General features: G+C 34.9%; 16 protein-coding genes, 4 long non-coding RNA genes and 1 pseudogene across 37 annotated transcripts; 11 read left to right on the top strand and 10 right to left on the bottom strand.

Moving 5' to 3' along the window:
* The first annotated feature begins 1,581 nt into the window (after positions 1-1,581).
* LOC117921047 (two-component response regulator-like APRR7) lies at positions 1,582-3,518 on the top strand. Of its 3 annotated transcripts, none has more exons than XM_034838805.1 (4): positions 1,582-2,147; positions 2,501-2,662; positions 2,782-2,923; positions 3,274-3,518. In XM_034838805.1, the coding sequence occupies exons 1-4, from the start codon at positions 1,898-1,900 to the stop codon at positions 3,311-3,313; spliced, it is 594 nt and encodes a 197-aa protein (XP_034694696.1). In that variant the 5' UTR covers positions 1,582-1,897; the 3' UTR covers positions 3,314-3,518. The 3 variants fall into 3 exon arrangements, with proteins under 3 accessions (XP_034694696.1, XP_034694697.1, XP_034694695.1); XM_034838806.1 differs by having other exon boundaries at positions 1,586-2,147; positions 2,603-2,662; positions 2,782-2,918; XM_034838804.1 differs by having other exon boundaries at positions 1,588-2,147; positions 2,782-2,918.
* Positions 3,519-4,379: 861 nt separating this feature from the next.
* Positions 4,380-5,097, top strand: LOC117921281. The gene is made up of 2 exons (XR_004652313.1): positions 4,380-4,828; positions 4,921-5,097. It is a non-coding gene; the product is annotated as an uncharacterized LOC117921281 (long non-coding RNA).
* Positions 5,098-15,515: 10,418 nt separating this feature from the next.
* Positions 15,516-18,321, top strand: LOC117919649 (glutathione S-transferase L3-like). Its single transcript, XM_034836857.1, has 10 exons — positions 15,516-15,620; positions 15,704-15,778; positions 16,097-16,157; positions 16,297-16,383; positions 16,578-16,676; positions 16,769-16,871; positions 16,960-17,036; positions 17,142-17,249; positions 17,900-17,980; positions 18,097-18,321. Exons 1-10 carry the CDS (start codon positions 15,610-15,612, stop codon positions 18,103-18,105), a joined length of 711 nt encoding a protein of 236 aa, XP_034692748.1. The 5' UTR covers positions 15,516-15,609; the 3' UTR covers positions 18,106-18,321.
* A 2,097-nt stretch (positions 18,322-20,418) lies between these two features.
* Positions 20,419-25,054, top strand: LOC117919614. The gene is made up of 3 exons (XR_004652107.1): positions 20,419-20,451; positions 24,316-24,385; positions 24,836-25,054. It is a non-coding gene; the product is annotated as an uncharacterized LOC117919614 (long non-coding RNA).
* A 24-nt stretch (positions 25,055-25,078) lies between these two features.
* LOC117919613 lies at positions 25,079-30,562 on the top strand. Its single transcript, XR_004652106.1, has 4 exons — positions 25,079-25,389; positions 25,480-25,711; positions 25,787-25,900; positions 30,478-30,562. It is a non-coding gene; the product is annotated as an uncharacterized LOC117919613 (long non-coding RNA).
* On the bottom strand, positions 26,051-36,143 carry LOC117919612. 4 transcript variants are annotated; one of them, XR_004652104.1, is made up of 3 exons: positions 35,991-36,143; positions 26,521-31,708; positions 26,051-26,349 (listed from the first exon to the last, which is right to left on the bottom strand). It is a non-coding gene; the product is annotated as an uncharacterized LOC117919612 (long non-coding RNA). The 4 variants fall into 4 exon arrangements; XR_004652103.1 differs by lacking the exon at positions 26,051-26,349 and having other exon boundaries at positions 26,374-26,639; positions 26,739-31,708; XR_004652102.1 differs by lacking the exon at positions 26,051-26,349 and having other exon boundaries at positions 27,381-27,680; positions 30,213-31,708.
* An 11,668-nt stretch (positions 36,144-47,811) lies between these two features.
* On the top strand, positions 47,812-53,958 carry LOC117920282 (WRKY transcription factor 44). Of its 2 annotated transcripts, none has more exons than XM_034837715.1 (7): positions 47,812-48,056; positions 48,321-48,388; positions 50,468-50,942; positions 51,023-51,154; positions 51,396-52,135; positions 52,422-52,580; positions 53,458-53,958. In XM_034837715.1, the coding sequence occupies exons 3-7, from the start codon at positions 50,724-50,726 to the stop codon at positions 53,642-53,644; spliced, it is 1,437 nt and encodes a 478-aa protein (XP_034693606.1). In that variant the 5' UTR covers positions 47,812-48,056; positions 48,321-48,388; positions 50,468-50,723; the 3' UTR covers positions 53,645-53,958. The 2 variants fall into 2 exon arrangements, with proteins under 2 accessions (XP_034693606.1, XP_034693607.1); XM_034837716.1 differs by lacking the exon at positions 47,812-48,056 and adding an exon at positions 48,107-48,214.
* A 5,226-nt stretch (positions 53,959-59,184) lies between these two features.
* Positions 59,185-63,070, top strand: LOC117920403 (probable serine/threonine-protein kinase PBL7). The gene is made up of 5 exons (XM_034837901.1): positions 59,185-59,388; positions 60,616-60,806; positions 61,073-61,262; positions 61,355-61,746; positions 62,400-63,070. Exons 1-5 carry the CDS (start codon positions 59,295-59,297, stop codon positions 62,721-62,723), a joined length of 1,191 nt encoding a protein of 396 aa, XP_034693792.1. The 5' UTR covers positions 59,185-59,294; the 3' UTR covers positions 62,724-63,070.
* A 735-nt stretch (positions 63,071-63,805) lies between these two features.
* Positions 63,806-76,534, bottom strand: LOC117920402 (TBC1 domain family member 8B). 4 transcript variants are annotated; one of them, XM_034837897.1, is made up of 18 exons: positions 76,404-76,534; positions 75,758-75,827; positions 74,779-75,330; positions 74,506-74,688; positions 74,268-74,381; positions 71,812-71,870; positions 71,655-71,721; positions 71,433-71,484; positions 71,234-71,326; positions 71,009-71,092; positions 70,486-70,895; positions 69,218-69,279; positions 68,643-68,712; positions 68,019-68,099; positions 67,801-67,902; positions 66,036-66,160; positions 64,544-64,643; positions 63,806-64,197 (listed from the first exon to the last, which is right to left on the bottom strand). In XM_034837897.1, the coding sequence occupies exons 1-18, from the start codon at positions 76,448-76,450 to the stop codon at positions 64,096-64,098; spliced, it is 2,373 nt and encodes a 790-aa protein (XP_034693788.1). In that variant the 5' UTR covers positions 76,451-76,534; the 3' UTR covers positions 63,806-64,095. The 4 variants fall into 4 exon arrangements, with proteins under 4 accessions (XP_034693788.1, XP_034693791.1, XP_034693787.1 ...); XM_034837900.1 differs by lacking the exon at positions 76,404-76,534 and adding an exon at positions 76,026-76,370 and having other exon boundaries at positions 63,806-64,207; XM_034837896.1 differs by lacking the exon at positions 76,404-76,534 and adding an exon at positions 76,026-76,370.
* Positions 76,535-77,102: 568 nt separating this feature from the next.
* On the bottom strand, positions 77,103-80,155 carry LOC117920404 (annotated as a pseudogene).
* Positions 80,156-80,383: 228 nt separating this feature from the next.
* On the bottom strand, positions 80,384-88,536 carry LOC117919553 (thylakoid membrane protein TERC, chloroplastic). Of its 3 annotated transcripts, none has more exons than XM_034836712.1 (14): positions 88,341-88,536; positions 88,174-88,257; positions 87,570-87,709; positions 87,401-87,477; positions 85,026-85,113; positions 84,782-84,862; positions 84,607-84,663; positions 84,300-84,381; positions 82,697-82,746; positions 82,461-82,517; positions 82,274-82,352; positions 81,956-82,014; positions 80,751-80,808; positions 80,384-80,646 (listed from the first exon to the last, which is right to left on the bottom strand). In XM_034836712.1, the coding sequence occupies exons 1-14, from the start codon at positions 88,504-88,506 to the stop codon at positions 80,555-80,557; spliced, it is 1,170 nt and encodes a 389-aa protein (XP_034692603.1). In that variant the 5' UTR covers positions 88,507-88,536; the 3' UTR covers positions 80,384-80,554. The 3 variants fall into 3 exon arrangements, with proteins under 3 accessions (XP_034692603.1, XP_034692604.1, XP_034692605.1); XM_034836713.1 differs by having other exon boundaries at positions 87,570-87,706; XM_034836714.1 differs by having other exon boundaries at positions 87,570-87,637.
* A 3,295-nt stretch (positions 88,537-91,831) lies between these two features.
* On the bottom strand, positions 91,832-92,935 carry LOC117920642 (pentatricopeptide repeat-containing protein At5g66500, mitochondrial). The gene has a single exon (XM_034838242.1). The coding sequence runs from the start codon at positions 92,933-92,935 to the stop codon at positions 91,832-91,834; it is 1,104 nt and encodes a 367-aa protein (XP_034694133.1).
* A 21-nt stretch (positions 92,936-92,956) lies between these two features.
* Positions 92,957-98,274, top strand: LOC117921306. 4 transcript variants are annotated; one of them, XR_004652315.1, is made up of 8 exons: positions 92,957-93,334; positions 93,562-94,037; positions 95,981-96,061; positions 96,241-96,369; positions 96,509-96,572; positions 96,676-96,737; positions 96,849-96,976; positions 98,016-98,274. XR_004652315.1 is itself a non-coding variant. In XM_034839166.1 (7 exons), exons 1-6 carry the CDS (start codon positions 92,972-92,974, stop codon positions 96,712-96,714), a joined length of 1,149 nt encoding a protein of 382 aa, XP_034695057.1. In that variant the 5' UTR covers positions 92,957-92,971; the 3' UTR covers positions 96,715-96,737; positions 96,849-98,274. The 4 variants fall into 4 exon arrangements, 3 of the variants coding, with proteins under 3 accessions (XP_034695057.1, XP_034695055.1, XP_034695056.1); XM_034839166.1 differs by having other exon boundaries at positions 96,679-96,737; positions 96,849-98,274; XM_034839164.1 differs by having other exon boundaries at positions 96,849-98,274.
* Positions 98,275-100,008: 1,734 nt separating this feature from the next.
* Positions 100,009-103,398, bottom strand: LOC117921305 (probable protein phosphatase 2C 38). The gene is made up of 4 exons (XM_034839163.1): positions 102,491-103,398; positions 101,620-101,987; positions 101,108-101,344; positions 100,009-100,723 (listed from the first exon to the last, which is right to left on the bottom strand). The coding sequence occupies exons 1-4, from the start codon at positions 102,813-102,815 to the stop codon at positions 100,490-100,492; spliced, it is 1,164 nt and encodes a 387-aa protein (XP_034695054.1). The 5' UTR covers positions 102,816-103,398; the 3' UTR covers positions 100,009-100,489.
* A 2,092-nt stretch (positions 103,399-105,490) lies between these two features.
* On the bottom strand, positions 105,491-107,370 carry LOC117919921. Of its 2 annotated transcripts, XM_034837227.1 has the most exons (5): positions 107,008-107,370; positions 106,775-106,872; positions 106,560-106,680; positions 106,088-106,437; positions 105,491-105,944 (listed from the first exon to the last, which is right to left on the bottom strand). In XM_034837227.1, exons 2-5 carry the CDS (start codon positions 106,807-106,809, stop codon positions 105,707-105,709), a joined length of 744 nt encoding a protein of 247 aa, XP_034693118.1. In that variant the 5' UTR covers positions 106,810-106,872; positions 107,008-107,370; the 3' UTR covers positions 105,491-105,706. The 2 variants fall into 2 exon arrangements, with proteins under 2 accessions (XP_034693118.1, XP_034693117.1); XM_034837226.1 differs by having other exon boundaries at positions 106,775-107,370.
* A 2,753-nt stretch (positions 107,371-110,123) lies between these two features.
* On the bottom strand, positions 110,124-111,708 carry LOC117920846 (E3 ubiquitin-protein ligase SGR9, amyloplastic). Its single transcript, XM_034838506.1, has one exon. The coding sequence runs from the start codon at positions 111,480-111,482 to the stop codon at positions 110,625-110,627; it is 858 nt and encodes a 285-aa protein (XP_034694397.1). The 5' UTR covers positions 111,483-111,708; the 3' UTR covers positions 110,124-110,624.
* A 102-nt stretch (positions 111,709-111,810) lies between these two features.
* LOC117920845 (pentatricopeptide repeat-containing protein At2g37310) lies at positions 111,811-115,627 on the bottom strand. The gene is made up of 2 exons (XM_034838505.1): positions 112,936-115,627; positions 111,811-112,248 (listed from the first exon to the last, which is right to left on the bottom strand). The coding sequence occupies exon 1, from the start codon at positions 115,612-115,614 to the stop codon at positions 113,611-113,613; it is 2,004 nt and encodes a 667-aa protein (XP_034694396.1). The 5' UTR covers positions 115,615-115,627; the 3' UTR covers positions 111,811-112,248; positions 112,936-113,610.
* A 432-nt stretch (positions 115,628-116,059) lies between these two features.
* LOC117920847 (dirigent protein 17-like) lies at positions 116,060-117,757 on the top strand. 2 transcript variants are annotated; one of them, XM_034838508.1, is made up of 2 exons: positions 116,060-116,140; positions 116,906-117,757. In XM_034838508.1, the coding sequence occupies exons 1-2, from the start codon at positions 116,131-116,133 to the stop codon at positions 117,472-117,474; spliced, it is 579 nt and encodes a 192-aa protein (XP_034694399.1). In that variant the 5' UTR covers positions 116,060-116,130; the 3' UTR covers positions 117,475-117,757. The 2 variants fall into 2 exon arrangements, with proteins under 2 accessions (XP_034694399.1, XP_034694398.1); XM_034838507.1 differs by having other exon boundaries at positions 116,061-116,140; positions 116,900-117,757.
* Positions 117,758-118,757: 1,000 nt separating this feature from the next.
* LOC117919576 lies at positions 118,758-122,071 on the top strand. Of its 2 annotated transcripts, none has more exons than XM_034836759.1 (2): positions 118,758-119,029; positions 119,607-122,071. In XM_034836759.1, the coding sequence occupies exon 2, from the start codon at positions 119,631-119,633 to the stop codon at positions 121,704-121,706; it is 2,076 nt and encodes a 691-aa protein (XP_034692650.1). In that variant the 5' UTR covers positions 118,758-119,029; positions 119,607-119,630; the 3' UTR covers positions 121,707-122,071. The 2 variants fall into 2 exon arrangements, with proteins under 2 accessions (XP_034692650.1, XP_034692651.1); XM_034836760.1 differs by having other exon boundaries at positions 118,759-119,029; positions 119,638-122,071.
* A 1,136-nt stretch (positions 122,072-123,207) lies between these two features.
* Positions 123,208-125,317, top strand: LOC117921033 (pentatricopeptide repeat-containing protein At2g37320). The gene has a single exon (XM_034838787.1). The coding sequence runs from the start codon at positions 123,370-123,372 to the stop codon at positions 124,900-124,902; it is 1,533 nt and encodes a 510-aa protein (XP_034694678.1). The 5' UTR covers positions 123,208-123,369; the 3' UTR covers positions 124,903-125,317.
* A 615-nt stretch (positions 125,318-125,932) lies between these two features.
* LOC117920640 lies at positions 125,933-136,573 on the bottom strand. The gene is made up of 7 exons (XM_034838241.1): positions 136,117-136,573; positions 131,057-131,323; positions 129,514-129,649; positions 129,004-129,088; positions 128,872-128,919; positions 126,472-126,572; positions 125,933-126,383 (listed from the first exon to the last, which is right to left on the bottom strand). The coding sequence occupies exons 1-7, from the start codon at positions 136,571-136,573 to the stop codon at positions 126,251-126,253; spliced, it is 1,227 nt and encodes a 408-aa protein (XP_034694132.1). The 3' UTR covers positions 125,933-126,250.
* Between the last annotated feature and the right edge of the window lie 2,914 nt (positions 136,574-139,487).

Raw genomic sequence — 139,487 nt, 5'->3', positions numbered from 1 at the left:
TATCTTTTAAAAAAAGTGACCTACCATCATCTCATATTATTTTTTCAACACACCATCATCCCATATTATTTAAAAACATTCTATTTTCTATTATTAAAAAACAGAAAATAGAAAATGATTTTTAGTGGTCAAAGTATTTATTTATTTTGTTTTGAAGAACATAAAATTATTTTTGAACTCAAACTATAAATTTATAAAGTTTTTTCCTATATTGTTCAAGGTACTGCTTGAAAGAAGAGATACACATATTATCATAGATTTCAATTGAGTAAGATTCCCCCCTTTCCAATCACATCATGGCTGATATGATGTTTTTTATTTTTTACTTTGAATCATACAACAAAAATGTGGTCATTAGCCACTGGCATAATTCAAATTCTCCTGGCCACAATCCTTGGTCTCAAATAAGCTATAATCATTCATATCTTCAACATATGAAAAGGGCATCAAAATTATCAATTATATATCATTGTTGTCCTTTTGAAAACATAGATCCTAACCTTTTCTTGATCATTATTTTTAAGAATTTTTTTTACCAAAATTCAGAAAATTAGTGTTAGATTGACAAGATGATCTCACTTTTACTTAGCATGCAATGCAATGAATTAAGAAAGATAATTTTACTTATAATTAGAGGTGATAAAATTTGACGTAATTCATAAACCTAACTCAAACTCAACTTGCTTTTTATGGATTTGGGTTGAACTTAATTGTGTTTAAGTCAAATTCATGTTAATGCACATAATTTATTTAATAAATAGTTCATATTTAAGTCAAACCATGTGCTCAAATTTGATCCAAAATAATCTATTTAATAATTATATCATGTTAAACAATTTAATGACCCATTTAGCTTAGGTTTGACTCATCTAAAAATGAATATTTCTCTTAATTTTAAAAAGCTTGAAATATTTTAAAATAATATTATTTTAGATTTGTTAAAGATTAGGGGGCAAATGGGCTAACATTCAATTTACCTCATTTCAAGTTCAAATAAACCTTTTTAACATAATTACCAAATAGGGTGATTAAGTTATAAATACATTAAATTAACAACACACTAACTCATATATAATCTTACTCAACTTGATAATGAAATAGATTATGCATATTGTGTTGCGTTACATATTTAATAATAAAGTTTTGTTCATATTTAAAATTTGTTTGATAATAATTTTAAAAGTGTTTCTAATTTTTCTAACATTTAAAAATAACTCTTTTAATAAAAAATTTCTAATTATTAGAAAGATTAAAAATATTTTTGAAAATTACTGTCAAATAGACTTTTATATTTTAACATGGTCATTAATCATGTTGTATATGGGATAACTCACTTGGTTTAATTAATACTTGATGTTATGACACAAAATGAACATGACATACGAAGAAGAATTATCACCTCTATTTACATATGAAAGCTTACATCTAAAATGGGAAAAACAACTATCACTCAATTAAAAACAGCTGTTTTAATTTCGTTTGTCTTTTTAAGTAAAAACTTTTCTTCAAATATTTTGTCCGGACTCTTAACTCAATAAGCCAAAAGCATTAACTTAATTTTATCCGGAATCTGAACTACTAAGTCTACTCTTGAGTCTGAGCTTATCTGGTGAACTCACACCTTGAGCTACTGTCTATCTCAAACATTAATCACTATCCATATGCACACACCCACAGTATCTTTCTCCAAGATCGAACATTCCCTCCTCAACAACAAAATTCTCAAAAATTTTAAATTTGATCTTTTGAAAACATCCTTATCCTCTAAGTTTAGTTTCCGTAGTAGTAAGTTATTGTCTTGATGGAAGAAGGGTTGTGCTGTGATGTTGTTGCAGGGTAAAGATAAAGAGTGAGTTGTAAGGGGAAAGGTTTGGTGTGATTTAACGGGACTGTTAACATGAACGCTGATGGAAAGATAGGGTTACCTTATCTGGGTCAGTGCGGGGAAGATGGGAAGGATATTAAAGCTAGGGATGGAGATGAGGTTCCCTCTGCAGGCGCCGAAGGTGACGATGTTAGTGATGATGAAGAGTCCATGGATTGTTACGAGGCGTTGGTCCTCATGAAATCTCGTGTTCTGCTAGTGGAAAATGATGATTCTACGCGCTATGTAATCGGTGCTTTGCTTCGCAACTGTGGCTATCAAGGTTAGTCATCATCTCTCATCTCCCTCTCTCTACTTCTACTTCTATCCTTCTCAACAAATATGGCCTACATGGGTGTAGCTAGTTTCACTATCTTTCACAAGTATTTTCGAAAACAATTTTAAAAATCAGTTTTGCGCGATAAAAGTTTAATCCTTCTTCATATTTATGTCATTATTTCTTTAAAACAATTATAAAAAAATAATTAAATAACATTATCCAAAAATACCATATTTCTATTTTTAAAAACAAAAACAAAAAACAAAAAATGGCTTTCAAAAATAATTACCAAATATGGTCTTAATTTCTTGGGTTATGCTTGTGCTGTCTCCAACGTTCAATTTGGTGCTTTACAGTTACAGAAGCATCGAATGGATTGCAAGCATGGAGGATATTAAAAGATACAAGCAATCATATTGATCTTGTATTAACTGAGGTGAATTTACCTCGTCTATCAGGTATTGCACTGCTATGCAAGATTATGAACCACAAAACCCGCAAAAATATTCCAGTAATTAGTGAGTATATCTTGTGCTCCTTCTTCCATCGATCCTTCTGACTTGATGCCACGTTGTGTGGGATATTTTTGAGCAACTGGTATTTAAATTTGATGAGATGAGATTTGGGTTGCATGCAGTGATGTCTACACATGACTCCGGCGCCTTGGTGCTCAATTGTTTGTCGAAGGGTGCAACCGACTTCCTAGTGAAGCCCATAAGAAAGAATGAGCTCAAATTCCTTTGGCAACACATTTGGAGGAGGCGCCAAAATAATGTAATGTAATTTAAGACTTCCTTTCACCATATTTTTAGAAAACATTTTCAGCATAAAAATTATTTTTGAATACAAATAAAATGATAAATAAAATTTAGAAAACATTTTTAAAAAATCCAAAAAATCATTTATAATGTTTTGAAGAAAAACTTAATAGATAATTCTCTTAAAAATATTTTTACAAAAAATACTTTTATTAAAGTATAACCCGCTTTTACTTTTTCCTTTTTTTACTTTGAAACTTAATTTACTCTTATAAGACTATGCATGCTTCATTATTGACCTTTAATTGAGTAGTAAATTTTTCCCCTTTTTGGGTCCTCATTTATCTTTAATTTGCCCTCTTTTTGGTCAGAGATTTCCTTGCGGAAGTAAAGGAGATACGCAGGATTTAAAGCCAAAGAGTGATGGGGATTCCAATTTTCAACCGCAACAACAGTGAAACGATAAGTAGCATGATTATGTATTTTTTTTTAATGGCCAAGCAGATCAATGTGTCTAGAAAAAGGTGCAATTTATGTATTTCTTTTCAATGTGTCTAAAAAAAAAACTTGTTTTTTTAAATGTGAATGGAGTTGAATGTTCGTAATTTTATTTTTTTTATGGTTTCAGTGTTGTTATTTTATTTTATTTTTTTGAATGAAAAATTTATAAAATTATGGAATGATTTTATGGAGAAATAGATCAATTTTAAGGTGAAAATAGTGGTTATATGTGAAAGAATTTTTATATTAATTTCTATTATATCCAAATAAAGTGATTTTATGTTGTTGATTTTGTTTTTGAGTAATAAGTCATTAGAAAATTTTATATTTAAATTTTCTTGACAAAAAAGAAAAAGAATAAAATCCTAACATTGATTTTTTATTTTTTATTTTTTATCACAACTTTTCTATTTTACAGTGAATTGACTCTCATCCAGGTTACACAATAGTAATTAGTAAAGTACTTTAAATTTATTTTTAACAAAAGTTATCCAGAATTTTTAAATTTTATTTTATATGAAAATTTTGGTTTAAGCATCTTACAGATAAAAAATTAAATAATAAAAAAAACACACACACACACCTTCATTTATTCAAAATTATAAATGTCCCCTCAATTTAATATTTTTGTTTGAGCATTTTATTTTTTTGAAAAATAGAAAAATGTTTTGAGTGTGATATGGGGATAAGGAAATTGATGAAAGGTGTTATATCATTTTTAAAAAAATTTAAATTATTTTTCTACGTGTGTGACGTTTTATTTATTTTTTTAATTAAATAATTTAAAATATAGTTCTTTTATAATGAATCTAAAGGGGGGGTAATAAAAAATTCTAGTAGTTTCTTTAAATAAAGAAGTTACCAACATTCAAGTTACAAGGATCCTCAAGAAAGAAGTTGTCAGTATTAAAGACACTAATTCAAGTTACAAAGATCTTTCGTAAATATTTATTTATGTTATAATTATAAACACTATATTAGATTTTTTTCCTTCTCAATTTTTTAAATTAGATAATGATTAATTCTAAACTAGTTGTTTTTCAAATATTTGTGAAGGCCTTTGCTCTACTCCCGACTCAAAGTCAGGAAGCGGTAAAAAAATCTTACATCTTAACTTTTACTCTCATAAAATCACGGTGATATTTTAAAAATCAAGTGCAAATAAAACATCTAAGAGGAAAAGAATCCTGTTATTCATAAACCACAGCCCTAAGCATAAGGTAACCAAAATTAATGTAAGTATTCAAGCATTCAAAATTCTTATTCTTAATGATTAAAAATTGATTTTTTTGTAACAACTTCTGAAGTTCATTATCAAATTAATAGGATGAATGATGAGGTGAATTTTAGACTCTTACAATAGGATGAATTCTTATTCAAAATTATGAAACTTATGTCTCCTCCATCAGAACTGTTGCTTTAAGGGTAAGTGCCTCTCAGCTTAGTGCCTGTTATGTATTGATTTCTTGTTTCTGTTATTGGCTAGAGTAAATTATCGTAGTAGTCGCTTCTTGTAGGTGTGCATGGCTGTGATATTTGGTGTTGGTGTGGGGTTTAAAGATGGAGTTGGCAAGGCATCGGAGGTTTTTTGCTGGGTATGAAGGAACATGGCTCTATATGGCATAATTGTAAAAATTACCCATGTGTGGATTGGATATCTGTGGTTGTTGTATGAACTTTTATGATCTTCCTTTGAAATCTTGTTAGGTTTGCATGTCATACCTTCCTCTCACTGTTATTTATAAAGACCATTTTCCATAATGAGAAAGAAGGGTATATAAGAAGTTCTTTTGAAGCAAGAATCTCAATGCAAGTGATGGTTAATTACAAACCTTTGTGAGGGTGTAAACTTTCACTTAGTACACATCTGTTGAGATATTAGGAATGCTTTCCTTATATTATTATTTCCTTATATCATTTAGTGTTGAGATATTAGGAATGTTTAGATATTAGGAAAGTGGAGATATTATGAATATTGAGATATTAGGAATATTGAGATACTAGGAATATTAAGATATTAGGAATATTGAGATATTAGGAAAGTTGAGATATTAGGATATTAGTTGTTATTTCCTTATATCATTCTTTCCTTGTATCATTCTTTCCCATTCTTAGAATGATGATTACCCTCTATATATACTCTGTACATGAACGAATGAAAGAATGAATGAAAAAACTACAATTTATCAATTTGAAGATGGTATCAGAGCCATGGAACTGAAATCCTGGATATTTTGTCGCTATGGTGGTCCGACAGCGATCAACCATCCTAAGACAAGCCCTAATATTGATAAGTCAACCTTCAAATGCACTCACTGCAATAAGACTGATCCCACCAGTCTGGATATCCCACAATTTCAAAGCAACGACTCTTGGTATGACTAGGAAAACAATAAGGAACCGAGGGTTTGAACCATGGACCTTTAGATCATGTTTAGGCTATCAACACTTTGGTATTACTTATAATAATCGTGATCAACGGAAGAAGGATTCCAAGAAAACCTCGACTGCAATTGTTGCCGAAATAAAAACAGAGGCTAATGTTGCTGAGAAAGCCTCTGCATTGGTAGCCGCTACTGATCATGGTGGTAAGTTTTTAAATACTTTTACACCTGTTATTAATAGTACATGGATAATTGATTCTGGTGCTACAGATCATATGACTTTTGATTCTAGACAGGTTTCACCCCTTAGACCTTCCTCACAAAAAATTGTTTCCACAGCCAATGGTAACACAACCCCAGTTATTGGGGAAGGATCCTTAACTCTTACTGATACTTTGAATTTGGATTCTGTTTTAGTTGTTCCATCTTTAGATTACAATCTTTTGTCAGTTTCTCAAATCACTACAGCCTTATCTTGTATTGTCATTTTTTGGCCTGAATTTTGTGTGATTAAGGACATCCAAACAAGACAGACGATTGGTTGTGGTATTAAACGGGGAAAACTCTATTACTTGGACTTGCAGTCAAAGGATTCAAATAAGTTGCAACAAACCTTGATGGCAGATGGATCTGAGGGGGAGAAGAAAAAGTCTGAAATTTGGTTGTGGCATCGACGTCTGGGACATGCTTCCTTTGGTTATTTAAAAAAATTGTTTCCTAGTTTGTTTGCAAAGAGTGATATTTCTGGTTTCCGTTGTGATATTTGTGAATTGGCTAAAAGTCATCGTGCTTCGTTTCCGTTAATTTTGAATAAAAGTCCGTTTCCTTTTATGGTTATACATTCTGATGTTTGGGGCCCATCCAAAGTCCCAACTTTGAGTGGCTCACGTTGGTTTGTTACTTTTATTGATGATTGTACCAGAATGACATGGTTATGCTTGATGAAGACCAAAGATGAAGTGAACTTGTTGTTTCAAAAATTTCATAAAATGATTGAAACTCAATACAATGCAAAGGTTCGGGTTTTGCGTAGTGATAATGGTGGAGAATATCAAAGTTCTGATCTTCAAAAGTATTTGGAAGGACATGGCATCATTCATCAAACTACTTGTTCCAATACACCCCAGCAAAATGGAGTCGCTGAACGAAAAAATCGACACTTGTTAGAGGTTGTTCGTGCTTCCTTGATAGCAGCAAAAACACCAATATCTTATTGGGGAGAAGCAATCACATCTGCCGCATACTTGATCAATCAGGTACCTTCTAGCTCAATTAACTTTCAAACACCTCTCCAAGCTCTTACTAATGCCGTTGTTGCCCCAACCGTCCCAAATCTACCTCCTCGTGTTTTTGGTTGCGTAGCATTTGTGCATCTACACAAGCACCAACGCACCAAGTTAACTTCCCATGCATTGCAATGTGTGTTTGTTGGATATGCATTGCACAAAAAGGGATATCGATGTTACCATCCTCCAACTCGACAAATGTATATTACAATGGATGTGGTGTTTCATGAAGATTCAATGTATTTTTCATCTGAGTCTGAACTTCAGGGGGAGTACCATAAGGAAATTCAGACTCTCGATTATGATTATCATATTTCTGAGGAAGATGAATCTGGACAATCTGAACTAGTGAACCAGGAAGTGGGTGAGTTGGATATGAGTGGTCAACAATTTGGATCCGAAGATGTCTTCATTGAAATACCAAACCAATCGTCGTCTGTTGAGGGTGTTCTTAATTTGGAGTCTGATCCATTCATGAAACGGTTACCACATCGTCATAATAGAGGTATTCCTAAACCCACATATGAACCTGAATTGTCTACTAAAGTCAATATCCCATGAGCAACTATGTGTCTACCCATCGTTTGTATGAATCAAATAAGTCATTTGTAAATCAATTATCTACTGTAGCTATTCCTAACAGTGTGCAGGAAGCCTTAGCTGATCCAAGGTGGAAAGCAGCCATGAATGAAGAGATGAAATCATTGCAGAAGAATGAAACATGGGAACTCGTAGAATGTCCACCAGGAAAGAAGCCAGTTGGGTGTCGTTGGATCTATACTGTGAAGTACAAGGCAGATGGTAGTATTGAACGATTTAAAGCAAGACTGGTAGCAAAAGGGTACACTCAAACTTATGGAATTGACTACACAGAGACATTTGCACCTGTAGCTAAGATCAACACAATTCGAGTATTACTGTCTTTAGCTGCAAACCTAGATTGGCCATTACAACAATTTGATGTGAAAAATGCCTTTTTGCATGGCGAGTTATCTGAAGAAGTATATATGGATCTTCCACCAGGATGCATGGTGTCAGAAAAGCAATGTCAGAAGGTGTGCAGATTGAAGAAGTCATTGTATGGGTTGAAGCAATCCTCGAGAGCATGGTTTGGAAGGTTCACAAAGTCAATGAGAGCTTTTGGCTATCGTCAAAGTAATTCAGATCACACTTTGTTCCTAAAAAGCAACATGGTAAGATTACGGCACTCATCGTATATGTGGATGACATGGTAGTTACAGGAAATGATCCTGAAGAAAGAAAAGCTCTACAAAATTATCTATCTAGAGAATTCGAAATGAAAGATCTAGGTCCTCTGAAATACTTTCTTGGGATTGAAGTTTCTCGATCAAGTGAAGGAATTTTTCTGTCTCAAAGAAAGTATGCCTTAGATCTTTTACAGGAGACTGGAATGTCGGGATGTCAACCTATTAATACACCAATAGAAGAAGGTCTGAAATTGTGTGTTGAGCCTAATCAAGTATCAACCGATAAGGGAAGATACCAAAGACTTGTGGGGAGATTAATGTACTTAGCTCATACAAGACCAGATCTTGCTTATGCATTGAGTGTAGTGAGTCAATACATGCATAATCCTGGAGAACAACATATGAATGCAGTCATGCGTATTTTGAGGTATTTGAAGAATGCTCCTGGGAAGGGAATTTTATTCGCAAAAAAATGTTGATCATCAGAGTATAGAAGTATATACTGATGCTGATTGGGCTGGTGCAGTAGATGATAGGCGATCTACATCTGGTTACTTTACCTTTGTAGGTGGTAATCTTGTGACATGGAAAAGTAAGAAACAGAATGTCGTCGCTCGTTCAAGTGCAGAAGCGGAATTTAGAGGTATGGCTCTTGGACTTTGTGAGGCATTATGGCTAAGACTCCTCTTACAAGATTTAGGTTACCTATCTAGGCAACCAATCCGATTGTTTTGTGACAATAAAGCCGCATGTGATATTGCTCATAATCCAGTACAACATGATCGTACAAAGCATGTCGAGGTGGATAGATTCTTCATTAAGGAAAAGTTGGATGATAAGATTGTGGAATTGCCTAAGATTCGATCAGAAGATCAATTGGCCGATATCCTTACCAAAGCTGTCTCAAGTCAAGTGTTCTCAAAATTTTTAGACAAGTTGGGCATGTGTGACATCTATGCACCAACTTGAGGGGGAGTGTTGAGATATTAGGAATGCTTTCCTTATATCATTATTTCCTTATATCATTTAGTGTTGAGATATTAGGAATGTTTAGATATTAGGAAAGTGGAGATATTATGAATATTGAGATATTAGGAATATTGAGATACTAGGAATATTAAGATATTAGGAATATTGAGATATTAGGAAAGTTGAGATATTAGGATATTAGTTGTTATTTCCTTATATCATTCTTTCCTTGTATCATTCTTTCCCATTCTTAGAATGATGATTACCCTCTATATATACTCTGTACATGAACGAATGAAAGAATGAATGAAAAAACTACAATTTATCAATTTGAAGAACATCGTCATTCAGTCTTACTACTACTTCTGCGCATGAACCTCAAGTAATTGAAAATCAGAAGATGATAATGTTGCTAGTCACCATAGAAGAAAGAAAGAAAGAAAGAAATAATGACACTAGAGAAAGTTTTATTTATTTATTTCTGATTTTGCTATATTCTTGCACTGTTGGAATGTCACGGTATTAAGTTATTAACTATCCTATTGCAAATGAAACATAAATGCATCCCATAGAATGCATATATTTAAAGAAGCTGCAAGCATGTTATAGGATTTTACATAAATTAATCTTACAAATTCCATTATTTTAGAATTATAAAAATCATATTCATGCTTATTTAAAATAAAGAGAAATATAAAATTATTTTAAAATAAAAGAAAATTTGTGAAAGTACTTATCTAAAGAGAAATGTAGTAAGTTTATGAAAATCATATTCATACTTTTTTAAAATAAAGAGAAATAGAAAATTATTTTAAAATCAAAGAAAATTGGTGAAAGTGCTTATCTGAAAAGAAAGGTAGCAAGTTTATTTGAAATCGGGATTTTTGGTGATCTAAAACCCTAATGAAGAATGAAAGTTGAGGACTTAAAATTATTTGAAAACTGGAGTGAAATTAAAACTATTTGAAAGAAAATTAGAGTTTTGAAATTTATTTGAAAATTGAAATATTGAAAATTAAATTTAAAATTTGGAATTTTGAAGAATTATTTGAAAATGAAAGTTTTGAAAATTAAATCTTGGAGAATTATTTGAGAATGAGATTTCTTAAAAATTAAATTTGAAAATTAGAATTTTGAAAAATTATTTAAAAATTGAAGTATTGAAAATTGGAATTTTGAAGAATTGTTTGAGAATTGAATTTCTTAAAAAAAAAAATAATTTTGAAAATTAAATTCGAGAATTGGAGTTTTGAAAATTCTTTGAAAATTGAAGTTGTGAAAATTTATTTTAAAAATTGGAGTTTTGAAAATTAAATTTGAGAATTGGAGTTTTGAAAATTAAATTTGAAAGAAATTAGAGTTTTGAGAATTATTTGAAATTTTGAGTTTTGAAAATTAAGTTTTAACACCAAAAAAATAAATAAATAAATGAACAAAGAGGATGACACGTGACATTTAGGTTATTGCACTAGAGAGTGACCATGCATAGCCATGTACTCGTGTGCTCCTATCAAGCCTCATTTTCTATCTCAAAAGAAAGCCCTTTAGTCAACAGTCAAGCCCATGTAAAACAAAAGCCCAAATGAATATAAACTAATCAAACCTAAACTCAATAAATAAAACTTAAAGCCCACATGAACAAATTTAGGCCCAAAAATAATCACAACTCAATGCCTTGAGAGCCCACCAATAAAACCCAATTGTCACGGACTTAGTTGTTTTCTAAGCTTGTGCGGCACTTAGATAAGTCAAGACATTTGATCTTGTTAAGTCAGTCTTACTCCCAACACTTAGCCTGTTAGGCTAAGATGCTCACGACTCAAAAGTTTAAGAAGGCATAGTAGGCAATTCTTAAGGAATGGAAGCTTTATTACTCAAGGAAGCCTTTACAAGTGTTTTAGGAACTCACTTGCTTGGTACCTTGGCCAAATGAGACCCTCACCTAATTATAGGCACCAATGGAACTCTCTAGAACCTTGGAGGGTCCCTTACAATTCGAGAATATTCTATAACATCCTACACTATTCTATGTACAAACCTATGGACAAGAATATACAAGAGACCTCTGGAATTCTCTAGAAAGCTTTGGACTCCTCTCATACCTTCCACCATAGTGTAGAGTTGTGTGGACTTTTCTAAGCATCTCTAGAACCTTCCACACTCTTCCCACTAATGGCTAAGTGTGGGAGTCTCCATAAGCTTCATGTGCTCTATATAAACCCATGGGGAGGCTCATTTGAAACATCCCATGACACAATGCTCAAAATATCAACTGTGAAGATCAAATGACAGTTTTACCTCACTTTTAAAACCGAAGATCAATGGATGTCAAGCTGATGGAGAGGGACAATGGTTGCACGTTGATGATGGCAGTGAGGGAATGGAGAAGTGGGATGGGAATAGCAATTTGTGAGTTGCGGCATGGGCGAGCAACGAAGACATGGGTATGGTGGAAGGGGTAGCAACATGTGCTAGATGTGAGAGGTGGGCACGTAGGAAGAAAATGGAGATTAAAGAAAGGGAAGGAAAGAGAGGGACGAATGGGAGAGAGGAAAGGAAACGAAAGCAGAGGGATGACAAACAATGCCACGAACCAATTGATATCAGAAAGGAAGGAGGAGCCAGAGAAGCAGCTGCTTTTGGTGCGACAGCAGCCACCGGAGCAGGGGCAACAACATGCGGATGAAACCACATTGACGTCAGTGCTCTTGTTTTCTCTTCTTGATCCTCTTCTTTTTTTCTCTCTAGAAATCTTGCTCTCCAACCTTTTTTTTTTTTCCTTTTATCTGGTCTCTCCCCTACTGAAAAACCTTCCCCTTCCAAATTGAAAATCCCTATCCCTTAGAATAACTAATTATTTATGATTAAGCTATCTATACATATTTAATTTATATTTATTAAGTATAGGCTACCTTGTATGTAGAGCCCAAGTCACATGTATCTTACATGATGGGCCTAAGATACATGTGGCCCAAGAGCCCAATGGGTATGGTCCTTGAGGCATAGAGGAAATTAATAAAAGGGGAAATGAAATTGATTTTTAGTGTCTTTCTAAGTTTTCTTTTCTGAAAATACAAAATGTTCCTGCCTCCCAAGAAAACAGAAAGGTGGTTTTCCTCCTCTATTGCCTTAGAAGAACCATACTTCTTCAAGACCGACAATGGATTTAGGTTTGTCTACATTCTCTAATCTAATCAACATATTTTCTTTATATGATTTAACATGAGATTTCTGGTTTTGGGTTGACAATGAAGTTTACAACAACTTCCTCTGTTTTTTTATCCAGATATCACCCCCACCCCTGCTCTCTTTCTCTCCCCCAGCTTTTCTACTCCAATCTGCCTCTCTGTCCATCCTATGCTTAGCTCACTATGCCAGCCATCATCCTCTATTCAGAGACGTCCCTCTCTCAGCCACCCTTCAGGTGAAATTCCATGTGTATGAACTTATTTATTTATTTATTTCACTTCATGGTTCTATTGCTGTTAATTGGATTTCTTTCTGAAATTTTGGCTGGGTTATATGAAAGAGGTTTGAAGCAGTAAACCTATTATAAACAGCTATTTGCTGCTGATGAAGATGAGACAGACCTATCCAACAGCTTTGTAGTGAAGACATGCCAGAAATTCATTCCTGTGACTGGTAACTACCTTGTCTTTCTATGCATATAGACATATGTATATACATATATGGATGTCACAGGAGGTTGTCAATAGTTTTTTTTTTTGTAATATTTTTGAACTAGTCAAGTTTTTCCAACCTGAGATGGAAATTTTAGTAGTTTGACTTAATGTGGTTCCATAATCATTAAACTTGTTTTACACATAGTCAAAATCAGAAAAATTGCACTCTGAAACCTAAAGACTTATGTCTTGAATGTGATGGCATTGGTCACCTCTGTTTTCTCCAGTATAAATTTGTGGTTGTATGGTTCGAAGCTGGCATGTCCTGTGCTGCCATATAGATAAGAATCCTTATCAATGGGAGTTTTCCAAATTGGTTTCAGATTTCTGCTTGTTAGTCATTACACATTTGCTTTAATTATTGGTGTATTGTTGTTGACAACATTTTCTTTCCTCCTATAGGAAAATATATTCCAACTTTCCATTCTTGATGCCTGAATATTCTTGCCTCTAGTGCAATGCTTCAAGTTCCTACTGTTACTCCCTTTGGTGTCCCGGCTTATTGTTGGACAAAGAATGTTACCAATCACCATCAAGATCTATAATGAAGAGAGCAGTTCAATGAAGAAATAATAGGATGATGATAATAATTGTCAAGTGTGTTAAAAATTTGAGAATCTAGTACTTTGAATCTTTCTGTGAAATGAGCTATAAGTTGGGGTGGGCTAAGCTTGGGCTCAAGTCTAGCCAGAAGCAGGGGCCAGTGACTCAAGCTCAGCACAGTCCAATCTAAGGTACTCTCAGCTTGAGCGAGCCCTTTTGTGAAATTAACCTTAGATTAGGTTCAAACTGGCCTGATATTTGACCTTCTCTTACAATTGTTAGAACTCAACACATAGTCCTTTTTTCTGATCCAACTCCAGGTTGAGTATAGGCCAGCCCAAGCTCAGTCCTTGTTAGATGGGCTCTAGAAAATAGGATTTGAGACGAAATACAAAGAAATGAAAGGGGATCAAGTGTATTTGTACTGACTCTGCGATTAACATTGTCCATTTCCATCCAGTAATTACTCTGGAGTCTGGACACAACTTGGCTCAGGTATGCATAAGAAAGGTAGTTTGTGATAAGGATTTGTGGAGTCAGATTGTATGTATCAAATCATTCCTCTCACAGATTTTCCTACACTTTCGTTTTCTTAATATTGCTTTCTATAAACTTGATAGCTAACATTCAATCTTTGAAGTAGAATGTATGACAACAGTGATGAGAACTGTGCAAGAAAGCCTCCTAGGCTTTTGAGGAACTGTTTTTTCTCTTCTTCTTTTTCCTTCTTTTTCAAATCTGAAGAAATATTTTATTTGCTAAAAATGATTATGTTTATGGTCCAAGATTTGTTTGTTCTTAATGTTACAGCTAATTATGATGGCAATCTATTCGTAACAAGTCAAGATGGTGTCTGGAAAGTAAGTCATTGATGGGATTGTGTTGACTTATCAACATCTTACTCTACGCCCTATAAAATGGGTTAGAACAGGAAATCGGACTATCAAGTCTTGGTGCTGGGGTACTGTTGAGTCTAATGAAGAAATCTGACCAGCCAAAGGAGCTGGGACAGTAGACTGATTTCTTTTAAAATTTACAATTGCTCTTTGTCTGTTCCAGTCCAATTTACAATCAGCCACCAACTGTGAAACTGATATTTATCTGGCTTTGATGGTAATAATAGATTTGATACTAATTTTGTGTGGCTTGGAATAGACTATTTGTGAAATAATATTCTATTTTTCCTCTCAACATTCTCATTTATTTTGTTCTTATTTCCTTTTCTATTTCTTTTATTTTACAAGTATTTTTAAATTTTCACATTAAAAAAAAAAGGTAAATCTATAAAATTGAAAATGAAATAAGGAATAAAATCATATAAAATAAATTATGTGATACGAAATATTGATGTAAATAAAATATTATCTTATATGTATTTATAATCAAACATATTTTAAAATATTATCTCATATCTATATTTATAATAAAATATATCTTTAAAAAACACTATATAAATATTCTATGTATTATTATTACAAATGAATATATTTTTATATTAGAATAATTTCATGGACTATCATTATAATTTAAAATTTTCATTTCTAAAAATAGTTTTTATTTTTCTTAATCAAATGCTTCTTCTTTTTTAAGTAAAAAAAGAATAAAAATATTTTTAGAAAATAAAATTTAAAAATAAGAATTATTTTTAGAAAAACTAAAAATGTTTTAAAAAAAAAAAGATAAAAATAAAAATAGAAAAATAGAAAAAATTTTCTAAACTCATATAATTTTTTGAACTAATTTTATCAAACATAGAATTAATTCTCTACATTTTTTTATTTATTATTATTCCTTTTTCCTAGCGAAGCTAAAAACATTGAAAAAAAATAAAAAAGAGTGATTTTCGCTGTAATATCAAGAATAGAGGTCTAGATCCTTCGCAAGAACCAGGAGAGGAATTCGCAAGACCGGGTTATTCCAAAAATCGCAAAAAGTAATTAAATCCAACGGCTGAGAGAAGAGCCCAGGATTTCATCTTGTGATCGCCCTCACACTGTATCTCTCCTCCGCCGCGCGCTGACTTCCGCATAGCGTCATTGCTCACGATCGCGTGGGATCAATTTCTCCTATAAAACCACTCAGAACTGCGATCTCTCAGGCACCCTAAGCTTCTCGCCCTCCCAGACAGCAGACATGGCCACTACGTAAGATTTTGGAAATTTTCTCCATAAATTTGCATTGTATTTCTTTCAATTAATGAGGTTTTGTTTTGTTTTGAATTTCCTAGATGTGTGGAAGAGCTTCTGCCTCCGGTGTTGGATTCTACTTCTGATCAACCTCCTCTCTTTGATGGCACCACAAGGTTCTTTCATTTTCACTCTGTTTTTTTTTTTTCCGATCATTTGCTGATCCCCTGTTTGGTTGGTAATAAGCTCAAGTCCTGTAAAAGGAAAGAACATAAAGAAAATTCTGTTGTTTCAATGGTTGGGAAGCAGAATGATCGGCTCAATTAGCCGATGTGATACTGTTTGACTGGGTTAACTAAATTTTCTTTTCGGGGCCTTTGGATTTCATTTACTGAGTTTTCTTGGCAACCAAACGGCGGGCGGCGGGCGATTGGTTTTTTTTTTAAATTTGGATTTCTCTTCGGGTTTTATAAAAATGGATTTGTTTCTTGAAGGTTGTATATTTCATATTCTTGCCCCTTCGCCCAGCGAGTGTGGATAACCAGGAATTATAAGGTTGGTTGGTTCTCTTGATTCCCTTGAAAACTCTGCTTCTGCTGTTCTTAAGTTGTGTAATGCAAGCTTTTATGGTTTGGTATTAGATTTCAAACTTCGCGCTTTGATCTTCGGTTGTCTTTAAATCTTTTGATTTCAGGGTTTACAAGAACAGATTAAATTGGTTCCTCTTAACCTTCAAAACAGGCCTGCATGGTATAAGGAAAAAGTCTACCCTGAAAATAAGGTAATATTCTTTGAAAACGATATGCTTTTATTCATTTATTTATTAGGAGACCTATTGAGATGTCTGGTTTTCTAAAATTTTGTGCTTATGGAAAACACATTAGTTGATCATTTACAGTTGATCACACATGCTTTTACATCAATTCAACAAATTATATCCTCTATTTCATCAACTAAGAAGTCGTCCTTTTATAGGTGCCTGCACTGGAACACAATAACAAAGTCATTGGAGAGAGTCTTGATTTGATTAAATATGTTGATAGCAACTTTGGAGGGCCTTCACTTTGCCCTGATGTAAGATTTGTAAAATTCGTTTGTGCCCTTGATGGGCTGCCCCTCTCTGTCTCCGCCTCTCTAACAAAAGTGATGATGTGAAAACATTTTAGGGTCCTGGCAAGCGAGAGTTTGCTGAGGAGTTGATCTCCTACACTGATACATTCAACAGAATTTTATATACTTCATTGAAAGGAGACCCAACAAAAGAAGTCGGTGAGTTGTTTACCTTGATACTTGTGGAATTTTTATTATTACACAGTATCTATGCAGGAGATTGATGGAAGCTAGTTATCTGTAACAGGTGCTCCTTTTGATCATCTAGAAACTGCCCTTCATAAATTTGATGATGGGCCTTTCTTCCTTGGCCAATTCAGTTTGGTAGGTATACTTTTCGTTCATGTTAATGCTGCATTGCATGCCTTTTGTTGATTTTGGGTTAAGTGCTTTCTCATCTAGCTTTCACAAGTAAAATTATGTTTTCAGGTGGACATAGCCTACATTCCATTTGTTGAAAGATTCCAAATCTTCTTATCCGAAGTGTGGAAGTATGACATCACAGCTGGCAGGCCTAAACTAGCAGCATGGATTGAGGTACTTTCAAAAATCATACAATGTTAATAGAAAGATTGATGAAATGTAGTTAGCAGTGACTTTTGTCCATAATGAAGCAGATGCCCTCCTTGTCCATTGATAAACTGTAGAAGTTGCACAAACCTAGGCACAGGCATGCTAGTAGTTCAGAAGTGTGCCTTGGGCTTACAGGTTATTGCTGCTTACCTCCTGAAAGGGTTTTTACTCTTACTCATACTATTTAAGCCTCAGAGTGGATTGTGACACGATGGTCATTGTTGGAAGTGAGTTATATAAATAGGTTAATCTGAGTTTAGAGTGCTGGCTTTGTTGTCTATAGTAAGGGTTTTGGTGGAGAGAGTATTATCAGAATTTAATTGAATCTGAGCATAGTGCAGCATTTCTTGGGGCACTTCTACTGATGATCCTCCCAGAAATTTTTGGCTACACTTAGAGTCTGTTTGGTAGTACTTTTAGGCAATATTTTTAACATAAAAAAACTTTTGATGAAAAATCGGGCATTTGGCAAAATTTTGAATGTACTTCTAAAAAGTTTGAAAATTACTTCTTTTAGTTTTGAGTAAGTGTTGTACAAAGGAGTGTGTGGTGTTATTGTAATGGTCCCTCTTGGTTCTTCGACGATCATCTTGGTCATTCATGTCCTTTTGCAGGAGTTGAACAAGATTGGTGCTTATAAGCAAACAAAATGTGATCCCAAAGAACTCGTTGAAGCTTACAAGAAGCGTTTCCTGGTAATACTTCTATGGCAATCTAGTTTAATGTTCTATGTGTGCTTTTTTCAATTTTCTCTGTGCTTGCAGACTATATATAAATTGCTGACCTCTTGAACGTATTTGCCGCTTTGCAGACCCAGTAATGATCATCTTCCAGTAACAAACAGATCAATTGCCAGCACTGGTTTTCTACTATCTACAGAATAACGGGGCTTGGTTCCCTTTCCCTTTGGAATGTCTCTTAGCCTATTGTACTGTTTTACGTGCCTATATGGTAGAGCTAGAGTTACCATGTAATAGAGCCATTTGGCAGCCATACCTGGCTACATTCATAAATAAAATTGAAGTCTTTTGCAACAGCTGCTTTCATGGGGGCCTCATTTGGAATAATAACAACTCATTTTTCTTCAACCATTCCATGTATGTGCATTTTTTATTGTAAACATTGAGGTGAAGGAAAAATAATAAATGATTAAATTAATTAAATAAGATCATTTTGGAACAAAAACTGCTCCAATGTATGTGCAGTTTTGTTTCGCATCAAGCGAATCAATGCTCGTAAGTTCTGAGTTCTGACCCATTCATTATTACTAAATTGTACCATGCATGGTGCACCCAATCAAACTATATGGGAAACTTATGTTTTGATGGGGTCATTTGGAAAATATTTGATTTTCGGAACACAACTTTATAAAATATGATAACCAGATTTTAATATGGAAAGTAATATTACTTTCATGCACTCTAAGCTGGCTCCATTTTTTGTGCCAAGGTTACCCTCCGACGGCAATGGCTTTTGGCTTAGGTTTTTCGACGCCGAAGGGGGCTTCCTTTTCGGCTTTTTTCTTCATGCTAGAGTGAGGAGTGAGGAAGACGAAAGTGTCCTTGTCATCATTGTTGCTCCGGTGGAGGAAGTCGCAAAACTTCCACCGTTTTGATGATCTCGTGGAGTTGCTTGTCCTGCACCTTCTCGGTGGAGACTCTGTCGCCTTGGGTTTCCACACGTAGTATGTCCCGGTAGCACTCCCTCAAGCTCGTTGACCTCTGATGACGAGCATGAAGTCGTTCCTCTCTCCTCTATCAAAAGCATATTTTTCAATTGAAATTCTATTTCATATTTGAGAAAAATCTGAAGGTGTGAAGGTCATTGCCGCCACCACCACTGTAACCTATTTTTTTTATCTGTAATGGAGACCCGGAGGGCAATACAGCTTCGTGCTCGTCATGGGAGGCCGACGAGCTCGAGGGAGTGTTGTCAGGGACGTACTGCGTGTGGAAACCCAAGGCAGCAGAGTCTCCATCAGGAAGGTGCAGGAAAAGCAACTCCACAGGATCATCGAAATGGTGGAAGTTCCGCGACTTCCTCCACCAGAGCAACAGTGACGACAAGGACACTTTCGTCTTCCTCACTCCTCACTCCAACATGGAGAAAAAAGCCAAAAAGGAAGCCCCCTTGGGCACCAGAAAACCTAAGCCAAAAATCATTGCCGCCAAAGTCATTGCCGTCAGAAGGTAATCTTGACACAAAAAATGGAGCCAACTCAGAGTACATGAAAACAATATTACTTTCCATATTAAAATCTGGTTATCATATTTTATAAAATTGGGTTCTGAAAATCATATATTTTCCAAATGGCTCATCAAAACACAAATTTCCCAAATTAAATCTTATATGTTGGGGTTGACTTGCTTTTTCTCCATTTTTTTTTCTCTATTTTTGTTTATTAAGGAAACAGGGTTATCCTTAAAATTAACTTTCATAAAAAACAAGAAACAACTGTGTACCTTTTATTGATAATGAGATTCTTAACACATATTTTTATCCTACCCTTGGAAAAAAAAAATTGAGAGAAGTGGCTGGGCTGGGCCTCAGATCAAACAGGCCAAACATCACAGTCGAACGACACGTGAGTCCAAATCAATTAATTCATGGAAGGAAACTTAAAATAAGGAGCCAAACAAGAACGTTGGAGGAGAAAAAGGAAAAGAGAAGAACAGTTGCACAGTTGCAGGAATCAAGCGACAAGTAACAACCACCAAAACCCAGACCATCCGAGGATGCCGGACAAGACTTTGAACCTCCTCAACAATTCCCAACTCTTCAGGTACACGGTACACCCACCATTTTCTTCTTCTGTGACTGTGCCCACGTGTTCTTGCCCCCCTTGTTTCTCTCCTTCGGTTTGTTCCATCATAGCTTCACTATCTTTCTAGGTTTTCAATCTGTTCGTGCTCTGCTCACTTGGATTCTCTTGAACATAATGTCTCTTTTCTCCCCATTTTATTTTGTTTCGGATTTGGTGGGGTCTGGGCTGGTATTCGAATGAGTGGGTTACTGAGAAATATTTGAGACATTTGAGTTTTGGTATGAAGTTTCGTATTGGGATATTAGAATGTGGAAACTGAGCGATATGGCGGTGGACTTGCTGGTTTTTGTAAAGTATGTTGTTGTCTCTATTGAATAGGCGGTCGTTGGAGGTTGATTCCAGGTAATGATGGAGTTTTTGGTTTCTTTTTGAATGTTTTATAGGTTGTATAATGTTACCCGCTCTTCATTTTGGGCTACCTACCCACATTTAACCCCAATAAAAATATGACATGTGTAAAGTGCATATCATTAAAAAATTTATAAAAACTTATCAAACCGATAAAGATGACTTGTTAGTGAAAAATAATCACATGCATTTCATATATATCTAAATATTACAACTTTTTTATAATTTATTATTAAATATCAAATATAATTTGTTATTTAATGCATTACCTAACTCTATCTAAAAAAAGAAAATCTTACCTACTACTTTTATACTTTCATTATTCATATATATATAAAAAAAAAATAGTAATATAATATGAAAATTACATAATTTCAACTACCAAATTACAAAATATGTAAGATGTATTTTGATGAATCAAATTTCAAGATCAAGTTTAAAACTTTTTTTAGAGAGAAAATTTAAAATTTGTATTATATGAAGAAGATGAAGGATTTCAAGTGATTACAAGTGTCAAAGGTAATATTTGATATTTTTTTTATCTAAATATAATTGTTGTAGGAAGAAATGTGATGTTAAATAACGATTTTAGAATTTTTTATGAGTTTATTATAAAATTTTGTTCTCAAATTGTTATTAATATTTTTATATAATTTTTTTTTTTTGTTCATAGATTAAATTTGAAAATGGAGTTTTATATGTCTTGAAGGATGTCAAGTGATTACAAGTGTTAAAAGGTAACATTTGATTTTTTTTTTCCATTTACATATAACTATTGTAGGTAGAAATGTCATGTTAAATGACATTTAAATATGTGATGATTTATAATATCTAGATTTTTTAATTTTTTTTTTCTGAGTTATTTTTAATCAAATTGAGAGCATTTAGTAATTTGTTATGAAATTGTCATCAATATTTTGTAAAAGATGGTACGAACTTTGTAAGAGAGGATACGAACTTTCTAAGAATGGGTACAAACTTTCTAAGAGAGGGTACGAACTTTCTAAGAGATGGTATGAACTTTCTAAGAGAGAGTACGAACTTTTTAAGAGATTGTACGAACTTTCTAAGAGTGTGTGCGAACTTTCTAAGAGAGGGTGCGAACTTTTTAAGAGATGATACGAACTTTCTAAAAATGTGTACGAACTTTCTAAGAATATGTACGAACTTTCTAAAAAAGTGTACGAACTTTCTAAGAGATGGTACGAACTTTTTAAGAGATGGTACGAACTTTCTAAGAGAGGGTACGAACTTTCTAAGAATGGATACGAACTTTCTAAGACAGGGTACGAACTTTCTAAGAGTGAATACGAACTTTCTAAGAGAATGTATGAACTTTCTAAGAGAGAGTACGAACTTTCTAACAGAAGGTACGAACTTTCTAAGAGAGGGAACGAACTTTCTAAGAGAGGATACGAACTTTCTAAGAGAGGGTACAAACTTTCTAAGAATGGGTACAAACTTTTTAAGAGAGGATACGAACTTTCTAAGAGAGAGTACGAACTTTCTAAGAGATGGTACGAACTTTCTAAGAGTGGGCGTGAGTTTTCTAAGAGAGGGTACGAACTTTCTAAGAGATTATACGAACTTTCTAAGAGAACTTTCTAAGAGTGGGTGTGAACTTTCTAAGAGAGAGTGCGAACTTTCTAAGAAATGGTACGAACTTTCTAAGAGTGGGTACGAACTTTCTAAGAGAGGGTACGAACTTTCTAAGAGAGGGTACGAACTTTCTAAGAGAGGGTACGAACTTTCTAAGACATGGTACAAACTTTCTAAGAGATGGTACGAACTTTCTAAGAGTGTGTACGAACTTTCTAAGAGTGTGTACGAACTTTCTAAGAGTGTGTACGAACTTTCTAAGAGTGTGTACGAACTTTCTAAGATATGGTACAAATTTTCTAAGACATGGTACGAACTTTCTAAAACATGGTACGAACTTTCTAAGACATGGTACAAACTTTCTAAGAGATGGTACGAACTTTCTAAGAGTGAGTGCGAACTTTTTAAGATAGAGTGCGAACTTTCTAAAAGAATGTGCGAACTTTCTAAGAGATGGTACGAACTTTCTAAAAGTGGGTACGAACTTTCTAAGAGATGGTACGAACTTTCTAAGAATGAGTACGAACTTTCTAAGAGAGGGTACGAAGTTTTTAAGAGTGGGTACGAACTTTCTAAGAGAGGGTACGAACTTTCTAAGAGATGGTACGAACTTTGTAAGAGATGGTACAAACTTTGTCAAAGAGAACACGAACTTTGTAAGAGAGGGTATGATCTTTCTAAGAGAGGGTACGGACTTTCTAAGAGATGGTACGGACTTTCTAAGAGAGAGTACAAACTTTGTGAGAGAGGATACGAACTTTGTGAGAGATAGTACGAACTTTGTGAGAGGGGGTACAAACTTCCATAATTTCTTTAAAAGTAATTTTTTTAATTTCTTTTAAGAGTAATTTCCATCATTTCTAAGCTTAATTAGTATCAATAAATAATATTATTGTATTTCCATATGGAAAAAAAATTTGAAAAGTTTGAAAATTTGTAAAATTTTCGAGGGTAAAGAGAATGTGACGAAAGGTGCTAAGAATGTGAGGATTCCTCGCATTCTTTGTACAATTCCTCACATTATTCGTACCTTCTACAATTACTTAGTGTTTTAATTTTTTAATTTTCTTAAAAGTAATATTCATCATTTCTAAGCTTGATTAATATCAACAAACAATATTATTTATATTTTTAAGTGGAAAAAAAATCGAAAATTTGTTAAATTTTAGGGTACGGAGAATGTGAGGTAAGGTACGAAGAATGTGAGGATTTCTCATAATCTTCATACCTTTTCTCACATTTTTCATATCCTCTCTAATTTTTTAGTGTTTTAATTTTTTAATTTTTTAGGATAATTTACATTATTTCCAATTTAAAATTTTTTTAATGCTTAATTTTTTTTTAACAATTCTATCAATAATAACTCAAAATAATATTATTAAACTATGTTATTGTTATTTCAAGTTAAAAAGTAAATCTAAAATTTTAAAAATATAAATAATTTAGGGTACGAAAAATATGAGAACAGTATAAAAAATGTGATAAATACATGTTTGGTACTTTTATCACATTTTTCATATTGATTTTTAGTTTTAAAATTTTTGAAATTACAAATTTATTTTCGAAAATACTATCATTAATAACTTAAAAGAGTATTAGTAATTTATTTTATTGTAATTTAACTTTAAAAACCTTAAATTCAAAAAATGTAAAATTTGGAGAGTACGAAAAAAAAATTAGGACGATCTAATTACCTAAACTTTACATATGATTACCAAAATGTTGAATTTTTATTAAAATACTCATTTCATATTAAAATATTATCATATTCATTTTATGTTGAATTTAAATGTTTAATAATTTGTTAAAAATAAAATAATATAATTATGATATATGATGATTTTTTTTGTTAATAAATATGTTTTCAAATTTTATATCATTTTATTTTTTATTTTTTTCTAATTCTATTTTTATCTAATATTTATTTTATTTAAACCCAAAATTGTTGAGAATGGAGGAAGAAAGAATTTCCCTTAACTGGGTGAAATTTTTATTTCAAATTTAAAATGGATGTCCAAGATTATAATCTTGGCCATCCAATGGCTTGAAAAGCTTTTTGGGTAGGTACCGAAGAGGTACCCTAGAATTTTCCATGTTTTATATTAGTATCTATCTATCATATCTCTCTTGTCTGTCATTGTCATCAAGAGTCTGGAGATACGGAAGATAGATTGGACTTGTTTTCTCGGATATATAGAAATGAGATATTTGTCTGTTTGAATTTGAGAATCTTGAGAATCTACACGTTGATGTTGACAGAGACGCCTATGGATTTGCATTGAGACCTCAACACCTTCAAAGATATAGAGAGTGCTGTGAAATATACAAGGTACTTAATGGCTAGGTTTATTATTTATTTATTTATTTATCATGACTCGTGGAGGGATGTGTCAGGCATGCATTTATAAAATTAGAAAATAATTTGTTGCTAATACTTTTCTGGTTGTAGGGAAAAGATGACACATTGTGTATACAACTTTTAGGCATTTTATTATATTAGGAACCTAGGAAAACAAGGAACCACTAAATGGGTTGGAATATGTTCTTTGGCTTAGTTGAGTTGAGTTGCTCATATTTGAGGGACCAAGATGAAATATTCAAAGTTATCTTTCTTTTTCATCCCCCACCCTTACTTTTCTCAGCAAATAACCTAAAGATGAATCATCAGATGACCAACATTGTTACGCATTAATATTTGATATTTGATTTGATGAAGCCATGTTTCTAGCATTAAATAGCAAGGACCATTTTCTAGTCAGCTCTGTGTCAATGTATTCAGGAGGAGGAAGAGGAGAGAGGACACATAAATGGAAGCAATTCCTTGAACAGCAAAAGGAGTCTTCTCTAGTTTGTGCTTTTGTGGAGGAATATAACAACACTTTGCTTACTGAAATTACACGGGAGGAAGCAGAGTCTGTTCCAGGGAGGGGTGGGGAAGGGAATGTGTCAAGTAGCAAGAAGTCTGTTTCTGATGGTTCAACAGAAAGTGACCAACAAAAGGAGGTGTTGGTGGCAAAAGAAACAAAAGCTGATAAGGTCCGAAAATGGGCCCGGATTCGATTGTCCCTTAGTGCCATCGAGAGTACAATGAGTTTACGCATTAAGGAGAGAAAGAATATGAAAGATGAGCAGATAGGTCGAAATCATCCTCCATCCATAGAAGAGGACTTTGAGGAAGTGCTCTCTTTTAATTTGATATCAGATGACAGTGGGAATGAATCCTTGGAAGCAAGTGCTACTGCTAATGGGATCTCACCAGAACCTTTCTTTCCTTGGAAAGAAGAACTAGTGTGCCTTGTTCGTGGGGGACTGCCAAAGGCTCTCAGGGGAGAGGTGCAGTTGATACTATTGAATTGGTTGGTTTTCGTGTTCTCATGTTAGAGAGAAATTATTATGTATGTTACTATTATATTGACATTACAGGTATGGCAAGCATTTGTTGGTGCAAGAAAACGCCAGATGGAGAGATATTACTAGAATTTGATAGCTTCAGAAACTAATGCTGGTGAGGGCAAGGATTATGGTAGCTCTTTATCAGTCAGTGGCAGTAAGCAGCCCAACGCAGATCATGCCATACCTGAGAAATGGAGAAGGCGGATTGAGAAGGTCATTAGATGCATGGGCCTTGGACTTTATCGTTCAATCTTTTTGATTCGTAGGTGCTACTACTTGTACCTTGTATTGCACTCTAGGAATCTCCCTAGCCTAACTTCTCGTGTTCTCTATTCAGGATTTGCCTCGAACATTCCCAGGCCATCCTGCTCTAGACGAGGTTGGTAGAGATTCCTTAAGCCGTTTGCTTTTAGCGTATGCTCAACATAACCCCTCTGTTGGGTATTGTCAGGTAACTAGAGTTCCAAGAGTTTCTATCCTTTGTTCTCTTAGTTTAATCACTATTGATATTTAGGCTATTGAAATCATGTTGAAAAAAATGGTTAGTTGTCTTATTCTAGTAGAAAGTGCTTTAACTTTGTGGAACTGTTGATGCCTAATTATTTTGCTTCATACTTGGTTTCCATGTTGGTACCACACCTTCTTTTGCTACTTGTGCTACTTGATACAAGGGTACAATATTTTTCTAACTTTGTACATTATTATATTCTTATATGTAAAGATCAAAAGGGAAAGGCTTTCTGCTTTGGAGTTTTCACCTTGCCTTGTAGGTGGTAAAATGACTTGCATTATTCTTTTGCCTTGAACAACTGGTTTTCCTAAAAGTTTAAGTTGTTGGTATTATAATCTCGAACACCATCTGTCATCTATGGCCCCATAGCTGCATGTGAAGACACAGGCCTGTTGGCAAACAAATCTCTTTAAGCTTTGCACATGGGCTCAATAAATTGGGGAAATAAACATGTGGTGAATTTTGAACTCATGATCTCTCACTATTTGATAATGACATGACTTTTATTTTAAGAGTTATGTTTATAAAGGTGATGGCACATACAATGTGTGTGGATTTACCTTTAAAAGTAGGGGCAGTTGTAGCATTTCAAAAGAATCCATCGTGCTCCTGCTTGCATTGTTGTGAACATCTTCCACACAAATTTTGCGACCATCATCTCCCTGGTCTGACATCAAACCTGAAAATCAAAACAAACAGTTAGTTCTATCCAAATTTTCAACAATGATATGTAATCCAGAGTATTGTATCTGAAGAAAAGATGAAACAACCAACTCACTTTTTCTTGTTTTTTATCCCAGGAGGAAGCTGTCCCCATATACATAAATCCTCCCCTACCTTACACCCCCATTTATCTTTTGTCCAAGTCTCTAAACACTTGACAAGCAAGCTTATCTTTTGTTCAATAGCAACAAAACAGCTGTTTTGATAGCTGAATACAAAAAAAATATCGAAGTCTGTTCCACTGGGAAAACATTGGGGGCATATGTGATACATATATATTGATTATATAGACATACATATTGGAGCTACCAAAAATTAAACCACCAGGAGAATGGTCTATCTCAAAACCTGAGGGTGCACAAATTCACCTCACCCTAAAATAAGGACCATGAAAAAAAATGACCTCCAAACTTGCAGGTTGACCATTGACCTGACCGACGGACCTGCGCCTAAAAAGATGAGCACAACTACTCTTGTCCCCATATTCCCAAAAGTCAACAAAGCATGTGGCAGCTTGCAGAAAAGCCAACCCCTTCACAAGAATACCAGCACCTATACAGAAAAATGCCTGTAAAAAGAAATCACAGGCAACAAAGAGAAAGAGAGTCCTCCCCCTTTGAAAAAACCCACTCTGTATCCAGAAAATAAGGAATAAGAAATTTTCAGTTATCCATGAAGATTTTTGAGCATCTTCACATATGTATACTATCTGTTCTGTTCTGTTGCATCATATTGTATGTCCTTGCCAATGTAAGAAACAGCAAGTTGTGTTACACAGTATGTACCAAATATAAGATTTAATGAAAATAATACTTGCCAGCCAATATGATAAGAGAAAATTTAAACAGTATCTATGATAAGAGAAAATTTCATGAAGATAGATTGAAGAATCTTGATCACTAGCTGATCTGGAAGGCGAGATTTTGGGCTTTTGAATATCCGTAGGAAGGTCACCTCCAAACTAGTTCAAGGGGACAACTGTATTTGTTCAGAGTATCTGTTTGAAACAGAAATGAAAACTTTGTAAGAGCTCAAAATGTATAAACATGCAAGGATTCAAAATGTAAACAAAGCATGCATTTCCAATGGGTGGGTTAATAGGCTAGCATGGAAGCATGCTCAAATGCACCAAAATCTGGGACTGTTGAGTTTAAGCCATTAGGTGCCAATTCTCCTACTGACCAAGGGTAACCCATTCGAAAAACATGGACCAAAAGCTGGGACTACTGACTTCAAGCCATTAGGTTCCAATTCTCCTACTTACTAGGGGTAACCCATTCGAAAAACAAAGGGAAAACTCTCTCTTACAAACATGCACACATTCTAAGAACCAGCTAAAAGAATAAATGAATATATTTGAAAAAACATGGCTTACTTTAGACAATCTAACTCTCCCCAATATTTTACAAATTTATCAGTATAGGATGAAATGATACGCTGCATGAGAAGGGTGTCTTTTGCATTTGCATGTGAACCTTTCTAGTGGTTAAAACATTTTGTCTTCTAAAGCTGCTGCTCAACAAGATTCTTATCTGAAAGTGACACATCTTTTCAAGCCATTGTCAAGTTCTATTGTTCATGCATTTTCAGAGTTCGGCAGACCTCCTACCACCAATAGTTTGAGGAATCAACATATGTTCAAATGGAACCTTGCTTCCACACACAAATGGGTTTCCTTATCAAAGACATTGAGTAACTATATATTCCATGGATAGCTAATATTAAATAACTCATCTCTCTGTTATTACAGCATTAGAACTACATAAGAATAGTCACGGAGCTCCCTCAAGGCTACTTGTTATTACTCAAAAGTTACTTAAGAACTTTACTTCTCCATCACAACTAGATCTTGCAATCCCAACGTACATATGTAGTTTGGTTATTTTTTATAATCCATTACTTTTTAGTCCCTTTCCCTATCAATTTATTCTGATAGTTCCACTAATAGTACATTTCTTAGCAGACCTTTTGATCTCAATAAACAGTGTAAGATGACCCAATTGATTGGACAACTGCACTACTAAAGTTATATTTTTTTACCAACATGCCAGGATTCCTCACTTTAATGGTCTAGTGACCAGAATATAGTAAGACGGTGGGAGATAGGCTAGTTGCAAAGATCTGATGTCCCTACATGAAACCATACTTACCAACCATAGAACCTGTAATCAAATTAAAATTTTCACCATATAATGATGATCACTCTGGAAGAAGATAATAAACCTACTAATATTAAAAACACGCTTTCAATAATATCTGCACATCTCAATTGTCAGTATTGTTTGCCCTAAAAATTTAACTATCAGTATATTTTTCTAGATCCTATTATGATGGTACATAAGTTCATTCTTGTAAAAATACATGACTTCATTCTTAAACAACAATAATAGTCTAGTTATGGTACAACAGACTATTATTATGGGTTCAATTAACTACTAATCCGTTTTGTTTGACCACTTATCCATCAAGTTCAATGCCTAAAAGAATAAGAAAAAGAAAGAAACATCATTTCCAGCCAACAGCTTTGCTTCTACATGGTAGGTCTCCAACTCTCTGGTGCACTTAGTCAACTAGGTCCCATGTTCTATTGGTCATTGTTATACCCAATTTCACAAGTAACAGCTTCTGGCCAACAGGAGGCACAAAGAAAAGTTGCTAATTCAGGAAAACTAGTCAGATCATTTTTAACTTAGTGGTTTGCTGAAACCTTGTTGCAGTTTTAGCCATCATACTAACCTAAGGTTCCATCTCCTATGTTAAGAAAAGTACTAAAGGAGTCAAGATGGACAACTTATTATATCATGCATGATATTAAGAAGTATGAGGAGGTTCGGGTGGCTGAGAAATCCAAGTAGCCTGCTATGAAATGGGATTTCCCATTTCATAGCAGGATGGAAGCACCAGGTCTGAAAAATAATTACAGAAAACCCTAGGACCAAATATAAGGATGAAAATTCAAGGAAAAACCTAGACAAGCAAACTATGGATAAGAACAGACCTATGATACATCACATACTAGCTTGATTAGGCTATGACAACATCAAGCTTTTTTTTTTATTTTTTTATGATAAGCTATGACAACATCAAGCTTGATTACTTCTAGCAGTGTTTTTCATTACACCAAAAAAACATATGCTAGCTCTCAACTTGTCATCTTGTTGATGTGTCTTTCAATATGCCATATGGGCTCACCAGTAGGTTCTAGAATGAGTACTTTTTAGGTTTCTAATTTCATACTAATCAATATGACAAGCAGAATGTAAAAGAAAACTAAATTCTGCTAGCATAAAGATACACTTGGACAGAACTAAGAGAAGATAAGTGAAACAGAATTTTTTTATTCAATAATTTACCAACACCTAGCATTAGTGAAAGAACAACTTAGCAATGTTATTTCCTACAAATGAGTTATCTAGCTAGACATGATGGAATGCCTATACTTTTTGCAAAATCATAGGCATCTCCCACATGCCTCTTGGATAACTTATATGAGGGATGCAACATTTTTCTAAACAACTAAGCTAGTTACCATATTTTTGAAGCATCATACATCTCTCCTTTCTCTCTTAATGAAATTTGACCAAAGCTGCTTCTCTCTATGAGATCTATTTTGTTTCAATTGCTTCCATTCCTTCTCACTAGCATCAACACTTCCATTTTTCCCAGCTATCACATTATCACCTCCTATGTTTATCCCCATAGCCTTCAACATTGTACTGCTCCTGTTCAGGCCATTGCCTTCATTTTTACTATTTGACATGCTTCCAACCCATTACTTCCTGTGTTGCCTTCAGCAGGCAAGCCCAGACCATTGGAAGAGCCACATTTTGGAGCAGCTGCTGTCATTTTCTTCAATCACAACTCCTCATGGCTTAGTGGCAACCGGTGTTTTATGTTTTAGACGGGTTATTGTTGATGGTTAAGAGGCCGAATATGGAGATCCAAGCACATCCCTCTCATTCAGCCAGAATGAGTTTTGACTGCCATCTCATTAGCCTCTTATCTAATCCAACAAACTGTGGTAACATAAAAGATCAACTTTCATAGGTCAGAAAGCAGGGCATGGATGTGAACATTTGACCACTGATGTTAATGCCACTTCTTTTTCTTCTTCCTTTTCCCCTTCATTTTTTCATGGTGTCGGGGAGGTCACCATTAGCACAGAAAAGAAGATCATAGGAAATAATAGACAGGAAAACAGCAGCCAACATTAGCACCTATAACAAGATACTGTCCAAAAATTAAAACAGAGGAAAAGTAAAAAGCTTAAGCCCTTGCTAATCAAACCATTAGAGAACTATGAATATTTTTTTTTTTCAGTTGCAGAGCCCAGATCAAAACTACTGGTTCCCCCATATGAGCACTGATCGGGAGATTTGGCACTTGAATGAGATTGAAAATTACATGTCAATTCCTTTTTACTTTGAGCTATTATCACTTGGAGAACCGCCTTCTATGTTCCTGCAATGGGACTTATTAGCATTTGAGGCTACACTGTAACTGAATAGCAGCGAACAACATATGGAAGAATCTGTTCAAGATTCCATCATAAACAGCAAAAATATTTTCTGGATCCTAAGCTTCCTCATACCTTGAGAAGGCTGAAAGGCCCAACAGTCACAAGAGATTGCCGTCATCCTGAACTGTGTTTGTTGTGTGTTCAACTTCTGTAATCCTCTTGAACGTAAGATCAAGCAATGGTGGTTCTTTTGCATCATTAACAGTTTCATTATTGATTTCTGATATCTTTAAGGGTCCATTTGGATCTTCAACTCTCTGCTGTCTGTAAAAGCCAAGTGATCTTGGGGATTACATGTATCTGATCAGCAGTTTTCTCCAAATTTCTGGATGAGCTATCACCCTGTCAATTATTCCTTGCCTCACTAGATTTATTAGAGTCAACGTCAGAAAAAATACTTTGATTTGTACCCACAAGAGCAGTTGGAACCTTAACTGGATGCTCAAGTTGTAAATCCAAATGTCTAGATATGCCTATCTTCGAGTCTTTGCCCATTGAAACATTGCCTGAGAAAAGACGAAATAAAACATGTTTCAACAGGAAAAACAAAATAAAAATAAAAATAAATGAAATAAAATGATATACAAAGACATTACACACAGCTGAAAATTTAACATGCATGCCTAAGAGATTTCCAGGTATATCACAACTGCAAATTAAGAATGCAAATAGAACATGTTATAGCTGCCATCTCGCCAGTCTAATCTAATATGGCTGGGTGGTGCATTGATTAGAGCCTTAAATTGTGGCACATATGGTAATGAATTATGCAAATGTAAAGGCTCAATTCACCCAACCCAACTTGAATTGTTGCTAAGATCCTACCCATGGATCTAACATATATCTTAAGTTAAATCTCAGGTCTAAAGGATGAAAATGATGCAAGTTGAAGAAGTTATTTACAGTCATGGTAGAGAAAAGACTAGATATGCTTAGAGCGAGCTCCAAGAGTGTGAAACACAAGAAAACTTTTGACAAATGAAAATGGAGTAATTCATAGCATGAGAGATGAGAAATGAAAGTTATGGAAAGAGTTGGAAAGCAAACAAACACAAGAAAGAAGATTAACAAATATGCTTAAAGTTCAAACATTCTAATTAGAAATCAAAATTTGGCAATAACATATACTATGAATTTGAGATAAAATTTGGAGTACTTCCCAAGGTCATTTTTGGGCATGCTATATATCGTTTCAAAGCTCGAAAAGTCAAAAATCCTATACTTCAAACAGTGTCAAATCAAAGTTGAAACGAGGAAGATATGGGTGATTGAAGAGAACTAGGCAAAGAGAAACCAAAGAAATATCAGTTTCGCTCGCATGTTCATGTGAATTTTCGCATGAACGTGTGAACTAGAATGGAAAGCTCACTTTTGTAGCAGCTTAAAAACCTATTGGAATCACTTTCATATGAACATGCGAATTTTCGCATGAACATGCGGAATACACCAGAGAGCATGCTGAGAGAGCAATGGGAATAAATTTTGCATGACCATGCAAAATGGAGTATCCTTGTGCAAAATTAATAACTTTTCACTAAAGGCTCTCATGATTCAAATTTTACAATTTTGATTGAGAGCCCTTGATTTGGAAAGAAGATTTTACATGTTCTCTAAGATCTTGCCATGTGTCAACTTAGCTTTTGACCTATAAACAGGGCATTAGATTTCCTTTTTAGGAGTTCTTGGATATTCTTGGAGGTAGAAGACGATATTGAAAATTCTTAGTTTATTTTCTTTATTTTATTACTTTAATAAATTGTTTCTAATTTCTTTTATTAAATAATGATTCTTTATTCTTCTTTTATGGATTGTGTGAATGAAATCAACACCATGAGAGGTTTAAAAAGCTATCTTGGGGTATGAAACATGAAAACTTAGAGTTAGAGCCAAGGGAAAATAATGGGTAAAATCAAACTAAAAATAAAATGAATGAAAGGTTGAGGCATAATAAATAAAATAGAGATATCCTCTAATGTTAGTTTGAATTAAAAGATGGTACAATAGCCCATTCCTTGATACTAGGAATTCTTGGTAATTCATGATCCTTAATTATTTGAGGTTTTGTTATTGTTATATATCCTAAAACAAATCTACATAAAGTGGTAGAGGCCTAAATCCTAGACCTAAACCCAATTTTCATATCCATTCATCTATTTGGTATTTCAATAATAGAATAAAATATTAAAAGTTAGAATATGGATGCAATCTTGAGTTATGGAACTCAGGTTGATCTCATTTGACCCCACATTCTGAGAACCCTAATACTAACTAAAATTGATACCCTTGTTTTGTTTGAGGCCTTATACCCAAAGTTGGATTGTGGAACCTCCAATCTTAAATCATTTGAATTAGAAGTCAATAATTCTTTTGCAATTTACTTAGGTTTATTTTAGTAAATTCAATTTTACGCATTCTCAATTCAAGAAATTGGGTGAAAAACAAATATTTAGACCTAGTTTGACAACTTCCATTAGGTTAGTCCTTGAGGACGATACCCACACCTCTTTAAAAGTCGCCAAAGCATACAAAGAAGAGAAAAAACGACTTAGAGCCTCGTCACTACACCACCTATCCTCCCAAAATCTCACTCTTCTTCCATCCCCTACCAAAAATACAAAATTGTTTTTCATAAAAGGTCATTCCTTTCTAATTTCCTTCCAAAGCCCCCATACCATACCCCTCCCTTACTTCTCGGGTACACCAACCCCCCTTCTTCTACCCCATACTTCCTACTAATAACTTGATTCTAAAGGGTCCCACTTTATTCCACAAAGCATCAGCTCCATTTACCCAAGAAAGCTCTATTGAGTTTAGAGAGGCATCTAACACCTAAGCCACCATTTTTTTTATCCAAACAAACAATCGACCACTTCACAAGATGGGGCTTCTTCTCCAATTTCCACCCCACCCCAAAGATTTTTTAATATCCTCCATGGTGGTAGCCCATTAGTTGCTACAGTAACTACCTAGACCAAAACAAAATGTTAGGATTAACAAATAAGACAAAAGAGAAAGAAGCAACATGCCTTTTAATGCATCCAATACACAAACGTGGGGCTTCATATATGGACAGATATTTTAAATAATATTTTCATGAATCTATAAAAATAGTAAAGCACAATTACCATTGAAACATAAATATTATTATAATAAAATAGCATAATCAATTCTTGAAACCCATTTTTCCGACTACCTAGACATGGGATTAAGTCCATTCAACTTATCTGAAACCATTATCATTTGAAAAACTAATGTTAGTAGGGTACCACACAAAGGGGGTGAATTGTTGTATTTAAAAAGATTACAATATGTGCTTTGAATATTATAACTAAATTTTAACCTATGAGATATTAAAAAATCAAACAAATATGCAATGTGGAAAACCCCCACACTAAATGTGGAGATATAAAATTACAAGGTCTAAGATCTCAAATCTAAATTCACCGTATGAGATCAAGTTATACAGAATTACCTAGTTGTTTCATCTTACAAACTTACTCTCCAAAACCTATAACTTGATCTACGTCCGTGATGCAACAATCTCCAATTACTTCAATAAATACTTCTCAGTCTTGTTGAAAGGATGCAGGTCTTTAAACAACCCAAGATTCAATACTTTAAATCATTCTTGAGAGATTCAGAATGTAGGACAAGTTATGTTAAGTCTTTCTCAATGTGTTCTCTAAAAAAACACATTTGGGTAGGGTATATATAAGAAAAAAAAAATAGTGGAATTTGAATCAATTTAGGAGTTATATTTTACTTAAAACAATTTAGAAATTTAAGAGTTTTACAAGAATTTGGAAAGATTTCATGTTTTAAATTAAAAAATAAAAAATTGAATAATCTTAAATCCCCAATTTAAAATTTCTTTCCAAATCATTTTTATTATTTGAAAAGATTTTTCTTTTTAAATTTTCAATTTAAAATTCTTTTCCAAATTAAAATTCTTAATTTAAAATTTATTTCTAAATTATTTTGATTATTCATAAAGATTTTTCTTTTTAAATTCTCAATTCCAAGTTAATTAAGACTTTTAACTATCCTATCTAATAAAAAAAAACCAACTTGTCTTTACTCAATGTTTTTTTAGACTTACTAGAGTAAGTCACTAACTAAAAAATTAAATTTGAATAAAATTTTCAAGGCACAGTGTAGACTCATTGTCCTATTTTTGGGTTTCCTCCTGACCTAAACTAAACCGCTGTCTCCAATAGGCGCAGTCTTTGTACTGGTTGCACATGCTCGAGAATGGATAATATATTATTCTATCATTTTGCTTCAGCACCCATTTTTTAATATTAAAGTTCTAGATTTGGCTAGATTAGCTTTTCAAAAAACTTATTAACAGACCAGCATTATGCAATGTAGAACATGGGCTACCTTATAGTCTTCTAATTTTTCCTGAAACCTGATCGGTGACTACAATCAGACAACAGTGTCATTCTCCACATTTGTTCAACTGTCCATCCTTCTTCAACAAATCAACAAGGTCCTCCATCATCTCCCTTTCTTACGGATTTTGCTTCCAAGATTACAAAAATGATCATATTTGCCGACATCAAAGAATCAACTTTGAGTACAACCCTAATTTTGCGAAAACTAGATGCAATCTACCTATCTCAGACCTGATCAATAATTTTAAAAAAAAAAATGTGGAATCTAGGAAATCTGCCCTACTTATAACCTGCAATTGGAATGAGAGCAGAGCCATAACTGGAAATTCAAGATTCTATCTTCTTCCTCAACAGAACCATGGTTTCAACATCTTAGTTCAAACTTACTAACCTGAGTACCGCATCCGCATCTCACTGTAAGACCTCCGATGATAAGAAAAAGAGGTACGCACTGGAACCATGGAGTTTCTCGTGGCGCTTGGGGCATCCAGATCAGAGATTGTGCCGTCCTCTGGTTGATGAGGAGAAGGCAACATGCCGTTACGATTTGGGGGATTTCTGAAAGGAAAAATAGGCGGTAGATTCAAAATTAATTCTACAAAAACAACCATAATAAATCTCAAATCAACAATCTCAATAAAATCTAAATTAGCCGTTGTTTGATTAAATTTAATAATTAGGTAATAATTTAAGTTAGATTTAGTTAAGTTATTCTTCAATTATTAACTTAAATTTAAATTTTAATAAAGTAATATTCTAAATTAAATTTAGTTAAGTAATTCTTAAGTTGTTGATTTCAAATTTATTATTTAAGTATTAAGATGGTTTGATAAAATTAACTTAAATTTTTTTAAACTATTAAATTGACATTATTATTATTATTAATTTTAATTCATATTTATTTTTAATAATCTTAAATAATAACTTTATTTATTAAATAATCATATTAAAAGTATTTAGATATATAAAAAACTATAAAATATTTATTATGAAAAATAATTCTTAAACGTTAAATCATAAATACAAAAGAAACTCCCATTGAATATGAATAAATATAATTAAAAATAATTGAGATCTAAAATAAATTAATTATTTTAATTTACTATTTTAAATTATTTGTATATTTAGTTTATTTAATAATTTCAATTAAATTATTATAAAATACCCACTAAATAATCTTTGTCTTACTTTAAATAAAATATATGTATTTTTTCATAAGTCAAATAATTATTCCCTAAAATGATAATTTTACTTGATACTATTAAATTGTTGTAAAATAAAAGAATAAGGAGAAGAAAAAACGAGATAATAAACAAAAATATTTAAAGAAAAGTGTAATAGAATGTAGGAAGATAACAGAATTAATTTTCCTTAGAAGTGTCTTTCTTTTACAGAGAGTTACAAAGAGATATACATCAATATAGATGATCATTCACAAATTCTTATAATTCAATAAATTCTCATATTTTATAACACTTCTCCTTGCATGATCGTAAGAATATGTCTCATTAAAACCTTATTAGAAAAAACCTTAATGAAAGATAAAAAAATATAATATTCTTTTGGATTACTACAGTTGTCTCGTTAAAAACCTTGTTAGTAAAACCTAATGGGACAAAACCTGAACGAAGGAAAAAAAAAAAGAGTGTAGCGTAGTGATATTCTTATCAATTAGCTTCCCTCATGTTGACATGATTATATTTTCTCTAGTAGCATAACATAGAGATCTTTAAGAGTCAGTGTATTCCAATGATCTTCTTGAGTATTGCAATTGATAATGTCTTTGTAAATAGATCTACTAAATTGTCACTTGAACTTACTCATCGAATAGTAATTTCATCACTCTTCTGGAGTTTATGAAAGTAAAAAACTTCGGTGATGTATGTTTGATTATATCACCTTTAATGTATCATTCGTTAATTTGTGCAATGCATGCAACATTATTTACTTGGTAGCATTACCTCTAATGGGGGGTAGTCCACATGTTTCCATTATTCGGTTTATTAATCTCCATGATATTATCATACCACCATAGATAAATACATACTTCATTTGAGATGAGCTTTGTGGGGGTTTAAAAGATAGTCAATATCTACATATTCAAATAATTAAGATTCTAATCCTTTTGAATAACATAGACTCATGCTATCGTAGTACATGATTGACTTTATTCCAATGTCTCTTAGTTGGTGTTAAACTATATCTCACAAGTAAGTTAACAATTAATGCAATATTTAGTCGTGTGTAACTTGCAATATACATCAATGCACCAATAACACTGTAATATAGTACTTCTGGACCGAGTAGTTCTTCATCATATTCTTTAAGACGGAATGAATCATTTTTCACTTCAAGTGAACGAACTATCATCGAATAACTTAATGGATGTAATTTACCAATATGAAAGTGCTTCCAAACTTTTTTTGTATATGTTGACTAATAAACTAGTATTTCATTTGAAAAATGCTTGATCTGTAGGTTGAGGCAAAAATTTTGTTTTTTAGGATCTTTCATTTCATATTTACTTTTCAAATAGTCAATTTTTCTTGTAAGCTCTTCAAGAGTTCCAACAAAATTCAATGTTTCACATATACTATAATAATTACAAATATTCAACATAATGAATATGCATAAACAAATAAGGTAATACATACATGCTTCCCATTTCAAATATTCATTGAAGTGATTGTACCACATGCCTTTGGATTGCTTAACCGATACAATAATCTTTGTAACTTGATTAAGTATATGCTACAATGTTTTGAATTAGTTGATTTAGACATTTGAAATTCTTTAGGGATTTTCATATATATGTCACTATCTAAATATCCATGTAAATATGCAATAACAACATCCATAAGACGTAAATCCAATCTTTCTAAGAAACAAATTAGATATCTAAATATGGTTGTGTCCATCATAAGATAATATGTTTCCTCGTAGTCAATATTAGGCCTCTATGAGAAACCTTGATCTATGAGTCACGTTTTATATCTCGTGATTTCATTTTTTTCGTTACACTTTCTTGTAAAATACTCATTTATATTCAACATGTTTAATAACTTCATGCGTCTAGACTACTGGTCCAAATACTTCTCATTTTTCTAATGAGTCTAATTTTGTCGGGATACATTTTTTTCATTTTGGTCAATTTTTTCTATGTTGACATTCATCCATAGTTTCTATTTTGGCATCCTTATCATTTCTTATGATGTCAAAAGCCACTTGGAAAGAAAATATATTGTCAATGATGAGAGTATTTCAATCCCATTTTTTTCCATATATAAGTAGATAATTGAGATCTCATCAATATTAGGTACTTATACCTTTTCAAGAACTAATTGTAAAATATATGTCTCTCATATGGCTACTTGTTTAAATTATGCCTCTTTAGGAGTTGCTTGAGACTGATCGGTCATTTTAATAACCCATTGTATATGCAACTTCTTCAAGAGTGCCACCTATCATATATCATTCCTTGTGTTTTCCTCTTATAAGGAATGTGTTTGCCTCTTCAGGGTCTACCATGCTTCAAGCGTGCCTTAAACTCATTATTCAATTGTCATTCAAAGATATCAACTCATTATTTAATTGTCTTCATGGATATCAACTTATTATTTAATTGTTCTTCAAGGACATCAACACTTTATTTAATTGTCTTTCATGGATATCAACTTTTTATTTAATTATCCTTTATGGATATCAACTTATTATTTAATTGTCTTTCAAGAACATCAACTCATTATTTAATCGTCCTTCAAGGACATCAACGCATTATTTAATTGTCCTTTAGGGACATCAATTTGTACTGGAATATTTTAAATCAGTGAAAATGATTTTATCACTTTTTTTTTGCATCAATGAAAGCATTTGGTAATCGATTTGCAAGTTTTTGCAAATAAATAATCTGTTGAACTTCTGATTCACATTTATTAGTACAAGGATCAAGATATATAAGTCAAAGTCAATACATTCAAAATATTTTCATACTGTTCTTCTGGAACTGACTTTTCTCCACCTAATAGCGGAAAAATTATCTCATTAAAATGATAATTTGCACAACATGTCATCCTATCTTTCAAGTGTATAAGTAGACTAGTCATTAGATAAAAAAACTTATGGTTTTTATAATGTACGTTCATACGACTTTATAATAAATTAATGTATCATTGTTTATCCCCGGGGACCAAGTTGGTCTTACAAGATTCTTATGGATCTAGTATAATATAAAATGTCATTCGCATAAAATTAAATACTACTAGTGACATAGTATAAGCTCTTATGGAGCCTTTAATCAGGTTTTTATCACCTGATATAATATTAACATTGTTTGTCATCAATGTTGTGCAATTAATGAGACAAAAGTTTCATCAAAATAACGAATCATAAAACATGTCATAAAGACATTGCCTTTATAGAGTTTAAGAAATATTATCATAAAGAAATAGTTAAAATCAATGAAAAAAATCTAATCATTGATAATGACTTACCTTAATAAGTTGTTTAAAAGCAATGGAAGCATATAACACAACAAAACAAATATGAAAATGATAATTTAAAGTTATATATTTCTTAAATATCTCACACATTTGATTTTATAAGTATGAAGCAGTTTATACATAAAATAACTAAAAAGTATTTCAATAATCAAACTAATTGTAGTGATAGATCAATAATTTTATTCAAAATATTATTATGATCTAAATCAATGTGCAAAAATTAATTCATAAATCAAAGTTTCAAGATAACATATTATGATTTAAAGCACTTTGTTGTCTCAAAACTTTAATTGAAACACTACCAATTTATCTAAATATATATGTAAAGATATAACATAATATATTGAGAACAATAGTTGAACTTATTATAATTTCAAAATTATTTTTGGATAATGAAATTATTGCATTAATGAAAATACCATATATGACAACATGCAATAATATATATTATTTTATATAACTCAAATTTTTTAATCATAAAAACATGTTTTAAAGAAAATTGACATGTAAAATCAATTTATTAATCATATGACCAAGTCATATAGTTCATATGTATCAAAAATATAAATAAAAAAATTAAAAAAAATTCAACACATAATTTCATTATTAAATTCTCGATAAGTAAACCCAAATAAAAGATATTATCCAAAATTTTCAAGATATAAGTACATATGCTATTCAAAAATCTCAACTTTCTATATGAAACAATCATATTTTATATAAAATATTGAAAAATCTAACTATTATATCAAAGTATTATTGTGTATCAACTAGAATAAAAAAAATATATATAAAATATCACCTTTAACACAAGAATATTAAATATAAATATAATAATTTCATGTATCCCAAAAATTCCACATCTATATGTAAATATTTCTATTAATAACGGTATAACTTCTAATAACAAGAATTCATTAAAAAAAAATGTCATGCACTTACCTATTTGTATAACTTGATATACAAAATATTAATCTTTTGATAATATATAAATATTATATATATGTTTATTATCATAACTTTAGGTTATAATATATTTTACTATAATTTTGGGTTATATGAATTTCATAAAGTTGTACAAAATTAATTTTGTTTTCTATAGCTTCTAGCTAAAAAAAGAGTATATATTAATAACTTTGGTTTAACATTTGATTAGCACAAAGAATATTAATTTTCTCATTTTCATAACTTCGAGTTATGGATAATAATATTTATATAACTTATGGTTATATTCATATAGCTTCAGATTATACGAGTTTTAATAATTATTAATTTATTAACTTTTTTTTTCAAAGCTTTAGGCTATGAATTATTTTTTTATGTAAATTTGTGCATACCTTCATGTTATGGACTATTCATTATGTAGATTTGTGTATAGTTTCAAGTTATGAACTATTCATTTTATAACTTTTGATTATATAATATTATTTTGTATAACTTTCAGTTATACTATATAATTAAAAACAAATAATTATGAGTTATATACATAACTTCTGACTATATATCTATAATTTTAAATTTGTACATAACTTTAGGTATGAACTATTCATTATATAGTTTTTGGTCTTATAATACTATTTTATGTAACTTTAAGATGTAATATAATTAAAAAGTAATTAGGGATCTTATGCATAACTTTCGACTATGTATTTGTAATTTTATAATTTACCCCATAACATCTGGTTATGAAGATTGTACGTATTTTTCATTACTTTTGGTTCTGAAATTTTTTTCTATATAACTTCTAGTTATGAAATAATAAAAATATGCAATTGTATGAAATATGATTCACATAACTTCTGACTATGAAATAAAGTAAATAAAAATTATAATAATACAATGTATACTATTCATATTTAATCGAAGAGAATAAGGCTACATACTTATAAGAAATTTTGTAAATGAATCTTCTATTTTCTTTTGTACCTTAGAGTTTTTTTTTTTCTTACCTTGAGTATTATTCTTTTTTTCTATATACTCATAGTGTTGTGTTAATAATGTGTTATAAAATAAAATAATAATGAGAAGAAAAGACGGAGAAAATAAATAAAAATATTTTTTTAAAAAAAGTAGGATAAAATGTAGGAGGATAACGAAATGAATTTTCATATCTCCCGGGAGTTACAAAGAGATATACATCAATATGAATGATCATCTACAAATTTCAATAAATTTTTATATTTTATAATATAAATAAAATTATCAAAAAACTAATTTTAAATTAATAAAAATATATTACAAATAAATATATCATAAAGTTTTATTATCTAATATAAGATACAAATCATTGTGGAAAAATTCTTTAGGATTCTCGAGTAATAAATAAAATATCTTTTAATATTCTACTTAATAATGATTTTATATTTTATATTATATAAATTCTATCACTTTTTTATATTTTTTTTAATAAAATTGAATAAAAATTTTGATGTTTTGACATCAACAATAAACTAAAAAAATTTAAAATTTTTCACATCATTAATAAAGAATGTTAGTTAAAAATATAAATTTCGAAAAAGAGTTGTTTGTTTATGAAAAAAAAAAAGCTTAAATCAAGTCTTACGATTAAAAAGGAAAATTAAAAAAGGAAATCGAATTTTATAATTAAGTATCCATGATTATACTTAATTATCTAATTTATGAAAAAATAGATGTATTTTAAAATATTTTTAAATATATGAAAGATAAAATTGATTTATAAAATTTAAGGGTCTTTTCATCATCCACTTTTTCCTATAAAAAAAATACGTAAATGTATATATAATTAAAAATGCTTAGAAAGAAAAAAAATTAAAAAAAATATTTAAAATTTTGATTATATCATATTTAATTTTATTATATAAAATGTGAAAAGATAATAAAAAATAATTAAATTATGATCCGAGATTGCAAATTTACAATAACGTGGCGTTCGGTTATGGGTATCGTTTTAATATTATTATTATTATTATTTATCCCTCGGCGGACTTTTCAAGTCCAATAAATTTTAGGCTTTCAGGAGGGGAGGGGGGGGGGGGGGCGGCGCGGGTTTGACCCATCATCGTAGGGAAGAGTGCAGAAGCTACGTATTCGCCGTCGTGTCGTGTAATATAGAGGCCGACGCCAGTGGAGTACGTGTACAGCCATCCTATGGCATTAAACGCCTTTGACCAACAAACTCACCGGAAACCAATGCTCCGACTGCCACGAGAAGCAGGGTGGAGCTCTGGATTGAGCTCAACCATCTTAATAATGAAATAATAAGAATAGATCAAATCCATATTTTTTAAGCTCAAGCATTTTTGTAATAATAATTAATGAAATCGATATTATTAAATATTTTCAAATTTAAAACTGAAATATTTAAAAATAAATAAAATTTGAATTAAAACATTTTCTTGAAATAAAATTATAAAAATTCATTATTTTTCTAATAAAATTAAATAAAAATTATTTTTTAAATAAAATCAAATTTAACCTTTTCTTTTTTAATAAAATTACACTCAATAATCTCTTTTAATTAAAACAAGAAAAATCATTTAAAAAATAAATTTGAACTTTAATAAAAAAAATCATTTTTTTAAATGAATCGAAACTTTGTAAATAAATATATTGAAGTCAATAATTTTAAATAGTTAATATTTAAAAAATAATTAAATATTTTTATTTGATCAATTTAATAAATCAAATTAGTGTAGGCTTGTTCCGGGTATCTTCTCAATAAATAACTTAATCCCAATAATGTAAACTCAATTTTCATCATTAGACTTTAAATGAATCAATCACTTATCTTTTATTTTTTTATTTCATTTTCTCTTTACAGATAAACAACGATTCTAACTTTTTTTTTTTCAATCAATTTATTTACGATAAAAACAAATCTCGTTCATCTTCAAATAAACATGAAAAATATGGATTTATAATTACAAATAAAAAATATTTTTAAAACATATTTAAAAAAAGTAAATGATAAGTTAAAAGCATTCTAAATTTTCAAACAATTTTTTATTTTATAAAATATTATATAATAATTTTTCAAAACATATTACCAAAATAAGGTCATTCGTTCAAACTGTGGGGTTTTGATTTTAAACATCAACTTTTATATGTTTCAACTACTTTTAAGCTTCAATTGTCCGTCATGATCCCTCCTCGGTCAAGACGAGCTCGAGCCATTGTCACCGTTTCATCTAACCACGTACACGCCGAATGCATGCCATCCGACGGCTCCTTTTTCCTTTTTCCATTTTGTTTTTCCTTAAGATTGCAGGTAGCCACAATAATGCGTTGCAGACCCACTACCGTCGTCCCTTCCAACTTTATTAAACCATACGTTCCGGCTCTGATCACGACTGATCAATTTTGACAAACATAAGATTCGTAAGAATGATATGATGACGGCTGTTCTTTTCTCAGTAAATCATACTCGCTTTGACAATTGAAGAGGAGGCAAACAAAAGATCATCATGATACATATCTTAGTCATGCCCTGCTTTGTGATCATCACAAATTCCATGGCATTCAAAAAGGAATGTCAGGGCCTGTTTGGATATTTTGTTGAAATTATCTCATTGCATACATCCTTAAAATTCACACGGAAGAGACCTTTGGTCTAATTCTGCGACTCATCACTTGATAACAAATAATTAAAGAAATGTAATGAAAGTAATCATTATTGATTTCTGAATGCCTGCAGTATCTACTTCGCCACCTTTCCTGGTGCCAATATCTGTACTCCTATATTATGTTTCCTGTTGGACTCTTATTAATTTATCTTTTCTAGAGAAGAGTAAGATACGTTTGAGGGTCCAAAGCACAAGGGCGACACGCTACGTTTCATAAAATATTTGTTCAGAACCAGTTGATTGCAGTCTAAGAGTTTTAATATAAAAATAATTAGTCAAAATTGATGAAATACTTTTCATATTTGTGAATTTATCTTTTCTTATATCTTTGTTTAAAAATTAATTTTTTTTACATAAATACCCTTAATTATTTCAAGTATTTATAATATATTTTAAAATAAAATATAATTTTAAAAAAATGACATTTTTACCAAGAGATAAAAAAAATAAAGGGTTAGATTCCAAAATTGAATTTTTAATGACTCTTTTAATAATAATAATAATAATATTTTTTTTTATTATGAAAAGTTAATTAAAATTTAAATATTTTTAACTTATTTAATTTTTATATAAAGGAGATAACTAAGTGAAGTGAATTCAAAAAAATGAATTTTAAAGAACCAAGTATTAAATAAGAAAGTTATGAATGAATTTTTAAAGAAAAGTTTTCTTGCTACTATTGTAAATAATATAAAAATTCATTTTTCACTTATTTTATTTTAATTTTTTACTAGAAAACCTTGAAATTACTTTGAAAAAATATTTTAATTTAAATAATCTTTCAAGTTTTATTCTTATCATTTTTCTAAGGATATCTGGTAGGTAGGAAGGAAAAAGAATTTAATATTTTTTTTTCTTGGAATGGAGAGTTAAGAAAATCTTATTGATTATAACTTTCTTCGTAGCCACGAGAAAAGTATTAATAATAATAATAAAAAAAAAAAACTTGAATGGTATGCGGCCTCTATCACCCTGAAAGGATGATCTTATAATTTTTTATATGTGAAGATACTATCAAAGAGAAAAAAAAAATAGCTCGAATGGTACTTGTCTATATCTAAAATAAATAGAAAAATAAAAAAACAAAAGATTCCGAATGGCTACAGTGTATTGCATGGCCACCACAAAAGAGAAGTCAATGATCTCAAGCATTATCCTTGAAGAAAAGGATGCGATCATAATCCACTAAAAGAAAGGCCTAAAAAAAATTATAATGATTTAATATATATGGCCAAACAAAACCTTATAATAATAATAATATCCGTTACATTAAAATATCATATATTATTTCATTTCCCTAAAAAAATATATAAATTTATTTTTATTTTTTATTATCATCTTCAAACAATATCTTATTTATTTTTTTAAATTTTAATATAAAAAATAAAAAAAAATGTTTAAGAAAAACATTCAAAAAATAATTTTTAAAATATTTTTATTAAAAATGTGTTTATATGGTGAAGATAAGTTTATATTATATAGTCTCATAAATTTTTTCTTTTATTCTGGAATGTATAATTATTTAAATTGTAATTCAATCGTTTATGTCAAAAAAAAAAGAAAGAACAAAATCAGAGTAGGAGTGAATGGGCACGTGCGATGGAGAGGGGCAACTACCAGTCTACCAGTCACAGACGTGGAGAAAGAATGTCAGTTCGGGGGCTGGGGAGGTGGCACCCCCCCCACGTGTCCATATCTGCCCAACTAACTTTCCCAAAGTCCCACCCTCAACTAATCCGATCGCTTCGCCTCTTATCTTCCCACCTTTAATTCATTCTTTATTATTATAATCATATTCATTTATTGCGCCTCTAGCATGCTGACAAGTGACAACTGAATATCAAATGTCTAGCTCTTGGGCAATGCTTTGAATGTGGGTGTGGCTTGACCGGGGCGATGCATGCAGATACACGCCCATGGTCCATGGATACGCAGTCATGATAGCCGACAACATCTTATCATCTATGGAGATTGGAGGCTTTTGAAATCACCTTCACTTCCCTTTTACCCTGACATTTCGCTTCAAAGTCAATATCTGAGATCATTGCCTTCCATTTCAATTTAAACACTGGCGCTATTCTTCATTATACACATTACAAATGGTAGGACCATGCCCATATATATGTATTGATTTGGACCTTTGCGCAAAGCCCGTAGCTTCATAGATTAAGGCAAACAATGGTTGAAATAATGAGAAGAATTTCCAACACAAGAGCTCATATTTTTGAAATGTGGCTTGTAAGTATCGTCCAAAACAAATCGTTAATCACATCTCGATTCACCTCCTATCCTCGTTTGACCGTAGTTTTTAATCACGTTCTAAAATATATGCTGAAGGGGGTAGCTTGAGAAAAATTCAAGCCTCGTGATTTCAACTACAGACGAGCTTCTATGTATATTTTTATATGTAAAGACTATGTAGCGTTACATTCTTTACTTTTTATTTTTTGGAATCTATGAAAAGTTAAAATAATATGCTATGGTTGGGGCCAGTTAAAAGGAATGTAATAAATATATTTAAATGTAATTAAAATCACATTAATTTTGTATCAATCAAGCCATAAATGCGTAACAAATCGTTTGGCTGTTTGGCTAGCGAGAAAATTGACGCTTTCGAAAACACCACCTTTGACGCAAGGGTTGTTACCATCGTCTTTAATGTTTCAAACCTAACAAGGCCTCCGGAGAGATCTAGGCTTCGTGGCATGACTCTTTTGCCCCTCTAACTTCTTGCTCCCGTCATTTTGTCAGGGGTAAAACAGTCCCTTCTCCCCCCTGACCGATGGGTCGCATATCACAGCATCGGGGGGCCTCACCCATTGGTTGCGCGTTAATATTGCTTCAACCAATGACATACCACCACATGGTGCATGACAGTCTGCTGTCACTAACAGTGGCAGACTGCCCAATAGCGCCTCGGGTGCCCTCCACTCGCTCTCTTCAGTTTTTTAAAAGATTTAATCACCCCAAAGAAAAATGGGAAAAAAGAAAAAAAGAAAAGAAAGGAGAAGAGCGAGATATCAGATAGTCAAAGAGAAGCAGAGACAGTTAGTTGGCCGTACAGTTGGGGGAAGGGGGGATTAGCTCCCTTCAGAGTCCAAACAACCAACCACTCTCCTCCAGAAACCCTCATTACTAAATCCAAAACCCGAAAACCGATTCATAATAACAAAAATTATTCAAAGCCACCCGTTCTCTTTTTCAGCATTGCACCAAATTATCCTCCTTTTTCTTGTTTTTCTTCTGCACAGCTTTTCAAAGTGCAAACTGCCTCTCATTTTGTGTTGCAGAACCTTCCTCTCTCTCTCTCTCTCTCTCTCTCTCTCTCTCTTTCCCTCTCTAGAAACCCGGAAGGTAATTTTCAAAGCCTCAGAAACTTAGGTCTTAGTAAAACTAGTTGAAAACTCTTTTTCTCTATCTGGGTTGTGCTTATCTTCAAAAATCACAAGCTTTATGCATTTCTTGCAATAATCATGTCGTGTGTGGTGTACCTTGGTTTTCAACTGGTTAAGGTTTCTCTGTTTCTGGGGTCCAGTCCCTTGTGTCATTTTCCTTCTGTTTTTTAATATTAAAATTTATATTTATTTTTCTTATTAAAGTTTTGGTTCTGTAATGCAGGTAGAGCTGAATGGTAGAATGAGATTTCAGTCAAGCTAAACAGTTTCTTTGGTTGTTTGCTAAGTCTGGTGAGTTTCTATTTCGTTGTCTTCCTTTGATTTTAATTTTTGTACATGAATGTTGTTTTTTACTCTATATATGATTTTTGTGTTTGTGATTTATGATTATGTGGTTTTTAGGGTTTGCAATTTTTTTCCTAGCCTTTTCCCTTTTCAGGGTTTGATACTCTTGCATGCGGTATAGTCCTCTGATGTTGCTTTTTTGCATCCTTAAAAAATCGAGCAATATTTTAACCAAAGAAGAGGTTGATGGATGGGGTTCTGAAACCGGATACTGAAGGCTGTATTTTTTTAAAAATTTGATGAGGTTCACTGTCAAGATGTTATGGGTGAAGAATATTGAGAGCAATTGAAAGGAAGGATGGTGCTTTGCAAGAATTGAATTGCATGTGAACATGTGGTTGCAATGTGAAGTTAGTTTGATCCATAGCAGGAAGCAGAGAAACTCGGCTCTGCTCATTGTGCCTGTTGGGTGTGCAATAAAGATGGGTAGCAATTAATTTGAACTTAACACTGCTTGAAGGATTCTTTCAAAGATTGAGAGCGTGGGATGATGGGATTTCTGACAGATTTTTCTTGGGTATTAAACCTCAATGAAAGGTTGAGGGACTAGAACAAGTTAGAAAGGAATCAGAGATTCAAAAGGGGACTCAGAGGCTCTGGCTATGCTTAATCCATCCATCTATTTTCTGCCTTTTCTTTTCCCCTTTTTTCTGAGCGTGGCATGGATTTTGCTAGTTTCTTAACAAGATGTTTTGTAACTGTTGGTTTGTTTCATGGCATGCAACCTGGTTCGTGATAAAACAGGAGTAGACTAGATTCAAATTTTGTGTCTTTAACTTGTTGTTCAACTTTTAGGAATAGGTATATAGGAAAGTAGATCCAGGAAACAGTTCCAGAGTTTTGCCGCTTACTTTGTGTTGAAGGATGAAAAGGATAGATAGTTTTCCAAATTGTAGGAAAACCACTCCCTTTATTTCAGGATGAGCTCGCTTGCTGGATTGTTTTCTTTTTTTCTTACAGTTGTTCAGCCTGTACTAATCTGGTTAGAAAAAAAAAAAAATCTTTTAAGGAAAAAGAACTGAAATGATAAACCAAAGAAGCAAAAGAGTATATATGTTAAAGATTAACCACAATCTAGAAGGTTCACAATCCATCCAATAGAAAGGATGATGATACTGCTTTCTAAACGTTGTAAAATTGAGATGATTATTTTGTTGACTCCTTTTATATTGTCTTAAATACAGAAGGCTATATTTAGCCATTTAGCGCATGAAACCAGCATTCCAAGGTGTAGATCAATCTTTGCAGTCTAGGTGACCAAGAAAAAGCAATCTGGAAGTCATATTTTTCAAATAGAAGATTCAGACAATGCAACTATAATGTTCATAAGACTATATTTGCATTTAATTCCATTTAAAAATTGTATATGTTCCCTTTTCAAGTACCTTTTTTTTTTGTTTGATGGTTTCTGAAGTTGGATATCTTTTAGTTCTGTGATCTTCTTATTATTGACTCCAGAATTGGGACTCATCCATCCTATACTGCAATTATGATAAGAACTTTCTCCTGAGGCTAGCTGAAGGGTGAAAATTTTGGATTTTTCCCATTACTTTTATCACCGGTTTTCCATTTTTCATCTTATAACCATGTTTAGTTCGTTCATGACTGGAAATATGATATGAACTTTCTTCTGAGGCAAGTTATGATATGATATTTTCCATTTTCTATTCTTATAACTTTGTGTAGTTCAAACCTGTGAAGGGTGGTTACCTTGTGATATAAGAACATTGGAGAGGTTGGTACAAGTATGAACTGTGAACATTACTAATTGATATTTGCACTGCTCAAAAAGATAAAATATATGGTTTAGTACTGTAACAGGTTCTATCAGCATGGGTTTGTGTATGATATGTTGGAATAATTAGCTTGTATTAGGAGATACTGATAAGTATCAAGTATAAAATTTGATTTACTTGCCTATAATTATATGCTGCTCCTAGCCAAGATTTTGTTTTAAATATGGTATGCACCTTTTGCTCTTATTCCATTTTGTGCGTCTTCTCTTCTAACACCAGTGTGATGCAGGCTTGTAGAAGTTGATTGCAAGTTTTGAGTAGCTGGAGCCAATGTTAGCAACTGTCACATCCCCAAGCCTCCATTGATTGTCATTCTGTATCAAGCTTTCCCCTGCAGCAACTTTGTAACCTTGTATCTGCTATCCAGAAACGGGAGTCCTAAGCAGTCTGGTTATAAGATGACTGAAGTTTCAAGTTCGTGCATTTTTTTCAGTGGCACATGTTGTTTTAACAAAATTTAGCAGCACTCTATTAATCAATTGAAAATGGAGATTAAAGAGTCTGAGAGGATAGTTGTAGCTAAACCAGTTGCTTCAAGGCCTACCTGTTCCAGTTTTAGGTCTTTCTCTGAGCTCCTTGCAGGTGCCATCAATGCGTCGCCCCCAACCCCATGTCCTGAAACTTCTTTTGCTGCCATTAGACCAAAGACAGTGAGGTTCAAACCCGTGGCAAACCGTGCTCCAATTGGGGTGGTTTCTTCCCAGGTACATCTTAATTCATGGACATATCTTTTATTTTCAAGGAGAGCTTGTCTCTGATCTTTCTGGTGTCCCAACAATTTCAGGCTCAAGTATCTGGAACAGAAGTTTGTAATTCGTCTGATAAGGTTTTAAAATCAGACAGCAAACCCACTGTGGTATACAAGCCCTTGGCAAAGCTTGTATCAAAGACAACTGTTTCTCTGCTAGCAAATCTGGTCAGTATCTATATTTCCTGGCTTTTAGGGTGTAGTATGCACTGTCAATGGATGGTTTCTGTGACTTTATCTAATTTTGTCTGATTTGTCATTTCATCATCCTGTGATCCTATGCAAAACGTGTATGGAAGACTCAAATTTGCATCTGCAAAAACTATCCATGTGCTCAATTGTGAATAATAATAATAATATGTACTCTGCTTAAGATATTAAGATGAGAATCATTTTTCTGTTTGTTCAGGGGAACTCCAATATGAGCCACCAGCAAACACTAGCACAGGTGGAGGCCCGTGTTCAACCTCCAAACCAAGATAGACAACATTCCAGACCTCACCTTAGCTCAAATCTACATCAGACTTTTCCATCTCAAGAAGAAACAGATAGAACAAGCGAGCCCTCTAAGACAGCATCACAGAATCTGGAAGAAGATCAGAAACCTTTGCTTCCCTCAAGCAATGGGGACCGACCTTCCTATGATGGATATAATTGGAGAAAATATGGCCAAAAGCAAGTCAAAGGAAGTGAGTATCCCAGAAGCTACTACAAGTGCACATTCCCAAGTTGTCCTGTGAAGAAGAAGGTAGAAAGATCATTGGATGGGCAGATAGCAGAAATTGTCTACAAAGGTGAGCACAATCATTCAAAACCTCAACCTCCTAAACGCAATTCATCAGGGACACTGGGGCAGGGATTTGTATCTGCTGATGGAACTGGTCAAGATACCAACAACCCAGCATGGGGTACCCACCTGAATGAGAGGAATGAAGGTTCTGAAGGTAGAATTGAGAATCAGAATGAAGTTGGATTATCCACCCATTCAACATATCCAGGCAAAGCTCCACTAAATTATGATTCTGGTACAACTGGAGCATTAAAGGCAGGTGGTGGTACTCCAGATAATTCTTGTGGTCTTAGTGGAGATTGTGAGGAAGGAAGCAAGGGATTGGAGCCAGAGGAAGATGAACCCAGGAGTAAGAGAAGGTACCAAACAAGTGAATTTCAGTACCTTCAAATTCATAGGACTTATTCTAAAAATTAGCACACTTTTGTGTTGCTGTACCTGATGAACTCTTCCAAAGGATTATCTCGATTAGATGCTGTAATTAGTTATGTTTTCTTTTTCCTTTTTATTTTTATCATTTTATATTTGAATGTCATTAAGCTTTTGTGGTGATGCAATCCTTTTATTTTACCACAATGCAGTGCAATTGTTATGAATTTCCCCTATATTCAGATAATTAGTTTTTGTTATTGTTGCTTTCTTCAGGAAAAGTGAGAATCAATCCAGTGAAACAGTCATTGTAGGGGAAGGTGCACAAGAACCACGTATTGTTGTGCAAAATTCTACAGATTCTGAGATCCTGGGTGATGGCTTTCGCTGGAGAAAATATGGGCAGAAGGTTGTGAAGGGAAATTCATATCCCAGGTTGGTGCAAACTTTTTTAAGGTGTTAGACTGAATACTGACAAATCTAATATACTCTTCTTTTTGTCCAAATTCAAAAGTTGAATGGCCTCTCTTAAGATCCTCCTAGGTAAAAGTATTTTTACTCTGAAAATTCTTGGAATATTGCAATTCAAGTACATAGATCAAGACCTGGTGCATGTTGTACTAAAAAAGTTTGTGGAAGAATGCAATTACATGGTTGTTGCTATGACCGATCATTTTTCCATTGAAAATTCCAAGGTTTTCTTGCAACTAATTTCTGCCTATCAAAAATATGAAAAGAAAAAAAAAATCCTATTTTAAAACACGGAAGTTTCTAAAAGCCGCACTCACCTGAACTCAGGGATTCTGAAATAATAGTGACCTCCCTCAAGGTTATTGACCAGCAAACGCTGGCCTTCTTTCCTCAGACTTCTCGTGGAAATAAGTGGAAGCAGTTGACTACTTTTCCACTTATAAGCACATAATCTTTTGCCTAGGTGCAATGTAGTCACTAAAATGTTTTAGTTCCTGAAAGTCAATCATACTTCAAAAACCTTTGGGAATGTTTCTATAATGTTTTATACTATTATTAGATGATAGTGTTACTTCTACTAATATTATAATACTTAGTACTGTTGCTATTATTATTATTATTGTTGTTGTTGTTGTTGTACCCCACCCCATTGGATTCCTTGTTTATATTTATACAAGTTCTATTTCTAAAGATTATGGTGGAATGCAGCCAAAAGTGATGGTTTTAGGGGGCTATTCTTATCATTATTGTATTAATGTTCTTATTATGGGCACCAGAACATGTTTAGATTTCTTTTCCAGAGGCTAGTATAAAGAATTGTGTGGTTTAAATGGTCTTGCAGAAGTTACTATAGATGCACTAGTCTCAAGTGCAATGTGCGCAAGCATGTGGAAAGAGCATCAGAGGACCCAGGGTCATTTATCACAACATACGAGGGAAAACATAACCATGATATGCCAACCAGGAATACAAATGCAGCAACCTCTGAACCAGATATGCAGGCCCATACGAATAAAGAGAAACCATGAACGATAGTGCTGTGGAAATCGATTATCTAACGAAGTATAGTTAAAAAAAAGTCCAGTTGGAACAGAAATCAAACAACCAGAGCTATTCTGACACTGGCCATGACTATTCCACTTTAACATCCTATCTTTTTCCCTGGGAATTTCATATGTGAAGCCTTCTTGATGAAGATAATTTTGTGTGGAATATAATAAGAATTTTCAGATAGGTGGGAGTTATCATCTGTTTTAGCTTTTTCTCCAATTGCTGCTTGCTCTTTAGCTATGAGTACACTTTTATCTTTTCAATTGTTTTCTACTTGATAGAATTAGTAGAATTGCCTTGGATCCTTTAGTTACTGTCGGGTCTCATTTGGACCAACAACAATCGTCCAGCCTGTGATACACTCCACCTGCCAAAGTGCCATCTCAGAGACATCATATGAAACTCCGAAAGGGATCAAGGGCTTCATCTGTTTTTGCCTGATAGCCCCATGATTTGCTGCATTGTCATGCACATTTATATGATTTAAAATCATGTTTTGTCTTCAAAACCAGCTTCATTTTCTTGATTTTCATTTAGCTCCCAAAAAGCTATCCAAACAATAACTGGATATGGTAAACAGATAGCTCTCTCTTGACCTTCTTACGCAAACAAGTAACCAGGCAATTTGAAGATGAAGGCACATGCCTGTGTGCATGTGCAGCTCTTACAAACAAGTAGGCAACTGCAACAAACGGAACATGGTTCCAGATGAAGTCTTTGGAGTGAACACTGCAGGCAAGGGAAGCTCTAAAGAAGCCATAATTTGGAGACAATCTGCCTGGTGTAACAACCTGGCACCAAGGGGTGATTTCACGCTCGCATAGCTCCATCCAGCATTAACAAAATCTTAAAGATTGGCATTCTACTTTCAAGGACAAGCTACATATTTAACTTTTGATCATCACAAGAAGGGGACTATGGAGTATGGAAGCAAAGGAAGTAGCCTCACAGGTGGGGTTTGGAGTAGGTACACTAGTTTTGGACTTGTTCATCCCCATGATACCTCCCTAAAATGGGGGATTGCCTGGGGAAAAGCCAACTTTCTCTCCACTGCAATTGTTGAAAGAATATCTCCAATCACCTACCCACTTTTTAAGCTGAATGGGCTTTTCTAATCTCCTTTTCTGCATCTGCTGGGGGAATCAATTGTTGAAGAAAAATATAGCATTAGTTATAACTTGTAAGGTAAAATGCAGCTTTGATTCATGTTAAATATTTTTCTTTACCTGTGCAAATAGTTGCTGGAATGCATTTGGATATAATAACAAAATAAAGCGTTTGGCTTGCCTGCCCCCCTATTATAGTCAACCATATACGGAATATCATATCCTTTGAGAATCTCCACCACCCCATAAATCCAAATCTCATCATATCATCCAAAAATCCACAAATGATTAGGGTGAAGTTGCTTTGAGGATTTTGGTCTGCTTTTCTAAGTAGATTGCATTTTGCAACGTTTTTGTTGGAAATGTTTTTAATAAAAACGTTTTTTTTAAGTGTTTTTAGAAAATTATTTATCAAATGTTTTTTGTAAATAATATTATTAGTGGTTTCTTAAAAATTTTAAAATATTCATTAAATTTTATAAATAAATAAAAAGTTTTTAAATTAAAAATACTTTCTAAAATCATTATTAAACAAACTGTTATTCTCCCTCTTTTTTAGCATTATAAGTATTAGTGAAATAATATTAATGATGAGATGTTATCTTAATAATAATGATTGAGGATTGAGGGATATTTGATAGTAATTTTAAAATGATAGCAAATCTTTTCTAATGTTTGAGAACACTTCTATTATAAAAATAAGATGCTAAAAGGAAAGTTTTAGGTTTTTGAAGTGATTTTAGACTAACATTCATCATATGTTTTTTTTTCTAAAAATTATTTTGTTTTTGTTATCTAATATATTATAAAAAATATTATAAATTAATTTTATTCTAGAAACTTAATAAGGCTTTTTATTATAATTATAGTGTATTTAACAGTAATTTTAGAAAATATTTTTATGTTTTTTAACACTTAAAAATTTTTATTTTTTAAATATTAGAAACTCAAATAAATGTTGTTGAATATAGAGTAATCGGGTATAATTATTATTATTATTATTATTAACAGGAAAGAGGAAATATGCGGAACATCTTATACATCAATATTCTATGTGAGTCTCATCTGGTAAACTGAAAAGATCTAATCTGGGCCTTTCATTTGATAATCTCTTTATTTTGGATTTTGATCCTCTGATATTGACGGATCTTGTGAAAAAAAGGGAGTCCTAACATAGCGTCTGGTACATGAACATGTACCTCATTATTTCCTCAATGAAGTCGACAGCCGACTAATTAATAAGTCGGTAAAAACCGAACAACAACGCAGAAGGGCAATCCGACATCCCACTAAGTCAACTGAAGATTCCTTCCGGAATGGTTCATTTATTTTAATAATATTTTGCAACAAACTCAGCAGGAAAAAAAAAAGAAAAAAGAAAGAAAATCAAGGACTAAAATTTCAAAGCCACAAAATCCAGCTTCATTTATAGTACGGATATGTTGATTTTTTTGGCATAGAGAAGTTGGTACCTAAATACTTTCCACTTGAGTAGGTATGGTAGTAGCTACCATGTGGTAATGGCTCAAAATGTGCATTTAATGCTCTCTGTGACATTACTTAAACTTTCAAAGTTTTGTTAGTTTCTCATCATGACTTGACACAATTGTCGTTTTCATAAGATTTCAAGGAGGATGCGAGGCCTTTTAGGCATGGTGAGGTCATATTCCTCCGTGCCTACCCACTTTTCCTCAAAAAGTGATACAAACATTGGTATTATTCCATGGTTTGGGCAATAACTCTTCCTAGGGTTATGAGGTCTAATAGTTTTTATACATTTTTTATGGTCTATGGGGTCAACATTGAGTATGGCCACTATTTGATCGAAATTGGCCTCTATTCTTAAATCACCATCTACTCTAAGAACATGTTGGAACTTGGGGATTCAACTTCATCCTATGACTCCTTAGGATGATAAAGGCTTATTGAAAGTTATGATAGTATTCATGCCTAACTTTGCTTTTGAATAGTGGTATGTGACTTTGATGCTCTTTGATATGAAGGGTATTACACAATGGCAATAGATAGGCTCTTTCTAGTGATGAAGGTTATTATTTTCTTTTGAGGTTTATACATGTGGATTTGGTCATATTTAGAATAAGCATCCATAAAGGTTAGAAATTAAACATGCCATAACATCTACTAGCTTATCTATGCAAGAGATCACATAATTGACCTTTGAGTAGACTTTGTTCAAGTCTATGAAATCTGCATATATGAGCCTTTTTTTGTCTTTTGTTTCTTTGTTTTGTTTTTGTTTATTTATTTATTTATTTTACTATAAGGTGATATTAGTTAGTGAACACAGGTACCACAATTCCATTATAAAATCTACTTTCATAAGTCAATTCATCTATTTGTTTATGATATAGTGTATTTTCAAAGTGAGTTTTCAAGGTTTCTACCTTACTAGTTGCTTGTTAGGATAGAACGTTCAACTGGTGATTGACATGACTTAAGTTTGCCTTAGTCATGTCACTTGGTTTCCACACTAACACATCCTTGCCACTAGCTTTTGAAAGTGAGTTTTTTCATTATTAGGGAGGAGACTCCTTGCCATAACAATCTTCTTGGTGTTTTTCTCCTTTAATACCAAAGATTCTAAGGGTTCAACGACTGATGACTCCTTGTATTCTCAACCTCATTCTCAAGAGTTGTTTTGGCTTTCTAAGGTAAGTGAGGGGTTATCTCCCCTCTTTACTATTTGTTTTTTGATGGCTCACAAAGCAATGTGGTAGCATATTCAAATAGTTGCTTAGTCTCCTTTGTTCTCTTGGGATGGAAACTTGATAATCTAATGGTAAGTAACTGACTATCATGTCATGTGGGTGACTAGTCCAACAATTATAAGAAGTATAATTTCCACAATTAGTTCACCAGGCACACCATCTAATCCTCCTACATAGCAAGGGTTGGAAGTTAGGTTGTCTTTTTGCATGCTCATTTGCTCAAACCTGGAAGATATGATAGATCAACAAAGCTTCTTAAGTCTATCAAGATTCTTCTTATCTTGTAATTTGTCACTTTAATCTTATCATAAGGTCTTTCACTTTAGTATAGGTAATGTCTTTTGCTAAGGCCTTTCACTTTGAGTAAGCATGACGACAACAATCACGTGATAGTTTCGTATAAACAATAAATGCATATGTAATGTGCTTCATGAGGCTCAACCCGAGCCTCCTGGCTTTGTCAATTTGTATCATGGTTTCCCACATCTAGCCACTTTCATAAGATTCCATATAGCATGTGGCTCCTTTTGGCCGACAATGTTTTTATAAGATAAATATCTAATTTCATAACTATGTATAAACATATTGCCTTTTCCTAACAGTGTGTTTATTTTTCATTTAATTTTTTTCTCAAATACTTCAACAATAGTGAAAATGTGAAAATAAAAGGCTTTAATAAAAAGAAATTATGTTTTTAAATTACAAGTTTTGTGAGAGAACAAAAAAGAGAAAGAAAGAAAAGAAGAAATTTGTAAATGATGAAGACTTTTCCCTTTACGTAAGCATTACAGTAGCATTCACGTGATAGTTGTAGGTATATCAAATGCTCTTGGCGGTGCTCGGCTTCAAGCCTTCTAGTTTTGCTAATTTATCATGCATGGCTCCCGCAACTGCATTTTCATAAGATTCCATATAGCACATGGGGCTTTTTGGGTTAATGATAGTTTTATATGATATTAAAAATGTTTACTTTTCATAATTATCTATAAAATATATCATTTTTTCGAGCATTATGCTTATTTCTCATTTCAATTTCTTTACTCTTTAACAATAGTATGAGTGCTAAAATAATGAGTTTTACTTAAAATAACTCAATTTTTTATTAATGAGGTTTCAGAGGGAAAAAAGAAAAAAATATATATAAGAAACTTATAAACGATAGAACTCACTAAAGCCTTTCAGTTTAAGTATGAAAATAACATAATAGTGGAATATATGTTGAATGTATATCTAACACTAAGCATGATGCTCGACTTCTAGTTTCACGATTGTAATCATATATCATGGTTCATACATTGTATCTTTTTGCGACCATCATTTGCACACAATTTTATATAATATATTGAATCATTTGAACCGACAATAACTTCTTACTGTTATCATTTTCACATAATTTTATGTGATATTTAATATTTTCTAACTCGATAATAATTTTATATAAAATTAAAAATATTTAATTTTGATAACTACACACTAAATATAACCTTTTTTATTTTTTCATAGCATTATGCTTATTTTTCTTGTAAATTTCTTTGCTCAAAGGCTTAAAAAACCATGAAAATTCTGAAATGAAAAGTGTTGACGAAAATAACTCATTTTTCTGATTGACGGGTTTGGGAGAGAAAAAAGAGGGAGTGAGAGAAAAGAAGAAAATAGCAAAAGAAAGGCAAACGTCATACAAACAAAAGATATAAAAGGCATCTGTTCGCTCTCTCTGGATTGTATGTTGATTTCTTTTCACTCTCTGTGTCCAGCTACGGCTCTGGAGGGAGGTGTCTGAGTGAAGAGAAAACATGGGTTGGTTTCTTTGCTCTGGAAAATCAAACCAAGCTACCAAGAAAAAGAGGAAGAAGCCCGTTGATCAGATCCAAGTCCAAACCACTTCTGGTATATTTCTATATATATATACGTATTTTTCTGGTGAATTAAAGCACATCACTTTATAAATACTATAACCCTTTTGCGTCTGTAAGCCTTTCACTCAATTTTCTAATTCAATTCATTGATGGAATCACTTCTCTTATTTTTATTTTTTTCTCAAGAGTTCTATGTTTCCGCCGTCTGGGTTTGTTGTGAGTTGATGAAAATTGGCTAGTTTGGATGACACTGTGAATGCTCATTTATTCTCCGTTTGGTTGGCAGGAAATTACAGATAAAAGAAAAACTCGGGTTCTTGTCTACTGATAAAGAGAGCTGATCTTTTTATATTTTTAGTTTTTTTTTTTAATTTCATGTTTTTAGTATCTGAGGTTTATTCTGGATTGATGAAAATTGGCCTGTTTGAACAGTACTCTGCATGTCCATTCAACCCTTGTTTGGTTGCTGGGGAAATTTAGGAAAAGGAAAAAAAACTGAATTTCTAGCTCAATTTAGGGAAAGAATCACCTGATTTGTTGTCAATTTTAGTTGTGTATTGTGATAATTGAAGATCATCCAGTATGTTTTCTGATTTAATCTTGGAATTTGGATTTTTTTTCTTGCTTTAGATAATGGGGACTAGTTCCTTTTTGGATGTGGCACTGAGATTACATTCCTATTTGTGCAATTTTGTTGAAAAAGGTCATAGTCCCTTTCCTGGTGATTGTAGCTCTTCGTCCGCTTATAGTTGGAGCCAAGCTCTTCCACTTGCTTGGCACAGCTTCTTAGTTAGAAACTTTGGTCAATTGTTCATTCGGCCATCGTGCTGTGTAATAGTATCTGGTCAATTTGTTCTTTTGGTTGCTTCTTTGGTTATATATTGGTGAAGTCATGTTTTGGTATTAAAAGGTGAAAATTTTCGTACTTCATATGTTTCAAATTCCAAAAGCATGTCATTTTATTCATCTAAAGTCAGACTGTAATCACAGATTAGCTTTTGGAGCATATTTCTAATTATGTTAATGTTTTTACATTGTTGGAAACGGGTGGTATGTCCATGAATAGAAGCTCTGATTATCTTTTGTGTTCCTTGTTCATTTGTTGAGCTGTTGATGCACTTCCTTGGGAAAAAAGTAAACCTGAACCCTTGTTTGGCTTTTGCTAAATTTTACATTTTATTTCTTTCTGCTTGTTGTTTGGATGAATCTAATTCACGGACTTATTTTTCCCATCTTTTATTGAATGCCTGTTTTACAGAGAAATTGAAGGCAAATCCTTCCTTCAATGTGAAGGAAGCCTCAAAGAATGGAGGGCCTGACCACATTGCAGCACAGACATTCACATTCCGTGAATTGGCAGCTGCTACTAAAAATTTCAGGGGAGAATGTCTTTTGGGAGAGGGGGGTTTTGGTAGAGTATATAAAGGTCGTATTGCAAATACTAATCAGGTTGGTCAAGTTTGTCATCCTTTAATTTTTTATAAAAGAGAGAACAAATTGCTAACTGCTAGAATAGGTTTCATACAGGCTGTTGTTCTGCAAAATTTTCATTTTTGTTGATGCTGTTATTTCTAGATTGTAAACATAGCACAATCTCGCCAAAAAATGGGCAAGTTTTGAGATTTCATGGTTTTGGCTTATTCTAGAACTGGGCTTTTAAGGCAGTCAGTAAGTTGGATGTCAAAACTTGAACCTTCATACTGTATTTGGTGTAGGCTGTAGCTATCAAGCAACTTGATCGTAATGGATTGCAAGGGAATCGGGAATTCCTAGTCGAAGTATTGATGTTGAGTCTGCTTCACCACCCTAACCTTGTTAATCTAATTGGCTATTGTGCTGATGGAGATCAAAGACTACTAGTCTATGAGTACATGCCACTGGGATCTCTTGAAGATCATCTACATGGTATTATATTATTCCACTAATGCCACAACCTCTTTTCCTATAATTTCTTTTTATCACCATGATTGGTTGGGTTATATATGTTCATTTTGCAGATGTTTCACTTGGTAAGAAACGACTGGATTGGAATACAAGAATGAAAATAGCTGCTGGGGCAGCAAAAGGATTGGAGTATTTACATGACAAAGCCAGCCCCCCTGTTATATACCGTGATCTAAAATGCTCCAACATTTTGCTTGGTGAGGATTTTCATCCCAAGTTATCTGATTTTGGCTTGGCCAAACTTGGGCCTGTTGGAGATAATACCCATGTGTCTACAAGGGTTATGGGCACCTATGGATATTGTGCCCCAGAGTATGCAATGACAGGTCAACTGACTCTGAAATCAGATGTTTATAGCTTTGGGGTTGTTCTTTTGGAAATCATAACAGGCAGGAAAGCAATTGACAATTCAAAAGCTGCAGGAGAGCATAATCTGGTTGCTTGGGTGAGAGATCTCTACCTTTGTTTCATCCTTAACCTTACTGTCAGTAGAATAAGCTTTCCTTTTCCCTGTTGAAATATATATACATATAGTGGGCTGGCAACCATTTTTGTGCCATGTAAGTCGTCATTTCCTATGTAGTAATGATTCAATTACTAGATTGGCAGTTGGTAAAAAGGGTATAATGATAAATAAGGAATTTTCAGATAGTTTCCATCACCTTATTCTTCGAGAGAATTTTGAGTTGTCCCAATGGGTCAGAAGCCAACATGTCATGTGTCTAATCTCTAGTAGCTTCAGCATATTTTTATTCACACATTCAATCATTGCTCTGACTTTATTTACATGCAATTTGAGGCTCTTGTCATCATATGTAGCTAAGTGGGAAAATTTGCAATTTTTTCTGTTTATTATAATTTTAATAAATTATCTTCTAATAACAGTATTGATTAAACATAAATATTGTGATACGGAGCATGGAGTTGAAATTCAAATTTTGTTGGTTTTTCTTCAAAAATAAGACAATATAAAATATGATACATAGAGCAGGCCCTTCTTGTGGATAAGAATTGTCATATAGAACATTTTGTTTCACAAAAAGTAGTAACTTCACATTGGTTTTTGCAAATGCGGCTTGTATCTTGAATGTCTTGCAGGCAAGACCCCTGTTCAAAGATAGAAGGAAATTTTTACATATGGCAGATCCAATGCTACAAGGTCAGTATCCTTTAAGAGGGTTGTACCAAGCACTTGCAGTTGCTGCAATGTGTGTTCAGGAGCAACCTAATCTGCGCCCACTTATAGTTGATGTTGTCACCGCTTTGACTTATCTGGCCGCACAAACATATGACCCTGACACTCAGCCAGTCCAAAGCTCCAGAGTCGCCCCTTCTACTCCACCTAGAGCCAAAAAGGATGGTGATAGGAAGCTCCCAAGCAGTGCTGGATCGCAAAAAGATCGAACCCGAAGACTAAATTAAGCGTTCTTGGTTACTAGTTGCTGGGATGCCTTCTAACACTCAGCAGAATGCCTTTAGCCCTGCTACCCATGCCTACTCATTCCAACTAAAGATCAGATGTTAATATGGACAGCATTGTAAATTCTGGTTAGTTGGCTTCAACTGAATGGAACCTGGTTATGAAACTTTGTATTACTTCAGAGAGTGGTGCTCTTCACAAACCTGTGTTCCTTATTTAGAGGAAATTTCTGTTTTACTTTTTTGACTGTATATCTGAACCCTGGTTGTATCTGCCTGCCTTCTCTCTTGGCATTGGTTTTTCCCTCTCTATGTTTTAATCCCCATTTGCTATTTAGTCTTCATATGTCTGCTCTGCTTGTCTTATTGTACAGTTCTGTTGTGAACTCATCATGTAAGCTGACCCTGCCATACAATGATCATATCGTAATCAAAGGATTGAAAATGCATAAGATCATAGAGGTACTTTCCTAGAAAATTGAGATATGCCTGCCACTTTGTTTAGATTTGTTCAAATTGCTGATGACATTGAAATTTGAAAGTGAACTCTTCTTGTTGGACGAAATGATAAAGGAATGCCCGGAAACACATCCACAAAAGCTTCATATAGGAATCCACAAAAAAGTGAAAAAACAATCCAATTGATCAAGATGTACAATGAGTCAAGGTAACACTCTGCCACTGAGTTATATCCCTTCTCTGCCCCTATCGAGAAATTGAATTGACTAATCCCAAGTAAGGCAAAGGGTCGAGAAACTCGATGCCAAATTTGAGAGTGTCCAAGTTTCATTCACCCCCTTATAAGTTATAAGGCATAGTAACCGCACACTGGTGTGTCCTTTTTCAGGAAATTACGGCTTTGTTGAAACAAAACAGCATGAATTAAATTGTTTCCAAAGGTCCTTCCCATCAATGGAATGAAGGGCATTCATGTATTCTCTTTTAATGCACATGGAAGAAACAAAAAACAGAGTGAAGCAAATTTTACTGTCATGCAATATGTTTCCCATAATGAAAAAAAGAATAGTAAGAATAATAATAATAATAATAATAACCTCATTAATTGGAGAAAAAGGAAAAAAAGAAGTAAAAGGTCCAACTGCCAGCTATAATGAATTAATTAGCAAAAAATAATCGATGCTTTACATTAGATTGTCTAGGAAGGACATGTATCAATGTAGCTTCTCAACTTAACATTGATACAAAATCAATTGCCGAAAGCCCCCAAGCATAATAAATAATACAAGGGCAAAACTAGGCAGCAATATACTTGAACAACACAACAAAATGTGTACTTAGGCAGCAGGGCAGGCTCAATTTTGAGGACTCTAGCGAGGCAGAGACATGCTTCTCCATTCTCCCTATTTGTCCTCTGCTATTGGCTGCCATTAGTCTCTTTATGCAAAATGTTTGGAACCTCCTCTTCATGGGTGGATTTACTTTCACTGGACTCCTCAACATTAGTAGGTTTCCCCTGCTACATCCAACTTTCATGAATTTATAATCCTAACCGAAGCAAAAACAAGCAAAATATGTGTAGTATCTGGGTGAATGCCAAGTTGATAAAGGGATGCCAATAATTTTTACCCTATGTGCTTGAGGGTTCAAAAACTTTCTATAAAATTCTAGCTTTTGAATGATTTGGCATGTCACTGGTTCATAAAAAAAATGTTTGTCGAACTGTCTGTTAAAGCATGTGCCATTTGTTGACGGTTATTGTCTAATTTTGGCAAAACCATCAGTCTCTCCATAAGTGTGCTCTTTGTATCTGCCTATGCCCAGTAATGATCAAGAACTTTTCAGGGACATGCATGTAAGTTTACCTTGTTCCTATCCCGCCAACCAAGTCCAAATGGCCTAGAGAGCAGACTTATCCTTCTCATAGATGAATTTTGTGCAGAGTCTTGATTAGCCTGCGCAGAGCTACAAAACCACAGCACCTTTATAATGCACTGATTTCATCAATAAAATATGTCCACTTACACAAAATGATGCATTGATGCTTAGATCCTATATACCCAAAGTAAAGGGAACAAGTGTGCCCTGTTTCTAGAAAGGAATTTCCAAGTTCAAATAAGTTCTCAAGGTGTTCAATTATAGTGGGAATGATTGACCAGGTGCAACTTCAGTGGCTGCAAGGCATGTTGAATTCAGGAACCCAAAAATATTTTAGTCCTTTTGGTCAAAGCTTCAATGAATGCAAAAGAGAATGGATTTAACTATTTAATTCCTATAGTTAAATGATTTCTGAATGGCTAGGATATATGAATTAATCCTGTTCTTGAATTCTAAGCTTCCTAATTCAGGTATGGGAGAGGAAAATGGCTGGAGTCATGTTACTTGGCTCTCCATTTTGTTAAAATGGAAAAAGAAATCTTAGAAAATGAGGGACTTGATGCACTTGGATTATTTGTGCAATACTGTTGAAATTCCATTTTATTAAAATAATTTTATGACATGAAACTGAAGTGGATAAGATTCATTTTCCAGAAAGTGGCCTCTGAAAATTAGAAAAAAAGGGAACATGCTTCCTCCACTTCAAAGAGTTACAATAAGGGTTATCAACAAGGTAACTTATCAAAAAAAAACAAAATCGGTTATCAACAAAGTATCGACCCTCTAGAACTTCAAGCATACTTGTAGGGCCAGTTCAAACTTTGCCGGACCTAGATTACATAATCCAAATGTCCACAAATCTTTCATCTTGGCTTTATGTGGTATGTGGAGGCAATCCTTAAGTTCTTTCTTCCCCTATACCATTGCAACAGAAAAAAGCCAATGATACTGACCATCTGATTTTCTTTTTGTCCTCCTTTATATAAGTTTTCTCATCTTGATCCATCTTCTGGCAATGCAAACACAGTTGTCCAATTTTTCAAAGTTGGAAGGCCAGGGGGCCTTAAGCAATGGAGGAACTTTTTATTGCATGACCCCTTCTGCATTGCAAAGTGGGTATGCATGAGTTGATCACCTGCTGATCCATTTTGAGTTGCTTCTTTGATAAGACATCTTATTTTGAAGTGGTTTAAACTAAGGGAGGACACTGCCATTTTCAGAACACCTAATTTATGGTTGACTCGGTAGGTTGGGTATTTAGAAAATTTAGGATACTTTCATAGCTACTTCTTAGGTTGGCCAAGACTTTCCATTGTTAGTCTTCACTGGAAGTTCCAGTGCAATGTTGAATAGAGTAACTGTAAAATTTTCAGACCCTAAAATTTTTCTATGAATATTATCTCAAAATTGATTTTTTTTGACATTCATAACAAAAAGGTTTAACAGAGATATTTCCTGTCTGAGGAATTGCTCACATACCGTGGAGATGATAGTGCTTTAACTTGACCAGATTGGTACTGCAAGGTAGCCTCTAACATTGTTTCTGCCATAACCACCCTCTCTTCCATCTGAGCAAGAGAAGCTGTAGCCTTTTCATATTTTTCCTGCATATATATGTTTGTGGTGAGAAAGAATATTCTCATATGATACAAGAAAGTCATGATAAAACATAATATTCTTTCACAATATCTTGATCTGCTGACAAGAAAGTAAAACAACTTTCCTGGCATCAGATCCAGCAGTTCCATCAAATTGGTTTCCCTAAGCCATTTATTCACCATAGTTATAAGGATTCAAAACAAGCTGAGGGAATTGTGATGTTTCACAATTTTGTTAGAAATGATAAATTTCTGGTTGTAACCGTAGGTTGCGATGGATTAGAACCATAAAGAGATGAGCAAGCAAATCTTTACTCCTCAATGGTTATTAACATCCCAACAAAGTGATGAATAATGAACAGGTTAAAATTTTAATTCAAACTTCAAGGGATCCATTTAAAACCAGATTTTAGGATTCCACAAATGAAGCCCCTCAATTCCTGGAAAAAGGTAAACTCACTGATATTAACGAAGGGAATATCAACAATAAGATTTTTCTGGAGCATTAAGCAAAGTTTGTACCAACAAATAACAAGCATTTGAAACAAGCATAACTGAGATCAAGATGTTGGAGTTCAATCATACTAAATAGGAAAAAGAAGCATGATAGGAAAAATTAAGAGAACCACCGACAATAGTTATCTAAAAGAGCTGTGAGAAGGTTTTGGCATCATAAAACAAAGACCAACTGTTGTAACAGGAAAAGGAATGTTTTCACTACAGGATGACATTCTGAATAACAAGGGAAAAGTTCATGTTCTTAACAAAATGGTAGAATAAAACACCTTGATCAATGAAATGCCTCTCAAATTATAAAGGAGTATCCAAATAGTGTTAATATTGAGAATATTTAGGAGGAATAGGTCAAATTCTACACTGTGCAAACAGATTTGACTAAGGTGATACAAAATTATGAAAACAGTGCCAAGGGTTGGGCTTCTTTTACAGAATTCTAACTATTTAATACACGTAATATTGTTGATGCTTGTCTGTGCCATGAAACTTGTTGTTCAAGAGTAAATGTAACCAGCATATGGTTTAGGCTTGATGCTAATGGTCATGGAGGGAAAATCCATCGGAGAATTCCAGAAAGATGGTTCCTTCTGTGATTTTATAACATGGTGCACAAATAATGAGGCTAAATTTTCAAACTCCTATTAAAAAAAAAAAATTTCAAGCCAACTGAGGTTAGGGACATTGTTCATTGAACAAATGAATTGAACACAATATCATTGTGACATTTGATTCTCAACTTCATGAGGAATCTTGACATGTATTCTTGCCTAGAGAAAGCAACACACCTAACAAATTTGATAAATTTGGGTTTTGAACTGAAGGTCATGTTTTTTCTGAGCAGAATACCAACTGCCACCAACTAGTCAAGAGTTTTAAGATTTGACAGAAATAGTTGATCTCCTCTTCAAATTTGATTATCCCTACTTAGCAATTAAGATTTTACTCTTTCTTCTTTCTGGATTATAGCCCACATGCATTCCCTATTCAATGATGCTTTTATGTTCCTTAAGCGCCATGTGTTGTATTTCCTATTTTTGGTGCATGCCTAACCCTGACATGCTCAGATACTTTCCAGAAAAGATAAACTGCGAGAGGATTCCAAAAGTGACAAAATGAAGAGGTGAAAGAACCTGAAGCACGTTAACTACATATCTCTGAGCAGCTGCATCTTGCTCAGCAGAAACACGAGCATCTTCAGTGACCCTCTGTTCTTGTTCCACCCGCATTAAGACCTATAGCATGTGCAAGTTATCTGCCACTTACTATAGGATTCATGGCGGAATAAGGGAATAGCATAGATCATCCTATCCCAAGTAGACAGAAAAAAGAACAAATGGCAGAATTAAACCTGCAGCATCACTTTTTCTTGTTCTTGCTTATCAGTAAGGAGTTGTCGTAGGCCAGTTACCTCTTTCTCCAACTGCTCAACCTGCAGATTATAAACAAATCTTTGAACTTTTTAAACAAGACAACTGACTTGGAGCTTGCAAGCAGAGGGAGATATCAAACAAGCTAACACCCATCTTAAGTTTTTTAGTTCCACATTAGCTCTATGGTGCTGAACCCTAAAACATGAGTTTTCCGTGAATTTTAATAGAAGTCTAGAATATCAATCAAATTTGAGATAAGACTACAGCAGCTTTGGCACTATAAATAAAAGAACACAAAATATTAATAAAAAACATGCTAGCATATATCATAAATTTTTCAAAGACAACAAAAATGAGAGGCAAAACACCAGCAGAAGAAGGGAGATACAGGTATGTGTTTTCTTAAGCATAAACCAATATCAAAAGAGCATTAAAGGAGAGAGAGATTTAAAACAGCCACTTTTTTAATCATGAAAGAGATAGATAGAGAGAGAGAGAGAATCATGCTGCAACCCCATACTTAAGTCCATAGTAGCACATATTTCCTTTGACATAAAAGGGCCAAACATGGTAAAGCAAGAGCTGTTGCCTATTAGACATACCTTTGCACTCAATTGCCGTCGATTGTCTTGCATGACCATCTCCATTAAAGCTGTCTCTAGCTCCTCAGCTCTGTAAAAGAACAGGAGCCATCAGATAGTTTCAATCAAATTTTCCATGAGCAACATCGATGAAATTAATAAATTCATGCCAATGAGAAAGTGAGTTTCTTTTTAGGAGTCATTCTGTGTTTCCAAAATTGGCTGCCATGTACTGGTTGGGATAATTTCACACTAATAGTTCCAAGAAATTAGGAATAATTTCTGTTCTTAAATCCACAATAGGACATAGAAGAGAGCAACAAGGTCAAGATGCAACAGTGGCTGAGTGGCCCTTAGGGAGCAATTCTTAAGTATACAAGGCTCCTGATCCACATACATAGACTACACTGAGTAAACAAATGCCCCTCAGAATTCCAGGTGCACTGAGATGGCTACTAAACTTGAGAACTCAGAATCAGTGATTCATCTTATCAAATCTCTAAAGCTATGTTATCTTCACTATATAAAATGAGCCCCATGAAAATACCACGTCACTAGAAAGATGCAGAAACTAAACATTACCATAAAATACAAACCTGAGTGTAGCAGATCTTTTCTCCTCCAGCAGCCTGCATAATTCAACCTTCAGCCAAACCACCTGCACATAAGCTATTAATGATTGAAACTTAAAAAGAGTTGCACATGAAGTGCTTATATTTTCCAACTAATTATGGCATCAGATCATGTAGAATGGACTTCTGCAGTTACAAATTATAAAAGGGAGAGCAATTACAGGAACGGAAACTCAGTCAAGCTCATCAAATTACAACATGCAGCGACAGAAAGATTGGTGGAAATCCATATGTAGTGAGGAGTAATAGATAACACGCTCCCAATTACTTTTAATGTTAACCCAAACTCATTGTGTCTTAGTGAAGCCAACTTCAAAAACAATGCAAAGCTTGTAAAACCTTAAAAAAAAATTGTCAGTAAAAACTTAGCTTACATTACATGCTTCACAAAGGTTTTTCATCAAATTTTGCTCATTTTTTAGTTTAAGAAAATGGATGCTTCCCACCCCACCCCAAACTCCAAAGATAAAAATAAAGAGCACAGAATAATATATAATATTGCAATCTAAAAGAATTCAGCCAAGTACATTAAGCACAAAAAATACCTATTTATTCCTATTAAGGAGTAAAAATTAAATCAAAATATTTTTATAGAATGAGAACAGTGTTACACGTCAAATCATCAAGATGGCTGTTGGGTTTAAATAATTGTAATAAACTACACTAATTTGAAAATTAAGCTGTACAAGTGCACCACACTGGTTCTGCTTGATCTTTAAAATTAAATTATTACAACATTAGTGTAATAAACTACAATATTTTGAAAATTAAAAATTCAATGAGACATGTCATATATCATTTTATTTAATATCAAACATGACTTTTCTTTTTAAAATCACGTGTCATTTTACAGTGGATATTTGTACTCACATTCATCTACATCTGCCAGCATACTCTGCGAGCATGCATGGATGGAGGATTGAGCCCTTAATATAAATAACTTTGTAACTCCAATGAATATGTGAAACACAATAACCAAATTTACCCAAAGCAATGTCATATGCATGGTAATTCCATGATACTGAACCCTCCGTGTGTCTAATTTGCATTCTTGCAACTCAGACAGCCACCACTATACAGAGAGGCTATGTTAAATTAAAGTGGTGAAACAACATTAAGAACACACATATCTTCTCTAGGGAATCATTGAAGTTAAAAAATTATATAGTTGTATTCGGATCTCTGACCAATAAAGCACATATATTCTGAATTTTTAGGAAGAGTTTAGCTACCTGTTCTTGAAGGTCTGGAACGGAATCTCCTTCTGAATTGACAGATAAGCCTTTAAGAAAGACATCCAGATTAGCGGAAGGAGACTGATCCCCATCTGTAAGATTATCACCTGACCCTTCTGTATTTGTTTCTTTTATCAATGATCCAGGATCATGCTTGAAACTATATAGCTTAGATGCAAGACCCTTGGAATCCTTCCAAACACGGCCCTCCTTTGATCTTTCTTCAATGACTCCCAGTACAGCTGGTCGATGCTTTTTCCTCAACTCTTGCAGTCTAGCTTCAGTTACAGCCAGGTAGCCCATGCAAGCAGTCAAAACAAGCTGACTACTATCAAACGTTGAGCCGGCAAAAGATTGCAACAAAGTGATTGCATCTCCAGCATCCTTCGTTGTAACTAGTGCATGACCTACAAGAAATTGAATGTGATAGAATTTCATGGCTCTGAACAGCCTAAAAACAGAGTTAAATTGTGAGTTATTGTGCCAAAGAGTTCACACTGAAGTTTATTTTTCTGTGTACCGTATAACTCCATCAAAGCAAGTGCTGTCCGAAATAGCATAACACGGTTTCCTTCAAATAGAAGCACATCCCAAACTCGAAGAACTGAGGTTAAAGGAACCATTACAAGGTTAATATGCTTGACGACTAGGAGTGTTCAAAATGAATCTAGAGATGCAAAGAAAAATTAAAGGAAATTCATTCAGTTTCAGAATGTATTGCTCTATTATATAATGCAAACCTCACCACTTTCCCATGGAATAATATTCACAAAAATGGAAAGAAACCAAGGTCCAGAGATCCAGGCCACCTGCACTCCTAAGCAATCCAGATGACTAACTGCACAGGAAGCATAAAAGACAAGATACTAATCAAATTACTTCATGTAACAAAATCAATTTAGGAGGATGGATACATAATAAACAAATGATAACAAGAGATAAACCTAATTTAGGAAATCTTTCACGCATCAACTCCTCAAAAACAAGTTGGTCAACCTGTCAATACAGAACTTTTCTCAAACCAGCGCAACTATTAAATTAGTGTCCTTGGCATATTTATTAAGGGTGATAGGGGAAAACTCAAAAAAAACATAGAAGTGTATGCTAATACCAGAATGAAATTAATGATAGTGACTATACAACTCCGGACAGTGAAAACGCATTACCTGAGATTCTATCATTTCCTCTGAATAGTAGCCATCAAAATAATCATCAAGAATACCCACCAAAGTCCTGATAATTTGGTTAAAACAAACAAATCCATAAAGCTAATTCATTGTTTTATGCGTGTGTTCCACCATGATGTCAAAAGTTTTCACCTACCAAAATGCATTTTCCTCAGGCATCAGAAGTAGCAACAATCCAGCAAAGAAATTCATTGCCTGTGCGTGTGTAAAAATTCAATAGATGGAAAAAAGAAGTAATCAGAACAATATGGGATTTGATGGGAGAAGCAAAACACAATGATACAATATGATGACTATTAGTTTCATAGAACAGAACAAAGTAAAAGTGGGAATACTAATCACAGAGGATGAAAAGAATTAAGAACTAAACACAATAATATGAGATTCAATGGGAGCACACTGCAATATGAAACGAGAATTCTCAGTGGTACCATCATATAGACATCTCAAAATGCCAGAAGAAATTTAACTACCTTTATATTCCTCGTGTAACAAACAAGTTCAAAATTTAGAGCTCAGAATTTTCCATCACCAAATTTAATAAGTTACAGAGTGTCTTCAATTAAAAATATGGAAACAAGTCCCTAAGAGTTACAAGTAAGCTAGTTATGCTACAAAAGCAGCCAAGAGATCATTTGAACCCAATGGCTCTCCTGAGTTATATATAACAAAATTATATTAAAGGTCATGTTGCTAAAATAGCAGGCAAAGAAAATTCCTCAAGCACCACAATTCTTGTAAAAAACCCATGATCACTGGTGACAAAAGTTGATGTCAGAAATAAAAATAAAATAAAATAAAATAAAACAAGTGACACAGAATTTGAGTTGGACCACATTAATTCCACCATGCCCAAAAATCACAATTTTGCTTCCCTTATCCTCGCTCTCTCTCTCTCTCTTTTTTTTTTTTCCCTTCTTTTCTCATGCTTGAAAGGATTTCATTCAAGTCAAGAAAATAAGAGGGGAACTTCAACTTCCTCTTAACTCTTCATCTAAACAACGATTGGCCACCAAAAAAAAGACAATATATTTACTAAAATATTACTAACTGTTTGTTCAAAAGAAATGCTGAAAGAGTAGAGAGGACCATCAAGAGGATCTTGCCTCGAGGGTAAAAGGACAACTTAATGCAACCATGTCCTCAAAAATACTCATATATGGTTATAACCAATAGAATTCCACACAGAACTATAATATCACCAGAATTTTCAAAAAGAAATATTAACCTTCACATCAACTCAAGCTATCAAGTTCTTCCTGGTGTTGTATAATAATGTTTTCTTTTTATAAATTTTTGGATAACACTGAATTCATCCCAAGAGCAAGACATTATCCCAAACTACCGCTAAAGCAAAACCAGGGTGATAGTGGCATAGCCCTCCATGCTACACAACTTAAATACTAGGAATGCTTGAACTTAAGATCTCAGCTGGTTCATTGTCCGAGGACACTACCACTAAGCTCCACCCTGTGAAGCTAGTTGTTACATGATGTCTCCCTTGCCTATGATTCATGATTTGACTCCTAAAGCAAGTTTAACACACAAACAACAGTACGCGCACAAACACACTCACTCTCCCACCCCACTATTGAAAGAAGTCAAAAGGAAGGACAAGAAAGAAAAATAATTATACAAACACATGGAAACAAGGGGAAGTCATATGAGATGTTTTTGAATGCAAAGAAACAAGTTGAAAAAATAGAATAAAGTCCAACACTCCACGAAAAGCATAAAGAGGGCCTTAAGGCTAAAAAGCCAACTCAACCAATACAACCTCCATTATACTATTAAGAACAATAGACTTACATAATTACATTCAAGGCATCTTAATCAAAGTCTAAAATAATTATATAAATAATTAAATAAATTCTCCACAAAAATAGCATTTCCAAGCTTCACATCAGTTTATGCAACAACTTCATCTTAGGCTTAAGTCCATTTTGTTAGAGAGCATAATATTCATTATGAGTCTAAATCCTAATACCTTAACTTTTAGGAAAATTAGATATTTAATTTGGAAAAAGAACCTCGTTTAGTGAGAGATCATGAGTTCAAAATTCACCACATGTTTATTTCCCCAATTTATTGAGCCCATGTGCAAAGCTTAAAGGAGGTTGTCGAGATTTGTTTGCCTACAAGCCTGTGTGTCTTCACATGCAGCTATGGGGCCATAGATGACAGATGGTGTTAGAGATTATAATACTAACAACTTAAACTTTTAGGAAAACCAGTTGTTCAAGGCAAAAGAATAAAGCAAGTCATTTTACCACCTACAAGGCAAGGTGAAAACTCCAAAGCAGAAAGCCTTTCCCTTTTGATCTTTATATATAAGAATATAAAAATGTACAAAGTTAGAAAAATACTGTACCCTTGTATCAAGTAGCACAAGTAGCAAAAGAAGGTGTGGTACCAACATGGAAACCAAGTATGAAGCAAAACAATTAGGCATCAACAGTTCCACAAAGTTAAAGCACTTTCTACTAGAATAAGACAACTAACCATTTTTTTCAACATGATTTCAATAGCCTAAATATCAATAGTGATTAAACTAAGAGAACAAAGGATAGAAACTCTTGGAACTCTTGTTACCTGACAATACCCGACAGAGGGGTTATGTTGAGCATACGCTAAAAGCAAACGCCTTAAGGAATCTCTACCAACCTCGTCTAGAGCAGGATGGCCTGGGAATGTTCGAGGCAAATCCTGAATAGAGAACACGAGAAGTTAGGCTAGGGAGTTGCCTAGAGTGCAATACAAGGTACAAGTAGTAGCACCTACGAATCAAAAAGATTGAACGATAAAGTCCAAGGCCCATGCATCTAATGACCTTCTCAATCTGCCTTCTCCATTTCTCAGGTATGGCATGATCTGCATTGGGCTGCTTACTGCCATTGACTGATAAAGAGCTACCATAATCCTTGCCCTCACCAGCATTAGTTTCTGAAGCTATCAAATTCTGGTAATATCTCTCCATACGGCGTTTTCTTGCACCAACAAATGCTTGCCATACCTGTAATGTCAATATAATAGTAACATACATAATAATTTATCTCTAACATGAGAACACGAAAACCAACCAATTCAATAGTATCAACTGTACCTCTCCCCTGAGAGACTTTGGCAGTCCCCCACGAACAAGGCACACTAGTTCTTCTTTCCAAGGAAAGAAAGGTTCTGGTGAGATCCCATTAGCAGCAGCACTTGCTTCCAAGGATTCATTCCCACTGTCATCTGATATCGAATTAAAAGAGAGCACTTCCTCAAAGTCCTCTTCAATGGATGGAAGATGATTTCGACCTATATGCTCATCTTTCATATTCTTTCTCTCCTTAATGCGTAAACTCATTGTACTCTCGATGGCACTAAGGGACAATCGAATCCGAGCCCATTTTCGGACCTTACCAGCTTTTGTTTCTTTTTCCACCAACACCTCCTTTTGTTGGTCACTTTCTGTTGAACCATCAGAAACAGACTTCTTGCTACTTGACACATTCCCTTCCCCACCCCTCCCTGGAACATACTCTGCTTCCTCCCGTGTAATTTCAGTAAGCAAAGTGTTGTTATATTCCTCCACAAAAGCACAAACTAGAGAAGACTCCTTTTGCTGTTCAAGGAATTGCTTCCATTTATGTGTCCTCTCCTCTTCCTCCTCCTGAATACATTGACACAGAGCTGACTAGAAAATGGTCCTTGCTATTTAATGCTAGAAACATGGCTTCATCAAATCAAATATCAAATATTAATGCGTAACAATGTTGGTCATCTGACGATTCATCTTTAGCTTATTTGCTGAGAAAAGTAAGGGTGGGGATGAAAAAGAAAGATAACCTTGAATATTTCATCTTGGTCCCTCAAATATGAGCAACTCAACTCAACTAAGCCAAAGAACATATTCCACCCCATTTAGTGGTTCCTAATATAATAAAATACCTAAAAGTCGTATATACAATGTGTCATCTTTTCCCTACAACCAGAAAAGTATGAGCAACAAATTATTTCTAATTTTATAAATGCATGCCTGACACATCCCTCCACGAGTCATGATAAATAAATAAATAATAAACCTAGACATTAAGTACCTTGTATATTTCACAGCACTCTCTATATCTTTGAAGGTGTTGAGGTCTCAATGCAAATCCATAGGCGTCCCTGTCAACATCAACGTGTAGATTCTCAAGATTCTCAAATTCAAACAAACAAATATCTCATTTCCATATATCCGAGAAAACAAGTCCAATCTATCTTCTGTCTCTCCAGACTCTTGATGACAATGACAGACAAGAGAGATATGATAGATAGATACGAATATAAAACATTAAAAAAGAAACCCAAAAACCCCATCATTACCTGGAATCAACCTCCAACGACCGCCTACTCAACAGAGACAACAACATACTTTACAAAAACCAGGAAGTCCACCGCCCATATCGCTCAGTTTCCACATTCTAATATCCCAATACGAAACTTCATACCAAAACTCAAATGTCTCAAATATTTATCAGTAACCCACTCATTCGAATACCAGCCCAGACCCCACCAAATCCGAAACAAAATAAAATGGGGAGAAAAGAGACATTATGTTCAAGAGAATCCAAGTGAGCAGAGCACAAACAGATCGAAAACCTAGAAAGATAGTGAAGCTATGATGGAACAAACCGAAGGAGACAAACAAGGGGGGCAAGAACACGTGGGCACAGTCACAGAAGAAGAAAATGGTGGGTGTACCTGAAGAGTTGGGAATTGTTGAGGAGGTTCAAAGTCGTGTCCGGCATCCTCGGATGGTCTGAGTTTTGGTGGTTGTCACTTGTCGCTTGATTCCTGCAACTGTGCAACTGTTCTTCTCTTTTCCTTTTTCTCCTCCAACGTTCTTGTTTGGCTCCTTATTTTAAGTTTCCTTCCATGAATTAATCGAATTGGACTCACGTGTCGTTCGACTGTGATGTTTGGCCTGTTTGATCTGAGGCCCAGCCCAGCCACCTCTTTCAACTTTTTTTTTCTTTTTTTTTTTCCAAGGGTAGGATAAAAAATATGTGTTAATAATCTCGTTATCAATAAAAGGCACACAGTTGTTTCTTGTTATTTATGAAAGTTAATTTTAAGGATAACCCTGTTTCCTTAATAAACAAAAATAGAGAGAGCTAAAAAAAATGGAGAAAAAGCAAGTCAACCCCAGATCGCATATAAGATTTAATTTCACTGGGTGCACCGTGCATGGTACAATTTAGAAATAATGAATGGGTCAGAACTCAGAACTCAGGAGCATTTATTCGCTTGATGCGAAACAAAACTGCACATACATTAAAAGGAGCAGTTTTTTGTTCCAAAATGATCTTATTTAATTAATTTAATCATTTATTATTTTTCCTTCACCTCAATGTTTACAATAAAAAATGCACATACATGGAATGGTTGAAGAAAAATGAGTTGTAAAAGACTTCAATTTTATTTATGAATGTAGCCAGGTATGGCTGCCAAATGGCTCTATTACATGGTAACTCTAGCTCTACCATATAGGCACGTAAAACAGTACAATAGACTAAGAGACATTCCAAAGGGAAAGGGAGCCAAGCCCCGTTATTCTGTAGATAGTAGAAAACCAGTGCTGACAATTGATCTGTTTGTTACTGGAAGATGATCATTACTGGGTCTGCAAAGCGGGAAACATGTTCAAGAGGTCAGCAATTTATATATAGACTGCAAGCACAGAGAAAATTGAAAAAAGCACACATAGAACATTAAACCAGATTGCTATAGAAGTATTACCAGGAAAAGCTTCGTGTAAGCTTCAACGACTACTTTGGGATCACATTTTGTTTGCTTATAAGCACCAATCTTGTTCAACTCCTGCAAAAGGATAAGGATGACCAAGATGATCGTTGAAGAACCAAGAGGGACCATTACAATAACACCACACACTCCTTTGTGCAACACTTACTCAAAACTAAAAGTGTGTTTGAGAGCTTCAGTGTTCTAAATGTTTTTAGAAGAATCATTTATAAAGTGTTTCTCTAGGAAGTACTATAAGTAATTTTCAAACTTTTTAGAAGCACATTCTAAATTTTGCCAAATACCTAAAAATGCTGCCTAAAAGTACTACCAAACAGACTAAGTGTAGCGAAAAATTTCTGGGAGGATCATCAGTAGAAGTGCCCCAAGAAATGCTGCACTATGCTCAGATTCAATTAAATTCTGCTAAACTCTATCCACCAAAACCCTTACTATAGACAACAAAAACCAGCACTCTAAACTCAGATTAACCTATTTATATAACTGACTTCCAACAATGACTTCCAACGATGACCATCATGTCACAATCAACTCTGAGGCTTAAATAGTATGAGTAAGAGTAAAAACCCTTTCTGGAGGTAAGCAGCAATAGCCTGTAAGCCCAAGGCACACTTCTGAACTACTAGCATGCCTGTGCCTAGGTTTGTGCAACTTCTACAGTTTATCAATGGACAAGGAGGGCATCTGCTTCATTACGGACAAAAGTTACTGCCAACTACATTTCATCAATCTTTCTATTAACATTGTGTGATTTTTGAAAGTACCTCGATCCATGCTGTTAGTTTAGGCCTGCCAGCTGTGATGTCATACTTCCACACTTCGGATAAGAAGATTTGGAATTTTTCAACAAATGGAATGTAGGCTATGTCCACCTGAAAACATAATTTTACTTGTGAAAGCTAGATGAGAAAGTACGTGACCCAATATCAACAAAAGGCATGCAATGCAGCATTAAGAAAGAACTTTAACATGAGCGAAAAGTATACCTACCAAACTGAATTGGCCAAGGAAGAAAGGCCCATCATCAAATTTATGCAGGGCAGTTTCTAGATGATCAAAAGTAGCACCTGTTACAGATAACTAGCTTCCATCAGTCTCCTGCATAGAATACCGTGTAATAATAAAAATTCCACAAGTATCAAGGTAAACAACTCACCGACTTCTTTTGCTGGGTCTCCTTTAAATGAAGTATATACAATTCTGATGAATGTATCAGTGTAGGAGATCAACTCTTCAGCAAACTCTCGCTTGCCAGGACCCTAAAATGTTTTCACATCATCACTTTTGTTAGAGAGGCGGAGGCAGAGAGGGGCAGCCCATCAAGGGCACAAATGAATTTTGCAAATCTTACATCGGGGCAAAGTGAAGGCCCTCCAAAGTTGCTATCAACATATTTAATCAAATCAAGACTCTCTCCAATGACTGTTATTGTGTTCCAGTGCAGGCACCTATAAAAGGACGAGTTCTTAGTTGATGAAATAGAGGATATAATTTCTTGAATTGATGTAAAAGCATGTGTGATCATCTGTAAATGATCAACTAATGTGTTTTCCATAAGCACAATATTTTAGAAAACCAAAGATCTCAATAGGTATCCTAATAAATAAATGAATAAAAGCATATCGTTTTCAAAGAATATCACCTTATTTCCAGGGTAGACTTTTTCCTTATACCATGCAGGCCTGTTTTGAAGGTTAAGAGGAACCAATTTAATGTGTTCTTGTAAACCCTGAAATCAAAAGATTTAAAGACAATCTAAGATCAAAGCGCGAAGTTTGATATCTAATACCAAACCATAAAAGCTTGCATTACACTACTTAAAAACAACAGAAGCAGAGTTTACAAGGGAATCAAGAGAACCAACCAACCTTATAATTCCTGGTTATCCACACTCGCTGGGCGAAGGGGCAAGAATATGAAATATACAACCTTCAAGAAACAAATCCATTTTTATAAACCCGAAGGGAAATCCAAATTTTAAAAAACAACCAATTGCCGCCGCCCGCCGTTTGGTTTCCAAGAAAACTCAGTAAATGAAATCCAAAGGCCCCGAAAAGAAAATGTAGTTAACCCAGTCAAACAGTATCACAACGGATAATTGAGCCGATCATTCTGTGTCCCAATCATTGAAACAAAAGAATTTTCTTTTATGTTCTTTCCTTTTACAGGACTTGAGTTTATTACCAACCAAACAGGGGATCAGCAAATGATCGGAAAAAAAAAACAGAGTGAAAATGAAAGATACAACCTTGTGGTGCCATCAAAGAGAGGAGGTTGATCAGAAGTAGAATCCAACACCGGAGGCAGAACCTCTTCCACACATCTAGGAAATTCAAAACAAAACAAAACCCCATTAATTGAAAGAAATACAATGCAAATTTATGGAGAAAATTTCCAATATCTTACGTAGTGGCCATGTCTGCTGTATACTGTCTGCTGTCTGCTGTATGGGAGGGCGAGAAGCTTAGGGTGCCTGAGAGATAGCAGTTCTGAGTGGTTTTATAGGAGAAATTGATCCCGCGCGATCGCGAGCAATGACGCTATGTGGAAGTCATCATCCGGAAGAGAGATACGGACTGGTCCCACGCCATCGCGAGCAATGACGCTATGCGGAAGTCAGCGTGCGGCAGAGGAGAAATACAGTGGGAGGGCGGTTACAAGATGAAATCCTGGGCTCTTCTCTCAGCCGTTGGATTTAATTACAAGATGAAATACAGTGGTTTTATTTTTTATTATTATTTTTTTCAATGTGTTTAGCTCCGCTAGGAAAAAAGAATAATAATAAATAAAAACTGTAGAAAATTAATTCTATGTTTGATAAAATTAGTTCAAAAAATTGTATGAGTTTAAAAAAATTTCTAATTCTTATGTATGATTTTAAGTTTATTTTTAAAATGATTTATTGAAATATTTTAATATAATTATAATGATAGTCAATGAAATCTATTATTACCATCAAAGCCAGATAAATATCAGTTTCACAGTTGGTGGCTGATTGTAAATTTTGGACTGGAACAGACAAAGAGCAACAATGTGACTGCCTGTTGTAAATTTTAAAAGAAATCAATCAACTGTCCCAGCTCCTTTGGCTAGTCAGATTTCTTCATTAGACTCAACAGTACCCCAGCACCAAGACTTGTAGCAACAAAACCGAGAGAAGCCTCAGTTGATACATGGAATCCTGCAGCGAGAATTGAGATATTTTAAGGTTTTCTACAGGATAATGTATATAAAATTGCATAGAGAACAAAAGAAACGAGTCATATGCATCTAAGAAATACCCACCAAAGAAATCTAAGATCATCTTACACCCAATAAAGCCCAGAACAACACCAATGGATGGCTGACCAGGAAAAAGAAGATTGCGTCAATAAGAAATATCCAACCTCTGTTAACATGCTGTGAATATTAGCACAGAAGAATACAAAATAATAAACAGTCCTCACACAACACTACAATGACATTGAAAATGACAAACAATTCCTCATCTTTGCAATTTGCACCTAAAACTTGACCAGTTCTATCAAATTTCTGGTTTGCAAAGCTTCTCCATGATCTCCTTGGCTATTCATACATCAACTCGGTGCTTAGACTAAAAACTGACTAAACTTCCCAAGGATCACCATCTAGTCGTATAAGAACTCAGATGAGCAAAACTTCAGACCTCTGGAAATCCGATTGTATTCCAAAATCCATTACTGATGTATTCATTTAAGGCAAATAAAAACTGAGAAGCATTCAATGGAAGCCATGACCTGTATTACAAAAAAATGCTGGAGAAAAGATTTATGGCAAAGTTACACCCCAACAAAACCAAAGCTACACCCACTTCATCTCCCAAAAAGGAAAATAAAAACCAGAAAGAAAGAAAGAAAAAAAATGTTCCATTATATTGCCTTTTTTTAGTGTGTTTCAATAAAAAGATGAGTAAAAGGTTATATTCCATTCCACTAAGTGGATTTGACATTCAATACAGAAATAAGATTGTTGCATAACTTGTTCTCTCAGGAATGTACAATTATTAATCAAATGCTCAATTTTGCACAACAGGAAATGTCATTCGGTTTATAGCTTGTTAAATTGAGTAGTACCCTAATCCATTGTCTTAGTCCCCTCCCTCCATTATATGAATACTGTCTCTGACCAATACTCATTACTCAAGGGATCATTTCCCAGGTCCCCAAATAATGCAATACACTAATACAGTATCATTATAACAAAATAAAATGAGGAGTTTCTTTCCTAAAGATCCTACCCTATTGAAGAAGGATGTGAAGAAGAAGCTCACAGTTTATATTGCAAACAGCATAATGCTTCCATTTTGGAAGAAATAGCAATCTTTAGCACTAATTGTGGATGATGTCAAGTTCTAATTCTATCAACTGGATCATAATACCAGTTAGGGGACATTTGAAAAGTGCATGCATCGTATGTCCTTAGACAGTAGAACTTTGCATCATAAATTCACATGCAGTAGATCAATCTTTTACCTGTAGATACTCCAATTCTGACATGCTTTCAGAAATAAGTGTGTAAAGTGACCTCAAACCTACATTGAATGGAATAATTGCCAATTAGTCTCCTGCTAATAAAAGGCAAGCATCTTAATCAAAGGTTAAAATCCAAATGACATTCTAAATGCATTTCTGATATGATCAAAAGTCAGTCTAATAGCATAAGAAACATAGCCAAGATAATGATCATATGCATGCAAAATAATACTCTTTTACATGAAAACCAATGCAAAAGGGGTGCAACCTGAGTACATTTGATAGAGCCTATATAAAAATGTAAAAAACAGAAATTACCTAAAATGGCAAAGAGATTAGATGTAAAAACTATGAAAGGATCCCGTGTAACACCAAAAACCGCTGGTATTGAGTCGACCTAAAGAAAAGAAAGGAACGCATAATAATTTTCATTCCAATTGAACAGCAAAGTGTGAACTCTAAGAATGTAAATGCCTGATATAGATGAGGGATAACAAGAACGCACAGCAAATGCAATGTCACTGAGCTCAATAACTGCTACTGTAAGGAGTAAAGGAGTGGCCTGCCCAAAATGTTTGATTCCTGTTAGAAATTGAATAAATATTAATTTAACACAGTAAATTACATATAAACCTCTAAGTTGAAATAGTCCGATTTCCTGATCTGCAGAAAAATTCTAACCCATTTATAGGGCGTAGAGTAAGATGTTGATAAGTCAACACAATCCCATCAATGACTTACTTTCCAGACACCATCTTGAATTGTTACGAATCGATTGCCATCATAACTAGCTGCAACATTAAGAACAAACAAATCTTGGACCATAAACATCAGCTAGCACAACATAATCTGCCAACAACATAATCATTTTTAGCAAATAAAATATTTCTTCAGATTTGAAAAAGAAGGAAAAAGAAAAAGAGAAAAAACAGTTCCTCAAAAGCCTAGGAGGCTTTCTTGCACAGTTCTCATCACTGTTGTCATACATTCTACTTCAAAGATTGAATGTTAGCTATCAAGTTTATAGAAAGCAATATTAAGAAAACGAAAGTGTAGGAAAATCTGTGAGAGGAATGATTTGATACATACAATCTGACTCCACAAATCCTTATCACAAACTACCTTTCTTATGCATACTTGAGCCAAGTTGAGTCCAGACTCCAGAGTAATTACTGGATGGAAATGGACAATGTTAATCTCAGAGTCAGTACAAATACACTTGATCCCCTTTCATTTCTTTGTATTTCGTGTCAAATCCTATTTTCCATCTCTTCATTCTTCATATTTGATTTTCTAGAGCCCATCTAACAAGGACTGAGCTTGGGCTGGCCTATACTCAACCTGGAGTTGGATCAGAAAAAAGGACCTGGGTATATGCCCTCCTAGCATGTTATGTTTTGAGCCTACAGAAATATCCTAGATTATATGGTTAAGAATGTACTTTGTGGTTAACTGAGTAGAACTATGTGTTGAGTTCTAACAATTGTAATGAGAAGGTCAAATATCAGGCCAATTTGAACCTAATCTAAGGTTAATTTCACAAAAGGGCTCGCTCAAGCTGAGAGTACCTTAGATTGGACTGGGCTGAGCTTGAGTCACTGGCCCCTGCTTCTGGCTAGATTTGAGCCCAAGCTTAGCCCACCCCAACTTATAGCTCATTTCACAGAAAGATTCAAAGTACTAGATTCTCAAATTTTTAACACACTTAATAATTATTATCATCCTATTATTTCTTCATTGAAGTGCTCTCTTCATTATAGATCTTGATGGTGATTGGTAGCATTATTTGTCCAACAATAAGCCGGGACACCAAAGGGAGTAACAGTGGGAACTTGAAGCATTGCACTAGAGGCAAGAATATTCAGGCATCAAGAATGAAAAGTTGGAATATATTTTCCTATAGGAGGAAAGAAAATGTTATCAACAACAATACACCAATAATTAAAGCAAATGTGTAATGACTAACAAGCAGCAATCTGAAACAAATTTGGAAAACTCCCATTGATAAGGATTCTTATCTATATGGCAGCACAGGACATGCCAGCTTCGAACCATACAACCACAAATTTATACTGGAGAAAACAGAAGTGACCAATGCCGTCACATTCAAGACATAATTCCTTAGGTTTCAGAGTGCAATTTTTCTGATTTTGGCTATGTGTAAAACAAGTTTAATGATTATGGAACCACATTAAGTCAAACTACTAAAATTCCATCTCAGGTTGGAAAAACTTAACTAGTTCATAAATATTACAAAAAAAAAAAAAAAACTATTGACAACCTCCTGTGACATCTATATATGTATATACATATGTCTATATGCATAGAAAGACAAGATAGTTACCAGTCACAGGAATGAATTTCTGGCATGTCTTCACTACAAAGTTGTTAGATAGGTCTGTCTCATCTTCATCAGCAGCAAATAGCTGTTTATAAAACAAGAGAAAAATAGGAATCATATAACTTACTTGCAGAAATCCACACAGAAGAATACATATAGAAGCAGAAAATGTGTTAGGGCTGTGATCTACCTGCAAAAATATATCCACTGGATAAGATTACTAATAACTTGCTTAAATCCACAGAGGAAAGAAACTTAAAATAGATATTGCATCAAGAATTGCTATATCAGTTTAGAAGAGAAATGGCACCTTGAATGATGAGAACAGAAGTATTGCAGCGAATAATAGGTTTACTGCTTCAAACCTCTTTCATATAACCCAGCCAAAATTTCAGAAAGAAATCCAATTAACAGCAATAGAACCATGAAGTGAAAAAAAAATAATAAAAATAAAAATAAATAAATTCATACACATGGAATTTCACCTGAAGGGTGGCGGTTCCTAGAAGTATCAATGACAAACGAAAGATAATTGCACCAGCAATACCATATGAAAGAACCCGACCCTACATTTGCAACATTATACAAATTTCTGTTACTGCCAATTGACATGTAAAAGCCTCAGTATAAAAAAAAGTATGAATAAAAAATAATAGAAAAACGACCAAAACCTATAGCACCAGAATGTTGCATGATATGCCATCTAGATTACAAAATGCCAATACCAACCTGATACATTGTTGGTACTTGAAAGTACTTGAAAATCAAAACAAAGACAAATAGATTGTCCACGGACAAACTTTGCTCCAATAAATACCTGAAAAGAATCAATAAGGATAATTATGGAAGAAATTGGTTAACAAAGCAACGCAAATATAAAGCCAAAAATTCAAGAATAAACATAGTAGAACATGCAGTCAGCAGAAACGATTTTAATAACCCAAGGCAATTCCCAAATTCAAAGTCAGTGTAATAATCCTGTTAAAGAGCATGCTATACATCATGGACTCAAATCCTACAAATTTAAACTTTTAGGAAAATTGGTTGTTCGACATGGTATCAAAGCCTAGTTTGGCAGGAGATCATGTGTTCGAGCCCACTGCATATTTATTTCCCCAATTACTAATAAGCCCCAAAGAGGCTGATTATGGTTGTTTACCTATGGATCTGAGTATCTCTCCATGTGGAGGTATGCGTCCAGTGGCCACACGTGAGAAAAGGTGTTAAAGAGCATGATATACATTATGGATTCAAATCCTACAAGCTTAAGCTTTTAGGAAAATTGGTTATCTAACAAATCCAAATCAAAAGCTATATTTCCATACTTGTCTTCCCTTTTAGTTTAAGATACTACTTCAGAAAGCAATGCAAAAAAGGGCCCAAGATTTAAGCTAGGGTAACAACTTAGATGATTTTGAGCCTAACCAGCTGAAAAAGGTAAGCTTAGGTTGAAAAATGTCAGGTTGGGTTGGGTTTAAATGGAGACTTCACTAAGTTCAAACCTAATTTAACAAAAACATACGCACAATATATAATCTCATTTATCTATGTTATTAGACTAAATACCTCAACTTCTAGTTTTAAATGGAATATTAGTGATTTGGTTAAAAACAAATATAAATTATAAGTTGTTAAAAATTAGCTATAGTATTTGATATTTTAAGCAACAGCGAGTCTATATTAAGTTGGCTTTTGTCACAAACGGTGCAAAATTAAATAAAGCATATAAAACAGTATATGAAGCCAAAAAATAACTAATTGTTCCAGTAATTATATACAGAAATAGAAAACCTTATTCAAAGTTTCAAACTCAAACCAATTGTTTCATTATACAGGCTAAGAATTATTTTCATCCCATATTTAAATATAAATTTTTTATATTATCTTTTTTTTATATAGGTAAAGAGAGAAACAATGAGAACAAATTTTTTATATTATCCTTGCAACCTATTTACTTCTATATCTAGAAGCGCTACTTTATAAAGTTTGTTTTTTTAGGAACAAGTGACAAAGTGATCAACATATTAACAGATGCAAGTTAAGTAAATTTACAAATGAAATAGTTTCTCATAACCCAAGCAACTCAATCCAATCCGACCTTGGGTTGAAAACCTCCAAGTGAGGTAAGATTAGGTAGATCTTCTGTTTGGCTCCCAACATGCCCAAGTTCATCACTATTGTGAATACATGTGGTTGGTTTCCTTTGTCCATATGGCAGTCATAACATCCAACCAAATAACCAGACAAGAGAGTGTGGCAAAGAAAGAAGGGACGAGCAAAAGGCAAAAAGTAAGATAAAATAAAAGAAGAAAATAATTTATATAAAGAGCTATCAAGAGAGATTTAGAGCCTCCAGAAGAGTTCAAAAAATGATAATTATTAATAATGAACACTAAAATCTCAAAAGTGTGTATAATAATGATGGTGGTGGTGGCTACAATAAATCTACACAAACTTCTTGACTATAAAGGTCATATCGCTCCAATTAGATCTCTCTTAGAAGGATGAGTATGCAAGGAATACATATTTTCAAGTTTCAACACAAACACACACATACATGCACATATAAGTGCGCACATGCAAAAGAAATCGTATAACATGCTTGCTTCTTTAAATATATGCATTCTATGGGATGCATTTATGTTTCATTTGCAATAGGGTAGTTAATACTGAGACATTCCAACAATGCAAGAATATAGCAAAATCAGAAATAAATAAATAAAACTTTCTCTAGGGTCATTATTTCTTTCTTTCTTTTATGGTGACTAGTAGCATTATCATCTTCTGATTTTCAATTACTTGAGGTTCATGTGCAGAAGTAGTAAGACTGAACGACAATGTGTACTAAGTGAAAGTTTACACGCTCACAAAGGTTTGTAATTAACCATCACTTGCATTGAGATTCTTGCTTCAAAAGAACTTATATACCCTTCTTTCTCGTTATGGAAAATGGTCTTTATAAATAACAGTGAGGAAGGTATGATATGCAAACCTAACAAGATTTCAAAGGAAGAACATAAAAGTTCATACAACAACGACAAATATCCAATCCGCACATGGGTAATTTTTACAATTATGCCATATAGAGCCATGTTCCTTCATACCCAGCAAAAAACTCCGATGCCTTGCCAACTCCATCTTTAAACCCCACACCAACACCAAATATCACAGCCATGCACACCTACAAGAATCGACTACTACGATAATTTACTCTAGCCAATAACAGAAACAAGAAATCAAGACATAACAGACAGTAAGCTGAGAGGCACTTACCCATAAAGCAACAGTTCTAATGGAGGATACATAAGTTTCAGGGCCCTGGGTTATTTCTTCTGGATTACCTGCAGAAATGCAATTGTGAGGCACAGCAACATTGCTAAGGCCATCATAAGGGGCACTGATCCTCTCGCCTTCTGCATATTCGTTTCCCGTCACATTATATTGGAATACATTAAAAATGAACCTGCATGATCTTAAAATGTTTTGTTGATGGGGATGATACATGAAAAAATCAGAAGGAAACATAAAAAAATTCTTGGAATATCAGAAAACAGGTCTATCAAAGGGTGTCCTTCAAGTGGGACTCTGCTTTTACTGTTGAATTACACTTAGAAAGCAATTTCTTTATACACCAAGGTAGACAGGATGTTACATACAATGAATACCAAAAGGTGTTTATAGGTTGAAAACATAATTTACTGCTAATCAAAATGCGACAATCAGAACCCATTGTGCTTACAATGCTGGAACACTTTAAACCCAATTCAATTAGGTTCCCAAATGTCAGAATGCATTGCTTTCGAGAGAAACTATTCAAATGCCAGTAATAAACCCTATACAGTATTAATAGTTTCAGAAGAAGGAGTTTCAGTTTCACCTGAAGTAGATAAACCGTCCTCCCCCTGTTGGGTTCTTCTGGAGCAAGCGAGTGGGGAACACCTAGCACCACCGGCATTACGGACTGCAAGCCAAACCCAAGAAAAGAAAGATAAAAGAATTATTATAGGATATAAGGCGAGAGAGAAATTGAAAGAGGGAGAAGACCTGCAGAGAGTGGAGGAAAATGGGGGAAAGTGAATCGAAGCCTGGTGGTGGACCTGGTGGTGGTCCATTTGAGAGCTTGAAAGGAAAAAACCCTGGTGGAGGTGGAGGTGGAGTCGAATTTCAGAGGAGTTCGGACGCCATAGTAAATGCCACACAATGCCGCCATGCGGAAACCTCTTCAGAGTCGAGAGTGTTGAGACACACGAATGAAATTATTCCCAGATAAAATCATCCTCACTTATTTTGTGAACCTAATTTACCATTTTAGCCTCCTCCTCCCTCCGTTGAAATGTTTTTTCTAGCGTTATTTTATTAAAATAGAACAAATCACCCCCAATTTGTAAAATTAACTTAAAAGATATTCATTTTGAACAATAAAACCCTCATTTTTTCTTCTTACAAAAATAATATTTTATTTTAAAATACATAAATAAATAATCAACATGTTTAAGGGTATTTATGTCAAAAAGATTGCTTTCCAAATTAAAAAATATGAGATGATTGTTTTACAAATTAACTATCTTTTCATCCATTTTCATCAATTAATAATTTTTATTTATTTATGATTTATTTTTGAAATATACTATCCTCCATGTAAACCATTTTGTATTACACCCAAACCAGTACTTTAATATCGATTCGATTTGTTTGATTCAATTCATTCAATTTTGGATCAAAAGCAAACCCTTTCACGTTTTCCCACCATTGATTCTTTTTGTCAAAGTTTACCGTTAGCATTTTCTATGCTTGAAGCAAAATGTTGTCTAATTAGATTGCAAAATAGAAATGTTGGAAAAAGTCATATTGCTAATCTGTGAGATTATCCACATTGATGCAATGTCTCTTGTCTCCTACTCTGATGAAATATAATGTAAATTTGTATAACAATTCCTACTTTTATTTTTATTTTTTCACTCTATGGAAGGATTTTTAAAGTTGGGTTTTTTATTTTTATTTTTATTTTTTTTATGGGATTGTTGGTTATCCATTTGTCAAATGTGTAGTCTATCCCTACTAAGACTTGAAAACAATTCTATAAAAGTTAAAAATTGATAAAAATTTGCTCGAAACTTTTAAAAAATCTAAAAGATTGTTTGAAACACTTTATGAAGTTTGTCATGCAATGCACGATATATATTTAGAGCTTGTTTGATAGTAATTTTAAGAAACGTTTTTAATATTTTTAATACTTGAAATTTTTTATCATTCAAATATTAAAAATACTAAAAATATTTTATAAAATCACTGTCAAACACACTCTTAAAGTATGTTTATTAATGATTTTAAGAAGTGAATTTAATATTTATAACACTTAAAAATTTTTATATTTCAAATATTAGAAAGACCAAAAACACTTATTAGAATCAATGCCTTCCTATTAATTGATTTTGATGATATTATTTCAGACTTCCTCTCGAAAATAGAGGTCACTTTTAGGAAATTGTTTGAAATTTGAGAAGCTAATAATTTTTTAGTCGATCTTAAGAAATGCCCTTTACTTGGATTGCAAGCGACCTCATCAGGATTTGTGATCTCCTCAAAAGGGGTATAGAAATTTATCTCGAGACAGCTGGAGATGATATTAAAGAGTGATCAGGTGCTACTTAGATTGCTGCATGGGATGTTGAATTAAGAATCCCAAAGATTGGTACTTCTGATCACAGCTCCAATGAATGCAAAAGAGAAGGAAATCCAGTTTAAGAATGCATATTTATAAAAATGGGAAGGAACCCAAGGTCCAGAGATCCATGCTTCCTGCACTCCCAAGTAGTCCAGATGATAGACTGCATGAGAAGCATAAAAAAGTAGGACACCAATCAAGCTGCTTCATGTGATACAATCCATTCCAAAATGAAATTTCAAGCCACAACTGAAAATAAATATAACTGTGTTCCAAATACAGAGAATAATTATTTTATAAGTTCTTATAAAACAATCTTCAATTTTTAAAGAGTATGATAGTGAGAGATGAACTTTCACTTACCAAAAGCAGTTTTCTTCAGGCATCAGAAGTAGCGATACTCCAGCAAAGAAATTTGTTGCTTCCATGTCTGTAAAAATTCAAAGGGTGCGGAAAAGAAGAATTAATCACAAGAATATGAGACTTAGTAGGAGAGGAAAACACAATGATATGATAACTATTGGTTCATAGAACAGAAACAATGAAATAGAAGTGGAAAATACTAATCACAAGCGATAAAAAGAACCAATATGATGACTATTAATTTCATGGAACCGAACCAACTAAAAATAAAGTGAAAATGCTGCTCATAGCACAAGAATTTGCAAGAGTAACATCATATAGAAATCTCAAAATGCCAGAAGAAATTGAACTACTTTTTCATTCCTGATATAACAAGTTCAAAATCCAGAGCTCAGTTTTTTCCATTACCTAACTAACTAAGCTATAAGAGTATATTCAGTTGGAAATGTTGAAACCAGGTCCGAAGAATTACATATGAGCTTGCTATGCTACAAAAGCAGCAATGAGATCAGTTGAACCCCCATAGCTTTTCTGAGTGATAAATAATGAAATTGTCTTAGAAGTACCCTAGCTACAATCAGATACACATCATTATATAACCTGTAACTCCATGGTCACTCACTAAAATAGTGAAAATTATGTCACAGTTTCAAAGAAATCCAACAAAATATTAAGAAGAAACTCTAGAAATTTTAAGTAGATTTCATGAATGTTTTCCGAGAGAGTATGAGAATTGAAAGATTATGCAATAAAGGATAAAAAGGAAATAACAAAAAGGAAGTAAATAAATGAATAAGAAATAAAAACAAAGTGACCACCAACTTCCCTTATTAACAACTCCAAGTCAAAACATGAGTAAAGCTTCCTGCCCATGAACATGAAAACCAACACTCAATGCAATTGAGTACAAAAACCAAAATAGATTACACACCAACAAACCCAACCCACCTGACCGCCCCCTCCGTGTTATAACTTACATCAAATACAAATCCCAAAACCTTTTTAAAAAGGTCAAAAAGTGACCTAGTACCAAGTTCATCAAACATTTGCTCAGCAATAAAATAGAGGGTAAGATCAAAATATTAAAATTCAAGATCATAAATACAAAAACATATCCAAGACAATAGGATAACTTGCCTTGCAAAAGAGAACAACTTGATGAAACCCTGATAGGGAGAATCAGAGACTTGAAGCAAATTGTCTTGATTGAAGACCATTCCCTGGCCTTCAGATAAGGTTGTCTTTGGGATCATTCCAGCTGATGGTTCTTCCAAACGTATAGAATTCTTTTACATCCAAACACATTCATATTTGTTTCCACTGGGTTCAACTGGGAGGAAGTTAATGCTAGGGAATAGGGTAATGAATGTATTTAAGTATGTTTGTGATTAATCTACCACCACCAACTTGGTTTAAGTGTAATGAGTTGATGATCAACACATCCATCCAAATGTACTGGACCTCACTCATTTGATGAACCTTTTAAGAATGTTCAAGTTTTGATTTCTCAATTGATGTGTTGGATATTTACATGGCAGTGTGCAACAGCGACCCAGCTATTCCCGGTTTCTTTAACCAGTCCTTTCTTCCTCATAATGCTTCTTAGTTCATTCACAGAATCCCACCTTCCAACAGCTGCATAGAAATTTGAAAGTAGTACATAATTTCCAGGCTTATTTGGCTCTAATTCAAGGAGATTCTTTGCAGCAAACTCACCCCTTGAGACATCCAGGTTGTGACTACAAGCATTCAGTATAGCTGCCCATACTGCAGCTGTGGGTTTGGTTTGATTTTTAACCATATTATTAAACAGACACCACACCTCTTCTATCTGACCTGCCCGGCCTAAGATATCTATGAAGCAGGCATAATGCTCAGGACCTGGATCTAAATTGTATTTCTCCGGGATCAAATTAAAACATTCTCGGCCCTGTTCCACTTTCCCTGAGTGCGCACAAGCTGATAAAACCGCAAGAAACGTCACTAAGTTTGGCAGGATACTGTTTCTCTCGCCCTCCATCTTCTTGAACAGTTCGAGAGCTTCAAGCCCATGACCATGATTTCCATATGCATCTATCATGCTTGTCCAAGAAACTACATCTTTTTTATCCATGCTATCAAACAGTGATCGAGCATTCAAAATTTTCCCGCATTTCGCATACATGTCTAGGAGAACATTACACAATTGGGTATCAAATGTGAACCCAAATCGTATTGCCACACAGTGTATCTGCTTCCCAACCCACAAATCTGAATTCTTGGAGCAAGCAGCAAGAGCACTAGTAACTGCAACTACATTGGGTCTCATTGCACTCATAATCAAGAATGCCTCTTTGTACCTTCGATTCCGAACGCACCCGGAAATCAAAGAATTGCGCATGACATCATCTTTTTTCCAATTCAAATTGTGAAATATTTCCATCGCTTCCTCAATGCACTCAACATTAGTGTAAAAATCAATAAGCGCAGTACCCAGAACAACCAAATCGCGACCCATTACAACCACCAACGCATGAACCTGCTTACCCTGTTGAAAGGCCTTCAAAAGGGTGCAAGCTTTGAGAAGAGAACACAGAGTAAACTCGCTCAACCACACTCCTTCCTTCTGCATTTCTCTCAAAACAGAGAGAGCTTCCTCGGGTCGGCCATGCCTTACAAAACTGGAAAGCATAGTGTTCCAAGTCACAACGTCCTTGAAACCCACCTCTTCAAACACACGAACCGAGCTGCCCAACTGACCGTACTTGGAATACATATCCATAAGCGCAGTTTTGGTGACAGTTGGAGTATCAGAACCCGTTTTGATAGCCAAAGCATGGACTTGTTTTCCACATATTGGGTCAGGCACGGCCAGAACAGGAGTGAGAGTGTAGGAATTGAGGTGGGAACCGGCACGGTGAATGCGGCGGAAGACAGACAATGCGGCCACGGCATTTCCACTGCGAACGTGAGAAGCGATAAGGGAATTGAGTGTGTAGAGGTCTCTATGGGGCATTTCATCGAACAAGTGGTACGAACCCAACTATCCTTGATTCAAACGGTATACATACGGAAATATGGAGAAAGAACCTCTTTTTCCACTCTTCTAACTAAATAAAATATTAAATTGTATTTAGAGATTATTCATCTTTATTTTTTATTTTTAAAAATAAAAATATTATTTTATTTTGGAAATCTGATTTTTTTTTTTTTACAAAAAGGAAGGTAAATTTTTCTACTTTTATTTTTCCTAAAAAGGGGCTGGGAATCGGACGGTCCACAGCGCAGCCCTCGCTATTTATTCTCCAGCCCTTCAGTATCTTCCACACTAAGGCTTCTCTCCTCCCTCCTCTCTCCTCTAGCTGCGTTCTCTTGACGCGATTCGATCTAATGGCGACCGATACGCAGAAGCTTTTGCAAGAAAACCCTAGCAAAACCCTAGGTGTAGATCCCCCTGCCGACAGCAACGCCTCGCTCAAGAATCGTCTCCAAGAAGACGCTCCCAACACAACTATTCCGTTGTCGCCTACCGATAATCCTGTTTCAAATGTTTCTTCCAAAGAACCCGATGAATCGAAGGTAGGAGATTCGGCCGGCGCTGCAGATCCGGTGGCCTCGTCCCCGACGAATACTGCTACTGTTTCGGATATTCAGAAAAAGATCCGCCGAGCCGAGCGGTTCGGGATGCCGGTGCAGCTGTCCGAAGAGGAAAAACGCAATTCCCGAGCCGAAAGGTATATGATGATTGATTTTTATGTATGGTTTGTGCGAATTTGGGGTTAGGGTTTCGAGGGTTTGTGTTATGTTTCCCTGAAGGTTGAGGACTTTTTTATTTTTGCACAGCTCTAAATGGTTGATTTTATTGGTAACTAAAATAGATGGGTTTGTGCTAGTTGAAGAAACAACTACGATGGATTTTATTCTTTCTTCTGTAATTATTGCATATTTATGACACGATTGAAAGAGGTTGTGGTTCTCACCATGCTTAGCTCTAGGTACATTATTGTGTTTTGCAGCCTGTTGGAGATTCTTAAGCACGTTCAAATATTTTTGCCTTGTGTGTTTTTTTCATCTCTATTTTCTTAATTATTTTATGATTCAATTTCCTGTAATCGCACTTTAATATATAGTGGAGGGGAAAAATTGTTTTTCACAATATATTGACAACACCCGAATAGAAGTCCTACGATTTAATAGGAGGGAGAATATCATGTTGTCAACACCCGAATAAATGTAGTTTTAAAAAAGGAAGAATTTACAACTTCTAGAGGACTCATTGACCAAGTAAAGAGAGCTGAATCAGCTCCATTCCCTAGGAATCCTTCATCTTTGCCTTTTGCACATATATTGAAAATAAGCAGAAAACACCTATTATTGACAACTTCCACCTTTCTTTCCCAACAAAACTGCCATTGCCAATTAGACAATCTCTCCTTCACAGAACAAGGCAGCACCTAAAAAAAACTAAATAAAGAAAACAACAATGTTTCACAAGCTTCAATTTCACTGCACCATGGATGAGGATATGATTCCTGAGTTTGCTTGCATAGCCTAGTTCAACTGACAGAAGTTCACCCACTGCTCATGAGTTGGTTAATCATAATAATCTTCTGCTGGGTCACTTCTTCAGGAAAAGAAGCCAATTTAGGATGGAACTCTTAAACCCTGCCCCTCCTTAGTTGGAAAAGAATATGCAGAAATTGACATCAAATATTTGCGAGAAAGCTTGATCCAGAAAAATCCATATTTAGGTGTTGTTTGGATTGAATTTTTTTGGGAGCTAAAGGCTTTTTTTTAAGGCCAGTGAAAGCTTTTATTGACTTTTGGACATTCTTAATAACTGCTTCTTGCTTTGAAAAGACCTTCACACCAAAGTAAGAACAATGTTGGTTATCATTGGAGCCCTTCTTGTATTCCAGGTGGAAGTTGTTCCATGTTTAATGAAGCTTTCTTAGGAGAGAGGTTGTTCCCTTGAAATTGTGGTTTTAGCTTCAACTTCTTTTAGATATTAGTAAAGGTAAGTGGCTAAACCAAATAAGACCTTAGATGCCCTCCAATAGAGGCTGACGATCCCTGTTAAGCAGTAAGCCCACCATTATAGGCTTACTCTACTAATGGGTTTTAAGGCCTCTACAAGTGAAACAGGTTCACTGCTTGCATCTAGCTCAAAACTTGCCCCAGAAGGGCTGGGCCCCTAAGTTAACCCCTAGTCCTTGGCTGTGGGTCACAAATATCCAATCCCATCCCACTGAAGCCTCCACCACACTCCACTCCACGAACAACCCCTCAGTTGAGCCTGTCTGCCCTAATGATTTGAAATGCTGTCTTTCACATTAGTAAGACAAATGTTCGGCTGAGTTTGACATAGTTTTTGATGAGGGGGAATGAGGTTGGATTGGTCAAATCAACCATTTCCTGGGTTCCAAGAGAAAACTTAATTATGATTTTAAATATCATGTACCAGAAATTCTTTTAAAGCTTTCTTTGGACAGGGTTAATCCACATTTTTCATGGCAGACACATTTTGCAGGCTGAAATTTGCAATTTCTCTGAATTATGTGAACCAAGGACATTTGTGATTATAAATTGTTTGAACCTAACAAAACTTCCAAATTTTTTCCCTTCAATTCTGGTTTCGCTGATTGAATTTTTCAAACATTGATGTATGTCATTGCAGGTTTGGCACTGGGCCCACGGTGCATGGATCAGATGGATCAAAGAAATCAGAAGAGCTGAAGAGAAAGGCTAGAGCAGAGAGGTTTGCTTTTCTGCCTCCTTAATCAAGTGGCTCTTTATTTTATTTTATTTTATTTTTCATTTTCATTCTTTCATTCTTGTGTTTGAGGATTTGGTTTTTTGGGTTGGAGAGTCAATCTGTTTGTTTTTTCCCCCTTTTCCGGATGCAAATTTAAAAATCTTTTTTGTTATCGTTCTCAGGTTTGGGCTTCCTCTTGATTCTGCACCTACTGATGAGGAGTCCAAGAAGAAAGCTCGGCTTGCCAGATTTGCATCAGTGTCCAAGACAGATACACTGGAGGAGGATAAAAAGAAAGCAAGGGCTATCAGGTCCAGATTTCTGCAACCTTTTTTCTCTGTGCAATTAGTGAATCATCTAAATGTGCCTACCATTCTATTACATTACATAAGTGAATGCATCTGCTTTAGTTTTTAATCTGACGTGTGGTCCCCCTGAATTTTTTTTCAGGTTTTCAAATCCTCCATCTGATTCTCTATCACAAGTGAATGGCAAGGGAGAAGATATTGAGCCGGTAGGTCTTTGTTAATGGCTTACTTTGCAAACCTGTTAAAAGCATTTGTACTCTTCAAAATTTTACTGTTTTCTGAATTTATGCTTTTGTTGTTGGAAATCAGAAGACTGCTATTGCTGGCAAGGCCAGTGGAGGGGCCTGAACACCTACATCGTTTTTCTGACAGTAAGATTTTTATAAAAATGTAATTTTTGCATCTTTATATATGGATTACTCTGATTCTTTTTTCCCCTGATTTGGGTTGTGTTTTTATATTTTATTTTTGGATTTTGGCAGGTTAGGTTCTAACTTTTTGTGATTCCCCCCAGCAGCTTCTATACCCATTGAAATTTTCTGACATGAATTCCCAGTTGGTGCACCCCTGTTCATGGTTACCTTTCTACAAAATACACAAGATTTTGGTGGTATGGATGATACTTTGTCATCTCAGATGCAGTTATAATATCAATTTATTGAGGCCCATGCTAATTAACAACCACCTGCTTAGTGTTAACCTATCTAAAATGACCAATAAGAATATCAGAAATTCTGGATTACAGTCTAGGGAAAATATTCTATTATCCAAATTTTGTTATATGAAGCCTAACTTCTGCTGAAACTTCTACTTGGTTACTTGTTTTCAATTAATGATGTTGCACCCCTATCTTGTGACATGTGACTGGCCTTTCATATCAAAGCATAACTGCTTACTTGTGATCTACTGTTAGATTACAGCAATAAGTTGAACACCTAAATCTGATATCGTCTGATCCAAGATTTTTTAGTCTCAAAATGTGCAGTATTGTTCCGTTTGAAGATGAGGTCCCTACTTACTGAGATTTCTCGGTTTAAAATTGGTTTGTTAGAAAAGAACTACCCATCTTAGGTATTAAATGATTTGATCCTTGCTGTTTTCGGTTATAAATCATTCAAGAGGTTGGTCAATCATTTTTATAGATGAAGCAATGGTAGACTTAGATCAAGAATTTTATTAATTTACTGATGGTTATTGTTTTTAGATTTAAGGGGTTTAATATTTTTAGGTGGGGTACCATTTGTTTGTGTTTCATTTCATGATACAACAGTACAACATATTTTGCTGCAATGAGTCTTGGATCAGATGGTATTAGTACCATGCATATTCTATATCTGTGCAGTTCTTTGAGATCATATCATCTCTGCATGGTTGTTGTGTTGGACCAGTGTTTCAACTTTTTGCTGTTTCTCACAGTAGATCCTTGAACACATGTCAGGAATTGAGAGGGTGAAATTGGTGGTAAGTTGTCAAATGAATGAGCTTATGGAATATTAGTTTCTGCAATGGGGCAAATTTGAAAATATAGGATCCAAGCTTCAAGATGTTTCCTAGACTATAATTCTTTTTCAGAATTTCTGATATTCTCTATAATTTTGGATAAGTTAATGCTTAAAAGGTGTTTGTTGATTAACCTTTGGTTTCACTAGGTGAATAGCCCCAATTTATACTGGAGGATATGTGGAAAAGCAGGGAGGATTGTCCATCGTAGGGGTTTTGCTTGTTCATTGATACCCTATCTTTTCTCTCTTTTTTTTTTTTTGTTAGTTTTGTTCATTGCTCAGTTTGAAAATGCCCCGCTTCTGAGGAAATTCTGTTTGTTTTAATTGGATTTATTGGGAATAGGAGGACCAGGTGACATGGAGGGAATCAGTAAATTAGTAGATAGTTTTTATTTTTCTGAAGATATGTTGCTTGTCTGCTGTTGATGCTTATTTGTTGTTATTTTGCTTTTGGCTATACTTTAATAAAGTAGGCATCATCTATCTTTTCCTAATAGCAGTCATTGGAGCCACAGCACATAAGGGATGCACCTAACCTCCATTGTGTTTGAGATATTTGGAAATTTTCACTTTGATATCACATTAGTATTTGGAGTTATATCATTAGAGTTGGATGTGAGGTTGCTGCTAAGTTTCTGCATTTTATCTGATTGATCAGTCATCTGAATGATTTGGTGTGAATATAGAGTCCTGGGAACTTGGGAGTGAGACTGAGGAACAAGACCATCCCGAAATAACTACTGAGACAGCTGGCCTCAAATCTGTTTCTTAAGAAAATTCATCACTTTATGAGGCTATCTTACTCATAACAAGTGGGTGTATTAGGACTGTTACTTTTAGTTCATATAAGTCATTAATTATTACTCTTAAATGAAAAGGTTTTGTCCACATGAAATAGGTTGTAGCCAACCCTCTACTTGTTCAGCATATTATAAATTAGAGCTAAGGAGGAAGGTTTTATATATTCAGAGGTCAGTTTCCAGTGCAGGATGAGTTATTGCCTTGTTTTTTATTTTTCTCCACCAAAGTTTTGTTGGTTTGTTGGTTTGGTCACCTGATGAAGGTGGTATTGGTGATTTGGTGGGTCCTCCAATCAAGCATGATGGTTTTTAATGCAAATTTGCGGTTTAGGGGGGTGGGTTCATAAGGCCCGCCAGCATCTTTGGGCCTGAAGTTAAAATGACCTTTTTGATGCTTTGCACGGAGTGCAGTGTGAATCCTTGGATTGGATGTTTGTTTTTAATGTGTAAAGGTGGAATGATATTCATAAACTTAAACATGCTAATTACCCAGTTGAATGTCGTGTTAGCCTTGGCATAACTTTGCACTGGGCAACGTGCTCAAATTGCAGAACTGAAACTTAGCTAAATAGCTCCAGCCGCATGTTTCACTAATTGTAGTGGATGGTAGGCAGGCGTTGGTGAATGAGAAACAAATTAGGCAGAGGAGGCAGGCGGTGGTTAATGAGAAACAAATTAGGCAAGGGTGGGTGGAGGGCCGGAAGGGATGCTGCTTCCCATTTTCTTGGTGCTGATGGTTCAAGAAAGTGGAATGATCCAATTGATCTTACCAACTGTCTAATGTCTATATGGCTTTTCCCAAGGGCATGGTAAATTTTGATGCGGATCTTTAAGGGCACAGCATATATGGACAAAATTCTGATCTTTAAGGGCGCTGCATATGGGAACAAAATTCTGAGATGAAAATCATCTAGAGATGATGGTTTTTTGGTGTGGCTTTTCTACTGTTTTGCAGTACGGTCCTAGCATTTTAAGACCCAAAAGAGTTTGTAGGCGTGAAAGCCAAGGGCGGCGATAAGATATTGTTATGGATGGGCTTGCTTTTTAGTAGAGATTTTAATTTATTTATATTTATATATTAATTAAAAACATAATTTTTCATAAAAATAAAAATAGTCACTTAGAAGTTGAAAGGGCATCATTCAACTGATGTATGGCTTCTCATCTTTAATGGAAAAATGAGGTGATATTTGTTTCATCAGCGATTTCTGGCTCATTGGTGGAATGAAAAGAATGATGTGTATCATGCTACATCAAGCGTGCATGTTCTTTGTATCTAGGCAACGACCATAGGTGAGCTTTGTGAGATGGGATTGATTTAAAAAGGAAACAAGCTGTTACTCGTCTCAACACTGCTCACTTCATCCTTACTTTGGAGGGAAAAAAAAAACCTTAACAACAAATAATAAATATATAGCCTGGTAATTGAATGATGATATCTTAAAATCAAGAGAGAAACCAGTGCAAAAACTCCTATCTACAAGGCTAAGATGTTTGCAATTTCAGCTTAACTGAATGAATGCATGCAAATTCAAGTCTTGTATTTCACAATATCGGTTCTTGACATGAGATATCGGTGGTAATTTTCCCATCGTCATTCAACTGGGGGCCCTCCCAGTTTCTTCTTGAGCCAGCAACACAAAATTTCCAGTGAAGAACCCTTCTTCTCAAATCTCTTCCGCCTCAGAAATCAACCTGTCACTCGAGATAGGAAAGCCAGCCAGCTACTCTTACAAGCTGAAAAGGATTCTGTCCCCCTTTTTTTTTTCAATCAGAAAAAATGGAAGGGTTTTGAGAGACGAAAATGGACAATATTGGGGACTATACGTCAGCAGCAGGGGCGGGGGCCTTAACACCTCCTTTTATCGAGAACGGGCAACCGCTGGAGGAGCTCCTTTTGATCAGAAGGGGATCAAGAAACACAACTACCACCGTGATATCATCGTGAAAATGTCTCCTCACCCCTCTGTCTATCTTTTTCAGGTCAGAGTACCTCATTTCTCTTTTCTTTGCTGCTTCTTGAAGTGCAGTTTTGACAAGTTTCCGGGCAATTCCCTACATTACAAAGGTAATAGCAATTTGAAACAACATTATTGTCACCAGTAAAATTGAGACAGTAGGCCCTTATTCAGTTATTTACCATTATAAAAGTAATAAGTTGACAACTTCCTCAACTTGTAAGTTACCTATTATCAAATTGGCAATATGTAATTTAATATTATTGAAATCGTAAAAATGTTTTAACTGCAAAAATGAACAAAATGATGGTTTTGCAAGGTGTAAGCGATGATAGCCGGAACTTATTGGAGCTGCTTACTGAAGCAGCAAGGTATTTTGATGATCATATTGATGCTTGATCAATTGTTAGAACACGATTGTACCAACCAGTCAAAGGTAATCAATATTAATGCATATGATTTTATGAGGCCAAAATCTTACATTACGTGGGTAATTGTTGACAATGTTGACCGCCTCCTGGTTGCTAAGATGCTCCCACAGGCCATCAGAAGCAAATATGATAAACTGGTCTTCAGGCCGGATTTTGTGTACAGATATTGATGGTTCTGAGCTAAGGATAGGCTCGATAAAGGGTTGAGGCAATCTAAACCTGGACAGGAGAGGCTCTCTGTTGAACTCTGCCTTCTTAAGATATGCGTCACCTATGGATCTTGAAACCTGCAAAGACAAAGAAAGATAAGAAGCTCTATATACATGAGGTGATCCATAGATAATGGTTTGGGAACCATCCCTCATCAATATGTGTGGCACTGCTCAATTGAAATTCTAAATCCTAATAAAAGAGCTGCTTCTCATTCATAAGTAAAAGTGTCGTGAAATCCAGTGTTTTTACACAAAGAGGAACAAATGGCATTAGAAAGAAACTTGATTGCAATATTCCAACTACTTTATGTAGAGCATGAAAGTAATAAATGGAGAACCCAAGAAATTACCTGTATGAGTCCCTTCACACGCCAAACCTTGTGTCTTAAGACCACAATATGTTTATCATGGGGGTGTAATGACCGAAGTTCTTCCCTCACAGATTCAATGCTAGCATTGTGCTCTGTTGATAACTGAATAGCTGTGACTTCTCTGCTGGCCCTTTCTGCCCTCCCAAGCACAGCCCGGGAATCTCCAACATTTGCAATATATAGCAGTCCATTGCATATGATTCCTGCCAAACAACATGATCCCACAGATGCAATCTGTGGCTTAGTGAGCCACTGCTTCTTCACAAGTGAGAGAAAACCCTCTTCTGTTGCTGAGAAAGCTTTTCTAATAACACTTTCCGATATCTCTTGATGCTCGGTTGCAAATTCTGCATCACAAACAGCATAAAGTCGTAAGTACTTGACTATCCAGGTTCACTGGGTCATCAAAAGAGAAAGAATCGGTAACCGTAACCGGGAAGACTGAAACTCAAATATGTTATGCATGAAATTGTGACATTGCCTCTACAACCAGTTGAAATTTTAGGACCTGCTAATCATGAAGGTTTTCTTTTGGGATTGATTCCTTGTAATACAACTGACAAAATACTTAGGATACGTAGGTAATCCATTGATAACCTCAAACTCTTCAAGCTTCAGTAATAGTGCAAGCTACTTCTCAAGCACAAGCCATATTTAGTGATCAGCTCATGGTGATCATATACTATGAAATAGAGTAGAAAATATAGGTAATAATTAGAAAAACTAGAATGGTAGGCAACTCTTCATTGATGACCGACCACAAACCAAAAAGATGATGCAACACCAACTACTGGAACTAGAGCTTAAAACAAAATGAAGAAAGAGCAATGCAGTTAGGAAGAAAACATACTCTTAAGATTGGGGAAGAGGTTTTCATTAACAAAGCGGGAAGCCTCTGGCCCTCCATGTCCGTCATATACACCAATGAAGGTCCCATAAGGCCCCGAATCCAGGAAACTCAAGGGCCCGGACTCGAGCTGGCTTTGGTCCTCCAACAAACAATTGGCCTGAATCACAGCCATTGAGAATTCACCGTTAATATGTTGGCCCAGGTCCTTATACCACAACAACCCATCAACTCGACCACTGGAATCTCCTTTTCCGCGAGTTCCATCACCTTCTACGGACGGCTTCCAACAGGGTTTAACCATTTTCATGAAATAGATTGATATCATAACCTTACATTTCTCATCCAAATGACCCAGCAATCAGGAAATTCATCAAACCCAGAACAAGATTAACAAAAAGACCCAAACCCAATCTCAAGTCCAGCTTCTGCTTATGCTCCAAACCCACAACCCCAGGTCCTGAAACTATATACCCACTAAACCCAGACACCATTAATAAGTACAAATCTGAAAAAAGGACCAAAGGGGTATGGGCAAAACGAAGGGGAAATGTATTCCGGGACAAAAAAGCAGCAGTTTTAAAGTGAGTTCAGAGAATATGGAGGTGTGCTGGTTGTGTGTACCTTGAATCTGGGTTGAATGCGTTTGGACCTTCCATATGTGTCATCTTTCAAACAACAGCCTTAGCTGGACAAACCCATATAGATTTGATAGTGGCAGAGGCTGTTGCTGTATGAGAGAGAGCAGGGGGAGCAATGGATAAGAGAAGGGTTTGGAATTTTTCGGCAGAAGATCTTTATATTGTTGTCAGATGAGATCTGAGATGCAAAATAATGGGATTTTTAATGTTTTAAACTAGTGCAAATTCTGACATTTTTGCTTCCTCTCACTTTCTTGTTTTTTGTTTTATGCTTTTGTGGCCATATGCCTTTCTCATTTTGCATGGCTGAGATTTTGAGATGTTCCACATTCATCAGCATCAACCCACCCTTTTCGCCCCTTTTCCGGTTTTCCCTCCTTCCTCTTTCCTTCTCCACCCCTTATCATTATTATTATTTTCTTCATTTCCTTTTCAGATTCTCTGCTTCTGCTTTCTTTATCCCTTTCCTACTCCCCTCCCACAATTCACACATCATAAGATGAGACTACCTATGATAATTCAAACTTTGAAATGTCAACCAATATAATCAATATAGGCCTATGTCAGAGACACCCATGTTTAGTTTAGGAGAGCTCTAAATCCATGACACTATAGCTGTTACCAATATTATCATTTTGACAAATAGCTAAATGACAAATGGAAGTTTGATGTCATGAAAGAATTGAAGTTAAAATTAGAAAAAATTATTCGATTTATGAAAAAGAAAATGTTGATTTTAGATTAAGAAACATTATTGGATTTTGGGCACATGTGATGGTTTGAGTTTTTTAAATTGAATCAAGACAGGAAAAGAAAATCTTATTCTTATGGAATGGGTGTGTGATAAAATTCTTATGCATGTGACAAAATTGACTTTGCCATTTTAAATGTAGTTGTAATTCTTTTCTTCCCATATCATGCTTCCTCATAATTAAGAGTTCTTAATTTCATCCATATTATGATTATACGAGGTATCCACATGCTACACCGTGCTCATAGATCTGGTCCATGAAAGAACAAAACAAGGAATAAACTAAAAACAAATAATTAGGAGTTGAATCGATAATGATTGTACCTCGATAAAATTAATTTAGAACATGCAAACTAATAAAAATCTTATTATTTTAGTTGAAAAATAATAAAATATTAATGAAAATAATTTTTTTTTCAAAATTTCCAATAATCAAACATTCCATAAACTTAACATTCAATCTTTCATCTTTGTGGGACATTTGAACCCTCCTTTGCATTAGAAGGTTCTCTTATTTTGTGCTTACATTCCAATTTTCTTTGTTCAAAATTTTCTCTTTAATATTCATCTAAATTTCACATATTAGTCATTCATTTAGCTTTGACAAGAATAAATGCATACACATCTCAAAAATCACTAACTCTTTAGTAACCCCAAGTCGAATTGAGATCAATAAGACCAAACAAAGTATGATACATAAAAACAAAGGGATTTGTTGGAATTCCCACATTTTAAAAATAGGAAAAGAAAAAAAAAGCGAGAAATTTAAGAAGAATTTGAAAAGGGGGGACATTTATTGTATAGAAATAATTAATGGGGACCCAGTGGGGCTTGAAATGGATTTGATCAATTGTCATCTAGAAACCCCACAACCTAAAAATTAATAGCTTCAGCAATGAGGTGGATGGCTCAAACTTTATGAAGCATTAATACTTAATAGCTAAGTGGATGGGTGTAGCAAATCAGACTCACCAAAATAGCAAAGCATTGGAAAAAGTTTTCACAATAAAAGGTCACATTATGTTACACTTCTTTTTAAGCAAAAGTAGGTAGCAGGAATGGGACATTCTAGGCTCAGCTCTTCACCCTTTAGTGGAAGGCAAATGGGTCTTTCTTTCCTGGACCCATTACCTAACCACATTGCCCTACTTTTTTTAAATTGAAAATGACCCCTCCCCACCTTTTTTTTTTCTTTTAATCTAGGGTCCAGTGTGAACTTATCTTCTAATAATCAAATCAATTTAGGGCAAAATCCCAAAACTTTTTTAGGGTTTTGCGGTGGAGGGGACAACCCCCAATTGGGTTTAGGCTGTGAACCAGCTATTGGGACATTGATCTAGTTATAGATGGGTTGGTTATGGGTCTAAATCGGTCTATTATGGATACCCTAATCTCAATCTGCCAACCTCATTCATCCACAGTTTTTTTGGGCTTTATGAAATTCTAGCCCATGGGCTTCCGAGTTTAAGGGGCCCCATCTGTACTCTGGATCGACATATTGTCTTGGTAAGAAGCCCAATCTCTTCACTTTTTTTGGGCCTCGGCCTAGTTGGGTTTGTGAATCTTAGCCCAACTTAATTAAATGCAACCATGCCAGTCACAAGACTCAGATGACCACATCCAAAAATATCAGAATATCAGATTCAAATTCAAAAAGCTTGACTAGAGAAGAAGAAAAATACATACAGAACTTTTGGATCTCAAGGTCAAGGCATCTAACGGCTAAGACTATGAAAGTTGACCGTAGATCCAAGGGTCCGGATTTATGCACAGGTTATCTCTCCCGTCCTAGACGTGACTTAAATGTTAAGAAGGACATTATTACTATTAGCATATGCGAGTTCCAATTGACCCAACATTAATCATATGCCTTGTTTCCATTGACCTCTGAATCTTTTCTCTAGCATGCCTCAGTGCTGCTAGCACTTCTCCGACATCTACTTCCACCGGTGACGCGGCCGGAATGCTCACCGGAACCAATGCCAGTGAATTGTCTATGTTCTCCTCCTCATTCATGTCTCCATTGATCTCCATCTCTGCCTCTGAAGATTTTTGGCTACAAGAGCTGATAGATACCACATTATCAAATTTTTGTGTTACTTTAATCTTAAAAGATAAAAGCAAATCCTACATTAGTCTAACTGATGTTTCTGAAATTCATAATTGGAAATTAAGTTTGAAATAAGTAAGCAGGTTTGGATTAAATACCTGTGCTCATCGTTCTTGATATCTTTGGAGCTTGGGTTTGATTGGAGTTCAGTGGAGTCTTGTGAGACTGTTGGGGAGTCTGGTTTCTCTATCTTTTCTTCTATCTCGCATTTGGGAGAGTTTGGAATTTGAGATTTGGACTCTTTTTCTTCTGGGTTTTTGGTGGCTGAGGAGGTTATGGATGATTGGCAGGAGATTTCACTGTTATCTGATGAACTGGACTGTTCTGATCCCTCTGAGGCAAATGGGATTTTCAAGGATTCGAGCTTTTTCATTAAGAATTTAAGCCTCTTTTCAGCTCTGTTCCTTGCTTTGATCTCTGTTTTTAACTTGTTCTCAAGCTCGTTCAACTGTGCCCTCCAATGAATTTTGGAGAAAAGAGAGAGAGAGAGAGAGATCAGAACGAGTGATTAAGAGACAATGCATTTCACAGCCTACAATTACAAATGAAGAGGTGTGAGAAAGGACAAACCTTGTTGCTCATGAGCTCCGCATCCTCTTTGGCTGTCCTTGAAGCTACTCTCTCTGCAAGTAATCTTCCTCTCAAGCACTCTAATGTCCTCAAACGATCATCTTCCTCCATCTTCTTTTCACTGAGAAAGAGAGACAGCCATTTCACAAAATGTGAGAAAGGGAGAGAGAGAGAGAGTCAGAGAGACAGAAACAGATAGACCAACAAGAACCCACCTCCATTTCGCATCTACATTCCCACAAGCTATCATTTCCTTCCCTTTCTCCCTGGCTCAGCGACTTTGATGACCGCAATTCCAAAGACCCAAACCAAACTATAATCCAAAAAGCTCAAAAAATACTCATCACTAGCAGACCTATCACTCCTTCAGATCACTCTTTAACCAAAAATGCAGAAAAAATTGGCAAAATATTTATCACACCCGAGATTTGTTAAATGCTCTCCTTACCTCAAATAGGAGAATCTTTGCTTGAGTAGAAAACAAACATGTTACTTTGTTAGAGGAGAACAAGGCCAGAGCTTGGCCTATTCGCCCAAACCTCTGATGCTTTATATCTATCACCACTCTCCACATTCGGTCCTCCTTTCACTCACCTCTCCATTTTATCTTTCTCACTGCCACTGTTTAAAGTACTAGCTTTGATTCATGGGTAGATTACCCCTTTTTAAGACATGGGGTTGAGTTGGGTGCCTAATATTCTGTGGGTCAATCCTCAATTCTCAAAACTCAATATCCAATTTGAACTGTACAGTATGAATTTGGGCAAAATGTATGAGGTCATCAAACTCTAGAAATGGAGATTCATGTTGTGTAGGTATATCTATATTACTAGAATATATGCATCTTTGCGTGTTTGTTAGTGCGTGGGAAAGAGGGCCTGAAGTCACCTCTACATTTAAAATTTTGAAGGCGTCGCGACAGTAAACACCGATGGATACAGCTGATGTTGTCACGTGATGTCCCTGCATTGTTTTCTTCCCCCTTCATGTGTTGGTTCAGCTCTGATTTAATCAATTCCCATATTCCTATTCCTATCCCTCTTGTGGACAAAAATCCCACAAAACCCTGCTCATTTATTTTCACAAGAGAATATTATCACGACTTTGAGGAGAAAGATCAAGCTTAGATGTTTCTAATACACGTGGCTTAGTGGGAATTAAACACGACAGGGCTTTTCAATATGAGATGATTGATATGTTTCATTCAACAGTTGGCTTGAATGGCACTCAAAGATATGATGAGCAAGGCAACCCCTTGTACTTGAGATTTTCCACTGCGCACCTTATTATAAATCCTACCCACCAAGCTTTTCCCAATGAAAATGAATGGGGAAGAGGCTTAAAGTTAAAGCAGAGTCAATATGATTTAAGTGGGTCAGTGTATTTTCATATGGGGGGGAAGAAGCCTTCAAAGTGGGCCTGGAGTCATCATAAAATACAATCAGACCTCTTATTGTTCTTACTCATTTGGGTTGTCGTAGTTGAAAGGGCTCACTGCACGTCTTCAAATTTCAGATCGCCATGTGGGTGAAAGTGATATGGTGGCTATTGCTTTTTGGCTTTTAATTTTATTTTGTGGGGAAAGAAGGTGGTGAGTCTGCAGATTGGGATGGGCCCAGAACAAGTGGGTGAGGATATGTTGAGATCAGATGAAGAGTTGGGACCAAAGCTGGAATGGGCTAAACTTATCAGGATGGCTTCTTAAGTTCTGAAGATATCCTGCTGTGATGTTTGTGCATTGATTACGGGCTTTAATCAAGCCCATTTCTTTAGGGCTCTATGATCCAACCCATTAGAGTTTAGACTACTCCAAAATTCCTCACTCTTGAAATTGGAAAAAGAAAATATTAGAAAGAAAATCAATATTAGATAAAACATAGAAATTTGAAGCGAAAGACAAATTTTAAAATGGATGAGAGAGAGAGAGAGAGAGAGAGAGGCGAATTGATAGCAAGGTGGTATGAAAGCTTCACATATTGGAAGATGTAGTGGAGAGTTCTTGCAAAACCTGTTTAGCAATTATTTTTTAAAACAATTTTTGGATTCTAAAAAAAAAAAAAAAGACAAGACATAAAGAATAATTAAAAATACAATACTATGGAAAAAAGTCATTCTTAAAAAAAATTAAAATCATAAAATATTTTAAGTTTTCAAAAAATAAATTATTTTAAAAAATATAAGAACAGGTTCCAAAAACCTTTTTTTTTTAAATTATTCTCAAAAATGCTTTCTAAAAAGAGTTTAAAATTTTGTCCGTCAATTATTTAAATATATATATATATATATATTTGACAACCAAAAAATAAAAAATAGTTTTTTTGTTTTAAAATCAGAAAATAAGATATTTTCATAAAATATTTTTTTTAGTTGCTTTTTAGAATTGTTTTTTTTTTAAATAAATCAATATAAATATAAAATATTTTTAAACCATAGAAAACATTTTAATTATTTTTAAATAGACTTTTATCACACAAAATATTTTTTAAAACTATTTTTCAAAACACTACTTTGTTTGTATCTACATTATTACCAAAAACTTGTTAATTTTCTTTCTTTATTTATTATTATCATAAATTATACTATAATGATTTTTGTTCTTAACTTTGCATAGAAGCCAAGCTAAGTCAACAATCATGCTAAGACAATAAAACCAATACAAGCTCAGGTGCTTCCCATAAGTATGGCTTGGGAAAAAGAGGGAGATGAAATGGAAAAGATAAAGAGAAAAGGTTTTATTTATTTATTTATTTATATATATATAAATAATTATATTTGTGTTTTGATAATTGGTGTCATATCTCTATATTTAATTGTTTTATTAGAATTGGGTCATAGAAGCAACCTAAAGAGTCCATTAAAAAACCATTAGATTTGTCAATAATTGTCGTCATAATTATATCATAGAACCAACTTAAAAAATAGATATAAATGTGAGTAGATTTATCAATATTTATTTATTTGTCCTTATATTTGTATCATAGAAGCAATGTAGAGAGTCAATCCAAAATAATTTTCTTCCCTATATCATTTATTTTCGATAAATATCTTATTGGTATAAAATAAAAATAAAGATTAAAAAATAAAAAATAAAAAATAAAATAAGTTAATTGTATGGTCAACTTCATTCATCCATATACGTGTTCACAAACTATTGTAAGAATGTATAATATTTTTTTATTAGATGATATATCACATTGGATAGAAGAGCAAATTCTTAACATCATATAAGTTTGAGTTTTTCATAATTATATTGACGCATTTTAGGTTTAGAGTTAGAGTCAATCTTTAATCCTAGTATGAGGATTTATTTGAGCTTATGACGAGTGGTTTGATCTCATAATCCTGTGAAACTGTGAAGATCCTAATTCACAGTTTTAAAATTGTGAAGATCCTTTGAACTTAAAACGAATAATATGCACAAGATTGAAATGAATTGTTACATATCATGTGGTTAAAGTCTAATTAAAAAAAAAAAACCTTAATAATTGTACGGTGAAGGTGCATGCATGATTACGACAAGGAAGAACATTTTAAAAATTTTAAAAAGAATTTTACTAAAAAAAATTCAGAAAATAACAGCGAATATTATAGTGTTTATATATGTAGCGTAGAAACAAAGATGGAAAGAGTATGGTAGGGGGGGCATCCACGCGAAGAGGAACATAGCCATTGAACCATTATCATTGTGGATGGTGCGGTTCTGGCAACTAACCCCCAAATGATTTAACATTCAGTATCCTATGTCACCATGTCATTCTCCCTCATTAATTTCTTTCCAAGAAACGAATAAAAAGACGAGAAAAGAAAAGAAGATTTGGCCATAGCCCTGACCACAAACCCCGACACCGGGAAACAGGAAATGCCTTGTGCCTTATTCGGTATTTATTAGGAAAAAGGACGTGTTATCTATCATCCCACAACTCATATTATATATAGCCCATCCATCACCACCCATTCATTTCCAGCAGCGGGCCCCACCCACTTCCCACTCGTAACCTTCATCCTCATATACAACATTTTCTGACACGTGTACTTTACATCAGCTGAGTCCGCATCCTCAACCCATCATGTACATTCACCATGAGGATTCACACTGCTTGACTTCACTACAACGTCCCAGAGCCGTTCGATCTCTGCGAACACATCATCGGACGGCAACTGGAACCTGCAACAAGGACAGGTGTTCCTCTTGACCAGCCAAGGCAAAATGCACATCCAGTGGAACAGGTGCTCACATGGCAACTCGCACACATCTCTGCCTTGCCGCATTTCCTCTTTACAGATCACGCACTCCACTCCACCACCTCTTACTTCGACCGACGGCAGAGCCACCACCGACGCTGTCGATGCCCCCACCTCCCTCCCCAACTTCTCTCCTCCCCCGCCGCCGCCGCCACTCAGGACTGCCCCAACGAACCTCCGGCACCGTGCTGCGACCTCGATGTACGGAATCAGAACTGCACCGCTGGTCGCTCCAGTGCCCGAAAGCGACAACATGGTTTTGGAGAAATGGGTGCAGAGAATAGTACGCCACTCGGATGGGCAAGTTTCGAGGGCTTGAGGGTCGTGCTGGCGGAGCTGGCAGAGGAGGAGGAGGAGCAAGACGGCGTCAAGGTCACGCAATTTGAGGGAAGTGCGGGAGTATGGAGGCGGGACGGTGGACTGGAAGAAGCGGGTGAGGTGATGGAGGGTGGAGAGGAGGTGGCGGGCGATGAGGAGGGTTTTATGGGGGAGAGAGATGGAGTGGAGGTGGTGGAGGGTGTGGGCGAAGATAGTTGGGGAGGAGAGAAGAGAGGAGAGGCGGAGGTGGTGGTAGCGGAGAATCGAGTAAACGCAGCGAGTCAGGTGTGAGATTTGGGTAGCGGAAAGGGTGGAGAGTGCAGACATGATGATTGCTTCGGTTGAGTTTTGGCCGTCTGCCATTATGGAATGCCCCGAATGAATGAACTCAAGAGCCTGAGGAATGTTTGGCCTTTATGGAGTATTTCACTGACTGATTTGCCCACCCTCCTCTTCTCCATGCCCACTCTCTCCCTTGTATTTGTCCCACAGCCATGACCAAGGCAGATGTCTAAGGAAGTGGACCATGATCAAGTCTTTTTGCATCAAGTAGGACCAAACTGTCGACACAGATTGATGATTGGTTATACTTCTCTTTGTGAATATTCAAGCAAATCATGCGTCTAATTTTCAATATGTATCAGTTAGAACACCAGTGTCATTATATATCAGGATGGCACAAAACGGTCTCTTCACAATCGGGGACCCATTTGGAATTGATTGAGAAGTCAGGGGCGTGAAAAAAAGAATCACGTTCGCCTACATAATTTCAGCCGCAGCAGATTTGGGTGGCTATGAAATGAAGGATTTTGTCCACAAGCAAGTGTCCAGATCCGGCACGTTTGACAGTCCTTTCTTTTCATTATCTGAGTGCTTTCCATGGCTTTAACTCCCAAAGGCAAAGCAACAAACAGAAGAGGGAGAGGAAAAAAGAAAAAGAAAAAAAAGGCATTCGGCCCATGCATGGGTTGTTTCTCTTGTCCCTACAGTCAGAATCAATAATGCAAAGCAGGTGCATCTTGACCCTCGTTGCGCCTCTCTGCGCCCATCAAGGCCCTTTGGTCGCCCTTCCCTTTTACAAACCCCCTTTTATCTCGGGCCATCTTTCTTTGGAGTCTGGGCAAGATCACTGTAGTTCCAAATGGTAAATGAGTTAATGACCTTTATGTCCATGCTCTTTAACAGAAATTTTCTGGAAAAAGATGTTGGGTCGCCCAAATTGTGGTAGATGGCTATTTTATTTCATAATCGATCCTAGAAATGGATTTCAATGTAGTGGGGTCTAAAATTTTGCCTTTCCTGAGAGGAAGCATTAGTTGAAAGAGGTCAAGGGTCACCGGAAAAGATGTAAAAGTTAAAAATAGCTAGGGAATTAGATGGTATTGAACCATGAGATGAGCAGTATACATAATGATAAGGACTTAAATGTCACTTTGAAGGAGACATATTTCTGGGGAATGAAAACTATAAATATGCAAGAATTATACCACTTGACTGTTTTAGCTGAAAGTAAAACTTTGCCCTACTAGCAGCAGGGCAAAACTCTCTAAGTAATAAATAACATAAAAGCTTAGACTGCTGATACTAGCACTATTCACGGGTTAAAGGATCCTTTCACAGCTTCGGATCTCACAAAGTCCACATGTTTGCAATTCCTCAACAAAAATCCATGGAGTGTTATCAGCTTCTTGGAAGACGTTTCATTCTCAACTCAATTTCTCAAGAAAAATATATGCTTATCTTGAATCAAGGAAATAAAGAAAATTTTAATATCACTGTTATGCATAAAAAATCGATTACTTGATCATAGTTTTACCTTTACCGTGGACGATTTAAGCACCATAAGAGAAGCAATTTGGCACCCCAACCAATATTTGCGACTCCAGAGTGATCTCTGCATGTGGAAAATCCAACAGCTTCCACATTGACATATTGCAAAGTTGATCACCTCTGGCTGCACATAGTATCAAACAGATATCCATCAGCCAGATAGTGGATAGATAGATGTCCCTTTTGCTTTCTAAATAATGCAAGGTATGGTTCTCTAGGTTGTGAAGCAGTTGCTCTTCAATAAGTTCTGCCAAACTAACAGTTGAGATTGTTTTAAAGTGACCATTCATGAATTTGATCATCACTTGATGATATAATCAATTAACTGTGGTCTGTGTATACCTTCTCAAGGTTCAAATCAACAATTAAATTAGGGATAACTATTTCATCAACAGCCTGAGAAAAGAAAATAGATCTTCTGATACTGAGCTCCCAGGCTAGATGCCTATGCTCAACTGTCAGAAAAATGGCCATTTTCAGAGCTCCAACTCCCGCATAAATTCTGACCTTCATCCCTTTGATATTCTGAATATATGGGAGGAATTTTAACCAAAAGGGTATCTCTTGAAGGTGGGAACATTCACCATGAATCATGATGGCCTTTGCACATCATGTATATTCTGAATCGGCAACAAATCATTGATATTTGATGATTCCATGCTCAAATATAAGCACACTCCTCATCAAGCTCATCCTGCAAAGTGTACCCTTCTTCTCTCATCAACCCAAGCAACCCTTCCAGCATCCCATATATCTCTTCAGATCTTTCACTTGATACATCCCTAGCTATAAAGCTTCGTAACCCTCCACTTGTTTCAATCCAACTTGTTCCTGGGATCTTCTTCAAACCAATTTTCTTCATCTTCTCCCTAATATTTTCAGCTTCTTCCCATCTCCCAGCTTGTGAGTATAAATTTGCCATAATGACATAATTACCTGTGTTTTCAGGTTCCATATTGAACAAATGATCACAAACAAACTTCCCAAGTTCAACATCACCAGAAACTGAAACCCCATTCAGCAGTGCACCCCAAACTTTGGCATTTGGTTCAATTGGCATTTTACAAATGAATTCTGCTGCTTCAGAGAGCATTCCAGCTCGGCTTAGAACTCCTACCATGCAAGCATAATGTTCAACACAGGGCTGAAAGCCATATTTTAGAAACATCTCATCAAATATCTTCCAAGCTTCATTGACCATCCCAGAATGGGCACAAGCTGCTAACACTGCAGTGAAAGTGACAGGGTCAGGCTGAGTTCCATTACTCAGCATATCACCAAACAACCTAAGGGCTGCATTAGCATCTCCATGGGCTGAATATGCTGAGATTATTGCTGTCCAAACTATCAAGCTCCTATCCTTTGATTGATCGAAAACCCATTGTGCCCCACGAAGAAATCCTAATTTTGCATAAGCATCAATAATGGAAGTTGCCACATAAATATTATGAGCGTAACCATTTCTAATAGCATACGCATGAATTGCTTTCCCTCCTTTAAGATTTGAAAAACAAGAAAATGTAGGAAGAATACTAGAAAGCGTCACAGCATTTGGCCTAAACCCAAATTCCTGCATCTCTTGAACTAATTCCAAAATGCCCTCATTGCAGTTGTTCTGAACCAGTCCTGAGATCACAGCATTCCATGTACTCAATCTTGGGTTTTTCATTTCCCGAAAAAGATCCATGGCTTTGTCAACAAACCCATGAGTCATGTACCCAGATACAATTGACCCGTAAGTGACTTCATCCTTGTTACTCATCTCATTAAATAATTCTCGAGCATAATCCAAGCTCCCACATTTCGCATATAACCCAATAAGCGAATTATGGGCTGAAACATCCATCTCAACCTTTCTTTCAATTATAAACTGGTGAACTTTCATCCCAAAAACTAGATCATTTGACTGTGCACAGGCCTGCAAAACACTGACCACTGTTACGCCATTTGGTCTCAACCCTGTTGAATCTAGCATTTTTCTATACAACTCCTTGCAATCTTCATAAAACCCACCCTGTGAATACCCTGCAATCATCGAATTCCATGATACAATATCTCTGTCATGCATCCTATCAAACAAAATTCTAGCAAAACCATGTTCATCACATCTCGAGTAGTAGGTAATCAGAGCATTGACAACAAAGATATCCGAATCAAACCCATGCCGTAAAACAAAGCACTGAACCTCCTTAGCCAAGATTGAGTCAGGAAATAAAACCGATAGCGCCTTTAAAACACAAGTAATCGTGAAATTATCAGGTTTCAGAGTGAGGGAATAAGACGGCAGGAGAGACGAGAACAGATTAAGCGTGTGCACATGCATGTTATGAATGGAGTACCCAATGAGCATAGCGTTCCAAGAAAAGATGTTCTTCTCAAGAATTTTATCGAACACCTTGTGCGCTTCATAAAGATGATTGGACTTCGAGTAAAAAGTGATGAGCTTTGAAGCAAGGAAGTTGTCAGGCGTAAGAGACGACAGAACGATGCGGGCGTGAAGCTGCTTGGCCTGACGCAGGAGGCGGTGGTCGCTGCAGTGTTGGATGAGACGGCCGAAAGTGCCACAGTCGAGTCCATTGACGCTGCAGAGGTTTTGTAGACAGTGGTGGATTCCACCGTTGGGAGTGGGCGATATTTGAATTTGAAGAAACTTTGTGAGCCTCATTCATGCCGTTAACAACACCGTAAAGGGAAAGGCTTTCCTACTTATATTCTACTGACTAGAAAAGAGGAGCCAGGATCACTGAACCCCATTGGTGTGAAGTGGCGTGATCATTGCCGTTCGATACAAATCAAAGGCTAATTCTTGATTTTATGACTATGCATATATTACCACGTGTTTATTAATGGTGGCATTTAATGTTCCTTATTGATCTAATATTTGAGGGCTTAAGTTTTAGGAGTAGCATGGCAGGCATAGCCTTCATTTCAACTTGCTGGGGTTACAGGCGAGGAAAGACAGAGATACAGAAGGTTTGCAAATTCGAGGGTAGACAACATGGCTTTGAGCTTGAGGAAGGGTAACTAACTATCCTACCGTTAACTCCACCGCCAGACTCTTTGTTTTCGTTAATCGTTTTCTCACGGGGGAATTTAGTTGATATGTTAGAGATGGCCCGTTCAAAACCCTAACCGCTACTCCCGCCCGTTCACATTGCACCTAAGAAATCACTCAACACCGATGATTCCAGGTGGGTTTACCCGATTTCTTTCTTTTACCCTCTTTCAGCCATTCACATTTCTCTGTCTTGCGCTCCGTTTGTTTCCACTGGAAATACCTCCCGAGAAAGAATTCCCTCTAATTTTTTTTCTCTTTTTTTTTTTTTTTTTTTTGTTCTTTATAATTTACCTTGATGGGTATCTCATCATCAACCTTGAGGACAATCTATCGTCTATCTTCAGTTCGATTGGATGATATTGTATAGGTAGACCTCATGGGTAGGAAGAGTATGATTTCTGATGCATATGGAAGATAAGAATTAAGGAAAGGGTATTAAACATTCAGTGATTCAAAGTTTCCTGGATCACAAGATGGGTGTTTTTGTTTGTTTGAATTCGAGTTTGATTTAAATCTTATGTTTGTCATTCCCCCACAAATTAAGGCTAGGATGAAGATTATGGGCTTTATCTGAAACAAAGGTCACGGAGGGCAAGTCTTGACAGGAGTATCGTGCTAGAAATCATGTCCTTCAGTTCCTGATTCTTGACAATTATTGGGCTTCATGTTTCTCTGCAATGAAAAGAATCCAAAATATGTTGAAAAATATAAGATAAAAAATGCATAGTTGAAAAAAAAAATCCATAGAATTGAAAGAAATCATTTTCTATGTAATGATAATTGCTTATTACTGTTGGCTGGGTTGCTTGTTGAAGCTTCAATCTATCAAACTTGTTGGAAAGATCACGAATAATTTCTTATTTATATAGTTTTTGTAAATTCTATTTGCAAGCTTTAGGGTTGGGCGGTACGATGGAAAACCAAAGCAAAGAGCAGGAATTTGAGACTTTGCCAACTGGGGTTTTTGAGATTTCTGGAGAGCCTGCCATTGTTATTAATGGGGTTCCGGATGTATCTTCAAATGACGGCTCTCTGGTTCACTGTGATACTATAAGTGACACGGGATCACACCAAGAGACAGTTTTTGGTGAATGGTTGGAAGGAAGAGAAGTTCGAAAGTTGTTTGGAGGGCAGTACTATTCTGGGGTGGTGACCCTGTTTGACAAGGAAGCAGGTTGGTACAGGGTGGTATATGAAGACGGTGACTTTGAAGATCTTGAGTGGCATGAGTTGGAAGAAGTGCTTGTGCCCCTTGATGTTTCAGTTCCATTGAAGTCACTGGCAATGAAGATCATCAGGAAGAACCAGAGACCCATTCAAAAACCTGGGAAAGAAGTACCTAAATGTGGAAATCGCCGGCTCAAAAAAGCTATAGGTATGGGAAAGACAGTGCAGTTGCCTGAAGAAGCTTCTCCACCGAAATTTAATGGTAACCACAGTGAAAGTGCCACTCCAAAGGGTGACTAATAGATTTCAGACAGCGCAAGAATAGCTTATCATAAGAGAAAGCAACTAATCAGAAGGTCTGAACTACACAGGATGGCTCTCTAATAGAAGTCGCAATGGAGGCAAGGATGCAAGGTGAACTTGAACCGAGGAATACACACACACATAACATGTCATTCAAATTTGCCTTATTGTGCATCTTTTCTCATTACAGAAATAACACTGAGCAACAAGATGAATGACCTTTTGTTTGGAATCTGTGTTTCAGAATTTCAAATAGTAAATTGAAGAAACATTTTGTCTATGTTTTCTTTTGTACTTTCTAGATATAGGCCTGTGCAATCAAGGTGCGCGGAGTCGTCATTGTTCAATTCAGCTTCTTCATGGATATGGGAAGAGTGAGAGCGACCGAGGCTGGTATAGACATGCATTGCCACCATTTATTTAATGTTTGAACTCCATCATGTACTCTCTTCTAAATAATCATACATCCATGTCTCAGTTTCTTTCACACTTAAAACACAAGGACAACCAAGTTAGTGCCTCCCCTATATGAGAAAATAGGTAGGTAATGAGCAGGTACCCTCTGTATGGTTTTTCAAATGCATACCATATTGTAAGTGTTAGGCATTGAACGGCTCCAATGCGCCCACCCACTCACTTAAGAGTGTGGGGATGTGTGTCCGTGGGGTGTGCTTTGGAAGAGAGATGCTAAGGCTTCTAACATATGTCTAGGTGGTGTAGATGCCATGATGGTTTAGTTGTTCATGCATTCCCTCAAGAGCCAGAAGGGTCAAACTTAGGGATGACGTGTCCCCGGTAGAGTGCTTTTCATAGGGGCTTATAATTCCTTGTTTGCTTTAGGGATGGGTATGGGAGATGTTAATATGAGCAGCCTCTACAGTTTAATAAACAAGGTAAATCTCAGAAAGGCACAAGCTGATACGTGACTGGAAGTTGAATATGAGTAAGATAAAGAGTTACCCCGTCGGTGAGGAATTCTCAATATGAAAATCATTCATGACGTGCCCCAAAATTCATCTAAGCTTTTCAACAACCATGGCCATCAATCACTGGTGATTGACAGATTGTAGCAGATAAACAACACAATTGTACATTAGTACCTGTACTATTTTCTTAATAATTATTTATCATAAATCATATATAATTTTTTTTTTCCAGCCTTGTTTCAATAATATATACCCAACGTTTCATATGTATCATAAAAAAAAAAAAAATCAATAAATAAGGGAATGCACGGACTTCAATTTTTTTTTTTTTTTTGAAAAAAAGAATTGAATATGACAGATAGAGAGTTTTTATTTTAGTGTCTTTTAACTCAAAATACAGTCTTGAGGGCATCGCCTTTCCTCTTCCCGACTCTCACCATCTCAAATATCAGACGACCAAGAGCACTCCACGTGGTCGCCATCTTCCTTGCGACACTACATATGTGTCCACCTAGCATTTCTAGGGTTTCTGGAGAAGATGGGAAGTTTCGTTGTTGATCTTTGAGCTGCGCTTTCCTTGTTTCTTTCCATTTCCAACCCAACGGCTAATCCAGTGTTGAGAACAGGTACTATTATCAATTCCTTCTTCTTTACTATGTTTGGCTGCCTAGATAGTGCAGGAAAATGTCACGAAAATGCTAGTTTTTGAGTCTCATTTTTTATCATGTAATCGTTTCTATAAATTGGAAAATTCAGATAGCTGAAGCAAAGTGGTAAATAGTTGTTTTGCTTTGTCGGGGAAAAAAAATGTAAAGCGGATAGAGCAATGTTGTATTGTTTTCGGACATTTTCCCAGCAGGGTTCGAAACTTAAAGACTCGAGGTTTTTTCCCTTGGCATTGTTGAATAGTTATTTTTACACTCTGTTTGGTTGACTAGAAAATGGGTTTCAAGTCCAACAAGGCAAACAATTGTATTACGCTTTGTTTAGTGGAGTTTAATGTCTTTTTTAATCCTAACTGATGAAAAGTTTAAGATTCAACATTTCAAAATCCTTCTCTTTCGCCACATTTTCTCAGCAACCCAACGGAGTTGTCGTTTATGCTTATTTGTCGAAGTTTTTTTTTCCTTGTTTCACAGTCAATTTTGATAATTTCTTTTTGTGGGATACCCTCTGTTTACGTATTCAATGTATGGTTTCTAGGGTTTGAGTTGGATTTTTGCGCTGATGACAGTAAAGAATAGAGGGAGGGTTCCAAGGTCACATGGAGAGGGGTTTTTGGAGCATAAAGATAGTGCATTGGTTAACAACGATGATCTCCAAAGCAGAACTAATGCACTGGAATATGATAATGATGGTAATGGCACAGATGATGACTCCATGAAGGGGAATTGTGATGAACACACTTTAAAGCCAAGTTTTTGGAGGAGTTCCCCGACTAAACATGGAGAACAGAAGAACAAAGGGGTGATGAGGTATGATACTAAGGAATCATCTACCAGCACATTGTCTCCTGGAAAAAATAGGTTTGAAATAAGACATTTTAGATCATGTGCTTCCATGTCAGACCATACCGATCAAGATGGGACTCTGCAGATGGATATTCTGATAAAAGGTGAGGATGGTGCCAAAAAACCAACCTCCAAAACAGCTCACCAGCTAGATCTGGAAGCAGCTATTACTTTAGTAGAAATGGCCAATGGAGTTCCTGCTTTGCCTGATGATGACTTTAGTTTCAGCAGCTCGAAGGACATGGAAGATTGTGATGATGATGAGGACGTTTTGTGTGAAACATATGGACTGTTGGATGGTCATGGACTGAATACTGCATTAGCAAACAAAGGGCAGCAACATGTTGAAGCATGTGCAAGCAGTGGTCATAATGGATTGGGCACATTATTGTTGGAGTGCAACTGGGTGACAAAGAGAAAGCGGAAATCAGGTGTTAAGTACATGGACAGGCGCTTAAGATCTCGAGAGCTGATTGATGAACCTTCTTTGAAGATACAGGAGGGATGGCATAAAGTGGATGCTAAAAAGGATTCTTTAACTGCACAATCTTGCTATTTGCCCTTTTCAGAAAGGAGAACCATGGATGATATAGCCATGGATGATATGGTGTCTGATATAAAACCATCAAAGAAGCAGCATTTTACTTTGGCCACTTGGACGGTTGTTACTGGGGTCTCATTTTCCATTATCCATCTTTTTGCTGATATCCGTGCAGTATTGGTTACACCCTGTGTGAAAGATGATGCCTTCGAATTTTGCAGTGAGCTTCACTCTGCTGGGAATCAAGGCTCTAAACAAGCAAAAGAAAAGAATCTGCCTTCTCTCACCATTCATGAAATTGTCCAGCACATTAGAGCAAACCCCAGAGATCCTTGCATTCTTGAAACCCGGGAACCACTTCAAGATATAGTCAGAGGAGTTCTGAAGATATTTTCATCCAAAACAGCACCTGTGAGAGCAAAGGGTTGGAAGCCACTCACCTCTTACGAAAGATCTAGCAAAAGCTGGTCCTGGATTGGTCCAGTTTCTTGTAACTCATGGTCAGATCAAGATATTAGAAAGGAAGAGATGACTTCTGAAGGCTGGGGCCTTCCTCACAAAATGCTTGGGAAGTTAGTTGATTGCTTTTCCAACTGGCTGAGGAATAGTCAAGAGACACTTCAACAAATTGGAAGTCTTCCTGCGCCACCCATGACATCGATGAAACAAATTGTGGATACAAGGAAAAGTTTTCGTGATATAAAAACTCAGAAGAGCACTCCAACTATTAGGCCAAGCTCAGAAGAAGTAAGGAATTATTTTCGTAGAGAGGAAGCTTTAAGGTATTTAGTTCCCTACAAAGCCTTTCCTTATACAGCAGCTGATGGTAGAAAATCCATGGTTGCTCCTCTAAGAAGGGCTAGTGGCAAGCCATCTTCTAAAGGTCGTGATCATTTTATGCTTAAACCTGATCGACCAGCTCATGTCACCCTGTTATGCCTTGTGAGAGATGCTGCTGCTCGATTGCCTGGAAACATTGGTACCAGAGAAGACATTTGTACTCTGTTGAGAGACTCACAGTATATTGCAGAAGGCATCTCTAGCAGACAAATTAACCAAGTTGTTCGTGGAGGTTTGGACCGTTTGCACTATGAAGATGATCCTTGTGTACAGTTTGATAGAGTTAGAAAGTTGTGGGTCTACTTACATGGAGGAAAAGAGGAGGAAGACTTTGAAGATGATGCTACCTCTCCGAGGCCCCGAAAACGGCAACAGAAAATGGCTGGAAGTATGCTGCTCAAGGAACAGTAAATGTGATATGATAAGGGAATCAAGGTAAAAGGTTGTGTGGCTTTGTTTATAGGTATGTCTTGTGGTTTAATTTCAATGTTGGAAAGTGTTTTTAAGTCTTTAAAACCATTGCAGCTCCCTTATGAACATAGAATTTCATAGACCTGAAAGTGACTAGAGAAATGTTTTTAAACAAGTGAGATCTTTAACTTTTCTTTTTCTAGTTGCCATGAGGCAACAAGTAAATGCTTGAGCCAGATAATTTATTTGGGTTCAGAGCTGAAGCATATATATATTCTGGACATGCTTATGCAACTATAATTGTTTGACCTTCATGAATGATGTGATGAGAGGAACCCTGGAACTGTCTCATGGTCCCTGATGAATCTTGCTTCCCCAATCCTCATATGCCTGCACTTTTAATTTTAGCTTTCCTAGAACGACTACAGTAGAACTCAAATGCTGGAGATGTTAGCTCTTCCATGGAGACTCTGCTGGGTAAATTGAATGGTGGCTATTGGTATCTGAAATGGAAAACTGAACAGCAGAACAGGTGTAGAAGAAGAAACAAATCCAGGGTAGGGAATTGACATATTCGATTATGTTTATCATGAATAGTAGAATGGTGTGTAGCAGAAAAGAGTGGTGCTAAATATCCATTTACTTCCTCATCAAATACTGATGTTGCCCCTGTTGGGTTAAATTCAAATATATGATGTTCAGCGTAAGGGCAGTCATGCATCTACTTTTGCTGGATTCTACTCACGGTGCTCAAGATCCCATAACTTCTTTCTCACAAATCACAAGAGCCGCCACACTGGGTATGTCTCACTCGAACTCATAGGGAGAGTTGCCTTCATGTTTGGGTGCCCTCAAAAAATCAATTTTCAAGAAAACAATTATCTAATGTTTTTTTAAAATACATTCATATTTATTAAAAATAGTTTGTATGTGTAATGTTTTATTTTTTTTAATCATTCTCTATATTTATATAATTATTTTTTAAAATAATTTGAGAAAATAAATAAAATATTTTCTTTTAAAAAATATATAAATAGTTATCAAATGTGTTTTGGAGTTTAAAAAATATTTTTTATTTATTTTTAAGAACAGACAAAAATAGTTTCCTAACATGCTTTTATATTTGACATCCTTTTTTGGAAAAAAAAATTAATTAAATGCAATCTCCCCCTTTTAAACTTTGTACTTGTCATGCACCATTATTCAAAAATAGTCTCTCTCACATGTCCTTAATAATAAGGCTATTTTTTTCATCATCTATTTTCCAAATTCATCCATCTTTTGAAATGCCCTATTTTATTTATTTTTTAAATTTAAAATTTTAAATTTTCTTTTTAAAAAAAATTCAAATGCCCTATTTTACTGCTAATTCCTTTTCTCCCTCCAAGATCTCCACAATAAAAATTAAATTATTTGTTTGATTAAACCTCACCTTCGTGAACGAAGTTAAGGGCTCCATTAGTCCAAAAGGCCAAATCCCGCTGGACTCCAATTACATGTAAGTGAGCCAAGGCGTGGAAGCCCAAACAACTCTTCAGCCCAGTCCAATATAAACCAGACCCGCCCATAGGATGGATAAAAGTCCATTCTTCATTTTGCCCTTTACTGGTTCGAAGGTGGAACACAGAAGAGACACATGATTCATCGAATTTGATGATGAGGGATGAACAGCATTTCTCTTCGACAATTCATTAGGAAGAAACCCTCTTCTCCTATTTCCGTACCATTTTCTTCGTATGGGTCTTCCTTTTCTCAAAACATTAAACGCAAAACAAAAACCCATAAACAACTTGGAATTCTAAACCTCGTATCGCCTACAACAGATTGTGCAGAAAACCGCCAAACCCATCTTCGACTCATTCAAGACTTTCTACCAATACCCACAAACCAATTCACCCAAAAAAGGGCTTCTGATGATTTCGCTCATTCAAATTCGTTGGAGGAAACCTCAAATATGCTTGAAACGAATTTTCTGAATGAGGAAGAATCGATAGTTGATGCAAGTGCTCTCTCGCATGCATTAAGTTTGTGTGCATCGTCACGAATTCTGAAGTCTGGGGTTCAGTTTCATTGTTTAGCTATAAGAACTGGGTTTGTGGGGAACGTGTATGTTGGGAGTTGTTTGATAAGTTTTTACAGCAAATGTGGCGAGTTATGTCATGCGTACCGGGTCTTCGAGGAAATGCCTGTGAAAAATGTGGTGTCCTGGACAGCCATTATTGCTGGTTTTGCGCAGGAATGGCTGGTTGATGGGTGCTTGGAGCTCTACTCTCGGATGAGGAATTCGACACTGAAACCCAATGATCTTACGTTTACGTGTCTTCTGAGTACCTGCACTGGTGGGGGATCTCTTGGGCGTGGGCGAAGTGCTCATTGTCAAACAATCGAAATGGGTTTTGATTCGTACGTTCACGTTGCTAATGCTCTCATCTCCATGTACTGTAAATGTGGGAATGTGGAAGATGCATATTACATATTTGAAAGGATGGATGGCAAAGATATTGTATCTTGGAACTCCATGATTACTGGGCACGCCCAACATGGACTGGCAGTGCAGGCTATTGATCTTTTTGAAGAGATGAAGAAGCAAAAGTTAAAACCTGATGCCATTACTTTCCTTGGTGTCCTCTCTTCATGTCGCCATGTAGGCCTTGTTAAACAGGGCCAATTCTACTTTAATTCCATGGTGGAACATGGTGTGAAGCCGGAACTTGATCATTTTGCATGTGTGGTGGATCTTCTAGGCAGGGCCGGGTTGTTGGAAGAAGCTCGGGATTTTATTGTGAAAATGCCTATACATCCCAATGCCATTATATGGGGCTCGCTACTGTCATCTTGTAGGCTTCATGGGAGTGTCTGGTTAGGAATTGAGGCTGCAGAGAATAGGCTGCTGCTGGAACCAGAGTGTGCTGCCACCCACTTGCAATTAGCTAATCTATATGCCAGTGTGGGGTGCTGGGATCAGGCTGCAAGAGTGCGGAAACTGATGAAAGGGAAAGGGCTTAAAACAGAACCCGGATGTAGCTGGATTGAGGTTAGGAATGAGATTTATAGATTTAGGGCAGAAGAGTGGTCTAACGGGGGATTAACTGAGATTTCTGCAGTGGTGGATAGTTTGGCAGATCACATGAGGAGTCTGGGGTATGATATGCATGAAGAAGAGGCTGATGATGATTTGGATACTAGTGTAAGCTAGAAAATGGCTTTGCTGATGGGCAGTCTCAATCATTCCAAATCTAGTAGAGAGTTTGACACATAAGGACGTACAGTTTTAGAACCTTCAATTGTGCTCCTCTCTCTCTGTGGCACAATGGAGTGCGGATGAGGTGGTGGTGGTGCCAGGCACAAGGGGTGTGAGCATACAAACAGGGTGTGTTTCGATGGTGGAAGCAACCAAAATGAGTTGGTGGTGTCTGTTCCATGCCCCTGGGCAACATCCTCAATAGCTGTAGATGATGCAACTTGAATGCTAAATAAAAGTTCACTTCCAGGGAAACGAAAAGTGATACCCATGTGCAGAAGAATATAAAATCGAGTGGAGTTATTTCATTAAATATTGCAGATTATCGGGAGTGACGGTAGGGCTTTATGACATGATTCTGTTTACATATAGTTCTGCTAATAAATTCCTCTGCAAGCTTTAGGAGGGGATGCATAGTCTATGGGATAGGGGAGTTGGGTCACAAAACATGAAACCAACGTATCATGGCACCTAAAATTCCAGTTTCAATCAGCCCTTTCATCTACATTCTGATTTAATATTTAATTTATCAATTGATAAAAGAGGAGGATAATGTGGAACAAATGCTTTGGGCTCCCCAGCACTTTAAGGTGCACTTCTTTTTTCCCTAACCGAGGAACTTCCATGATCGAGCCCTTCCGACTCACCCAAACCTCAGGACCCTGGCCATCACAACCAGTACCGGATGATCAGGGCATTCAACCAACCTCAGAAATTGAACCCAGGACCCTGAGCCTTTCCATGCACATCCTTTTAAGCAGAGAGTATGACAACAAAAAATGGCGTCTCAAATTTTTGAAGAAATACAAAACTGATGGGAACAATTAAAAAAGGCTTCTTGAAAATTACAGAAAGAGGCTCATAGTTCTTTTAAATGTCATTATAATGGAATGAATTTAAATTATATTTTCATACATGGAATAATACCATTTCCTTTAGAGATCTCGTGTCCTGGCCATGTTGAAACGATCAAAAGAACAAAAAACAACCAAATTCCACAGGTAGGTCTTCTACATTTTAAAACAATTTGCATTTAGCAATCAGTTTTTCAACATTATAGGGTCGAGAGTAAAGATCTTTATCTCTCAATGCTTAAAAATTAAACCAAAAAAAAAAAAAAAAAAAAGTCACATGCTTTAAAACTAAAACATTGGATTCCTAAATGCCTCTTACAGAAGGGTTCCAAAGATGCTGTGTTGAGGTACAGAATCAGGGGACTTTTAAGTAGTCTTTCCTTCCCAACCCCTTTTTATATAACCAAGCATTGCTCAAAGAAGGGAACTGGGGGAGATTTAAAAAAATGTTAATGAAGAACTCGAACCAAGATTTGATTATTGAGACAGAAACCTCTGTTCTTCGTAATAAAAGCATTCATTGCCTGGGACTGTGAAGGAAAGTGTACTAGTGCCATCCGAATGGGGTCTGGGAATGCCTGCCTGCAATCGCATTTCAGACACTTTAATATGCAAATGCCACAAAGGCACATATTAAACAGTTTATGAGCAAACTACTTAGTAATCAAACCTGGTGGTTAATTGGATGTTAGATGAATTAAATTCGCAACCAGCCAAGAAGCGTTCTACATCTTCTGGAAGTGCATTACGAGGAAGTCCTTGTAGTAGTACCTGACAAAAGCAAACGATATTAATTTAGGAAGGTGGAACAAGTGCCCTGTAAAGTACTAACGTCTAAAAGCTAGAGCCAGAAGTTCTCCAATAAATTGATATCTTGCACAATCCAAATACTGCAGAGTTCTATATAATTTTGCAAATGGTTTCAATCATCAAAGCGGTATCCCAGATATTTGTTGCATGATTTACTCTGATCAAGAAATGCGAGAAGTTTGTAGGAGCCAATGGACATCCAGGAAAGACTAAATACAGACCAGGGATATATGATTTAGCAAATGTTCACGATCAAAATATTTTACTACAATCATAGATGATGCCCCAGATCCTGGAACATTCTTCTATTTCCTTGGATAATTGCACACTGCCACTGGTTTCCCATGGCTGAGCTTTGTTTGAAAGAAAGAGAGAAGATGGAGATTGATGAAGCTAAAATATAAATTCAACAACACAAGATCAACCAATTCTTTGTACATACAAACACCATGCACAAACACGCAGGAGAGATGCACAGTAAACAGTCACCCAGCAACAGAGATACTAATATTCCTTGTAAATATAGCATCTCAAACTAAATCCTGTCCAAGTTTCTCCTTGAAACTAACTCAAAGATTTATAATGATTGTCCATGTTCAGACAAGAATGAAGCATGTAGTGAAAAAGATTTAAAATGACTGATGGTAAGTTTATTCACTGATTTTATTATAATTTTAGTATTAAAACCTTCAAAAGGAAAATATTTTAATATTATAAGGAGAAATTTTGATGCAGGAACATAGTCTCAGAAATGCTAAATCAATGCTCATAACTATTGATTAAGAGCATATTGGGCAGTCCGATGAAACACATTATGAGTTCCATTTGATAAGGGCCTTTTCTACAACTAAGACCATAATTGTTGAGAATTCCAAATTTTCACAAAAATTTTCATTTTTTATAGTAACACTACATCAGAATGTACTTATTTTGGGTTTTTGTTGCATTAAAGAGTAGAGTCCAAATTTGGTAAAATCTTCCTCATCAAATTTCTCCTTCCTGTCAATTATCACCCATCCCATCCTACATCATCTTACATTCCCTAGTTAAAACATACAAAGTTTTTTACTTTTTTCCTTTTCTTTTTTAGAAAGTTCTTGTCAAAAATGACAGTTCTTCTAGTTATTTGAACTTTCTTGTATAGATACTCACATCTAACAAACACAAAAGTGAACGAAGTGTTAAAGTAGATGAAAGGTAAAAAAACCAAAAAAGAAAAAGAAAAAGAAAAAAACAACAGTAAAACAAAACCATATGTAACAGTGTCTTGCCGGTAGCCTGTATTGCAGATTTGAAGTCTCTAAGAAACTTGAAAAATCTTTAAGCCAATGCAAATGAAGTCCTTGCATTTCTTTCATGGCACACATTGCATCATTCCTTCATTTACGATGAAAGCTATTGAAGAATATATGTAGTTCTTCAATTAATTGAGGTCCATACAAAACAATCTAAAAAATTACATAAATTCTTCAGTGTTTAAAATTCAAATACAAACGTGTAGGTTGAAAAATATGCACTTGTAGGTAACAAACAGATTCATTTCACATGCCATGAAAGACAAAATCAACATATTTCAACTCCCATGAAAACATTCAAGGACAGCATCTTCCCAAATTGAGAATTTTGAGAGACTCGCATGTAAGTTGTAAGATCATGATTAGCTTCATCCTAAGAGAAGTGAATCACCAGCAGCTAGAAACTGGTTAGAGGACCAGTGCATAAGCCCTATAAACAAGTATTCAGATAGTACTCCTCCAAACTAAAAACTTGCACAACAGTATAAGGAATTAATATCACCCTATAGAGTATCTAAGTATTGAGTTCACTAACCATAACAATGTACTGTAGCTTATGAACTAATGTAATTTTGTCTCCTACAACAGGGTTAATACCTTCACCAATAAAGATAGTCATAAACACAATATAAAACGTTGTGATATATAAATATATAGCCATAAAATTGCATTAATAACAGGAAAAACAAGACACCATTTTGTTGATTCTTGTGATAACAGATGGTTCATGCAGCAGGATTCAGATCCCATTTTCAAAATAGTTTGCACTCAAGTCCAGTGCATTGGTGTTTAACATATAAAGCACCTTGTCCTGTGGATGAAAGCTTAATACGTTGAACTTTTAGTTCTTGGACATGGGATTATATTTCTTGACTGATACAGGAATAACCATCAAATTCAAACTTCAAAATAACAAATATTGAAATGCAAGAATAAAAATTTTTATGACCAAAACTTCTACTTACAGTTTTACCATCGTAGGTTCTAAGAGGATCCCACTGGGAACGATCAGCCTAACATCCAAGCAACAGTATAGTTAACTTCTAAAGGGCATAACATGGCCAATCAAATACTGTGAAATGTGCTAATGACATTACCCTGTCCAATTTGTACAAGCGACCCTTCTTATTAATCACCTTAATAGCATGATCAAAGGCATACCGAGAAGGGAATTGCACCATCCTGCAAGCAACAATACAAAAAAATGAAACATATCTAAAGCATCAAAACAGTAATCCGTTACTCCAATCATATATGGACAAAGAAATAATTACAGTATAGAAGCAATTACTGCACGGAAATCAACCTATCAAAAAAAATAACTATGGAAATCATAATGTCTGCCTAACAGGGGAGCAGTAATCTGTCTATCTACTTCTACAGAGAAGTAAATACAGATTCCGCTAGGAAAGAAATGGAGACAAAATGCTCGACAAGTGGTTATTTTCATAAGATAGTGCTTCTCTTCATAGGATATACTACTTTTTTTATCTTTTTCCAGACATGACATATTCTCGGTCACATATATAAAGAAGAAACATTTCCTTTCATAACTTAAAACAAAAATATACATTTTTTCATATCTTAAGATATAAGGAGAAGATTACATTCCAACTGGAAAATAGCTGCGATTGTAGTCAACTTTAACGTCCTGGAGAGTCAAATTACATCCTTCAAGCAAGTTGAGAATATCAGTCCTCAATGTGTGTTTTGTAATCCCAGACAATCTCCCATAGACCAAACCTGATTCAGAGAGAAAGACAGTTAATATGTATATATCAAAAGAACAATGGTGAATAGTCTACATGCACATATGAATGCAATCATTCCATATCATTTGGATTTCAAATTGGATCATTCAAAATTTCACTCAATTTTTGGGATAAATTAATTCCAAATATCTAATTCAACAACAGCACCAATTTCTCAATAATGATTCCACCCTCAGTTATGAATGCCTGCCTTCACATACTGTGGTGACACAGGGAAAAGTGTTTTTTTCCCATATGATGTCTAAACACCCTTGAGAGGAATATTTTGTTGGGTGGCACAAACAAAGTCATCAATGAATCAAGACTACTAGAGAATCCATAATGCTCCATTTGTTTGCAGATAAATGGAGCAAAATATAAGTAAAACTGTATCTTTTATTTATTTATTTATTTTCCTTTTACTAAGTCCAAACTTGAAGAAACCACATTGAAGTAAGTTAAACAGCTTTCCCCCCCCCCCCCCCCCCCCCCCCCCCCCTTTTTTTGGGTGTTCTTTGGCTGCATGTAATAACCTTGAGATAAATTAAAGACTGAAAAAAAAAAAAAAAAAAAAAAAACTTACTCCCATTTGGTTTCTAAAAACAACTAAAGAAAGCAAAATAGCCTATTTGAACGTGTTCTCATTCCCTTTCATTCTTTTTCCCCAAGAAACAAACAAAACCCTGACCATCATGATCTGCTCCCTACCCTATAAATATGATTTGGCTGGGGCCTACTGGACTTCATAGCTTTATAACACATCTCCACAATTGAGAAGAGACCACTGTTATATATTGTAAATGACTTCTTATCCTAACTGATATGGGATATCATAATCACCCTCTATGTTCACAAGAGATCCTCATCGTATTCCATGGAATTGCGGAACCAAACAGACATACATCCCTTATGGTCTGAACAAATAGAGGTCCATTTTTTTTTTTTTTTTTATAGGAACAAATAGAGGTCCATATCAGAGTGGGATTGATTCTAATACCATTTGTAACAACCTGTTCCCCTCTTCCCTTCCATATAGATATTGTCCCCATTGGGCTAAGAGACTCTCACAGCTTTACAAAGCGTCTACACTCTTAAGAAGAGCCAACTGTATGCATTGTCCAACTAAGCGGTATCACACTGATCTTTCAGAACCCTAGCAAAGTCGCCAACTTCATTGATTACCGCAGATAAAAGAACCAACAATGGAAACAAGCACGAAAATCCCAGCATTAAAATCATAAACCCTAAACCCTAGGCATGACCAAAAATTACAAAAATGATCAGATCAAAACTGAATTGGAACCATGATGAATCGAATCTATGATAAGAACGCTAGCATTAAAACCCTAATTCTAGATGGGATACGACGTAGTCCAAGTGGGTTGAAATTAGTTAATACCTGTGGATGGGGGTTGGAGAAATGGATCGGAAGAAGAGACCTGAGGTGCTTCTGCTTCAGTGGAGAAAGATCGAATGAGCAAAGGCAGGCCTTGACTTGGCTTTGCAGTTTGGAGAAGGCGGTTCCACCTGTTTGCGTTTGCGATGGGATTCATCTTCCACATTTGGGGCTTTTCTGCCGACCCAAACACTCTGCTGAATGAAGCTGCCTTTGGTTTAGGCTGGGGTTTCTTAGAACTCTTGAAGAAGTGAACAGAGTGGTAAAATGCTGCGTTTTGACGGTTGAAACAAATATTAATGACTTAATAGGTTAAAGGATGAAATAATTCGAATTTAATCCTTTTTATAATTTTATTTGAAAAATAATCTCTTTTAATATTTATGTATAATTTAAATATATATATTATTAAAAAATGAAAATATTTTCATTAAAATAAAGTTAAAAAATGATGAAGGGTTAAAATTTTGAATTACCTTTCTAATCAAATAATCCAATATTAATTTACATTATTTTTAGTCCGATAAAATTTGAAAAAATAAAATAAAATATAAGGAAAGGAAAAATAAATAGAAAAAATAAATTTAAAATTAATAAATTATATTTATATATATTTAAAAAAAATTAATTCATTTATTTTATTTTAAATTATCTTTTAAACATATAACTGTATGAATTTATTTAAGCCTTTAAATTTTTTTAAAAATATAGTAAAATTTAATATCATAATTTAAAAAAACATATATTTTAGAAATTATTTTTTAAAAAAGAAAAGTTTTAAAAAGTACTTATAAGAGTTTCTATAGTTTTATTTAAAAAATAAATAAATAAAAAAGAAAAGTACCTCCACACTTCACCTTAATACTATTGTTTTCAAACTCTTTTTAAGAAAACTATTTTTCTAAAAAACTTTAAAAAGAATAAGTGATTGGTATAAAAGACACTGTGGCATCATGATATCAAGGGGATATGAATAGAATACGAATTAGTATAAATGGATATATGTTTATATTTAAATAATTTAATTGATTGATCATAAGCATATTAAAATATTTTATTTTATTAAAATAAATATATAATAAAGAATAATAAATAAATGCAGTATAATACCAAGGTTCCACTATAATAACATCTTTCAAAATATCGTGTGTATTATATGAAATTGTAATTATATTTATTTTCACTATTTTTTTATTCAATATTTAAAATTAAAATTACTTATGTTTGTACCTTAAAAAAAAAAATAGCATAACGATATTTAAACTTGGATGTATATTTTCAAACATACTCTAATGACCTTCTAATAATAAGAATTTTATATAAACACTATTTTTCATTATTTTTCTATTCCTTTATTTATAGTTTTTGAAAATTTAAAATATAATATTTGAAGTTTTTTTAAGTATTTTTTAAACATATTTAAATGGTAAACGCTAAAAGATATTGTTTTTTATCAACTCAACTCATCTGTTTATTGAGTTAGATGTTTTATAAATTCAAAATAACTCATCTATTTATTGAGTTAGGTGTTTTATAAATTCAAAATAATGTACATCTCGCAACTTATAGTACAAGCAGTTGCCTAATTACATGCTAATTCAAAAATAAAACCAATTCAAATACAAATAAACTTGCTATCAAAAAAATGTAGTGAAATAACATATATGCAAAATATATTGATATTGTCCCAATCTTTTAGGCAAATCAGTAGACGTCTCAATACGCCTCCTCAAGATGGTGGGCGGACACCGATCTTGACCTCAAGAACCTACAGTCGAGCGGAAGATAACGGTTTGGTCAATGTATTGGCTAAATGATTAGCGGAAGAAACATGAGACACACGTAGTTCACCATCTTGAACTTTGTTATGAACAAAGTGGAAGTCAATGGCAATGTGTTTCATGCACGAGTGAAAAACTAGGTTGGCAAAAAAATATGTTGCCTCCACATTGTTGTAGTAGATAGAAGGAGCCGATGGAACGTCTATGCCAAGTTCAAGAAGTAGAGATTTAATCCAAAGTACTTCGGCTGTGGCGAAACTATAACACGATATTATGCTTCCATTGAGAATATGGACTTTTGTTTCTTAGAGGACCAAAAGATGACATTAATACCAAGAAAAACAACATGAGCACTTATGGAAGATCGATCATCAGGATTACCAACCTAATCAGCATCCGAGTAAGCATGAAGGCAAAGTGGAGAATCTTTATGAAGAAAAAGACCATGGTGCAATGTTCCTACTAGATATCGTAGAAGGCGTTTTATTGCCATCCAATGAGTTGAGGTCAGACAATGCATAAATAGAGATAGTTTGTTGATAGAGAAAGTTATGTTAGGCTGAGTAAGAGACAAGTATTGTAGGATGCCAACAATTGATCGATATTCATTGGGGTATGTTAAGGCAGTACCATCATGTAACTTGGGAAATTGAGAAGTAGACATGGGAGAGTGAACAGATTTTGCATCTTGCATCTTAGCCCTCTCCAATAAATTCCAAATACACATAGTTTGTGACAAAAATAAACCACTTGGAGTAAGAACAACTTCGAAACCAAGAAAAAAATATAGGTTGTCAAGATCCTTAATAGAGAATTTACTGGCCAATTGAAAGATAACATCCATAAGAAAGTCACCATTGTTCCTCGTTAAAATTAAATCATCAACATAAACAAGGAAATGAGCAGTTAGGCTAGACTTATCATAAATAAACAATGTTGTATCGACATGAGAGTTAACAAATCCCATAGAGATGACAAATTGGTAAAACTCATGATATCAAGCACGGGGGGCTTGTTTAAGACCTTAGAGTGCCTTTCAAAGCTCATACACATGAGATGGGTGTTGTTGGTCTGAAAAACCAAGAGGTTGAACCATGAAGACATTTTTAGTAAGATGCCCATGGAAGAAGACATTATTTACATCTAGTTGGCGAAGAGATCACCCAAAAGAGATCGCCAAAGCAAGAATAAGACGAACTGTAGTTGGCTTAACCATAGGACTAAATGTCTCATGATAGTTTATACTAGGGCGTTGATGAAACCCTTTGGGGACAAATCGAGCCTTAAAATGATCAATGGAGCCATCAAGTTTTCTCTTGATATGAAAGACCCACTTACAACCCACAAGATTTTGATCAATAGTGTGAGGTACAAGATCCCAAGTACCATTACGGAGCAGAGCATCAAATTATTTTGACATTACTTAATGCCAATGAGGGTCGATCTCTAAGGGCCTGTGAGACATGGGTTCATTAAGGTTAGTGGCAAACTGGTAAGCTTTGTGGATGGTTTGACAATGTTGCTTTTGGCACGAGTGATCATGGAGTGGTGATTGAGAGGATTAACATGGGAAATTGGTGGTGGATTCAAAACCGAAGGTGGTATAAATGCAAGTGGTGGAGAATGAGATAGACTAAGTTGACATGGAAATGGATTAGGAACAGAAAGACAAGGAATTTGAATAGAAATATTATGAAAGCTTAGAGAAGGGGAACCTATGAGACCTCTATTGCCATCACTCGCCTGTGCTTCTAGATAGGGAACCGAGTCACCAAAAAGATCGAGGAAATGACAAAGAGATGTTTAATGGAGGAGTATCAGTAGGAGCAAGGGTAGATAAATGAGGCAAGAACCAAGACTCTGTGAATGAGAAAGGTAGAGAGGGATTTGATGTGACAAATGGAAAGATTGATACGACAAATATGACATGACGAGATGTGTAGGTTTTTTGAGTTGTGGGATCAAGACAAATGTAGGCACTTTTAGAGAGTGAGTAGCCAATGAATACACACGGTTTGGACTTGGACTCAAGTTTATGAGAATTATAAGAATATAGCAATGGATAACACAAGCAACCAAAGACTTGAAGTTTTATTAGATTTGGTGATTGACCAAAAAGTTTGTGGTAAGAAAAAAGAAACCTAAGATTATGTTTTGGCAATTGATTGATAAAATAGATAGCAGTGGCAAAGGCTTCGGGCCAAAATGATAAGGACATAGAAACATGATGTAACAAAGTGAGACCTGTCTCAACTATATGACGATGACAACGCTCCAAGTATCCATTGTGTTCAAGAGTATGGAGCGGATTGGTGAGGTGAGAGACACCATGATGGGCCAAAAAAAATTTTGAGAGCAAGATATTCCCCACCATTGTTTGTGTATAGTTGGATAATTTGTTTGTTAAAAAATTTTTCCACAAATGCTTTGAAACAAATAAAAATATCAAAAACATCAGACTTCTTTTTCATAGACTAAAACCAAATATATTTTGCAAAATGGTCGACGAAAATAACATAATATTTATTGTCATTGAAAGATTCCATAGGAGAGCACCATACATTAGAATAAAGAAGTTGAAGAGGAGAGGTGCTAGTTAGCGATGGTGTAGAAAAAAGAAGCTTATGGCTTTTATTATAGTGATAAAAGTTGCAAGAAAAGTTCCTAATACCAGTGGAAGATAAGTGAATGAGCTAAGGCAATACGAGGTGGCTAAGAACTTTGACAGAAGGATGATCAAGATGATGATGCCAGTCAGGAGCAGATGCTCTAATAGAAGCAAATGCGAGTAATGGTTTGGATTTCTCATGGACGTTCGGCCACTCGTACACTCCATCCTTAGAATTATCGGTCAAAAGTGTTGTCCCCTTTCAAAGATCCTTCACAAGAAAAGAGCGAGGTAAGAACTCAATAGAAACATTATTGGTTAAGAAAATTTGAGAAACAGAAATTAGGTTATGTTTCATAGAGGGCACACAAAGAACATCATGTAAAAGAAATGAGTGAGGTGAGAATTGAAGAGTAAAAGAACTCGTATGAGTGATAGGGAGACCAGTGCCATCACCAATCATGATATGGAATCGGAGTGGAGAGAAAGATTATGTCAGTCACTTGTTACATGATAAGAGGTGCCAAAATCCAACAACTAGTCAGTGGAAGAAGGAGTAGCCGGGAAGGCAAAATGAGCCTGGGGAGTTGTCGATCGAGTAGGTAGGGACAAATGGGCAATCTAGGGTATATGTTTGTAGGTAGAACATCGTTTGGCGTAGTGGCCTTGAATACCACAAAGCTGACAAAAACCCTGGTAAGGTTTGGGAGGTAGGTGGGTGAGTTTGGTGAGGGCTAGCAGGAAGGTGACGGTTTTGGAGGAAAAGTTACAACGATAAGAATTGGCCTTATAATTATGATGTGAGGAAGTGTTGGGATTCTTGGTGGCCAAATAAGCAGAGGTTGGAGTCAATAATTTCTTATCTTGGTCTTGTTTCAACTGGGCTTCGTAGGTGATAAGCTTCTCATGAAGTTTATCGAAGAAAACAAGGGTTTCTCTAGCTTTGACTGTGAAAGCAAGAGAAGAATATTCGTCACTAAGACCACAAAGAATTTTGAGAGTGAGCTTGTCAATATCGTAAGCGGCATTCATGAGAAGAAGCTCATCATTGCACATTTTAATGAGCTGCATATACTTCGTAATGGTTGTCTCACCTTTGTGCAGATTGTCCACGATTCCCTTAAGAGACATGATACGACCTCGAGATGGCTTTGCGTAAGTGTTTAAGAGAGTGGTCCAAGCAACTTGAGATGTTGTGGCAGTGGCAATGAAGGGATCCGAATGAGAGTGGGCGTGATAGAATCGATGATGACGTTGAGAATAAGCTGGTCTTGGCGCACCCAAAGAGAATACACGGGATTGGGAGTCGGGTTGTTCGCTGTGGTGAGGGTCGGGGGTGGACAGGGACGAGTGTCGTCGACAAACACGACAAGGTCGTAGCTAGAAGGGTAGTAAACTGCATGTGCCAGGCAGAATAGTTTGTGTGATCAGTTAATTTAAGTGGGGCTTGAGCGGTCACATTGATGGTGATGAGATGAGACACATGGTCATGGGCCAGAATAATCACAGGTAAGGTTGTAGACGAGACGGAGAAGTTGGTGCAGCGGAGAAGGCCATGGGAAAGGTAGATCGAGGGCTTTAAGAGCATAAAGAATCTGATACCATAAAAGATATTATTTTTATCAACTCAACTCATCTATTTATTGAGTTCAATAATATATAATATATATAGGTGTTTTACAAATTCAAAATAAACGTGCATTTTGGAACTGATACAAGTAGTTGCCTATTTACGTGCTAATTCAAAAATAAAACAAATACAAATACAAATAACCTTACTATCCAAACATGTAGTGAAATAATATACTAATATTATCCCAATTTTTAAGGCAAAAATAATTCTTAATCTATTGTTGTGGAAAAAATAATTTCAAATTTATCATAATTGTTGCCAAGTAGGAAAGAGAACTTTTAAAATTATCCATTCAAAAAATAATGTATTTCCTTTTCCAAAAAAGTATACAAAATATATATATATATATATATTGTCTAAAAAAAAAGGTTGGGAAAGAGACAATTTCTCAAAAAAAAAAGTCCATTTTTCCATTCCCTAGTTTTTTTTTTTAATTAATGATATATTTGTATAATAATATAATTATTATAAATGTATATACATTATAAAATTAATTAATTTTATTCACCAATTTTAATATATAAAAAAATTATAATTATTGAGATATTTATCAACAATAATATTTGTAAAAATATAAATTATGTTTAATATTTAAATATTAATTTAAAAAATATTATCTTCTTAATCTTCAATTTTTTCTTTAAATTAATTCAATTAATTATAACTAATAAAATTAATTTAGTTTGATAATATTTTGAATTTAAAAAAATGTATTATCAATTTTATGTGAAAAATGAGTTTATAAAAAATAAATTTGTCATTAATTTATTAAATAATTATTTACAAAATAAATAAATAAATTTTTTATTTTTCTATATGAAATTTTTTTATATTATAAAATTAATTTAAAATTTTTTTAAAAAGAAAAATTATTTATTTTGTAAATAATTATTTAATAAATTAATAACAAATTTGTTTTTTATAAACTCATTTTTCACATAAAATTGATATATTTTTTTTTAATTACAAAGAAAAAGAAACAAAAAATATTAGATAAATATTTATCTTATAAATAAAAAATAATATCAAACTAAATTAATTTTATTAGTTATAAGTAATTGAATTAATTTAAGAAAAAATTGAAAATTAAGAAGAAAATATTTCTTAAATTAATATCTAAATATTAAACATAATTTATATTTCATAAATATTATTGTTGATAAATATCTCAATAATTATAATTTTTTATATATGAAATTTAGTAAATAAAATTAATTAATTTTAATATATATATATATATATATATATATATATATATATATATATATAATAATAATAATTATATCATTATACAAATATATCATTAATTGGAAAAAATTAGGGAATGGAAAAATGGTTTTTTTTTTCTTTCTGTTTTGAGAAAATTATATCTTGATTTTTCCTAAATTAAATCGTCTTTTGAAGAGACGATTTCTCTTTTTATTTATTTATTATTTTTTTTTTAAGAAATCATTTCTTGAAAAAATAATTTTAATATGTAATTTTTTTTAAGAAGGAATTTTAGAAATTGTATATTCAAAAAATGATTCTTTTTTATATAATTTTTTTAAAAGAAAATAGATTATCTTTTGAAGAGAATATTTTAAAAGTTGTATTTTGTAGATTTGAAATTATTATTGTTATTTTTAATTAGCGTACTCTTGTGAAAAGTCCTCAATACATTAACGAAAAGAAAAGTTAGCTGTGCTTATAATATTATGAGGATTGTTACTTGGGCGTGAGTGTTGTGCGCCCCCACTCATCTCCCTTTTGTAAATGTCAACAAATAAAATGGATGGAGACTTCACCGGATCTTTCAAGTTCAACCTCTATATGCATACATACCCATACAGCTAGTTCTAGTTGACACATCTCTTAATAATATCCTCCTTATTTTAAACCAAGCAGCCCATGGCAATGGCCTTTTAATATTTGAATTTGGGTTTAGCTTGTGATACTAAGCTTCCATTATAAATTCGAGCTGCCCATAATATTTGACCAGCCATAAATTGAAGAAGAAAGAGTAACGTGCGGTCTCGGCTATAATTCAAGAATAAAAATTAAGAAAAATTTGAGTTCCGAAAAGGAGAAAAAAGGATTGATTGTCTTTGATTTCAATCATGATAAAGGAAGCAAGTCACATGACAAGTTGTTAGGGGCCCCTAAGGCCGACAAAGAGTGGGTCGGGAGATGACCCAAGTATCTAATCCACATTTCATTATTGCTCCGCAACTGCCAAAACCACCATCATTCTAATATTGTAATTTTAATATTTTATTCAAGAGAAAACAGGGGCAGGCGTCCCGCATTTATTTACATGCCTCCTCACTCAGGAATCAATCTACATGGGCGCCAAACGACACAAAAAACAAAACAAATCTTCCCAAAAGCCACCGCACTTGCGGTGTCGAACCGCCGTGCCATTCACGCACC

The sequence above is a fragment of the Vitis riparia genome, chromosome 8, assembly GCF_004353265.1.
Source record: "Vitis riparia cultivar Riparia Gloire de Montpellier isolate 1030 chromosome 8, EGFV_Vit.rip_1.0, whole genome shotgun sequence".
In the NCBI taxonomy this organism is placed as follows: domain Eukaryota; kingdom Viridiplantae; phylum Streptophyta; class Magnoliopsida; order Vitales; family Vitaceae; genus Vitis; species Vitis riparia.
The sequence above is the reverse complement of the archived record's forward strand: the minus strand, read 5'-3'. Positions and strand labels throughout refer to the sequence as shown.

What these genes read in the sequence shown, in the direction of transcription:
- LOC117920282 (XM_034837715.1), top strand. Translation starts at nt 50,724, where the DNA reads ATGGAGATTAAAGAGTCTGAGAGGATAGTTGTAGCTAAACCAGTTGCT. An exon ending in TTGGGGTGGTTTCTTCCCAG is followed by an intron (nt 50,943 to 51,022) that starts GTACATCTTAAT and finishes CAACAATTTCAG; the next exon opens with GCTCAAGTATCTGGAACAGA. An exon ending in GAACCCAGGAGTAAGAGAAG is followed by an intron (nt 52,136 to 52,421) that starts GTACCAAACAAG and finishes TGCTTTCTTCAG; the next exon opens with GAAAAGTGAGAATCAATCCA.
- LOC117921047 (XM_034838804.1), top strand. Translation starts at nt 1,898, where the DNA reads ATGAACGCTGATGGAAAGATAGGGTTACCTTATCTGGGTCAGTGCGGG. An exon ending in TCGCAACTGTGGCTATCAAG is followed by an intron (nt 2,148 to 2,500) that starts GTTAGTCATCAT and finishes GGTGCTTTACAG; the next exon opens with TTACAGAAGCATCGAATGGA. An exon ending in GGAGGAGGCGCCAAAATAAT is followed by an intron (nt 2,919 to 3,273) that starts GTAATGTAATTT and finishes CTTTTTGGTCAG; the next exon opens with AGATTTCCTTGCGGAAGTAA.
- LOC117920640 (XM_034838241.1), bottom strand. Translation starts at nt 136,573, where the DNA reads ATGTCTCTTAAGGGAATCGTGGACAATCTGCACAAAGGTGAGACAACC. An exon ending in AGCTATTTTCCAGTTGGAAT is followed by an intron (nt 129,089 to 129,513) that starts GTAATCTTCTCC and finishes TGTTGCTTGCAG; the next exon opens with GATGGTGCAATTCCCTTCTC. An exon ending in AACATCCAATTAACCACCAG is followed by an intron (nt 126,384 to 126,471) that starts GTTTGATTACTA and finishes ATGCGATTGCAG; the next exon opens with GCAGGCATTCCCAGACCCCA.
- LOC117920642 (XM_034838242.1), bottom strand. Translation starts at nt 92,935, where the DNA reads ATGCAGAAGGAAGGAGTGTGGTTGAGCGAGTTTACTCTGTGTTCTCTT.
- LOC117920403 (XM_034837901.1), top strand. Translation starts at nt 59,295, where the DNA reads ATGGGTTGGTTTCTTTGCTCTGGAAAATCAAACCAAGCTACCAAGAAA. An exon ending in GTATTGCAAATACTAATCAG is followed by an intron (nt 60,807 to 61,072) that starts GTTGGTCAAGTT and finishes TATTTGGTGTAG; the next exon opens with GCTGTAGCTATCAAGCAACT. An exon ending in AGCATAATCTGGTTGCTTGG is followed by an intron (nt 61,747 to 62,399) that starts GTGAGAGATCTC and finishes AATGTCTTGCAG; the next exon opens with GCAAGACCCCTGTTCAAAGA.
- LOC117920845 (XM_034838505.1), bottom strand. Translation starts at nt 115,614, where the DNA reads ATGAGGCTCACAAAGTTTCTTCAAATTCAAATATCGCCCACTCCCAAC.
- LOC117921033 (XM_034838787.1), top strand. Translation starts at nt 123,370, where the DNA reads ATGAACAGCATTTCTCTTCGACAATTCATTAGGAAGAAACCCTCTTCT.
- LOC117919921 (XM_034837226.1), bottom strand. Translation starts at nt 106,809, where the DNA reads ATGATAGCTTGTGGGAATGTAGATGCGAAATGGAG. An exon ending in AATGTAGATGCGAAATGGAG is followed by an intron (nt 106,681 to 106,774) that starts GTGGGTTCTTGT and finishes TCTCTTTCTCAG; the next exon opens with TGAAAAGAAGATGGAGGAAG. An exon ending in ATCAAGAACGATGAGCACAG is followed by an intron (nt 105,945 to 106,087) that starts GTATTTAATCCA and finishes GGTATCTATCAG; the next exon opens with CTCTTGTAGCCAAAAATCTT.
- LOC117921305 (XM_034839163.1), bottom strand. Translation starts at nt 102,815, where the DNA reads ATGATATCAATCTATTTCATGAAAATGGTTAAACCCTGTTGGAAGCCG. An exon ending in CCTCTTCCCCAATCTTAAGA is followed by an intron (nt 101,988 to 102,490) that starts GTATGTTTTCTT and finishes TTTGTGATGCAG; the next exon opens with AATTTGCAACCGAGCATCAA. An exon ending in TCAACAATTACCCACGTAAT is followed by an intron (nt 100,724 to 101,107) that starts GTAAGATTTTGG and finishes TTTGTAATGTAG; the next exon opens with GGAATTGCCCGGAAACTTGT.
- LOC117919576 (XM_034836759.1), top strand. Translation starts at nt 119,631, where the DNA reads ATGACAGTAAAGAATAGAGGGAGGGTTCCAAGGTCACATGGAGAGGGG.
- LOC117920402 (XM_034837897.1), bottom strand. Translation starts at nt 76,450, where the DNA reads ATGCCGGACACGACTTTGAACCTCCTCAACAATTCCCAACTCTTCAG. An exon ending in TGCTTTGATGGAGTTATACG is followed by an intron (nt 70,896 to 71,008) that starts GTACACAGAAAA and finishes AATTTCTTGTAG; the next exon opens with GTCATGCACTAGTTACAACG. An exon ending in AAAAGATCTGCTACACTCAG is followed by an intron (nt 68,713 to 69,217) that starts GTTTGTATTTTA and finishes GTTCTTTTACAG; the next exon opens with AGCTGAGGAGCTAGAGACAG.
- LOC117921306 (XM_034839164.1), top strand. Translation starts at nt 92,972, where the DNA reads ATGCCTTACAAAACTGGAAAGCATAGTGTTCCAAGTCACAACGTCCTT. An exon ending in AGAAAGGCTAGAGCAGAGAG is followed by an intron (nt 96,062 to 96,240) that starts GTTTGCTTTTCT and finishes TATCGTTCTCAG; the next exon opens with GTTTGGGCTTCCTCTTGATT. An exon ending in AGGGAGAAGATATTGAGCCG is followed by an intron (nt 96,573 to 96,675) that starts GTAGGTCTTTGT and finishes GTTGGAAATCAG; the next exon opens with AAGACTGCTATTGCTGGCAA.
- LOC117919553 (XM_034836712.1), bottom strand. Translation starts at nt 88,506, where the DNA reads ATGGCGGCATTGTGTGGCATTTACTATGGCGTCCGAACTCCTCTGAAA. An exon ending in TTAGAACTGTTGCTTTATGG is followed by an intron (nt 87,478 to 87,569) that starts GTAAGTGCCTCT and finishes CGATTCTTGTAG; the next exon opens with GTGTGCATGGCTGTGATATT. An exon ending in GATGATCTTAGATTTCTTTG is followed by an intron (nt 80,647 to 80,750) that starts GTGGGTATTTCT and finishes TTCTCGCTGCAG; the next exon opens with GATTCCATGTATCAACTGAG.
- LOC117919649 (XM_034836857.1), top strand. An exon ending in GGCCTTCACTTTGCCCTGAT is followed by an intron (nt 16,677 to 16,768) that starts GTAAGATTTGTA and finishes AAAACATTTTAG; the next exon opens with GGTCCTGGCAAGCGAGAGTT. An exon ending in AGACCCAACAAAAGAAGTCG is followed by an intron (nt 16,872 to 16,959) that starts GTGAGTTGTTTA and finishes TATCTGTAACAG; the next exon opens with GTGCTCCTTTTGATCATCTA.
- LOC117920846 (XM_034838506.1), bottom strand. Translation starts at nt 111,482, where the DNA reads ATGGCAGACGGCCAAAACTCAACCGAAGCAATCATCATGTCTGCACTC.